Raw genomic sequence first — 122,435 nt, 5'->3', positions numbered from 1 at the left:
AGTCCCTATGTCAGTCTCCCCAGTCCCTCCTTTGTACCTCCCCTGTCTCCTTATATGTCCACGTCAATCCCCAGTTCACTGCCCCCTACCTCTGCCTGTCAAGTTAGACACACCCTGGTTGTGCTGGAAAGTTCCTTGTCTGTTACCCCTTGCACAGTTTCCCATTGGACTGTTAAGCCTGCTCCCTCCCCTGTGCTGTCTCTATTGGATTACCCCAGTTGTGTTCTCCTCCCCTAATGTCCCCTCATTGGATGTGAGTTGTTTCCACCCCTTGTACCCTCCCCTCTTTAAAATGTGATGTCCCCTTCATTTTTGTGCCTACTTGTCCCTGAACCCTTCTTGGGAATAAAGTACCTTGGAATTCACACAGATGGCCCCTTCCCGTTTCTTTGCCTCAGCCCTTTGTTTCTGTTTCGGAGCTGTGCTACCCACGCCACAGCCAGCCACAGGGAGCAGCAACTCCCTGTGAACACTGCCACCTGAGAGATCTCGGAAGAGATCTGGGGGCAGCCCCTCCTGTTGCGCCCTCCGGCCATAGGGAGTGTGCTAGCCGGGAGATCTCCATACTGTGGCCGCAACCGGGCAGTAATAGTTGGCGCCCAACATAGAGCTTTTCTGACGCTTCTCTGTGTTTGTTGCTGTGGGGGGACGCCGTCACCTTCACGGAGAGAAGCCCTCCGGCTGGACTGTTCCTGTGACATCGGCCTTTGGGTTTTACAGTCTTGGCAGCACCAACGCCTCCGTGTGAGCACACCACTGCAAGTCCTTCACGCACTCCAGCTACCAAATTCACCTGGCTACAGCTCAAGCTCTTGCTTTCCAGTAGCAAAACCTTCTTCAGCTGCTACTTGTGTGGGGACCCAGCTGTAGCTCATCTTTAAAGAATCATACAGTCATTTAGGTTGGAAAATACCCTAATATTGAGAACTTTAATTGAGTCTGACCATTATCCATATTCCAAAATACACTTCTGAGGCAGGGGAATTTAAGAAATACTGCTTTGATATAACACCACTGTCAGAGCTGTTGTGGCAGATCCATGGAATTGGTATTTTGAAGAATGCCAGAAGATGATGAACATTTGTGACACATGCACAGAGTCCCTTGATTTCCCACTTGCACCTTCCAAACCGGAATTACTGATTTTTCCTCCTTGAATCAAAAGGTTTTCCTGTTCTCTTGGAAAACTAATGTTGCCATAGTATCTCAGCACTTTAGAGCCAGACCTGAATTTATGTGACTTTTTCTGAAGATGAGGAAGGGGATTTGTCCCCTTTAACCAAGAATGACACCAACAAAGAACACGTCCAGTGCTCAGCAGCCCTGGGAGTGATGGGGCATATGCATGGGTGCAAACACTCCTCCAGTACATTTGAGAACCTGGTCAAAACAGTGCTTGGGCTGAGTGCTGGAAGGAGCTGGAAGCAGCAGAGTTACCCTTACATTTACATGATGTGTGGGAGGTAATACAAAGAAACATAGAATGAAGTGTTGACTCATAATGACACTAATGCAAAATGTGCTCCTAAATACAAACCCTGTTCATTTTTGCTGGCCTTTCCATGTCTTGACAAGAAATGAGAGAAACAGAGCATTTAGTTGACTCTTGTGCAAACAAAAAAGCTTTCATCCACCTCACATTTTTCCTGACAGGATGACAATGCATACCCTTTCTTAAAATTCAGTTTGGAAGTACCCAGCAGTGATGCCTCAACATTTTTGCTTTTCATATATTCTTCATATACTTGTAGTTTTGTAGACCATTAATACATAGTTATATAGCTTCTAGTACTTTTCCTGCCTTTTGTCTCACATTTTAGAAAACTAAGCTAACCCTGTCTAACACATTCCTGAAATTCTGTTTAGTCTTATTTTCAATAAGAGGAATTCTAACAAGGACACTGTTTGCACTAGAACTTAGAAGACATAACAAGAAAAAGGGCAAAGATGTCCCTGGAACAACTCCAAGGTGCAGATCCCAGGGGTGGGTTGTTGGGGGAACTGGTCTCTTACTGGATGTATCTGTTAGAGATACTATTTAATTAACTTTATAAAATTTGCCATATTTGTGCATCTGAAAGATTTCATTAAAGATCTGCTTTTAATATAAGCACTCTTAATATTATTTGGAAAGTTTCTGTCTTTGATTCTAGGCAACAGCAGTCACCAGTCCATCTCAGACATGTGCTGCTTCCAGCCCCCAAAAGCCACGTGCCTGGGGCTGCCTGCTCCTTCCCTCTAGCACTGCCTCTCCCCTCACCAGCCAGCTGGGCCCTGCAGATCTCAGGAAAGTAGAACTCTCTCCTGAGTTTCTGGACATCACTTCTGAACCTAGACATAAATATTGAAGCTGACATATGGTCTGCAGAGCACTGGCTCACTGGAGCATAAGATTTACTGCTGCCCAATAACAGAGTAACATTTCTACCTAAGTGAGCCCTTTAACAGAAATTTCATTAGGGAGGAAGGTCACCTTTCTAATATCCCCTATAAATCCAGTAGTACCACAGACAAATCTATTTCTACATCTGAGGAATGGCATTATAACTTCACTTGAATGTCACAGCAACACACACTGTGTGGTTGTGCAAACAATGCAGGTGAAAGCAGAAGAATTTCATTCCATCCAAGGCAGTGATTTTCCCTCTGTGGTAACAGTTAAATTTTTTTTCCCCCTCTGCCATTTTATCTCATGGTTTTGTACTGCTCAGCCTTAGTTGTAGAACTGTGGTGGTTTTATTTTGGAGATTCATGTGGGCAGAACAACCTCAGCAAAGTTAAAATAGATACATCAGTTTTTTAGGGTGTTGGAGTAGCGGCTGCTTCTGAATGTTTTCCTGCTTGTGGCTTGTGCTGTCTTCTCTCCTGCCCTTCCTGCAGGATGACAAGCCCCGTAGAAGAGGAAAATAGTTTGTTTCCCATCAAGAGCATACTGTGCACAAAACTCATGCTGACAAAATTGCCTGTTACTTTGTTTGGTGACAGCCTTAAATTTAGGGTGTTGCAGATTGTTTCCTTTGGTAGTTTATGCATGGATTAGAACTATCAGCTTTTATGTAACACTTAAAGTTTATAGAAGACAAAATAGCTGTTGGAAGTCTGTGTACACAGGCTTATCTGCAGGCTTGGTAACCTCTCGCTCGCTTGCTCAGGACCTACCATGGCAATCACAGAACAAGCTTAGAGTAAATGGATTAATTTCTTTCCTCTAAAGGTGCTCACTTCCCTTCTCAACATATTTAAAGCTTATTTCTAGTTAGGAGACATTACCATATCAGGGATGCTATTAATATCTGAGCTGTTCAAACCACCACTATTGTTAGCATTTCCCATTAGAGGAATGGAGGTAGCCAATCCCAACAATGCAGCCAAAGCCAAATGCAATCAATTACAGACATAGAAATGAAACTTTTATGTCCTGAGTCCTTATCCTTGCTCCTTGGGGGCTTTGTTTTGATGTAAGAGGTCAGTAAAACAAGAAAGCTTGGTCTGAATGCACTGTGGCCAGTGAACAGCCCACACAGCTCCCAGGTGAAAGGGACAGGGCTGCTGCTGCCTATTGCTGCAAGGAGCACCTTCCTTCTCCTCTCATCCCTGCTTAATGTGGGAGATGCTGTTTAGCACAGGCATCTTAGAAAGTGGTGCTGCGGGCCGATTTACTGGAGAGCAAAGCCTCTTCATGCTGTTCACCCTCATAGTTTTTATTTTAAACAGATCTTGTTATGTTAGCCTGACAGTCCTCAAACTCCAGCTTAATTGAACTGGCTGAACTTAATACTGGTTTTTTATTCACTGCATTTTCTTTCTGCTCTTCTTATATATGGAGATAAACTTGGATCCCATACTCATGTATGCAGTTCTTCCTCCCTCACACAGCTGTTGAGCATCCTTTCAGAAGGGCATTAGATGCCAACTTAATGTTAAAAAGAAGTTATTTAGCAATTGTCCATAATGAGGTCACAGTCTCAAAACCTCTATAAAGGCAGATAAATGTCATTTACTTGTCTACAAATATGGCAAACTGAAGCTCAATGGTGACAATATTTAAGGTGTTTCTGGTCCAGCCTGCTCTGATGGGGCTTTCTGTTGGACAATTGTTGAAGGAGGATGATATTACAATGTTTTTTACTTTTAATCACAAAAATATTCTATTCTATTCTATTCTATTCTATTCTATTCTATTCTATTCTATTCTATTCTATTCTATTCTATTCTATTCCATTGTATTCCTGAGATAGCTCAAACAGGCTTCAAACAGGATTATAGGCAGCGTGTAGGGAATCTTGTTTTAGCTCACCCTTGCTGTCAAACTGAGTCCAAAGCCTTCAGTGAGATGCTGTTCATCATCTGCAGGGGAACCCTGCCCTAAGCATTAGAGAGCTAGGAGAGGGAACACATAAACCCCTCTTCCCAAACACACAATCTACCCCTCAGTGTTCAAAGCTCCTGTATGTCTTTATTCTAATGTATATCAAGGCTTTTAACTAGTAACAATAGACAAGGATGTCACATAAATTAATTAGCCTTCTGGGAAACCAGCTTTTGATGCAGTAGAAGCAAATTTACAATGCCTTATTGCTAATATAAGAGAAGGGAAGATGTTTTCTATTAACTTGGTTGCAACTAACATGGTACTGTATTAATTTACTTCTTGGCTTAGGATGTTTGTAAACTTAATAGTAAGGATATTTTAATAGAAGAATATTAGTAGGCCAGGGCATATTAGCATTTAATTAACAATAATATTAATATTTCTATATCTGTTGTATGGGAATATAAAAGGATAAAGTGAACTCCCAGAATAAAGTATACTTTGCAGCATTGACTGCCAGATACTAACAGCTAGATTAGTTTGATGGATTAAGGTAATGAAAGAATATGTTATGATCTTGGGGATTGGTTGCCAAAAATAAGATCCTGGGTAATCAGTATTTTTGGCTATTATTCCCACACCAACCAGGTTCTGTGTCTGGAGCTACATGGTATAGATTTTCTTTCCTGGACCACTTAGCTGGTTTTCCCTAATACAGTTGGTTACTTTTTTTTTTTTTTTTTTTTTTTTTTTTTTTTTTTTTTTTTAATATGCAAGCACACAGTGTTTCTATAATGTCAACTATAATGTCAATGAGGCTGTTAGCATCAGAAACAGAGTAAAGTAATATACTCTGGTAATTTGTCATGTAGCTCTTAATTTTTTTTTTTTTTTCAGAGACCACATATGAATGGAAAGTGGAATGAAAATTCTGCAGCTAGAGAGGGAAGGCCAAGGTCACCAAATTCCGGATGGAGCCTACAGGCTCTGTCCCCTGTGAGGGTGGTGTGGGGCAGAGGGTCAAGTTAGGACCTCTCAGACCTCTTATCTACCTGCAAGGCAGTCTTCCAGCTCCTCCCATCCAGCCATTTTTCCCACTGTGGCTATAACTGTAGTTTCTATTAGAGGACAGTGGCTGCTGTTCACATTCACCAATGTGAAAATTCTGGTGGCAGGTATTTGTCTTGCCATCAGCCCGGATTTCTTTAATCAGCTTATTTGTTTTTAGTAAGAAAACTTGCTAGTCTCTTCATGCTACAGCTAATGTCATATTTAGGGGGGAAGTTACTTTGCACTGAGCTACTGCCCTACCACAGCTAAAATGTGAGCTCCCCTATCTGAGGTGCACCATCTGGAGTTGTCATCTGCTCCTCTGCTGAGCTAATTCACCTAAGTAACAGAAGAATAGCCTTGAACAGGTAGTAAACACAAAGCAGTGTGACAGCAGGACAGTGGAGGAGCCAAGATGCCCTGGTGAAACAGAGATTTTTAGAGTTAGGTTAACAAAATGAATTAAGCATTTATAATTTAGCTTGTAGAGTTATGTGTTGAATTTTAACCTTTTACTTAAGAAACCTCTGCCTGGTACAAAGGGCATAGGAAAATGCAAATTTCTAGAGCTTCTTGCATAAAGAACAATACCAGAAGAGGCAAAGAACCCAGATAAAGAAGCTCCTCAGTCTCCAAGCCTATCAAGACTGACAGACCTACTCAGATAAGCACCAAAGGACCAAAAGCACACGCGCAGAGAGGAAAAGTTCAAAAGTTCAGTCATGAGGAAGACCACAGTCTTCAGCCTCAGGACCACCGAGAGACCCCCGTGCGACCACCACAGCAAACCACTTGTGCCCAGAAGGGCGTAGACTTATTTAGCATGAGAGGCGAGGACAGGCGGGGCCAGGGGTTGAATATGCATGAAAAAGTTGTGCAATGTATTACATATGGAACATCTTTGAGAATAAAGGTGTGGGTCAGACTGAAGTTCGGGGCACAAGTTTTGGAGAGCTATCTCACTTGTGCCGGGCCCTGACATACATACCCACTTCATAACTACCCCAAGTTATGGAGTCTATTTATTCCGCGTATCGCTTCACTGGCAGCTGTTAGAGGAGGTAAAAGTGGGGACAGGACCTTTTGAGTGGCAGCTATCGCAGATCCACTCAGAGGCAATGATATAACCGTGACCTTCACATCACTTTCCCTGCAGTGCTTGGCTGAAGTGGGGAGATGTTATTCTCTTTTCCTGACAGGGAAGATAGAGCTTCCCATGGGCTGAAGGAACCATCCTTTCAGTTTACTTGGTGGTATAAACTTTTGAAGCCACATGAACCTGTGTGTGGCTTGCCCTAGGGCTACTTAGTAAACACCTAGCTGTCAGCATGTGTTTCTAGGTTCAAAGCCAGACAGAAATCACCCCATCTATGTATGTAGGCACTCAGAGAGCTGTCAGAACAGACTAATCTTTGTTACCTGCCTAGATAGTATGTTTTCAGGCTTTCTTGGAACACTGTCATGAATTAAAAAGAAAAAACCCACAGAGTTCAATTGTCATGTTTTCCTTCCCTCTTGTTTGTGGGGAAGAGGTGAATGTGCTTTGTGAGTGAAAGCCCAGAGACAGTCAATAGCAAGGAAACCTGTATACAAAATAGTGTGCATGCCTCAAGTGTGTGTGGGGCACAGCCCCAAGGCAGTTGTGCCGACTGGCAAGTCAAGTACTCAGAGAATGCTTTGGTAGCCTTTGGTGGCCAGATGACTGTGTCAGCCACTTCTTCTATTGACGCCCCAGCAAACGGTCTCCAAATGAACCACTAGCCACATCTTCATAAATGAGTGTAACAAATTATTTGAATTTGAACTGTGGGTGTTTTTCAGGTCAGAAGCATTCTGGTACTTTTGTTCTATTTCTTGCTTTGCATGTGAAACACAACTTTTTTTGTGCTTTGCTTGGTATAGTAGCAACTATCACAAGATGAAGCCTGTTTTCACCTCTGTCTGACAGACTGTTCATTCACAGTGGAGAATTCCCTAAGTTTGGAGACTCACCTGCTGCTGGGTGTACTGAGTCTGGCTGGGTGCTGTGCTTTGGACTGGGGACAAAAGAAGTTGATAACTGACCAGTAGTGGCTACTGCTAAACTGCCTGCACAGTGCCAAGGTCTTTTCTCTTTCTCATTCTGTCCCCACAGCTGTGAGTGGGCAAGAAGATGGGAGATGCACAGCTGGGACAGCTGACCCTACCTGCCCAAAGGATATTGTACAACATACAAATTGTGTCATGGTCAGCAGCAAAAGCTCAGGGAAGAGGAGGAAGGGAATAACTGTGGTGACATGTAACCATCATGCATGCTGAGGCCATGTTTTCCAGGAAGCGGCCAAATGCCTACTTGCTGATGAGAAATAGTGAATTAATCCTTATTTTGCTTTGTTTTCACACACAGCTTTTGCTTTCCCTATAAAACTGATTTTAGCTTGCTTCACAAGTTTGTGGGCTGCAGATGACTCAGCACACTAGGTCAAGAAAAATCTGAGCTAAATTGGCTGGAACTACATGAATCAGACTCTGTGGATAATAAATATTTTCTTCTTTTTAGGAAAATACTTTAGGTGTGCCTTTAGACAAACACTAAATTGAACATGTAATGCAGACTGTAAACATTATAGCGGGGAGTCACTCAGAGAGTGCTCTGGGTTAGAGATAAGAGAGACTGACCATTGAAAATATTTAACTCATCTGCACTGTACCATGTGGTTGTTGGTTTTGGCTTTTACCTCTTTTAAATAATGAGTATTTGAGACATCTTTATTTTGTCTTTATTCTTCAGTCAAACAATGTCATCACTGAATTGAAGAATGAGGTTACTGGTTGAAATGCAAGTGCAGTGTGAGACAAATATGGAAGATAACACTTTGCAAATAAATACAGAATAATTGTCTTTGCATAGTTCAGAAGTGAAAAGTAGGAGGCAGCAGTGCGCACGTGCTGTGATCTGACACACACCACCACAAAAACCCAAGTTCCTAGGCGAACTCTTGCAGCTGCAAAGAAAAGAAACCAAACCAAAAATACCCCAAACCTTAGAGAGCACTATTAAAAACCAGGCAGAAAGGGAACTAGTAAGCATTTTTTCTTTTTTCTTTTTTTTTTTCTTGACAGACCATGCTGCAGAAAGAGTGTTTTCTCCACAGACAGAGATGCTTTTAGATAATCTGCCTTGGCATCCCATAGCCTGTCATACCCGACTGTGATGCTCCTTTGTTGCTGCCCATCTGAAGGCCTATTACGTTCTGTCCCTGCCGAAGCTGCTCTTCTGAAAATCCTCGTCGATTCTGCTGTGCTTTCCTGTCCAGATACACAAAAAATAAGCAACATTCTATGTATGATCATGAAATCACACAGGGATCATGATAATGAAAATCAATCTGAAATTGGCTCATATCCCTTGTAATGCAATAAGTCATTTGCACCATCCCATGTGCTGGACAATACTGGCTGGGCTAATTGCTTTCCTGCAGATAGAAGTGATGCTCTAGTCAAACCTACAATACTTTAGACCTTCAATGTCCCTGTTATTGCAGAACCCCAGGGGACTTCCCCAGAAGCTGTGAGAGGTAAACTATTTGCAGTGTTGCATATAAAACACAAAAAAGGGTTAATTTGTGTTGACCCCTATAGCTCTTAACAGCTGCAATCCCTGGGATCTGATCCATGAGACACTTACCTGTGCTGTACTACAAGTTGATACCCATCTAGAGCAGTCTACCCATCTAGAGCAACAGTAAAAACCAGTATAATTTAACTCAGTGGAGTAAATAAAAGCTGAGTGTACCCAGAGCAGCAGTGGGTCAGAGAAGAGACTTGCTCATTTTTGCAGAGGGGACATTGGTTGTCTGCAGGACAGAATGTTTGCTTTGTTGCCAGATCTCTCACCTCTAAGCAATAGGCTTTGTCTTTTGCACCTGTGTCTTAACTGTATGACAGTCCTTTATCTTCTGTCAAAACATACTGATCACTTTTGTTCAGTGTCTCCGGTCTCAAAAGCCCTTTGGATCAATGAACCTTTGTTGGAGCATAAAAGGAGCCTTTTTCTCCCTGAAAATAGCACTGAAGGCCAAAATGGCAGCTAAGAAGAAGGAGAAAAGTTTGCGATCTGCTGCCTCACAGGAAACTGTTCATCTTGGATTCATCTTTCATTTCTTCTAGGTGGGGAAAACAAGCAATTTACGATGGAGAAGGATCAGTCTGTTGTCATCAAATGAGCCACATGAATTAGCAGAGTCCCAGACTGAGGGAGGCTTTCCATCTACCAGACCCTACTCCCATGTGGGTAGAATCTATTTCCCTGCTGTGTCTGTTTGTCCTGTGATCAGGTTACAGGTTACACAGCAATGTAACATCGAGTTACAGTTCCCCTTTTCTTCCTCTCCACTAGATGAGACTACTAGGTTAGGTACCTGCTGTGATTGAAAACCATCAACATGATTCTCTCTGTGAGGGTCAGATCCTGCACTGTGCTGACAACCCTGGCTCAAGTCCAAAAAAGCACTTAAATGCTCTGCTAAGCTCAGAGTGTTCAGGAAATTGCAGGAGACTAACTCATGTCCATGTGAAAGTCCAGCGAAGTGGAAGGGGGAGAAAGATCCACAGAACACCAGGACTGACCAGTCATTTTCCAGACTGAGTCCTCAAGTGGTGAAGTATAGACTAGTAAGAGGGCTTATAGAGGCCCACCACAGGCTCTCAGATCCCACAACTCTTGCCAGAAAACTCACTGTCTTGGGGGAGGCACACAGGACTGCAGTGCCTCAGAAAGCAGGCCCCTCTCACCACTGCTTAATTTCTTTTCCAGAACACTTACACAGGCAGCAAACTACTGCCAGGATCTCCATGAGAGGAAGTTTTTAGAACAAATCCTATTACCTAATTGAATCTCAGGTTCACTGTGTCTGCCTCTATTTTAATTTAAAAAACAGGAAAGCATTCTACTGTCCTTTTCTCTTTCCTCCTAGAATTTTTTGCTATGTTGATGAGTACTTCCACAGAAAGTAAAAAAGTAATTAAACAGGGAAAAAAATAGAACTGCAAAGAAGAAATAAAAGGAGAGACCAAAGGATAGCCTGGATAGGCTAATAGAAATTGATTACATATATGGCTTGGCTCATATAGTATTATCTTTACCATCACAAGCCCCACATTTAGTATATAATGGTCTTAGAGATAATATGTGCAAGATTTGTTTTTAGGTGAGCGGAAACAGCCTTAACTGAGGCTAAGAAAAGAGATGAAGGCAAGTCTACTCACCCGCCATGTCTCACACTATGTCAAGTTCTGTTTGGCCTGTCTGGCATCACTCTTACCCAAAACTGAGCCCACCAGATCTGTCTAATTTTTGTGCCAACTTTACACTAGTGCTTGTGCTTGCCAAGCCACAGGATAAGAAACAGCTCTGGATCCATGAATCTTGCTACACAAGGACAAGGACATCAGTCTGATGGCACTGGGAATGTAAGACACTGGCAATGGCTTAGCTCAAGTGTGGCATTATCCTAATCACTGTAGATCCCTGCATGGATACTCTTACGCTGTTTGATACTGGTCTCTCAGTTCAAATTAAGGCAATTAAGAATCAGCCTGAAAGCCCTGAATTATGAGTAACACTGGATGGCAGTGAGAGGGTTTGGTCTGCCTGAAGGGATAGGGAAGCTACTCAGAAAACAGCTGACTGGCAACATGCTGTAACACCAGCTTTCCTTAAGGCAGCGACTGCAACATGGTATTTCACAGGGACTGCAATGGATATGGGTTGGCTATCCAAGTAGTATGGGCTGGACAGACAGCTAGAAGAAAAGGGAGGTGATCACATCTTCATCCATGCCAACAAAAACTGTTTCCACCCACAATTAAGAGTCCAGATGAAAAATAATTTTTCCATGTGGGACTTTGTTTTAGTTACCTAAAACATGTAAGTCTGTCTGGGCCATAGTGATTTCATGTCTGGTTTATATTAAAGAATGTAACTGGATTTGAAATCAATTTTAAACCTAATTATATTCCATACATATAAATCTATTTGTGCAGCGTATTAAGTTAATGTAACCTGATTTCATAAAAACAATGCATAGGAGTTTGCATTTATTCATCTAAAATTCAAATCTCAGATTCAGTTTAACCAGCTCAGGGTTTAAGACAAACAAAGTGAAGTTTGCTTTATTTTTGCTGAGCCTCACCTAGACATCAGAAAATTCAAGCAAAGAAAAGACAAGGAGTCAGAACTCTTTTTGCTAACCTGCCTTTGACATTTCTCTGTAAGAAATACTCTTGGATGGCAGAAACTCATGTCAATAATATGCCTCCAGGGCAGGAGAGTAACTGCGGGAGGATTTTCTTTTCTTCCTGTCCCTGCTTTACAGCCTCCCTAGCCAAAACAAATGGAATTTCAGAACAAATCAACAGCTTTGCCAAGACAGAGAATTCTTCACAGATAAGCGGTGCTCCCCAAGAATAAAGAAGCCTAGGAAATTAAATAATTTTTGCTTTGGTGAGAAAAGTAAAGAGACTTCATGCCTTCTCTTTGCTCCATGAAGGGGTTGCTACTTGGGGGTTCACAGACTCCTTAACAGCCTTGTCTTCCTTAGTCTTTCTGTCTGCTATCTGATGTGAGAGAGCAAACCTGATGACAAATGTATACTTTTCCTGCTTCCCTTCTCTAGCCTCCAGAGAGGAAAACCTCCCAATTACAAGGAAACTTGGGAAATATTCTTCCCTTCCTTTCCCAATAAATTTCCTTAAAGCCTAAAGGCAGTTGATATTACCAGCTTCCCAGGAAAGACAGCTCTGAGCAGCTGAGCTCTGGCCTTTACCTGTGGAACCAGGATGGATCTCCTTTGTAGCAGCCATCATCCTTGGTGACTGCCAGACTGCCCAAAGCCATTAAGGTTCTCTGCACTGCTGCCATGTCCTTCCCTAGAAAGCCAGACAGTGAAATTAATGTAGGAAATCCTTGCACAACAAATAGCTTGGCACACTGAAAACCAGTTTTATCTCATGTATTAACTAACTCCACCAGGTCCCTGAAGATGTGCATTAATAGAATTATAAATGCTATTTTACCATTGCTGAAATGGAAGTACAGACATGCAAGAGCTTATTAAAAGTCAACAAAGGGATAGAGTTAAAACAAAACTTAATTTTTCAGACATTTCTAGGTTTCCAGGCCTTTGATTATTTTAATGCCTTCTTCCATACCATTTTAAGTCTATAGAATCCCTTTGACAAAATTTTCTCCTAAGAAGAGATTATTTTGGTATACACATAATGGTAATATACTCAGTAAAACATGGCTGAAAGAGAATTGTATGTTAAATAACAATGCTGTGTCTCAGTTTATCCAGAGTCAGTTTGATCCCTGTTCTAACAGAGCTCACAGCAGTTCTGGGAGCTCCTGTGCAGATAAATTCTATCAGTCCTGCCCAAATTAACCATCAAAGCACCTTCCTAAACCTTCCTACTTACCGTGATGTTATTCAGTTTCATACCTTTAATTTCTCTCATTTGGTCCACTATTTTTCCATGTTCTCCCTATGCTATGTTACTTCATTCCTCAGTTCAGAAAGTCAGGGCTTGTCTCAGCTTTAACCAACTAAAAGTTACATAACTCATTACCCAATCCAGACATGCTACCTTTTGGAATACTTTCTATCAAAAATAAGTTGCAGCAGGTATTTCCAATTGTGCGAGGTGGTAAGTTATTGTAAATCTGCCTTTTGCTTTTCCCTTATGGAATCCTTCCATAAGCATTTCTATTACTTCCCTCTCCTCTTTCACTGCAGTTCTTCCTCTTTCCTAAAGTTGACAGATCTGATTCTGGCTCTTCACATGTGAAAACAAGGAATTCAGAAAAAAGGAGACACCAGAGGCACGATGGTAACAGAATTCAGAAATACCTCCAGTGGACCAATATTAATGAGCATCACTGTAGATAAGCTGGAGTGCAGAGGGAAGGGAGCACTGCACACTCTGTGTTTATGTAGTGCATCACCCTGATTACAGGCAGATGCAGTCCAGGGCTCTGTAACACAGTGGCTGAAGTGAGGACAGCATACTAAACCTGAAAACATCTATCAGCTTCCAACTGTGGCTGTCATACAGACTACTAAATTTTATAAAAATCCTATCTGCAGGGGACCATTTGCTCATGAAATGAATTGTCAGCTCTCCAGAATGGATGTATTTTACTGTATTTAAGGTGAACTGCATGAGAGGGGTCCTTGCTGGGGAGGGCAGCTGCAGAGCCGACATCCCCCCGCGCACATCCGCAGGAGCAACATGAGGCAGGAGCCCTGAGAGCTCCCGGGGCAGCAGATGTACCATATGCTGGAACAGATGCCACATACAACGTCCTTGGGATGCTTCCAGTATAACAGGAGAGCAGTGACTGCCTGGGATGAAAAGAGATGTGGAGAAGGATTTAAAAGCTGAATAATGACAGCAAGAGAAGGAAAAAAGCAAAATGAACAGGCAGTGAAATATGATGATCAGCCCTGTAGAGCCATCTGGCAGCCCCCCCACACTCTGTGCTCAGCTCTGCTTTATTTGTCAGTGACAAGTGGGAGATGCTGCAGGGGAAAACTGAGTGAGTGGGAGCTGAATGACACGTGACAAACCAAAGCCACGGCTCTGCTCTTCAGAGTCTCCTTGCTGCATATGAGGAGTGCTGTGGGTGAGGGAAGACCTGAATCCAAGAGGTCTCGTGTCACTTGCCCTCCTCCAGCAAAGGATACAAAGGGCTTGATGAACAGCATTTAAAAAAAAAAAATTAAATTTCCAGTGCAATCACCTTACAGAACGGATCAGATGCCTTCCCTGAAGCTGGGTTTGACTCTGGTATTGCAGCAAATTGTAGTCAGTACCTTCCCTCAGCTCCAGTACTTGTTTATTGACAGCCATGTGGGCTGCCCTCCTGGCCCACAGCTTCAGCCTCTCTTCAGGGACCCACACTGATGACACTCTTGCATCTCGGTGTCCTCTGCAGGGTGCTTTGAATAGCGCAGCTTGATAGAGGAACTTGGCACTGTTTTTAAAACAAGGGGGAAGGGGTCTCTGCTCACTTCTTGTGCTAAGCCTTTCTCTTTAGGCGAAACCTATCTGGAAGGAGCTCCTCTCCAGGTCCAGAAAGGAGAAGGTTCAAACACAAAGATGGAGAACTGCTCTGCAGAATACTCCTGAAATTTTTTCTTGTAAATGTTGAACAAATACCCAGTGGTTCAGCTGCCTCTTGCCTGCCTGGAAATATATCAAGGAGGGCTCTGTAAAAGGCAGTGAACATGTCTTGGGTATGGATCAGGAAAAGCTGCTCAGTACAGTACATTTGTGTAAGAAGGGGCCAAAAGAGAGGTGATACTTTCCCTGGATCAAGAAGCCAAAGAGATGAAGAAAAGTGCAACAGATGGACTGAGTGAGTTTGAAACAGCCAACAGCAGATCATACCCTTAAACATTTTCATTAATCATTGCTAAGAATTTCAAAGCAAAAGCTCACGAAAAACACTTAGTGCCAGGGGACAGCTGTTTCTCAGTCACACACTTTTCTTTCCCTATAAACATACAATGACATCTCTCTTTCTAAAGAGATTATGGTGTGAAGTGTAGGAGTACTGCAATTATGAAACAGTGAAATAGAGACTGTCCTTTCTGCCCAGCTAGAGGCATTCCTGTTCAGACAATTCAGCCCTGAAGCAGCACAGATGCCAGAGGTCAGAGTTACAGTGAGACACAAAGAGCTCTCACTGCTGGAGAGACATACTGTTTCATCCCAGCACTGAAATGAGCAGCAGGAAGGATGAAAAGGGAGTCGGAAAGTGAGGAGTCACAGATTAACTTTGGGAAGTCTTAAAATAACAGTGAAGAAAAGCCTTGTATGTCTTCCTCCTAGGTTGCAAGTTGTGTTTTGACTTCCTGTCCTCTAGAAGTTACTATCTTTTCACCTGATGTCTGTTGAGAAAAGGTGGTGAGTGAAAGGAAATTAGGAGACAGCCACTAGCATTGAGAGCATTATGTCTTCAAAGCAAGTCCTTTTCCTGGTAAGGAGCAATGTACTGTATTTTCACATGCATGGTGGGAAGCCATTATGATTTGCAAAAGACTGTAAAGAAAAACATCTGAAATGAGCGATTATCATCCCTTACAAGTTAGATGGAGCTTCTCTCTCAACAGTCTGCTAGGCTGAGGGGTGGGAAGGTGCTACTTCAGGGAAGTGAAAATCCCTTCATTTAAGACATGTAAAGATAGATTGCATAAAACACTAAAGACTGAACTGGAAGAAACAATCCTGACCTTGTGCCAAAGGATTTGTCAAGCAAATCTGGCACTCTGAGACATTTACAGATCCCAGTAACTCCAGCTGTCAGTATGTCCTTTCCCTCTAAGCCACTCATGTAGAGCTCCCTAGTCTTTCATTTCTCCAGCTGTTATTTAGACTAGTGATCTCTTCTACATATATTCCCACTGTCTGTGAAAACACACCCCACTTTTTTCTCTTGATGTGTACTCCTACACAAACTATGCTGGCCAGCTTTCTCAGTGGATTGTTGTCCTCTTTCCACTGTTTGATTCTCATGGAAGATTTTTGGCCCTTTCATGTGTGCCTTTCACTGCTCTGCAGCTGTCTTTGCTCTGAGCCCTCAGCCAAAGCATTGCATCACCTTGTCCAGGGAGATGCAGGATATACAGCGTGTTTGGTTAGAGCACCAGGATGGGATGTACCACCACAGAAGTGGGCAAAACCAGCCCCATGAATACACAAATGACTCAGCTCTTCAGCAACTAGAACAAGCAGTTTCCATTTCGAGCCTGGGATGGAGACAGGCTTCACCTGCCTTACTGTAAAACCGCAGGAGCACCCTGAGTTTTTTGCTGTTGCCATGGTGACCTCTCCTAAAAGACCGCCTCCTTAGAGAGAGAAGGTCAGCTAACACAGCATTAAGCAGTGAGATTTGTTTCTCACTAGTCATAAATAAACCCCCATAAGCTTCACAGAGGCATATATGCTCCTGGGAATGAATTTCTTAGCTCCAATTTAAGCTTTGCTTATAATTTGAAGACTGCAATAAAATTTTGTCATCAGAAAATCAGGGTTTTCCATGTTCTTATTAGGAGTTATTTACTTTGAAATAATTAGCAGAGGGAACAGTTGTTTTATTAGGCCTGTGAATTTCTATCAGAATGATGGGGTTTTGGATAACACATGAGCTTGGAAAGGTTCTGTTATGCCCTCAGGGTAATATAAATCCCTCAGAGGAAATAATGCAGCGCTGGGAGAACATGGTAACGAGGTAAGGCAAACAGAAACAAAAGATAATTACATTAGAGAATATGCCTAGACAAAATGCACATCAAAGCAAAGTAAAATGAAGACTGTAAACTGACTTTCAGTTTATTATTTTTACCTTCCCATAAATCCACTGTCTGAAAAATATCTGTTGTTCTTACTCCGTAGATTTCAGCAGCTTTTAAAAACTGAGATATTTGTTCCATCTGCTTGAAAGCCATTTTTGATTCAGAGATCTTTGCAATAGGCTCATTTCCCTTTGGATACAAACTGTTTATTAACTTGCATAACAGCTAAGAGATAAAGACAGAAACAAAATTATTAAGCAGGCACCAAACTAGAAGGCAATTTCTGCACATGAAATTATACTGCATAATGCTTTTGACCTGTCCAGTTTCTGTCAGGGACATAATTTCTACAGTTAAAAACAAAAAAGTGAATTGATAATAATCAAAGTATATTAGGAAAGCATTCAAGCTTTCATTAACTGAGGCAAAAGCCTAACCATAGAAATCCTAATCTGCTAGAAACAACAAAGCAATCACTGGTAGAGGTTATATAACAACTAACAGAGAAGAAGCCTCATGGCCAAACCAAAAAATAAGCAATGTCAATTGAAATGTTGTTAAAGTCACTTTGGCAGAGATTCAATGATTAGCACAGTCTTACAGCCACTGCAAACAGCAGCATCTGGCTGTTGTTCAATAAACGAATGGAATACAATATTTTAGCTACAGAATTATTCCCAAGAAGACAGTTATGACACAATCCTATCCTTCAAATTTTCTATATCTCTTCGCCTTTCCTTGTCAACACTGAATATTTCTTTAAAATAAAAGCATGCATCTCATTTTAAAAAAAGATCTCATTTAACTGCATGAGAAAAAATGCTGAAGGAATGAGTCATACTTATATATAAAACATGCATGACTCATAAGAATCATAAATATTGTACTGATCTCAGTGCACTAGTAGGATAATTTATCTTCTGAGATTAAGACTCTTGGTCAAAAGGAAATAAATCAGATACTAAGACATATATTTCTGCACTGACCATGAGCTCTGATCAATTTAAATGGAGACAGAGCACAGGAGGACTGTGCATATAAAAACATGAAAGTGTGCAATTGGACAAAGCACTCACTGTTCCATCCATTAACCAGGTCTGAAAATGTTGTCTTCCAGGAGGAGGGTGCTCTATCTGTTCTCCACACTGTACAATAATCCAGTTCACCAGCCTAGACTCTAATTCTGCGTCATATTTCTGTTCAATCTTTTCCTGAACTTCTCGGCTTAAGCCATAGCTTGGTCCTCTGTTAGCCATCTCTGGAAACAAAGGAGAACTTACTTAGTGGGCAGAGTCCCAGTCCACACCTTTGAAGTATACACAGGAAAATTAAAGGATAAAAGAGTAAGAAGCCTGTGCTAAACATTAGACAGTTGAACAGAAGTTCATCAACAGTGCAAGTAATTGTATGGCACCAAGTTATAGCTCCACAGAACAGGGGAGGGATCAACAAGGGAATATCCTTTTCCAAAAGCACAAATCAGCTACATCTTTTTTAAAAGGAAGGAAAAAACAGCAGTCCCCCCTGCCCAACCACAAAAACAAAAGAAAAATATGATTTAAAACACAGTAAATTTTAAAGAGAGGCTTCTGCTATGTTTACAGAGAATACAATAGGGTTGTAAGATCAACGTTACAGCTGATTGCTGTACAGCTGATTTGCCTGCAAATCCAAAAGCACTTTAAAATTGCCTACCTAATACTTGCTAATAAGAAGAAGGTTGTGCATGGGAGCTCAAGCAATCCGATTAAAGATGCAGTCAGAGTCTTCCTCAGCAGAGATGCAAGGATGGATATTCAGAGATCAGCACACTGAAAAGCGAAGATGAATTTAAGAGACAAAGGCTGCCACAATGCCCTGCTGCTGCTGCAGCATTGTGGTTTGAAGAGCAGTGTATTGATTTGATTTTCCTCACATATGAGGAGGGTCAGAGCAGAGGCGTTGCTAAGAGCCATTAAAGAGACCTGCCTCCTCAGTCACAGCCCAGGGATCCTGTTCATCTCGCCCATCTGTGGTCTGTTTTCATGCATCTTTCCTCAGCCTTGTGCTGCTCATCCCACCAGCTCAGATTTACTCCACGCAACCCAAATTGCATCAAGCATCCCAGTGACAGATAGGCAGAAACACAAATAAAGGCACTCTGTTAAATGCAGGTGACAGAAATTACCACACATCTAGTTTATTTTTAGTCATAAGCTAGAAACAAACCTTTTTTCTCCCTGTTCTGCATCTCAGTAACAGGCTAAGAGTATGACAAATAATTTCTCCTTTACCCTGTTCAAATGCTGATAAAAAGTTTGAGCAAGGGGACAATAGGATGAAAAGTGAAGGAAGAGGAGGCAGGTAGTAGAATATTATTATCACCCTCTCATCAATATCTATTAGGCTGTCAAATAGTGGAATGGTGGCCTGAAAAAAACTCAAACCACTGAAAACAAGAGGAAATCACTAAAAGGAGCAAACCTACTATAAAGCACAAGGATTTTACTTTCTGCTGCTATGAGTCAGCTAACCTCCAGTGATAGGAAGGGAGCTGTACCATGTACAGTCATTTAAATTTTGATTATACCACTCATACAATGTGGAAGGGGAGAGAAGATTTAGGATGAGACTCTTCTTGTGGTCTGATTTAATCCTATATTAAATACAATCACTTTGCTTCTTTCCGAGTTACATGAGACTGTCAAATATCTTTCATTCATGCTGCATTATCCACCCTGGTATGAAATAGTTTCCTTTTGGCAAATGATTAATGTTCAGCTTGATATGCAAGGAGGTTGATAAACCCAAGGTGGACACATAATCAGTTTGGCGAAAAAAGTCCTTCTGCTGCATTTGAAAAGGAAAAAAAAGGAGGAAATCCCCCCACTTCCTTGTGTATCTGTTTCATAATGGGCTCTTCATCCATTACTTTCTCATTTTAAGATTCTGAATTCTCAGACTTACCCTGCTTCTGATGCTGCTGGGCTTGAACAGACTGAAGAGATGAAAAATTTAATAGATGACCTAATTCATTGTTGTCCTCCACAGGCATTTCATTTAGTGCTTCCTCTTCTCTGCACTGGTAGTTTTAAACCCCATGAAGTACTTGATTACATAACTCAGAGCATGCTACGTGACAGGGCCGCCACTTGAGCACTTTCCATCTCAGTGAGCATGAAGCTGAAGGCACAACAGATGCACAGGAACCAAGGCTGCAAGCCTGGAGAGAAGGAACGGGCTGCAGCTGCAACAGGAAGAGGCAGAATATGAATTTGACATCCTTTCTCTTCAGCAGCTGTTAAGGGCTGGGTTTCACTCTCTTTTGGCCAGTCCCACAAACAGTAATCTTTATTTTGCACTTTTCAGATCTTTTTGTGTTCTTCTGTTTAGAAGGGAGCTACCTAGGGTGCCTGGCTGTTTGTGGTCACACCAGGGGGCTGAGTGCTCACTGGCAACAAGATTTCGTGAAAGTCACCTTTGCATCAGCCTCTGTTTCCTAACTTGGGGGCAGGGATGAGTAATTTAACTCTCCTAAGCTGCAGAGCAGAGGTCTCCCCCTTCACAGATGCTGGCTATGCAACCTGTTCTCAAGGGACTGTTCCACACTGGGAAAGCTGAAAAGCTTGCCCATTTAATATCAATTTTTAATAAGGCTTTGAAAAACTGGGAAACTGCAGAAGATTGGAAAAATGCCAGTTCCCCATGAGTATTTTCCAAAGTACCACTAAACAAATCATAAACCTGCTTTCTGTGCTATCAATCCTGGAGAAAACAATGGAATAATTTTTTAAGTGATAATGTTGATGCAATTTACTAAATGCTCTGTAATGTATTAGAGTTGGCTACTCCATGACATGCTGATTCGGGAACTAAACAAATTCTGAAGCAACATGACACATTAGAGAGATTAAATCTGGCTAACTCACAGATCCTGTAATATGACTGTAACTGAAAAATCATTAATAATGGTGTATATTTTATTTAGTTTGTACAAAACTATGTTCCCAGGCCTGAAGTAGTTAATGTTATTAGAAGTCAATGAAAACCCCCACACTCCTAAGAAGATCCCAGCTCATGTGAGTAAGCAAAAAAGATAAACTTCTTTGAAAACAGTCTATGTGAAAGCAAACAAAAAGTGTTTTATTACAGCCAAAGTCCAGCCATCATTGAAAAGTACTTTTAAGAATGCAGCATTCTGTCCTATGACAAAACAGATGTAAAAAAAAAATGCAGAAGACGATGAAGATGTTGGGTAAGACACTATGATTGAAGGCTTGGCTGAATAAAACATGGGAGGTGCACCAACAGCAATGGGAATATCATATCCAATTCTGATAATTACTCTTCATAAAAATGAGTGGAAGATTAAAGTAAATTTAAATAGTGATTCCAGTAACTGGAGGATTGAAAATTAGAGCTGTTACAGTAATCACATCAGAAAGATTACCTGTTTATCTCACCAAAACCAGAATTTAAGAAATGGCAAGCATGTGCCTACAACTTAAGAAAAACTGAAGAAGCTCAAGTTCCTTATGTCAGACACAGGCAAATTAAAGCCTGATGGTTAGAAATGTGATGCAGTAGAAAGGGGCAGGTTTATGTAAGCACGAAGGTACTACCATTAGAACACTTCACCTACTGCTCCTAATGGATTTTGTCCTCTTTTTTTTCTTGGCAACACAAGACTGGAATTTATGACTAAAATCTAGGGCTGAAGCTTGAAAAATTGAAGAAGCATTTCATGTCTGTAAGCACTATGACTCCCTTTATGCTCCCAGATAATCACAATATTATCCTATAAATTTAAAAGAATCTTTGTAAGCCTATAAATAAATGCTGCCAAAACCAATAACTGATATTAACTAGCTCACTACCCATGTGTAGATCCAGGGTAACTCAATAGCTTTCAATGAATTCCAACTAGAATACATAAGAAAATGTAAAACCTATCCTACCACAGAGCAATCATTAACCTTTGTCAGATTCACTGTTTGGCAATTCATTCCTTAGAAAGAGCCTGGTATTTCAGCTATCCCAAGTACAATCTTACAAAGTATGGTGGGTTGAATCCCCATCACACAAAGCTGTCCAGCAATAACTGTGAAGCCCAGGCTCCATTTCCCTGGTATGCCACTGTACAATAACGGACCTCTTACTATTAAGTTAAAAAAAAAAAAACAAAAACAAAACAAACAAACAAAAAAACAAAACAAAAAGAGAGACTTTTCAAAAACTTTAAGTTCACAGCACCTCCCTTCAAAATGAAACCTCCAAAGAGCTCTCAAAGATCCTCCCTGCATAAATGTCCACGTGTGATGTCAGGTTTTCTAGAGTTGCGGAGAGGATGCTCAGGTCCAGTACAAACTCAGCTCAAGTACAGGGCCTTTTTCTGGGAGCTTCAAGGCAGGAAAGTGCTCTGCAGAGCCTTGATTTTATGCATGGCCTTACTTTGTCATAAGATAGCTGTAGATGTTCTACACAAGAGCACTAGTCAGACTAGAGGAAAAAGGTAATGTTATAGATAAAAATTGACTCAGCTGAATTAAAAAAGGAAAAAAAAATTATTATAAAGATCAAATTCTGTCTGAGCCAGCCACAAAAGAGGACAGTGCCAAGCCTGGGATCGGCACTGGGTGAGACACAGGTTCAACCACTCTGGCAGAGGGTCTCTCCTATGCTCCACCCCAACTGTCCTGTCCGAGCGATTTTTATACAGTTTTTCTTGCCTGGGGCAAAAGTCCCTTTCTTCTTTTCTGGGCTGTACCCATTCATGTGGAGTTCTTTCACTGTGGCAAGTGGAACAAAACCCGCTTGAGAGTGATAATCACCCATGATCTTGTTCCCGAGTTTGGTATTCAGATGTATCTTCCTGATGGTTCTGGTTATCTCGATCTTGGGTACTTACCACGTGTTCATCATCTGGGCCTTCCGACCACCTTGATGGATTATCCATCTCCGGGCTGGCCACATCTATTAGCTTGCAAATGAAGCCCTCCCTCTTTTGTCCAGGTGGCTTCGACCCAGTGTTGCAATCCTCATCGCTGGCTTGTGCATTTTATATTTTAGTTTTCCTTAGAAACTTTTATAAGAATATTTTAATTTGCACGAATTATCACATACATACATGACAGGTAATATTGGAATATTGCCTTCCTTTTAATTGTGCAAAAACAGGTGGCAGAGTTATCAGAACCAGGGGCCAATATGAATTTAGAAATTCTAACTTCCTCATTACTTTGAAGTCTAAGATCTAGAGGTCCTCAAAGACAAAATAGGCTAACTTAAGCAAGTATCTTCCACCTGCAAAAAGGTTTCTTTATCAGCTCTGTATCTTTGTCAGCTCATGTTATGCCCCAAGCAAGTGCATACTTGGAACACCTCAAATTTGGGTTTAAAAGAAAAGTAATTCAGGAAAGAAGGACATTCCTATGTGTGTGACAAAAAAGAATGCACCAAAACTCCAGCCTGCCTAACAAGGCAGCTCAGAAGGCTGCCATGAACCGGAGTGTTTCTGGAATTTTTAAGTCACTGACCACTTTCCAAGCAGCTTGCCAGCAGAAACAGTTACCAGTTAACAGTTACAGTTAGCACTGGAAACCAATTCCTGTGGATATAATTCTCAGCATTCCCAGTACTCAAGATGACCTTGGAGGTAAATTGTGCATTTGAATTCTCAGGACCTCTTAAGTTTTGAGCTGGATTAACAGACTCCTTTGAAAGAAACGCAGGTTTCATATCAATTGCTTATCTCTTGCCAACTAGAACAGTACCTCCTGAGAACGACTTTGGTTTGAAAATTATACATTGCAATGCACATTCACAGTAGAACAGAAAGTAAGTAACATCTTTATTTCACTGAAATAGAGGTCAAAACAGACAGCAGAATTTACAGACAAAAAGTTGTAACATCAAAAAGTTGTAACAACCCCCTAAAAGATCAAATCTATGGTAGTGCATAGCTACACAAAAGGGGCAAAAAGCTTTGTGAATCTGAAGTTGGAGTTTCGTTTCTGTATTTTTCTGTAAGTTCATCCTTCCCCCTGACGCTATTCCCATTGGATTTCACTTGTAATGTATTCAGACTGGACATTGTTTCTATTGGTTTAACCTTATCACCTATGTACTCCCTATAAAAACAGTAACCAAACCCCCTCCCCCATCACTTGTCCTTGCAGCATTCGAGCAAATACAATCTTCCTTGGACTGCAAGCAAGCGGCCTCTCTGATCTCTGTCTCGGTCATTGGTAGCGCTCTCAGAATAGCTCTGTCTGTATCAAAGCGAACCCCAAAGGTGGTTGTCGCTCCCTCTGGCCGCTCCCAGAAGCCGCTGGCAAGCGTCCCGGGAAAAAGGAGCCGGGTGGAAACAAAAGAGCTGGAAAAGCAACACAAATCCTCTAACTACATAAATGCTGCTTCTTATGGTTAGGGATTTAGCTTTGCTCTAAGGAACGTTTTCAAGAGGTACTGTCCCAAGGACTAGCACATTCCGGCACACTTTCTGCCAGCAAGCCATAATCAATTAAACCCCAAATCCGAGGATTCTTGTATGGTCAAGATCTGATCCTAGGCAGGCTTCAGGGAATGGTTTTCCCAGGCTACAGTCTGGGCAGCCCACTTGCATCACTCCAATCCCTAAGCATGCTACTGTTCAGCCGACCTTTGCCACTGACACGAGCACCTGCTTCCACCCCAGCAGGCAGCAGTGACCTTCTCGTGTTGCCAAGTGGGAGGCAAGTGGACAGCATGATGCAGATCAGAAGGCCCAAAAAGAACACAACCTTTCACGTACTAGCCTATAAAGATTTCAAATATGTATTTTAATTTCAGAACCAAATGACTGGAAGTTTTAGGAATTGTCTTTTGCTTTTCCTTCCAAATATAAATGCAGAGCTGCCTGAAGCTCCTTGCCAGACACAAGTCGAGACTGTAGCAGGTTGAAAATGTGTCTACCAGTGAGCTGCAATTACTGCATCATATGGAGGGTGCCCATTTCTCTTTAATGGAAAAGAAGCACTGGAACACGTAACATACATATGCAGGACTTGAGAGAGAAATAAAAGACCAAGCCTACAACCAGACTGCAGTAACTCCTTTTACATATTACGTGACCAAGGCTGTAACATTCTTCTGTTCTAGGCAAATCTATATTGAAGAGAGATGAGGTGCTACAGTCACAAAGCAAATGTGAGCTATAAAAACTGACCAACAAGCAGTAAATCTATGAGCAGTGCATTTGTGATCTTCATCTCTGCCTCGCTTTCCCAACAGTAAAATCTTCCCTTAGAAAATACCTGCCAGGAGCAAAGTGCCAATGACAGGGGCATTAAAACCTCATGCTCAGCAAGCTGGCTGCTATTTAATATAATGGCTGAGTTCTGTCTGCCTTTCCTGTCCCTGCTGGGCTTGAGAATAAACTTAGAAGGGTGAAAGTTCACACTGATGTTTGGTATTTCTGTCTGCATTCCTTACACAGCTGTTTTCATCAAGCCTTGGTGAAATTTTACATTCATACACATCTTAATGAATTTGGTCATCGATACAAAGCAGAGAGATTGCTCATCTCAAAGACAGGTCAAACACAGAACTCTCTTCTATTTCCCTGGAAGCCTTTAGTATAACGTAACTTTTCAGCATTTAAGAAAACTAAAAAAATGTGAAAGGGTAAGATAGGTCTCTTTGTAACAGCACAACTGAGTAGCTTAGAAAATAAGTTCAAGTCTCATTATTCCCCAGGACATGATTTTCCCTCCTACTTGTTTGGGTTTTTTTTTTCCTGCCAGAGGACAAAGAAATTACAAGCACAAACCTAATGTAGAAACTCTGACCACAGCACTGGTCCAGAAGATGTTACAACTCTGTATTGCATCATGACTGGAGCACTGAAGATAGTTGAGCAGCTGCAGACAAGTCACCCGTTGAATGTTCCTCTCTAAGCACATTTTGATTTGATATGAAAAGTATGGTACCATAAATCTTTTAGCCCCATTGAATAACAGCATGTCCAAGAGAGCATGTAACCAAAATTAACATAAAAATGAAACAGCAGGAGGTGGTCTATCCAGCCAGGCTTTTTTTGTGAACACTGCCTTTTTTGCATTTAGTGTTGATGCAAGAGAAAACAGCTTAGCTAAACTGAAACTACATGAAACACTTAACACCAATTAAGTTAAAAAAAAACCCAAAACAAAAAAACCCAAACCACATGGTGTGTAATACAAAGCCAAACAAGAGGAAAGACAAACCAAGTAGAATATTTAACTAGATAAAAATACATGTATCTAAAACCGGGGAAGTACAGCTCAATATAAGCAGAATAAGAGCACTTGTTTATTAGGAAAAATGTTGAGTAAGCTTTAGAAACTGATTATTTCATGCGAATCAAGCTTATTGTTGAGGAAATATATATTTTATGTTCACAAAATGCTTTGCATTTGTCAACACATCAGCAGTCTGTTAAAAAAAAAAAAAAACCAAAACACAACATAATTCAATACAAAGGATTTAAAAAATCTGATCATGCAGAGTTTTCCAAGTGTGTAATATCCTATTTTAATACAGTATCTCTACAGAGAAATGAAATACTAGTTTTTAAACATGACTAATACTGAAAATACTTACTATGTAGGCATCTACTGGCAAAGAAAAAAGCAATGCCCCAGGCATTATCACACAGGACAAAATGTACCAATTCGGAATGACACTGTAATATGTGAACACCACATCATTTGAGATTGTAAAAACTTCCTGGTAGGTCAACAGCTGCTCAGAGGTAGGATGTAAATCTCTCTAGTTATCACTATCCCTTCTTTCAGGCATGTGAATATGTGAAGTTGCCAAGAGTCAAAACTCTGGTAATTTCTAGCATTAACACAAGAGAAAATGCTTATGCTTGCAAAGATAAATATCAATGGAATTACTACACCAAAATCAGAGAAAAAGGTCTGTCTGCACAATGTATACTTCTTCATATTTAAGCAAACCAGATTTACAAAAATAAAGTGAGCACAGAGAGAAGGAAACTAGCATTCCCTGAATTTCAAAACACTACCTAGAATATCATCTTTATGAAGAAAGTATCATCTCTGCCTTTGCATTTAGGCCATATGTAACAAACTTTGGGTGTACCTGTACTGTAAATGCTACCACTGATTCCATTTAGCCAGCAGAGAAGGAATACAGGACTACAAAACAAGTGGCAAAAAAAACTCACTCCCCTAGGATTAAATTTTCAGTAATGCTGTGGTTTCAGCAACCGATGCTGCAGTTTTGTATTCCCAACAACTATGCCAACCCTGTTACACTGAATTCTCCCACCTCATGTTACTACAGCAGAATAATGGAGGGGGCAACAACACAACACCAACAGCAAACAGGGAAAAAAACCCTCCTGAAAACTCTTTACACAACTGCTCCACATTTACCTTCACCTATTTTGCTCTAAGGCACTGCAACAGACATCTTACCTGTAAAATATCAATTATTTAATAAAGGCTAACATGAAGCAGGAATACAATGCAACTCTTTCAAGAGGAATACACAGCTACAGTTTATGCATGCACACAAAGCCTTTTCCCTTTCTGAAGTATTAAATTGAATGTTTACAGGTATAACTCCCTATTTAAAAAAAAAACTCAAAACTTTTCAGTCACTGAAATAACTTTAACACATGTGAAGAAAAAGTATATATATTACAACTGGTAACTCTTGGCATTAATTAAAATTAATTACTTTGGAATTACTGCAGTCCACTTGTTTCAGCCTCTTCTTCCATTACGAGCCAAACCAATCTGAGACAAGACAAAACTGGATTTAAAAAACCTATCATGGCTTAGGGCACAAAGTTTCAAAATAATTTTGATTTGACTGCATCTTTAAAACCCACAAAATCTGTTTTTTAGGTATTATCACATTCAAGTCATACAAACACATATAAAGATGACAACTGCTTAACAGTACATAAACATGAACACAACCTCAACTCCAGGAATGCCATTTGCATTAACTTTCTCAAAGTTAGAAACATAATTCAGAGGTTTTAAAGCTGAAGTGAATTGCATAGTGATACAAACAGAAGAACAGTCTATGCCAGAAATACTTGGGAACAAGGTTTCATGAAATGTTCTAATTTCCTTAGGCAATTATCCCAATCCAGATCATCCTGAGCTGGATAGAGACTATTTATAAGAGCATGTTATGACAGAACAAGGGGAAGAATGAGTTCAAACTTACGAGAGTAGGTTTAGATCAGATAATTAAGGAAAAATTCTTTACTGTGAGGCACTGGAACAAGTTGCCCGTAGGAGTTGTGGATGCCCTATCTCTGGAAGTGTTCAAGGCCAGGTTGGATGGGGCTCTGAGTAATCTGGTCTAGTGCAACATATCCCTGCCCATGGTATGGTGGTTGGAACCAGATGATCTTTAAGGTCCCTTCCAATCCAAACCACTCTGTGACCAAGTTAGGGAATTGGTACACTTGAAGTAGAAAATTTGCTTCTAAACAAGAGCCATTTTTTTTACTTATATAAAAAATTCATTTTTTTACATCACAGCTTGTTTTTTGCAAGCCTAAATAGAACTGTACTTCATAGGAACACATCTGAAATTTTGGTTTTGTAGCTGTGTTTATTTTTAACTTTAGTTATTTGTTAGTGGTGTTTTTTTTTTTAATTAAAACCCACTACCTCAGCAAAGCCCTGTTCAGCACAATTCTACTGACATAGCTAAAACTGAAAATGACAAACTTTCTAGAAATACCTTACTCCCAGCAGCTCTAGTCTTTCAAGGTAACAACAGTGATGTCATTTACTACTTCAAGTAACAAACCCATAAACAATTATACGCTTTTGACTGATGTTATATATTAAGGCCAGCCTGAACTAATTCCAGCCTCTCTCTCAAGTGTACGAACGGTACTGTATTTCTGTACAAAACCCAGGTAACAGTCATATTTGCAATTAAATCAATTTACTACTAAATTCTATGGATTTACCTGTTAAGACTTATTCAACTATCAAGTTTTATTTACAACTTCTCAGGGCTGGACTCACGCAGCTGAAGAAGACACTGTTCTCAGCAATCCACAGCTCTCAAGTCATGGGAAAGAGGCAAAAGTGCTCTATAGCACCGTACTCCCCACTTTGAAGAAGCTACTATTAAAGTCACCTTATTGATCCAGTTTCAGCTTCCACCACGATTATTTATTGTTTCCTTAACAGTAGGCCCACAAATGAACGACAGATGGCAGCCTGGAGAAGATGACACACACCCTCCTAATAAGCACAGATAAACACCTGTGAGGCAGGGCTTTGAGGCCCTGCATTTTTAGAAGTCAAATTCTTCCCTATGTAGTACCCCAAGCACAACATCAGGGTGTGCCTTCCACTTTTTAACAGCATTTCAGAACAAAATGACCATTTATCTGAAATCTGTTTATTGTGTTTCATGGTACTCACTATTCTAATAATTAACTTCAGTAAACACGTAACTTGTATTTTGCCTTGCACAGATGGTTTCAGACATAAGATACAATGATATTACAGTGAAAGGACAGTAAGGTGTCAAAGATGTGAAAATAAAGTTTTACTGTACAGGCCAATAGCAACAAAAAGTAATCAACATGTCAGTACAAAATTGTAGGAAATCTGTGAAAAAAATAGGTAAAATGGTGAAGGAAAGGTTCTGAACTCAATAGCAGCACTCCTTCACACTTTGGACTGTGTGCAAATGCAGCAATAATACAATACCTGTATTTATGAAACAGAGGTAAGGAAACACCAGATAAAGCTCAGTTCCTACTGTGACAGTCACAGGCCTGCCACCATCTGGGTAACAACAAGGCTTCTGTTACACAAGGAAAAAAGTCAGGTGTAGAGTTCATGCACTAATTCTACTCTTCAGGTTATTCTACTGTTAACAGCTTGTCAATTAGATCATCAGCAGTATTCACAAGGAGCTTTGTATCCTCCTTGTCACTCATCCGATGCTGGCCAATTTTGCGGAGGGTAACATCCACGTCCTTGCTCAAAACACGGTCAGCAACTTGCATTGAGATCTCCCAAGGGACATCCCCATCCTTCATGCCGTGGATAAGGCGTAGGGGACATGTTACAAGAATAGGACTATTCAGCACGCAGTGATTTTCTGCTTCTCTGATGAAGTCATAGGTCAAGGAGAAATATCCTTCCTTATTATGCTTTGTTTGATACTTCCATTCACCCTTTTCTTCTATTTCTTTCTGCGCCTATATAAAAGAGAGCAAAGACTAGACAAAACACGTTAGGAGTACTTAAGAGTACCTCAACTTATTTCTTGTCTAAAAGCCGTAAAACTCCCCCAAGCATAAAATTCCACCTTGTTGGTTTTTATTATCAGAAGTGTATTCCCATTCTCCTTACAGCATCTGAGAAGACAAATCTCCTACCATGTCACAAAAGCTGCTCTCCAAACCTCTCCTGCAAATTAATCTAGTTAAAATTCACCAATGAAATTCAGTTTCTTAGCCAGAATCTATTAGAAAAGAAAAAGATGTATAGCCATCATGAACAGTAAATCTCCTTGGCTTCAATCAATTCACTGATCCTCAAACAACGGGAAATCCTAGGGAAAAGACTGTCCAGCACTCAGTCTTTTCAGTCTTTGCCACAGTAGGTGTCTCTAAATACTTTATTTCCAGATTCTTAAGTATTTTCATATTCTGAGTCCTAAATAGAAATACTGACACTACAAAGTACCTTAGAAAAAACCCAAACAAATTGGGAAGATATTTTCATCATTCTAAGGCACACATTATTTATTGCCATGTAACACCTCATTTACTTTCCTGAAGACTAGACATCATTACTATCAAGGAAGAATCTCAGAAGGGCAGTTCCCACTACCTAAATCTTACAGCCTTTACAAGCACACTAATCTGAAGAATTTCCTTTCTATGCACATAACCTGTGTCATTATGCATCTCATCCAGTGACACGTCAACTATTTCAGTGGCTACTTTTCCATCCTTCAAAGCACAAGGATCCAATTCCAATGCAAATATAAGATCTTCAACACTGAAATCTAATGGTCTGCAAACAGCAGGGATCTGACCTCATATCCTCTAAACCACAGTAATATAAGCTTACTCTGGCTAGTGCTCACTCTAGTCTCATACTGTAAGCTTACATTAATCAAATACAGGAAACTTACCCTAAAATTTGCAGGAAAAGTTTAAATAACATAATTTCTTAAATTCTTGATAAGATTTTTAGACTGCACAAAAGCCAACCATCAACATTTACCTCAATAGGAAGCCTCTTAAAAGTTGTTACAACGTGATCTGCTGCTACAGCTACTCCAACCAGAGCAGCTACTTTATCTGGACGTGCTACTGCAGCATGAAGCATCAGCCATCCACCCATGCTGGAGCCCACCAGAATCTGGAAAACAAAATAAAAAACTGACAAGAAAATACAGTGTTTTACAGGAAATGGCTAATAAGATTTTTTTCTTCTTGCACAAAATATCAGTGTGTCTTGGTTTGAAAAGACAGGAGTCTGTGAAGGAAGGTAAGGGTCTCCCATGAAATGGAAAAGGTAAACCTCCTCCCTCCAAATTACCACAATTTCAAAATAGAAAGGCTCTCAGACAAAGATATGGGAATGGGAATAACAGTTCTTTACTAGGAAAAAAAACGAAATTAAAAAAAATGTAATTAGTACAAACAAAACTACTGATAGAGTCAGAAACCTGACACCCTGAGGAGTCAGGGTGTTGGTGATAGTCCAGTTAAATGGTGGCTGCTCCTCCTGCTCCTGGAGTGGCAGATGAAATGCTGCTGAAGCGATGCTCCAGTAGAAGGGTGTAGTTTTCTCTGAAGGTCTGGTGATAAGAGTAAATGGGCCTGGTCTTCCTCTGGGAATCCAGTGAAGAGGCTGAGTTGATGTCTCAAGCAATCCTGATTTTATGCAGGTAGGGATGCTTGGCTCTTCCCTCTGGGTGGAGCATCTCACAATGGGATGATGTAACTTTCTCAGTCATGCAGTGAACCATTCAATGGCACATTAACAGAAGATATCTCCCAGGAGGGAGACATTGTTCTTGGAAAAGATAAGAAAACTGCCCAACAGATGGCAAATAGAATATATGCTTATTTTACATGCCAGGACATTATCCACCCCTTATTCTATTTCCATCTGCATCACAATGAAATCTTACACCCAGTTCTCACTTAAGACTAGGTTTCCCTGTGGTACACAACAGGTTTCCCCATCTTTCTGCATTACCCACCAAGTGTAACCAGGTCCTTGAGCAAAAACAATCCCACGGATGGGTTTGTCTTTGCCTGAGGTGGGATTAATCCAAACAGTTTTTCCTAAAATACCTTTCATATCTACCACAGGGACTTTATCTCCATGTACCGTGTGCAAGGGTTCTGACTGGGCAGAACCAGCTTGATTGATGGACCCTTAGGTGTTGACCATCCAGGTTGCTTTTGCCAGGTTCATTTCCCAGTTTCTAAATGTTCCCCCACCAAGCGCCTTCAGGGTATTCTTAAGGAGTCCGTTGCACCATTCAACTTTGCCGGCAGCTGGAGCATGATAGGAAATATGATATATCCATTCGATACCATGTTCTCTGGCCCAGGTGTTGATAAGACCGTTCTTGAAATGGGTGCCGTTGTCAGACTCAATTCTCTCAGGTGTGCCATGTCTCCACAGGACTTGCTTTTCCAGGACTAAGATGGTGTTCTGGGCAGTGGCACGAGGCACAGGGTAGGTCTCCAGCCATCCAGTGGTGGCATCCACCATGGTCAGCACGTAGCGCTTGCCTTGGTGTGTCTGAGGCAGTGTGATGTAGTCCATCTGCCAGGCCTCCCGATACTTGTACTTGAACCACCGTCCACCATACCACAGGGGCTTCACCCGCTTGGCCTGTTTGATGGCAGCACACGTCTCACAGTCACGGACAACCTGAGAAATGCTGTCCATGGTTAGATCCACCCCTCGGTCTCGTGCCCACTTGTAGGTGGCATCTCTGCCCTGATGACCTGAGGCATCATGAGCCCATCGAGCCAGGAACAACTCCCCCTTATGGTGCCAATCTATCTTTGACACCTCTATTCTTGCTGCCTGATCTACCTGCTCATTGTTTTGGTGCTCCTCATTAGCCCGACTTTTGGGGACATGGGCATCTACATGACGGACTTTCACTGTTAGTTTCTCCACCCGAGAGGCAATGTCTTTTCATATATCAGCAGCCCAGATTGGTTTTCCTCTACGTAGCCAGTTGGCCTTTCTCCACCTTCCCAGCCATCCCCACAGAGCATTGGCTACCATCCACGAATTGGTATAAAGGTAGAGCTTTGGCCACTTCTCCCTTTCAGCAATGTCCAGGGCCAGCTGAACAGCCTTGAGTTCAGCAAATTGGCTTGATCCACCGTCTCCTTCGGTGCAACTTGTCGTGTAGGGCTCCATATGGCTGCTTTCCACTTCCAGTTCATCCCTATGATGCGACAGGAACCATCAGTGAAAAGAGCGTAGTGTGTTTCCTCTGCTGGTAGTTGGTTACAGGGTGGAGCTTCTTCAGCCCTTGTCACTTGTACCTCCTCCTTGTTGTCAGTGAGACCAAAATTTTCACCTTCCAACCAGTTCATAATTATCTCTAAAATCCCAGGGCGATTCAGGTTTCCAATACGGGCGCGCTGGGTGATGAGGGCAATCCATTTGCTCCATGTGGTGTCAGTGGCACGGTGGGTAGTAGGAACCTTTCCTTTGAACATCCACCCGAACACCGGGAGTCGGGGTGCCAGGAGGAGTTGTGCTTCTGTGCCAATCACCTCCGAGGCGGCTTGAACTCCAAGAAAGTCTTGAAAGCCAAGATTTCCTTCTCTGTGGGGGTGTAGTTGGCTTCGGACCCTCTGTAACTTCGGCTCCAGAATCCCAGTGGTCGGCCTCGAGTCTCACCAGGCACCTTCTGCCAAAGGCTCCAGGACAAACCATTGTCCTGGCTGCAGAGTAGAGCACATTCTTGACTTCTGGTCCCATCCTGACTGGGCCAAGGGCTACAGCATGAGCGATCTCCTGCTTAATCTGGGTGAAGGCTTGTTGCTGCTCAGGGCCCCAGTGGAAATCGTTCTTCTTGCAGGTAACCAGGTACAGAGGGCTCACAATCTGGCTATACTCATGAATGTGCATTCTCCAAAAACCTATGGCACCTAGGAAAGCTTGTGTTTCCTTTTTGCTAGTTGGTGGAGACATCGCTGTGATCTTGTTGATGACTTCAGTGGGAATCTGGCGCCGTCCATCTTGCCATTTCACTCCCAGGAACTTGATCTCTCGGGCAGGTCCCTTGACTTTCCTCTTCTTGATGGCGAAGCCAGCTTCTAGCAGTATGTGGATGATCCTCTCACCTCTTTCAAACACTTCTGCCCACACAATGATATTATCGATGTATTGTAGGTGTTCTGGAGCCTCACCCTTTTCTAGTGCAGCCTGGATCAGTCCATGGCAAATGGTGGGGCTGTGTTTCCACCCCTGGGGCAGTCGGTTCCAGGTGTACTGCACGCCCCTCCAGGGTGAAAGCAAATTGAGGCCTGCATTCTGCTGCCAGAGGAATGGAGAAAAACGCATTAGCAATATCAATAGTAGCATACCACTTGCTGCTTTGGACTCCAGCTCGTACTGGAGTTCCAGCATATCTGGTACAGCAGCGCTCAGCAGTGGAGTCACCTCATTTAAGCCACAATAGTCCACAGTCAATCTCCATTCTCTGTCAGATTTGCGCACAGGCCAGATGGGGCTGTTGAAGGGTGAGTGGGTTTTGCTGACAACCCCTTGGCTCTCCAGCTCACGAATCATTCTGTGGATGGGGATCACAGCATCTCGATCCGTCCGATACTGCTGGCAGTGCACTGTCGAGGTTGCAATTGGCACATGTTGCTCTTCCACCCTTAGGAGTCCTACTGCATACGGGTTTTCTGACAGTCCAGGCAAGGTATTTAATTGCTTAATGTCCTCTGCCTCTACAGCAGCTATTCCAGAAGCCCACCTGAGTCTCTTTGGGTCTTTGTAATAGCCGTTCCGGAGGAAGTATGAAGGCAGTATGCCTAGAATACATGGAGCGTCTGGGCCAGTCACTATAGGATGTTTTTTCCACTCCTTCCCAGTTAGGCTCACCTCAGCTTCCACCAGGGTCAATTGCTGCAATCCCCCTGTCACACCAGCAATGGAAACAGGCTCCGCCCCCACATGTCCCGATGGTATCAGAGTACACTGCGCACCAGTATCAACTAAAGCATCATGTTTTTGTGGCTCTGATGTGCCAGGCCATCAGATCCACACCGTCCAGAAGATCCGGTTTTCCCATGCCTCTCCCTGGCTAGAGACAGGGCCCCTCTAACTCTGGTTATTATTCCTTTCCTGGGCATACATACTAGAGGTTCCTTCAAGGGGGTCCGACAGATCATACCTGACAGCTTGGTCATGGGAGGTTGAGGCTACCTTCACCTTGGTGGAACTCCCCGGCTAGAGTTTCCCTCCTTGAGTTGACGCACCCAGGACAGAAGTGGGTTTCCCATCCCACCTTCCCATGTCTTCCCCATGGTCACACAGGAAGAACCACAGATTAGCCCTTGGGGTGTACCCTCTCTCTCTAGCTGGGGAGTGTTGGGCTCTGACTTTGGGGCCTGTGACTCGCACAGGTGCTGCATTAACCTTCCTCATCTCCTCCCTCATCTCCTCTTTGAACTCCTTAATCACAGCTGAGATATGAGCCTGCATTGGGCAGGCAATCATACTCTCATAATTCTTAAGTTTGTTGGCAACAGAACCCACTGTCTCTTAGTTAGTGTCAGCATCAATTGTTGCGATTAAAGTGGTGTATTGAGATGGCCCAAGATTTGCTAGACTCCACAGCATTTGCCCTGTGCACCTGACCTTGTCAGGGTCATTATCATGCTGTCTATCCCTCCCAAAGAGTACCTCCAATACTGCCACTTCCCTCAGCTGTTGGATCCCTTCCTCAAGGGTCTTCCAGTGCATTCTATGATGGTGCTCCTGCATTCTCTCCCTGTGGACAAATCTCTCTCTCACACTCATTAAAAGCCGCTCCCAGAGAGAAAGGGACCCTGGCTCCCTTACAAAAATCTGATTCATACCTGAGTCCTGGGTCAAGGGTCCCAAGTTTCTTGCCTCACCACCATTCAGCTGCACGCCTGTACCCATAAGGTCCCAGACCCGGAGTAACCAGGTAGTATAAGCCTCACGTCCTCGTCGCACAATGTCTTTGTGCAAGTTAGGGAGACTTTCATATGTCAGGGACTTGGTGATGATCGCAACCTCTGGCTCCCCTGTAGGTTGTGAGATTCCTCCATTCCTATCCCTATCTGGGTGCTCTGCTTTCATCTTAGATCTCCTTGTTTCTACTGGGACAGCTGCTGCTGGCTGGGACTGCCTTTGTGGTTCAGCTGGAACCTGGACAGTTGTAACATCTGTGGGTTCCACAGCTGTACTATTAGACTGTACCTCTTCAAGGCAAAGGGAAGGTTTCTCACCAGCTGGGGAAATGCACTCTTTCAGCATCTCACTTATCTCCTTAACCAGAACCCTCACCCAATCTGGGTGGTTCATTTCTGAGGCGGGCTGCGGGGCAGGGTCAGGCTCTGGAGCAGCAGCATCTCTAGTCTCTGGGGCAGTGTCAGGCTCTGCAGCAGCATCCCTAGTCTCTGGTGTAGGTGTCAGGTTAGTTATCCAGGTTAATATTCCCTTATCTCTGGGTGCTAAATAGAACAGGCCTATCAGCAACACCACCCATTGTATGATGTCATTAGCATTTAGAGTGGATCTTAACCCTTCAAAAACTGGTGTAGCAGACCCAAAAAGATGGTTAAAAGGTTGGGAGAAAAATTCCCCCAGTGTCATTTCCTCACAGTAGGTACCATTATTAAAGTAACCCCAGAAACATACAGTTAGTGTGTGATAGCTCTGAATCCATGTACCTGCCTTCCAGAGGAAGTTAAAGATCCATGAATTCCTCACCTTATTAACCCATAAGCCAAACTGGATAACAGCCACAGCAGCCTTAGTTATAGGACCCATATCTAGATAAGGGCCTACAAATGGGAGAAATATAGCCACAACCACGTGCCACCCAAACCAGGGTAAACTATACCACATGGTGACACTTAAAGATGTTTCTATATCAGCACACACACAAAAAAAAATAGATTACTTAAGAACTGTTAATCCTTTTTTCCTCTCAATGCCCTCGAGCCCCACTTTGGGTGCCAAAATCTGTCTTGGTTTGAAAAGACAGGAGTCTGTGAAGGAAGGTAAGGGTCTCCCATGAAATGGAAAAGGTAAACCTCCTCCCTCCAAATTACCACAATTTCAAAATAGAAAGGCTCTCAGACAAAGATATGGGAATGGGAATAACAGTTCTTTACTAGGAAAAAAACGAAATTAAAAAAAAATGTAATTAGTACAAACAAAACTACTGATAGAGTCAGAAACCTGACACCCTGAGGAGTCAGGGTGTTGGTGATAGTCCAGTTAAATGGTGGCTGCTCCTCCTGCTCCTGGAGTGGCAGATGAAATGCTGCTGAAGCGATGCTCCAGTAGAAGGGTGTAGTTTTCTCTGAAGGTCTGGTGATAAGAGTAAATGGGCCTGGTCTTCCTCTGGGAATCCAGTGAAGAGGCTGAGTTGATGTCTCAAGAAATCCTGATTTTATGCAGGTAGGGATGCTTGGCTCTTCCCTCTGGGTGGAGCATCTCACAATGGGATGATGTAACTTTCTCAGTCATGCAGTGAACCATTCAATGGCACATTAACAGAAGATATCTCCCTGGAGGGAGACATTGTTCTTGGAAAAGATAAGAAAACTGCCCAACAGATGGCAAATAGAATATATGCTTATTTTACAAGCCAGGACACAGTGTTCACTTGGTTTAACTATTTAAACCTTGGGCATAATCCTGCTGTCCTTACCCAGGCAGAACTGCTGTCAGCTCCAGTGGAAATTTTGCCTGAGTAAGCACCACACGATCTGATATTTATTATGCTGTTTGGCATGGCTGGTTATTGCTGTCTGAAACTGAAACACTGTAAACAAAATGAGAGTTGAAACAATTCAGTATCATATACATACTTTTATGTTTCCTTCTCAAGCTAAATGCACATGGTAAAGACTCAGTGCAGTGAAAGAAGTAAACAAAAGCAATTCATAATTGCTTTTCATAATTCAAAATTGTTTTGAACACAATACTGGGTATTTCTAGGTTGTAGGGGATTCCAAGTTTCTCACAGAAATTTCTAAAGTAACTGAAGAAATCAAATGCTGTTTCTCCTGCCTGTTTTTTAAAGCTATTTGATCATATGGCGTATCTTGTAATCTTCCTGCAAATCCTTTAATTAATGCATCAGCATGGGATAGTGACACACTTTTTCATTAACAGAGCCATACTACACAGGAACAATTCCCTGTCCCCTGTCAGGTAGCCCCTCCACCATGAGGCTTTCTCAGACTCTCTAGGACAACAGCCCTGCTCTGAGCAGGAGATTCTAATAAACAACCTCCAGAAGGTCCTGCCAACCCATGCTTCCATGATTTTGTGACCTACCTGCCTGCAAAAGAGCGCCTATGAATACAACCTCTCAAATTATTCAGCTTGGAAGTGAGTAGGTGTCAGCTGTTCAGCAAAAGCTACAGCTGACCAGGACTATTATGGCATATCTTTGATCAAGGTTCTACCCTGAGGGGAAAACAGCATTCTGTATTTAAAAATAAAATATAATCTGTGGTCCATCTGTAAGTTCATCCAGTATAGACAGAACATCTTTTCTCCACTTCCCAATTGTACACTCTTCAAATTTACCATCTGAACTTCAACATCCTGTATAGTCAAATCGGAAAAAATAACCAGCAACATGAAAGTCACAGTACTGTCCACAGCAAAACAAACACTAACTAACTAGTACTGTATAATCAAATCAACAGGGAACAAGATACCACAGTATTTTCTTACTTGGTCCTGTTTATCACTAGGACCAGAAATCACATAAAAACAGTTTAAATACAACAAACACAACTAAGTTACGCAGCATTCTCTATCATTTGAGATAACATCATAATTTACAAGAATAGACAAAAATTTCCCTTACAGACAAAAAAAAAAAAAAAAACAACCTCAGACACTTAAATTTTGAAGGTATTTTTAAAAGGTACAAACTCTTTCAAACACTGAACCCAAACATGAAGACTTATGACACATTCTGACAGATAGCATTCAATCTCGTCTATCAAAGGACAGCATCACCAAGTAGGGGCATGATCTTCTAAACCCACAGAAGACACAGGGTAACTTAATCAGACTTGGCATGTCCTTATGTCCAGTGTTTATAGTGGTTACTTAAAAAACACAACTCTAGGTCCTTAATTCCTAATTTTTGTGCCTACAGACTGATTGGAACATGTAGCAGTGGTTATACTACAGAAAATTAAGAGAATTTTCTGAATTACTTTCACAATACATTCTCCTGATTTACCTCAGTCTCTCTACTGACAGAAATCCTACATTTGGAAACAGAAGACTTCTTATCTTGTATACAAGCTCCCTTAGCGCAGGGAGCATCCCAATCCAAATGCCAAAGTTTACATATTTGTGTTAAAACCCCTTCCCACAACTCATGAGACTAGTTTCATTTTCTCAAGAACAATACTCCTCTATGTACCTGATGAAGGCATGACCTAATGATTTGCAGAAATCTTCAAGGGCAGTTGCTTTCTGACCATTCATATTTGAATTGAAGCCTGGAAGGAAAATAACCCCTGGGTTCCTCCCTTTTAGTTTCTGATAAGCAATATTTGGTCGATCTGGTTGAGTGAGAAAGCTGACTGATGACTTCAGCCTGCAAACTAGTAAGAGGAACTATTTAATACAATCATCATGATAACCCTGGCAGAAATGCAAGCTTTTATAAACCCAGGGTTTGGCAAATATGGACATATTATGTGAAAATAAGGTATTTTGGCTCAAGAGAGAAAAAACCCATCTCCTATATTCTTTAATGATTGACAAGTACTGATGATCCTGAAAGACAAAGTTTATTGTGATTCATTCTCAAATCATTAAATGCCAACCACCGAGAGTTCATTCAGCAATTAGCAAAGTGGTTGACTGAAAACAAACTCTCAGGCTTCCTAGACTTCATCAGTCCTCATGTTTCATACCATCTTGAATACATTTACTCACTTCACCAAAAAATCTTCCAATTTAATATCTACTTTAGTTTAAACTTTTATTTTCAAAAAGCATATTTTTGAGACTAGTTTACTCTGTGCAATGTAAGTTTACAAGTACATGAGGTGACAAATTTTTCATTAGAATTAAAACTGAAGGATAAAACTGCACCTTATCAAAGCCCTGGATCCACACAATATATGGAGATATAGGGGCAAGTTCATCATCACGAACTGGGAAAGAATCTTGTGACTAACTTTTTCATCATGATGAGCATAAAACAACATTAGCATTGTTTAAACCAAATGAAATAAATAACATCAAACAAGGAAATTAACAGAGGAAATGCTAACTAATTAATAATTCTGCTGAATCTCAACAGCTGCTACAGGATTTAATCTACCTTTAGCTGCTACACGATTTATCTAACTAAACTTTAATTCAGTTTTACCTCTACTGCGGGTGAGGACAAGTAATTCACCCACCACGTAATTCGTAGAGAGCTGTTAAGGAGACTTAATCCACTCTATTATCCAACTCAGCAAGGTAATTTGTTAAACTGAAAGCTTGGTCAAGTCTTCTAAGACTTTGACACTCTTAATTCTTAGATTAGAAGATCACTGGCTCTTCAACAGGGGCCAAAGAAACTGTGCAACCCAAAATAAAGCCTCAGGGCTTCCTAGGGGTGGATAAATAGTGCAAAACCCAAGCCTGACAGTATCACACCACTTAACTGTCCTGCAGCCTTGAATTCTGTTTTGTAACTATCAGAGAGATTACATTGAAAGGGTTTTGGGGGGTTGATTTGTTGTTAAACTTGGATGTGCATGAGTAAGTGTGGATACATAACAGATACAGAGTGCAGCTAGCATTCAGAAATTTCTTACAGTCCAACAGAAATGGCATCATTTGAACTATAGATTAAAACCATTAAATTGCTCCTGAAAAATGAAGTAGTTCTTTTTCCTACTGAGGCATGAGTTGTTTATAAAGGTGAATGACTTCCACAGTAAAGGTATTAAGATGCATCCACACTGTGGCTTTTGATTTGTGTGTGTCTCTCACAAAGCCAGTCACTTCTTCAGAGCCAGTAGAGTGCAAGTGTCAGTAGGAGAAGAAGAACCAAGAAGTGCTAAATTTAATAGAAGAATAACTGGGAATATTTTTCTCCCCCTTAAGCCCTGATAGCCATCTCTGAAGCTACTTGTCTTCCATGCTGCAGCACTCTGGATGTGTCTTCAAATTATCTTGACACTGGGAAGGCTTCCAACTGCAGCTACAAGACACAACCCCTATCTAAGCTACTTCACAAACTATTCTTCCATTTAATGAGTTAATGGAAGCACCAGCAGCCATCCCAACCTGAATAATGCAAACCCCTAAAGCAACCACCGTAGCCAACTCAAAAGCAAAGCTCAATGTAGTCACCCTCTCAGATTTCTCTTTAGACAGACAAAACCATCAGCAGCTACCCAGTAATTTCCCCTCCTGATTTTAGGAAAGATCTTGGTAAGAGATTAGGAGTGTAGTTTGTATTCTGCATGTACATAATATAATACCTTTTTCATTTTTTATGAACCTGTTTGAAAAATTTATTACCAGCTTTGGCTATTGACAATATTTTTTTGTTTAGCTGCAAACCAGAAACTGCTTGAGTTTAAAGATTTCAATGTTTTCCCAGTATTTGACTTAGACATGACATGAATGGGAGTATTAACTCACTGTGGAAATGAAAACCAGTGTGGGTTTATGATTGATTTGTTTTCGCTGAGTTTGCCGCCATCATGATGAAGTGGGGTGGGTTCTGTAGTGGTGTATATCAAGACAACATAAGTAGAGCATGGTGGTAGGCATCCCCTTCTATGATCAGTCTGCACTGATCATAAAAGCCCTTCAAGCTTACCTGCCTGGGAGTCAATATCTCCTTACCCTGAAGGCTCTCAGGCAATTGCAAGCCATGGAGTCTGAGTCTTAAAAACCTCCTCTGCTGTGTCCCATGACCTACAGGTGCTGGCCTGATGCTTGGATGGGAAAACACCCATCAGAATGCAGGAAGCATCTCTGAAGGGTGCAAGGCAGGTATTAATGTTCATAAAAGCAAGTTACAGACAGAAGGTGATAGCTACAGGAAGAACACAGGGCTCTTGCCTGATCTATGGAATTCTCTTCATATCGGAGTCACTGTGCACTTTTATGAACACCAGAAACTGTGAGTGAGACCAGTGTTACATTACACATAAAAGCCAAAGAAGTTCCCTGAACAGCTCTGGGAATATTCCTGCACTGAGATCTCCCCACTCCCAGAAGCAACAGATTAATGCTGCTGTGACAGGTAATGGACTCAACTCTGTACACACTTGGTTTCATGTCATCACCCACATTCCAGCAGGAACTGCTGCTTGGCCTGGACTCCAGAGCACCTAAAGACACACTCAAATAAACAGATATTCTGATAATATTACTGTTATAAATACACAGAAAAGGAGAAGAACACAGCAACAAAATCCCACTGTATTCAAGCTTTTATGCAGGTACAAAATATGCACCCGTAGTGGCAATTAAGTTTTACTCACTAAGCAGCCTAAGATGAGATTCACCTGTCCAATTAAAGGCAATGAATAAACTCAACAGCTCAGACAAGCACGGGGTCTGACACATCAAGAAGGGACACTGCGTGTTTGGGCAGAGGCCGAGCTCACTCAGAGGTGGATGCCAGCAAAGCTTTTCAGGTGCCTAGCGGAGCTTTACAAGGCACGTTCCACACCCAATCAAGCGAACTGGCACACGATTCCCAGCTCCTCAAAACCCACCAGGGGCAAGAGCTTAGAGCCAACAAAACACACGTAGGAAAGCAGCTGTCCTGCCCTGTGCACAGACACCGAGCCCCTCCGCGGGCCAGGCGGGGAGGGGAAGCCTGTCAGGAACCGAGGAAGGGAAGGGCACCGAGTTTAAGATGCCCATTCCCACCAGAGAGCCGCGCCCCGGCCCTTCCCGATGGAGACGACGCTGAAGGCGAGGAAAGGGTGCCACCCACAGCTGCCCAAGAGCCGCACGGCGGCTGTCACAGCCGGCACCGACACTCATCCTTTCCCCTCTGACTGACAACCCTTCTGCTCCGAGCTCCCCGCGGCCGTTCCCTTACCCAGGAGCGCCCGGGCTGCCCTCAGCGGTGACAGCGATCCCCTCAGAGCCGAGGTACGGCCGGCCCGCACCAGCGCTCCCGCCATGGCCGCCGTCCGCGCACGCGCCGCGCGCCGCCCGCCTCCCGCGGGGCGGAAGCGACGGCCGGGGCGGGGCGGGGCTGACGCGGTCTGTGGCCGGGGCCGAACCTCGCTGGGAAACGGCAAAGTTTTGCCAATTAAAAAAGCCAAAGCATTGATCGTGCATTTCCCCCGAGCCAGCTGTGCCTTATAGCCAATGGTGTGCAATCGGAAGAGCACTGCCAGCAGTCGAGGGAGGTGGTCCAGCCGCTCTGCTCAGCACTGGTCCGGCACCTCTGGAGTGCTGTGTCCCGGTCTTGGCTTCTCAGTCCAGGAGGGACACGAAGCTCCTGGAGCGGTCCAGTGGCAGGCTACTGAAACAGAGATTTTTAGAGTTAGGTTAACAAAATGAATTAAGCATTTATAATTTAGCTTGTAGAGTTATGTGTTGAATTTTAACCTTTTACTTAAGAAACCTCTGCCTGGTACAAAGGGCATAGGAAAATGCAAATTTCTAGAGCTTCTTGCATAAAGAACAATACCAGAAGAGGCAAAGAACCCAGATAAAGAAGCTCCTCAGTCTCCAAGCCTATCAAGACTGACAGACCTACTCAGATAAGCACCAAAGGACCAAAAGTGCACGTGCAGAGAGAAAAAGTTCAAAAGTTCAGTCATGAGGAAGACCACAGTCTTCAGCCTCAGGACCATCGAGAGACCCCCGTGCGACCACCACAGCAAACCACTTGTGCCTAGAAGGGCGTGGACTTATTTAGCATGAGAGGCGAGGACAGGCGGGGCCAGGGGTTGAATATGCATGAAAAAGTTGTGCAATGTATTACATATGGAACATCTTTGAGAATAAAGGTGTGGGTCAGACTGAAGTTCGGGGCACAAGTTTTGGAGAGCTATCCCACTTGTGCCGGGCGCTGACATACTTACCCACTTCATAACTACCCCAAGTTATGGAGTCTATTTATTTATTCTGCGTATCGCTTCACTACGAGGGCGATTGAAGCTTCTCTCTTAGGAGGAGAGGCTGAGGGAAAGGCCTGGGCCTGTTCAGCCTTGAGAAGAGACAGCTGAGAAGGGGCCTCAGTAACGGGCTCACACCTCTTCATCTTCTCTCAGCGTTGGGTATAGGAGCACAGGAGCCAAAATAACATCTTTATGCAAATTCATCTGTTATATTACAGGCCATGGCAGCCACAAAGAAAATAATAATAGAATTTCCAAATCATTTAGATTGGAAAAGATCTTAAATATCATTGAGTCCAAACTTTGACCAACTACCACCATGTCAACTAGACCATAGCATCACCTGCGGTCACGTCCAGTTCATTTCTTGAATACCTCCAGGGATGTCCCTCCACCACCTCCCTGGGTAACCCATTCCAATGCTTGACAACCCTTCCTGATGTCCAACCTCCCCTGGCACACGAAAATGAACACTAGGAAAGGCCAGTGCCTGCCAAGGGAAGGGTGTTTTCCCATCCAAGCATCAGGCCAGCACCTGTAGGTCATGGGACACAGCAGAGGAGGTTTTTAAGACTCAGACTCCATGGCTTGCAATTGCCTGAGAGCCTTCAGGGTAAGGAGATATTGACTCCCAGGCAGGTAAGCTTGAAGGGCTTTTATGATCAGTGCAGACTGATCATAGAAGGGGATGCCTACCACCATGCTCTACTTATGTTGTCTTGATATACACCACTACAGAACCCACCCCACTTCATCATGATGGCGGCAAACTCAGCGAAAACAAATCAATCATAAACCCACACTGGTTTTCATTTCCACAGTGAGTTAATACTCCCATTCATGTCATGTCTAAGTCAAATACTGGGAAAACATTGAAATCTTTAAACTCAAGCAGTTTCTGGTTTGCAGCTAAACAAAAAAATATTGTCAATAGCCAAAGCTGGTAATAAATTTTTCAAACAGGTTCATAAAAAATGAAAAAGGTATTATATTATGTACATGCAGAATACAAACTACACTCCTAATTTCCCTGCCCTCCGAAAGATGTATTTTCCCACAAAAGAGCTATGGAAAATAATGGAATAGTTCAATTAAGTGTTACTGAGAAATACAGTGTTGTTTGCATGACTGTATACAACTATTTAAAAGACAAGCACAAATGTCTCAAGATAATGCAGCAAGAAAATATTTAAAACAAGTGTATTTTTAAAAATGTTTATTGAAATGCCTTCATTGCATCATGCAGGATACAAAAATCATTATTAGAAAACCGTTATAACTATACTTGGGAATAAAATCAAGATACATCAGGAAAAAATAATAACTGTATAAACAAAAGCAATTTATTTGATAGTGTTTTAAATTATAGATTGCAGGCTGTGATCTGCACAGATGATAGCAATTATCTTGCAACAACAGTCTCTTCTATGATTCAAGTAGAAACTGATGTTTGTCATTCTAGAACAACCACATCACCTGTACATACCACAAACCTGTTCATTACAGTTACATAGTTTAAAAAGTATAACAAAAATATTCTGCCAGCATACTTCTATTCTGTTTTCAGTTTATTTGTTCAATTAAAAGCCATTAACTTTTCATCAAAGAAAAAAAAAAGGCTAATGTGCTTTCTTCTAGTACACAAACCACAGAGCGTGTTTCAATTATAATCAAATGGAACCTCCTTAAAGTCATAATGTGACACTTTCTTGAAGTTAATTTCAATTAAATAATTTATATTTCTGCAATATTATTCAAGAACTTGGAGGTGATTTTAAAATGGGAGACTGCTGCACCCTCAGTATTTTTGCTGTTTTAGGAATCTCAGTCCCTACTACTTCAAACTTTCAGGGTTTTTTATTCATACACTGCTTAGTGTAAACTCTTAGAACTCACCTCTCTCTTTTTATTCTATTTGACAGCAGTATTCTGTGCAGATATAATTAAACAACAAAACAGCTGACTGAAAGCTTGGCTCCAAAGAATCCAGACAGGTAGAGATTTTGGTGCTGGCTTCAAGGCAGGCAATATTTGAGAGATTCAATAGAGTGTTCACTTGGCACAGAATAAGATTAGAACTACACTAGGACCTTACGATATAAAAGAAAATTGCTGTAGAGCCCAGAATCAGCTTATTCTGTTGAACAGAGAGGATTAAAAAAATCCCTCTTTATGAGGAAGTTAATACATGTATTTCCATTTCTCATCCTTGTGGAAAAATAGCATCTTTAAAAAGCTATCCATCTTGGTTTTTTTGTTTTTTTTTCTTGTTGTGCTCCATAGATGCGAACTTTAAACTTACACTTGTTGCCACAAAGTGTTTGTGAACATACAGAATATAACAATTTAATTACATTAAAAGTCATTAAGAGTTTTGGCACTGTCCCCTTGCAGAAAGTTAGGTACAAATAACAATATGAAAATGTAAGGGAATCACGTATCTCTTTGGCTCTGTTGTAACACTTAACTACTAAGGCAAGAACTGTGTGTACCTTAGGCTTCTTTTTTGTTTGTATTTCTATAAAATACTTTACTAAAGGTTTTAAAAAGTCACCTAATCATCCATAAATGTCAAATGTTGCATATTAAAATATATGCTTATTACACCTTTTTGTTTCACTAGAATTTTTGCAAACCAATGAGAACACACACACTTGTAAACTGTTCAGTATAAATGTATGAAGACATTCTCTGTATAAGAGTATTTGTAGAAACTTATCATTCAATCAAGATGCTGTAATTAAAATTGCCTGATTATCCATTTTGGAGCACTATGATTCTCTCAACAGCTTTAGCTTGTTCATTCCTATAAAGATCAACTACAACAGGTAACATCCCCCCTTTTTCAGTGCATTTATAACCTCCTCTCAATCTGAGGTTTTGGGTGCACATCATAAGGAGGACATTTCGGGGTATTCACTGGCTTTTCAGCTGTCACTAGATATGGCTAACTTCATTAGTTATGTTATTGCAGGATGCCCTATGCTCCCCTTTTATTATAACATGAAGTGGGTGTAGCCTTCTGCGCCTGTAACAATGACATCCATCCATATCCTCATGGCTTCTGGAGAAGGAGCAACCATGTAGTAGATGCGGTCATGGGTCTTAACACTGAAGGTCAGCAACGGGTTGGGACTCTAGAATAAAACACAAGGAAGATATCAGAAGAGTGAAATCAAAGCCATTTATTGGTATCAGAAGTGGATTTACTTACAGGGATATTTATGAATAGGGTTTAGAAGAAAGATAAAATGCTGTACCACTGCATCTCATATTGCAGAAGAGATGCATTTAAAGTGTTTGTAGCCACCATAAACACCTTTTCCAGCATTTTTGCAGTAGACTATTATACAGTACTACAGGGCTCCAGGCTGTTTCATGCCCAAATAACTAACTTCCCCACTCTGTCCAGTGGCTTCCACAAATTGCTCACAGATCATTTAAATTACAAATGAGAGGCAGGGTGTGCCATGAGCTGCTGGCACAGTTAACTCCCTCCTTGGGACAGAGGTGTGCAGCGTACCCTTGACTTCTCCAAGCCACTGATTTCAGCCACTGGGCTAAGGAACTCCTTGCAGCAAAACTACTTTGGAGGTAGACATTTATCTCTGCTTCTCTCATTATAAAAAAGCCACCAAAACAGTGCTAATCACTGATTAGTTTCCTCTTCCTTTTCCTCCACTCCAGGGTTTTTTTTTTTAGTATTTGTTTGGGTTTTGTTCCCTCCCAACAATATTAGTTTTCCCTTTAATTTTACAGCAGCTATCATACTTTGGGTATTCTGTGTGATACGTGGTTAAAACAGCAATAACAAAGTTTACCTTATATGCATTCTTTAGATGATCATAATAGACTTCTTCAATAGCTTGAAAATATATTACACCCTTTAATTTAGTTTCGTGTTTGTCTAAAAGGGAAAAGAGATAATGACTTCAGAACTGAAATGAACAGTAAGAAGCAAAAGCTTAATTTGCATTTCCATATATATTCAGCTGATAAGTAACTGACTTAACAGTTCTGCTTCTGAAATCCCATGGAAACCTTCAACTTTTCTTACTAGTTTGTTGGTTTTATTGAAAGATGCATTTTTGACTTTAATATGTCTTCTTCTTCACCTAGTTTTCAAGGATAAAAGCTTTTGTAATTTCCTTATCTATTTCCAAGTCACTCCCTTCACCAAGTTGTCTAAATGTTATGGAGGATATTAGCCCACAGAAGGACAGATGTCTCTCAGATATATCCACTCTTCCAATTCCATGAAAACCAGCCAGACTTCACACAGTTCACAGGCTAAGATCTCCAGTTTGCCTTCAAGAGAAAACTGTAATGATAATCAAATTTTCAATGCAATCTGACAGCAAAGCCTTTATTTAGAACATAGGTTGTGCATGTACTTTTTTAAAAAAATGCTTCTTCACATGTGAACTTAAGAGTCACCACTCTAAATTTTCACAGGGAAAATGAGCAGGGCAGGGCAGCATCCACCCTCCATTTTCCTGCAGTGGAGAGAGAAATTGTTAAGAAACATCCCAATTGCATGTGGACACTGAAAGGCAAACTTCCTTCACTCCCAGCACTTTTGTATTAGGGGAATATAATGCTTTCTGCCTCAAAGTCATAGTATCATCTCAACACTGAACAATCACGCAGAACATTTTTATCAGTCCCATGAGGGATTCTGCTGTCATTTAAACACTTGGGGAACTCAACTTACATCCTCTGTATAACTGCAAGCAATTCTTAAAGCTTCGTATGATGGCAAAATGAAATCCCAGAGAGCAAACAATGCAGCTTTGGGAATCTTCCTGCCAGCCCCTAGAGAAGCAGTGCTGAAGCACTGAGATACAGGATTATGAGATTACAGTACACATTATACTGAGATAAACACAGCACTATACAAAGTGTGCTGTCTGTGCACTACTAGTAAGCAGGGGACCCACTCTCTTTTCAATCCCCACCTGGGGCCTTGGTTACCAGACTATTTCAGGTACCCAATCTCTCATTGAAAGTGTCTTGGTATAGTTCCCTGAATGCTTCAATTCAGAAAGTGCAGATGCTTCAGTCACCACACTAAGCTGTCAGACTTCAAGCTAAGTTCTTGGTTCAGTGCACTGGCAGAACTAAAGCATTATCTCAGGACATTCACTTAGAGTTCAATTACTCTGAATTTGCAGCACCAATATTTATTTTGGAAATCTACTATATATTTAAAGATCTAAAGATTTAAAAATCCTCACTCATACATGCAGCAGCATTTTAGTGCAGCTGAGACTCCTCATAAAACTATGCTTGTTGGCTGGAGTCCTTGGGACATTAGCAAAAGTTTTCTTTGGTAATCGAGATTACATTATGGCAACTATACTGCACTCAAAAGTGAAACCATTAAATGTTTACATAACTACTAAAAAAAGACAAAAAAATCAGTACCAGATGGAAACACTACTGTGTGTTACAAGCCTTCCTAACCAATAAACCAGATGTTTAGAACAAAATAAAAGATGCCTGTCACATTCTTCATTGTATTACTGCAAACTAGTAAAAAATATTCAGTGGGTATGTAATGAATGAATGTAATGAATTCAGTTTTAAGTTCCTTATGAGTTGCTGAAAAGCAGTTATGTCAGTAAAGTAAATTAAACTTTGTGAGTTTTGTACTTGGTGTTTTCTTCTGCGTCTCAGCAATGACCATCCTGCATATGCCTCTTTCTGGCCTCTCTGAACAATAAATATTCAGAGCACAATGTTATTTTGTGGCTTCCTCAGAACTGAAACTTCAAAGTCAAACCACATGTATATTTGCACAGCATTTGGAGAAGTAAGTATGTTCTTAAATTCCCCATTTCTGGGTTTACCCTAAGATAACAAAGTAATGTGATGCTTATAATGGATCCAGATATTGTGTAACATAACTTCATGTACAGAAACACTTTTGGAGTATTGCGTATTCTTCATCTGAAATTCCTTACACTTTCAAAATAAGGCAAACTCAAAAAGTCTACCCCTGTATATTTAATTTCCTGAAAAGCTTTTCTTCACATTAAGCACAGGACTGTAGAAGCATTCACTTCAATTTTCATGCTAAGTATAATAAATTATATTCTTGTATGAAGAGTACAAGAAATCATTCAATCATTGGGGGAAGTATATAATATTTAAAAATAAAATACGTGGAACCATTATTCTGTGTACTTGTAACCTGATCATCTTCCATTTTTTCCCTTGTCCATCTGCATCTCCTCCTTTATTTTGTTTTGTATGTTTAATTCTGCCTTACTTGGCATGAGGATTGAACACTATAGTGAAGGGTTCACACGACCTCTAAGGGAATGGATGAAATGGATATCTAAGTTTTATCTGGACTCCCTACTTGTTCATAATTCAGCTGATTTTGATAAAAAAATAGAAGAACAGATGTACCCTAGTAGCAATCTTGCAACCTACCTGCATAATAAGTAAAAGTTCTCTTGTTTCTATCAAAAACAAACCACCGTTTTTTCCACGTTTTAATTTTTCCTCCCATTTTAATCAGAAAGCCTCGGCAGGTCTTCTCAGTGAGAGAAATGTGGTAACAGGTCTCTATGTTGTGCCCAGCTGTTTCAATGTGACTTTGTAGGTCGAAGTCTTCCTTTCTAACGGGCAAATAGCGAGTCAAGGGACGGGCCTACAGGAAAGAAAAGAAAATCATATTATTTTTAAGAGAAGCCTTATCATCTCCTACTCTTTCTGCTGCGAGGACATAACTGAAAATTGCTCATAGGGTCTAAGAATAAATGTAAGAAAAATTAAGAGCTTTTACTGCAGCTCTAATTTTCTTGAAAAGAAAAATCCTTTAAACTTCTAACTTTACTGTGTTGGATAACTTTGTAAAAGTCAGATAGAGCATAGAAGTTTCTTGAAATCAACAGCTGATAAGCTGGTGAAACAGAGGCCACAGCACAGAAAAGCTGTCTTAGAATTAAGACATTAATTAAATGTAAGAGTGTGTTGCTGCCTTAGATGAAGTTCAAGAACTTCATATGTAGTATAAGCAAATCCTTTATTTATCTAAATACTCACTGTGTACATGTCACTCTTTAATTTTAATTTTCTGCTACAGGTATTTTTATGCAGAGTATAATATATAAATAATAAGAACATACTACTGCAGGAAACATTAATAATGGGAATGAATGGTAATCTCCAGTTAGTTTCACACAGATTGCAGTGAACAAAACAGAATTATTTTCTGCTGAACAAATTAACTGTGATAACTAGTTCACATCTCTCTGCAAAAAGACAGCAAAGCAGTGCAGGAGACAGTGCCTCCTTCTTGATTGCAGTTCAAGACCCTGCACCAAGCCTGGATATTGTCAGCTGGGAGAACAAGCAGGAGGAGATAATGATTTGGAACCTCTGCCAACTGAAGGAATATTCTTGTTTTCTCTGCCTGGAGGGTCTATGCATAATCACCAGCCCCTCATTTTAAACACAGAAGACAGGTCTCCCAGAGAAGGCTCCTGCTGCAGCTGAGGCAAAGAGAGGCTACTTTGGAACAGAAGCAGATTGTAGATGCTTTCAAGGATCTGTGAAAGGACCATCTCCCTGTCTCTCTCCCCCTGGACTCCAGAGAAGTCAGTGACCTGGAGAAACTAATCTGCCCCTGCTCCATTCCTCAAGTTAGCCTGTTAAATCCCACAGTGAGTCTCAAATCAAAGGGACTTTCCCTCATTGCATTTTTAAGAGCCTCGTGGTGCAATAGGAGCTGTGTTGCTCACAAGAACTCTTAGCACCCTTTTAAAATTATGCAGTCTTGTATGATATGAGCTGGCACCAGCTCTGGCAAGTGCAAAGGTGAAGTTCCTTCCTCGCGTTTACATTTCTAAGTGTCAGAAGGTGCTGGGGAACAAAAAAATGATCTCACTGTACAAAGGAAAGAAAAAAGAAAAAAAAAATCAGTCATTTTTGACAGATAAGTTTTTGTCTTCCTGCCAATTCAGTCTTCTTCTCTCTGCCAAGTCTGACAATTAGCAGTAACTGACAGAATATTCTATTGCAACACATGCATGCTCTAATTTGGGATAAAGATATCAGCATTGCACTGTTTATACCATACTTGAGTTGTCAACAAATTTCTTAGCAAAAAAGGAGGCTAACAAGTAAAATTTAACATTCCTGACTATATTTTATGTAAAAACAAATGAATGAATATATTTAACTAGAAACAGCTGGTAAAACATCAGCAAAGGTAGCACAGATAAAACCAGAAAGATATTCCAATATGATATGGAATCTTCTGCACTCAAATACATCTATTAACATGGAGACATTGTCTTGCTCTGGTATACTAGCAATGACCTCCTAGTCTATTTGCTGTACCTTATAGATATTATTGGTTTTGGAGGAATAAACAAATAGGTAACACCCTAAGCCTAAAGAAAACTCAAGGTAACTCTAAGCCCAAAGAAGAAGCAAAAATATGTAGAAGGTAACACTTCTTAAATTAAGTAATATTTCTCATGTTGTACAGTCCAATTAACTTTAGAAAAAATAATATTTACTCTGTACTGTAGATGTGGAGCTGAAAAAACTTCCTTATTTGTCTTTTTATTTTCTGTCAAATGTTTGGAAGTAATAATTCACATTTCAAGGTATTTTATGTATTAAAAGAAAAAGCAAAACAAAGCAAAAACTCCACCAACTCCACACCAATGGTTTATAAAATTAACATACTCACAAATTTCTGTTGTTCTGTCCAAAAAATTCTGCTCTGACTATATTATGTAACAGACTTTATAGGATTAATATTGATACTTTATATATAAACTGCTAAATAGATTCCTATGTTGTTATCTAACTTTAAATGAATACTTGGCTCCAAGAGCCCAAAAAAACTTTTAGCAAAACAATTGCACCTCAGAAATACTAAATCCATCTGTTCAGCTGAAAGCAGTTTGTTTACCATTGGCAGAAATACACTTAGTCCTTTTCTGTATATGAAGGGAAAGTCTTGCACTTCAAAACCATTTCATATCCATATATCTCACCTGTGCTCTTTGTTTCTCACGTATTTTGACTTCTTTTTCAATTAATTTTTGCCTCTGGCTTGTTTCTTCCTCCAATCTTTTCTCCAGTTGCTCCCTGCGGCGTTTTTCTTCTTCCAGAGCTCGTTTCTTAGCTTCCATCTCCCGTTCCTAAATGCCACAGCACAAATAGAACTTCAATTATATGCAAAACTATAGTTGGCAATGTCATTTCTAAGCTAGGGCTAAATACCTTTTTGTCCCTTAAGTAAGCAGAAATATATATCCAGCACACTGGACTGAAATTTGGAGTAAGAATTGCAAATAGAAATGAAGGTTCTTCTTAAGCAGCTCCCCAGCAGGTCAAACCAATACTGAACAAGTTTCTGGGGATTTTGCCATCAGCTTGTCCTTTGAGATAGCAGATACTGCATATGGGCTCAAGGTTGTAGTGTGTGGTGAAGCCAAGGGGGAAAAGGTATTTTTAAAGTGTGTATTAGGTATAAGCTGGGTAGGTTTCTATGTTGCATTAGGAGAATATTATCCAAACGTACGTGCCTACTCTTAGTTACTCAAAATTACGCTTACCCTGGTCTCAAGCAGCCGAGTCTTTTCAGCATGTGCTTGTTTGAGAAGTCTCTCCATCTCCTCTATTCTTGCAATGTTTGAAGTGCTAGCACTGCAAAAAACCCCATTATTCCTTATTTTAAATAATAGTTGGTATTTAAAGAAATATTTTGCAGTCCAACATAATTTAAGAATTTGACAGTGTTCAGATCCAATTCAGTGCAGTAGCCACTAACAAAAAACCAGGTATGTTTTGTGAGTTGATGAATGACTACAGTGGTTCTGCTTCTTCTGTACTTTGAGCACCCACACATTTTATGCATTTCTACAAAAAAATATTTCTCTCACCTTAAACACGGTAAAATATAACTTATACATTTTAAATTGGTCAGAAAAAAAGCATCATAAATTGTTTTCCTTTAAAATCTGAAATGGCTCGAAAATATGCTCAAACACCATCTAAGACTGTCTGAATTAATTTTACTTAAGGGAAGTTTTGTCATGGAAAATTAACTACTCATCTTCCAGATTTTATCAAAAAAAGCAGCTCACACTCTTTTCTTCTTTCACCAAAGTTTACCTTGTGAGAAACAGAAAGATCTGTTCTAAAGGGTCCTTTTCTGGTTTTTGCATTGATTTGGGCTATTTGTTTCTTTGTGTTGCTTTCTTTTGTTTTCCTTCTAGCACTGGCTGCAAGAGTCAGAGGGAAGCAGAAGAGCAGTGAAATTCAACAGCTGTTGGGGCTTCCCAGTCCTGGCCTGGAGACTGGACTTACAGGATGACTGGACTTTAGATAGTCAGAGCAGGAAGTCAGAGAGAGAAGGGTTTCATATCACTGGCACATTAGCTCAATGCACAGTTAGTTCCCAACCTGTCTCCAGCTATCAGAAACTTGCTGACTATCCATTTAAAACAGAAATCCTCAAAACCCAAGTCCTAATGCTTTTCTTTTAAGAAAACCAAAACCAACACCAACCAATGCAAAAAAGCTCAAACAAACCAGCCAGCAGAATGACTGCCGCTGGTATTTTCTGAAACTCTTAACACTGCAGTGATAATGACTAAAAGGGGAAATCAGGGGGCTTCCCTGCCACAGTAAACAGATGCTACGTAAAACACTACATGCTAGCCAAAAAAGCTTTCCCTGTGTTCAGAAGGTATCCATAGTGCTGTGACAAAGCTGTATTTAATTTTTGTACAGCCTCTATTTATGCTTGTGAAACTGCTGGGGCAGGACTCTGAGCAGGAATGAAAGCATTACCATAATGTCATAAATAAATAGACTGTCAGGAGAAAATTGTTTGTCACACAATTTTGAGACTCATGTGGACCTTTAATACAGATCATGGAAATTCATCTGTGAAATGGTGTCTGAGCTAACAGCCTCTGAAGATGAGTAAAGCAAGCCTTTCAGTGTCATCTCTTCATTTTTTACTGACTCAGAAAAGGGAGAGAAAATGCCAAAAATACTTTTGGAGGAAGCCTGAGTGTTTCAGCTTAAGCATCTAGTTAGTTAACATGCTGGACTTGTAGAACAAGTGTATGTCATCAATGGCACATGTCCCTGAGAAATTTCCTATCGGAAGAAATTCCTTCCCTTCAGTGATCAGGTGAGGAAGCACTAATTGTTCTATAAACTTTAACATTATCACTTAACTTTTCCATATTTTTATTTTCCATCTTCCAATAAACTGGTGAGATGAAGTTAAACCCAATTATGAAGAGCTAGACAGATTTGATGCCTGTCTAATGATCTTACATTTCCTTAACCAATCAGCAGCATTCACACTATCACAGTGTCAACATGTACATACTCTCTTTTTTCATTATGACCCTATGTACATTGCAGGATCAGAAGGAAAGAAGATTTACCTGGAAATGTTATCTGGTGACCATGCTGATATGCTTGTCTCCATACTGTCAGAGCTGTCTAAGCTTAATGTGTCAAAGGCATGGTCCTTGTAACTATGATCTGGGTAATGGAAACTGTTCAAATACACATTGGATTCTGATGCTGTTCTGCTGTAGAATTCTGGAGACTTCTGCCTTTGGTTTTCACAGATGTGCTGATGGTTATACCCTATAAAGTACAGAGGAAACACTGATTTCACACAAAAATTATGTGATGGGACCATAACTTGCTAGTCATACAAGCATTTTGAACATCACCTCAGAATTTACTACACTGTGACCAGTATTAAAAAAAATTTAAAAATTAACCAATTATGGTTAATTTTATACATTAATCACACTGAAATAAAAGCTTTAAATACCTGTTTTATCTATGATGGATTCAAATATATGCACATTAGTACAGCTGACTTTTCAATACATGTTATTGTATTTGTATTTATGAAACTCTAATTTGAAAAAAAAAATTACATTTTAAAATGAAAATTAGGCCTAATCTGGAAAGTAATGTAGTTAAATTCAGGAATTTAGAAGAAATAACACTGACTGAATTAGAAAAAAAAAAGAAAAAAGTCCTGATATTCAATATTCTTAAGTACTTGTCTGGGTGACTTTATTGAGTATGGATTTTTTTTTTTTTTTTTGTCTGTTTGGGAAACTTTGCCTTCTGGTAACTGCAACTGGACTCTTAGTTTCAGCTGAAATAATACAGGCTGCTTGTTATAGAATCATAGTTACTAGTGTAGAGGTACTTTACTGGAGTTTTGAAATTGCAGTTCACCCTATGGGATTGAAGCAAATCCTTATAGCTCAATGATTCTGAAGAAAAACAAGGTTCATTCAAAGGTTATTTTTCCACAAAAACAATTTTTTTCTGAAAAGTCATCCTTCTTGAACACTTCTTGAACTTTGGCCATGTATCCTTTGAAAATGTCTCTTCACAATTATTTTTATCTCATGTCTCCATTGCTCTTTGAAAGTAATACAGACTTTGAGAGAGGTTGTTGAGCTTGCCTGATGAGGAAGAGTAGTCATTTTAACTGCTGGGGTATTTTATAGTGCCCATTTAAGGTTGTTCCATTTGTGATCTATGTGATCACCAATGTAACCGCACTGCTCCTTTCCTGCATTTTTTCCTTCAATGAATGCAAAAAGTGAAACTTTCTCATAGTTTTGATTGTTAGGTTTACCATATTGTCTGCACATTTCTAACCCAACTACTGAGATGCTGTCAGAGCTGGAGATTAGGAAGGATTGACATGAAAACCTCACATTCTTACAGGAAGGCAGCCACTGACATTCCACATATTTAAGATAAACAGACACAGGAAAAATACAGACAAATGTACAAATGCAGCAAGGTCCAGCTAAAAATTTTTTCTAGACACCATTAAGACATTGATGTTAAGAAAGCATGCTTAAAGCACGGTGTTTTTCTGCCTTATTCTTATTCCCTGTCTGTGCATACAAGGTTACTCTCTGGTATTTTTTGCCATGCCAGAGCTGGGAGAGTCCCAGTTCATAGAGCCAACAACTGCAGTTATCTGAAAAGTGTGTCTTCAGCTGAATAATTAAAGCATCATCAAAGAAACTGTGCCCTACAAGCATTTCCAAAATAGTTTTCTCCTCACTTCCCTCTGTACCATACAAAGTTTTCTTGGAGACAGTGAAAGCTGGTTTCTAAGGAACTAATAGGAATCACTTGCCATTAAAAAGAACACTAAATTTCAATCAAAAATTCAGTTGCATCAATTAGTAAAAGAGACAAAAGGGACACAAATACACCTCAGCAGTCATAAATAATAGCATCACACAACACAGGTGTTACTGATTCACATGCGTGGTTTGATTTTTCCCCCTCAGTTTGGCAAATGCTTCTGTTATTGCAGATAAGCAATTACCTTTCATACTCGAACCCTTGGAATGACTAATTGCTCCTGTGAAATGGTGATCAATGATTCATTAGGGAAAGAGAGAAAAAAATAAATTACTGAAAAAACTTTATTCAAATGCATGTTTTTCTGTTGAGCCCTCTAAAAATCCTTTCCTACTCAGAAATTTTAATTCCATATTTTATATTTCACTGAAAAATAAACCCATCTAAAAGACACAGAGCAGCATTGCAGTGCTACACTCTACCCCTTAAGATAAAGAACCCATTTTTGAAGAAAACATTTATCAGTCAAATTTATGCAATCATGCAAACATAACTAAACACTGGAAGAAATCAACATTTGTTAGGTTGCAAAATGAGATGCATTCACAGAAAAAAGCATAATTCAGTGTTCTCCTTTTATTTTCATGCTGTAAGCATGAAGATCCTCAAAGCTGAGGATCAGCTGCGTACCAACACCATGAGGCTTCACAAACAACCTGCCTCTATTACAGCCACACCTACACACTGAGCAGGCACAACCTGTTGTTTAAGGAATTTTTAGCTGCTCAGGTGCCTATTCACACAACATGCACTTAAAAATATTAGACTCCTTGTAAGATCCAGCACTTAACAGATTTCCCACAAGCCAAGAGTGTATCAGTTAAGTCTAACCTGATACAAGAACTAAAATATTTGTTGTTGCATTGGTTTTACTATAGAGCTCCACTACTCTGCAGCAAACCTATAAACTTATCAATGTTAACAGCCATACTGTTGAGAAAAAGATTGCAAAAACCCATAAAACCATTAAAGAAAAATATTCCAAAGGAGTTACTGCAGAATCACAAAATCCAGGTATACCACCACAAAATTTTAATGAGGGTAGAACTAAGGTGAAAGCTGTTATTAAAAGTGGCACTGTCAAGTATGTAGAAAACCCACTAGTATTTTATGAAAATGATCCCATTACATTTTTCTTTTATTCATATTCTTTCTTCTTTCTCTTTTTTCCCCTTTGTAAAGACTGATATTATCATGTCAAGATACATTTGTTGTGTGGAAACACGCCAAAGTAGGAAGCCCAAATCTGTCTGCCTTGTCATTATCACTCACAGAGCTGCAAAGATTTCTAAATTTTCTGCTCTACTTGTGTGGCTATGAGCAAAGAAGCAAAAAATTAGTCCTGTGCAAAGCCATAGCTCTGCAGATATTAGCATGAGTCAGAAGTTTTGTTGTGACACATTATTTGACAGCAGGAAAAAAAGAATTTTTGAAATGCTGTCATTATTGAACAATTATTTTAAAGTTTTTCAAGAGTCTATGAACTACTTGACAGTGCTGATGCAACTAGTACTTTTGCAAAAACATCACATGAGAAATACAGCCAGGGAAGGGGATATTTTCATACCTTTTCTAGTTTTTCCTGAGTTTGACAAGAAAAAGAGTAAAAAACAAAAAAAAGAGGCTGACTTCTTTGAAAAGTTTCTATACTCTTTGTACAAATATCCCTTGCTTGCAGTATATTGTTTTTTTTATACAGAGCTTAGAAAGGACACAAATAATCATCTTGTTGGTACCTAAGTTCTCTGTCCCAACAGCTTTGTTCCCTGTGCTGTGTCTGGTCTCACACCTTAACTCCCAGATAACCATTCCTTCTTCCCTTCTGGAGTCCATCCTACAGTCAGTGGGACTGCATTGGCTAACCCTCCCTTCTTGTGCTAGCTTCTGGCACCCAGCACTCCCTGGGAGCTCCAGGCATCCACCTGCACAGGGTGAGGTCTTGAGATGGTACCAAACAGTGGCTTCTTCACTCTGTTTTTGCATATGGTTTGGTTACAAAGGCACGTCCACAGGAGGTCAATTTATAAATACAGTCTGTCAAAAATACCTCATGAATGGCTGCTAAGAAATACCTTTTCCCACTAATGATTTATAACAAATAGGTGTCCTCCAAAACATTTAAGTTGCCCTTAACTCAGGCTATGATTACTGATTGTGATTGGTTCTTTCAGTAACGATTCTTGAACTCCTATGACTGACTGAACACTGCTTGGTAATCCTAGAATAAGGACTATTTAGTACTTAAAAATCCATGAAAACATTTGTTACTGCATCCAGCCTAAAATTTATTCATAGATATTGCTTGTTCCTGCATGAAGAAAATGAGAATGAACTCCATGTTAAAACCCAAGAGGCTGTTCTTAATTTCCTGATTTCACTTTTAACTTTCCTTTTTTTTCCAGCTCAGACTTCTATAGTTATCTTCTTGGACTGAAATAAGAAAAACTAGGGAAAGCATACTAGAGAAAACTAATTTCAGACCATGACTAGTTTAGTGATAACACTCAGATAATATCTTTAAACCACCTGAGCTGCTACTGCCTCCAGCCAGCCTTGAATCTACTTGTTTTCAGATCTACATGCACACACCAGAACATCTGCTCTAGAACTTTGCTCAATGCTGTTGAGCTCTAAGAAGCACAAGAAGCTACTAACACCACATCTGGAGCACATCATCCTCTTTGGATAGCAGTGTGCAGGTCACTGCTTGATAGCCAGGGCTCCAGACTGAGTGGATGAAGTGGCATTTATCATGTGAGACCCTGTATCCCCACTGAACCCAGTTCCAGTGCACTGGATGCCGCTCTATGCCCAAGGTATCAGGAAGCCAAGACGCCCATGTTGTTTGCAATAGATCACCTTGGAAAACTGACAGAGCGAAAACTGATGGAGTGAAAAATCTGTCAAGTGGGGAAAGAAATGCAAGGAAAGCAAGTGCTTACTCACTACACATGACAGGTAGAGAACACTTTTTATCTATTCATCATCTTTTTTTAGGTGAACAATTAACTTTTGGAGCAGGAAGATTAGAGAGCTCGTATTTATCAGTATTATCAGTCTCTATACATTTACGAAGTTCCACTGATTTGTCAGTAAATCGTCAGAAAAATATTTACTTGTTCTGAAAAGGCAAACCTGATCTACCTGATCTAAGGACCACTGACATAGCATCTGACTTGGTTTTCAAAGATGTATTTAAAGATGCCTGATGAAATTAATTGTAGTTACTCAGACTCTAGTTCTGTTGACTTTAGTGCAAGACAAGTAAGACTTCATAATTTTAATGGACAATGATATTCCATTTCAGTAGTCCCGTGTGGTGCATTGAAGCAGTACGTCATGTTCAGAACATTACCCAAATCTCATTGTTCCACAGAAATACACTTTCTTTACCTTTGACTTTGAAGAAAGTTTGTTTTCCTTCCATGTGCTGAGTATGGGTGTGAAGTGTGAGGGGAAACCAGAAATCCCACCAAGTTAAACTCAGTCCCTTCCCTGCTCAAACCACAAACTTCTATTAAGGCTTTACCTGTAAGGCTGAATGAAAGGTGCTTGAAGACTGTTTCTCTGGCCCTTCTGTATAGCTGGATAGAAATATTCTGAGATCTGACCCCATACACCTGACTTGGATATTCCTGTCCTTGCTGAGTTCTGCACTGCAGTGCAGAAAGAGCCCTGCAAACACTTTTGTGGTGTGTTACCCAGACAAAGGAGCTTCCCCCAACCTAGAAATGTGTCACTGCAGTGCAAAAGCAGTTGCACTCTTCAAGTTCCTCCAATAGCAATAAATTCAAGGAGCTTGAGGTTGAACCAAAAGGGAATGAACACTTTAGTAACTACTAAGAGAGGCCACAAATGATCCTTGTGTTACTATATCCTTCCTTTTAATGATCCTTTGAAAATCCTGTGACAGTTCAAATAAAGCACCTGTCAGCAGCACTGTTTCCCTTTGGCAAAGCTGATGTTTCAGAAAAGGACATCTAGAACTGTCCTCTTTCCCAGTACAAATTAATCCCTTAAGGCTCTCTTCATAATTTTCTATTTCCATTCAAGCTGCTAGATATTTCAAAAAGTATCAGCCAACTAGTATGACAAGTAGTATAGCACCTGATTTCTCAACAGCATATAAAAAGTGCTGTGCCACCTGCTCCAATGAATACATCTCTCTCCTTCTCCCCTGACTCTCTTTGTTGTCAGGCTGTAATTAGATTTTGATTCATGAGGTTTCTCTTTCTCAGTCTTAAGACAAGAAATCTGACCCTACTCTTAGATTGTCTTACTTGCACAGCGACAAAAAATTAAACATTAGAAGTGATTTATTTTTAAAACCCTTGCCTGTGTTAGGTTTGGTAACACTTTAAAATTGTGTTTTAGGTCACACAGTAACACTCTTTGCAACCATTTTACAGGAATATTTCCAATTTTAAATACTTGATCTCTTGTCAGAGTTTAGCCAAAACATCCCTCTTGATTTTTAGACTGAAATAACATAACAATGATGACTCTAAATATAATTGCCAGCTGTTCCATCTTTGCACACACATTACATCAAAGACACTTTCCAAGCTGAGCATGAAGCTCCTTTTGTGTTGTACCTGAAATATGTAAAGATAAGTTAGCCACAACACTGCAGGTTTGTGTAAAGCCTGCTGCATAGCTAAAGCTCAAAACCAACAGATCATAACAAGATCAGCTCTGGAAAGGGGCACGTCAGGATCCTTTTTCAGCTTGCTCTTTCCATCCCTGCATTGAGTCATCTTGGTGCATATGACTGACCTCAGTCTCTGCTCTGACCTTTAACAGCTGCAAGCTCTGCCAAGTCCTGTAACAATGGGATGGATCTAATTCAGCTCAGGCTCAGTTAGTGCAGTTCTACACAAGGACCTCTTGCACTGATACTGATAATGGTAATGCAGATGCTGGAAAGAAAATAAACTGACAGATGGCACTGAGGAGTGCCTTCTTTTGAAGATGGGATGAATAATGAATATGAATAATACATCTCATTAAAGCAAAAAAATATGTGTATAAACTCAAGCCAACATATAGCAGACACAGAATCCCATAGCCTACAAGATCATGTTTCAGAGGTGTAGCTTTTTTTTGGATCCAGAATTGCTGTGTCCCTATTAACAAACTCAGCCATCTATCAACAACAGAACAGCTCTCTCCCTTCCTGTTTTCTAGCCCAAATATTTAAGACCACTTATAATACCACAGTCACAGCTTCTCAAAGTTATCTCTCTCTGGGGGATTTATCCAGGCAAAAAAATGTGCCTGTGAAAAACCATTTTTAAGATCCCAAAAAAAAAAAAAAAAAAAAAAAAAAAAAAAAAAAAAAAGAAGGAAAAAAAAGAAAGAACATGCAATAGATTGCTTCAAAATCACTCACAGAAATTACCTAGTTAACATAATGTATATTTTCAATATACTTTTCTTTTTTACTGGATTATATTTGGTGACCATGTACTTAAAAACTACACATGTACCTACATCATAATATTAACCTCTTATTTTGCCAATATCAAAAATATCAGTTACATTTAGAGCTTGCTTTTGTCACCAAGAAATAAACTTTTATTTTGCAGACCTGTTGATTATAGCAATACCAGTTTCAGACTTTTTTTTGAAAAACTGAACACTGCTTTTAAAAAGAAATTAAACAATTGAAAGGTCTTACCTTTGTGCATCCTTCTTGACTCCAACTCTTTGGTCATGGTTGCCAGGCAGTGAGGAAGTACGCTGCCACAGCTGTTGCTCTGTCCTAATGGTAAATGTCCCTGCAGGAAATTTTGTAAATATGTGCTTAAAACTGTATTTCAAGACTTTTTTTTATCAGCAGGGGCAAAATAATGTGCTTTGTCATGGATATTAGTGTCATGCCATATCAATCAGCCAACTGTGTACAGTCTCTATTAAGCCAAAATATTTTCAAAGCAGTACATCCACCTTCCTGCTGTTTGCTGATTTACCACATCACAAATAAAGAGTATTTCCACTTTATATATAGCTTTATCTTTAACATTTAGAGGCCTTCAGTAAGAAAGAAGACAACAAGTTGTGTCTCTAGAATCAATTTAAACCAGCCCAAAAATACAATCCTTGAGACAGAAATCGTGTATTTATTATTAATGTTCTACAGCACGGCATTTCCAGAAGTCAGAAGAATGGCTGGAAGTACAGAAGGTTTCACATACATTCCCATTTGTTAATAAACCTCAAGTCATTTCAAAGTCAGCTTCATGTGTGAATCTGGGAGGTTAAATAATGCTTAGGGTGCTACCCAGCCTTCCCTGTAACCCAGTGCAGGATTTCCTGCAGAGGCTGGAAGGCTGTAAATAGCAGCAGGCACATACTTTGTTTGTGATGTTGCGTCCCAGCGTGGCACTGTTGAAGTGGGGAGACACAGATGGGGTCATTTTCTTGCGGGGCAGGGTATCGCTCAGGTACATGCCCTCCCTGTGCTGCTTCTTGCGCTCCTCCAAGTTTCTGAAATGCTTCATGGGGAATGTGTTACAGTTTTGACAAAATGAATTGATGCACTTGCTCAGTTATACTCTATATGGAAAATACTGTTAGTCTGGAAAAAGCAAAATCTAACATACAGATCACCTCCTGCTTCACAGTGCTTTTCATCACATTATAATCATACTGATTAAAAATATGCATTAAATTCATGCACACATTTTATGCACATGTCCCTGTACCTTTCCTTTGTGCTAAATTTTCAAATCTAGTGTACAGGTGGAACCCAATTATAAAGGAAAACTTTTCCTTATAAGTTATTCTAATTAATTGGTGTCTTAAAACCAATACATCTTTTGAAAGGCATTGTTCAAATTTTAAATGAGCAGTGCCTTTAAGTGCAACACTCTGCAAGCATAATCAACTTACAGTGTATCACACTAAAGTCCTCATACATAAATCAACTTTGTGGCCACCATAACAAAAGCAAACAAAAGAAAATAATCCCAAGTTATCAGCTTTGACTCTGTTACCTGTTGTTGCCTGCGGTGTTTCTTAGCTGGCAGAGGTGGAGGTGTATCAGATAAAGGAATAGGATCTACATGAGTAGCCATGACCTCAGGCCAATGGACTGATGGAAGTTGAGCAATAGAGCGAGGAGAAAGAGAGTGAGGAAACACAAATCCAGAACAGAGAGGTGATCTTAGCTTTATAGAAAAAAGAGAAATTACACATAGAGTTTTCTTTTTGGAATTTCTCAAAAGATATGGCACATAAAAGCTGCAGTTTTAGCACTGTGTTTGTTGGAGTATTTAGCAGGAAAGGAGGTGTACTTTATTGCAACTCTCAATGCATACTGAGCTACTAGAAGCAGCACACAAATGCCAAATTCTAACCCAGTTTCTGACTTACTGCAATGCAAAAGTACGTAGCTTTAGAATTATAAGGTTATTTCATTCCTTTAAAAGGGGATTTATTCAAAATTTCACAAAGAATGAGGAAGAGAAAGTAAGCTAGAAAACAGACTGGACAGACTCTATGCCACTATGGAATAGCTAAAATGGGTAGAAGCTATTTATCTCCCACAACTATTCAAGATATACTACTATCACCTTACAAGGGGGGGAAGAAAAAGAAGCTACAAAACAAAATGAACACCTGAACACCACTTATCAATTTATCATAAGCTTGTTCACTGACCGTTTCCCAAAGGTGCATTACATTATAGTTTTGGGCACTAAGTTTGTCACTTAGTGCTGCTTGGCTCATAAGAATTTGGGTTTTTTGGCCTTCAGAGTCCCATCTACCTCATCAAAGACACTTTACAGCTGGAGCAGTCCTGCAGCTTTACTATTAACCTGTTAACCTGTTATCTGACTTGGTAACTGGCAGAGGCAGTTTCCTTTAGGGTCAGTTTGTTACATGTTGAATTACCAAAAAAAAAAAAAAAAAAAAAAAAAAAAAAAGGCAGCCATGAAAGAACAATGCAAACAAAGGGAAATGTCTCTCAAACAAACCTCTTTATTTTGTGGCTGGCTCATCAGCACAGCCGTGGAAGGCTCAGTGGCAACTGCTTCAACATCTGAGGGGGTCTGAGTGGAAGGGGATATATTCGTGGAATTGCCATACAGCTCACTAATTTCACTTACACTGATATAGCCCTAAAAGGAGGAATTCAGAAGTTAAAAGGAGCAAAAGCCAAAAGACATGCAAGAGTATTAATGTATCCACTACAATGCAAGTTAGTTTAGGGTGATTCAGCTAAATATTTGTTATCATTGAAATACTTAATCATAAATAAAAAGATCAAGATTTTTGAATGTTAAATACTTGTATTCTGAAAATTGTTCTTAATTTAATTCCAAAAACATTTGTGCAATCAAAATGGACTGTGGTAGATAGGGACAGGCGAACGGAAGATCTCGGGATGTGACGGAAAGCTAGACCCTTCCCCCCTTCTTCCTGCTATAGTTAATCAATTACCCCCAAAGCATGCAGCCCCTCCTAAACTCAGTAGTTTTCCACTCCTTACTAACCCTAGCCAGACCCACCATCCCCTTCTGACGTAGTGAAGCCCCCTTGACTATTTAACCCCATGAGATAAGATAATAAACGCCATTTGACCATCCACCACATTGGTGTCTGTGCATGTCTGTGGCCCGAGTGATCCGGGTGAGGCCGGGTTGCCGTGCTGTGTCTTGAAACCAGGTTGCCCGCCTTCTCATCAGAAGGCGACATATGGTGCCGAAACTCGGGAGTGGAAAGGGAAAAGAGAAACCCTCGGGTAGCGGGAATCTCCTGGACGAGAGACAGCGGCCAGAACGGCCAAGCCGATTCTAGGCGGGGGAGACGTCCCCGGACCAGCGATCCACATGGAGGCCATCGTGAAGGTCGTGAGTTTGATTTATAAGCAGTGGGGAATTAAGGGTAAGCTCAAGGATTTTTACCTCGCTATTGCGAGACTCCTTGAACTCGGGACGATTAAACGTCCCGTGGATATATTACACCCGGAGGTGTGGGGGAGATGTACGGCTGCATTAGCCGAGGAAACAAAAACCTCAGGCAGCGGAAAAAGCCTTAAGGCTTGGGGAAAGGTCGAGCGGGCTCTGCGCGAGGCGTTAGAGGAACAAGAAACATGGAGCGCGGCAAGCGCATGTTTATTAGCTACACCCAAACTGGGGGTAGGAGCGGCAACGCAAACCGCCCCCGAAAGCGAGGTACCCGGGAGCGGGGACCCGGGGGGACTGGGCGCGTCCCCCCCCTCCCCGAGCCCAACCCCCCCCGCGGGGCTTCCCGAAAAACTCGCGGACCCCCCGTCCGTCCCTTCACCGCGGATTGGCGACTCGGCGCCGGGGGCGTGGCAGCGCGCGCAGTCCTTTTGGGAGAAATTGGCGAGGGAAGCCAGAGACGCGGGAAACACGGCTCGGGAGGAGACACCGGCAGCACCCCCGCCCTACCCAGCCGAACATGGCGCTGGCGACCCAGAGGATGGGCGGGGCGCGCATGCTCCCTGTGGGAAGACCCCAAATACCCGGATTCTCGCTAGCGCGCAGCCGCGAGGAAAGGAGGAGGAGGGGGGCGGCGGAGAGCGCGTGACCAATCAGGAGCCGTGCTCAAAGCCGCTACCATCTAAGGGAGAGACCTCCCCCTGTGGGTGGCAGGGCAAGCCCAGGGGGCGGGAACGGCACCACCCCCGAAGGGAGGGGGAGGGACAGGGCCGAAGCCACACGAAAAGGCACCGGGACCCGGAAATACGCTGGCACTCGACTTCCGGCTCTGAGTCGAGCTCCACCAGTTCCGACAGCTCGGGAGAGCTGACGGACGCTGACGGGGACTCAGAAACGGAAAAAGCGGAGCAGACGCGGTTTGAAACAAAACCGAATAAAGCCTTAAGCCACATCAAAAGGCAATCACAACGCGAACCAGCCCAGTTTACCGACTGGGCTAGAATAAAGATAGCTTGTGCAAAGTGGGCTCCCTCAGGGGCAGTAAAAGCTTTCCCGGTTAGGATCACTGGGCCAGAGGGGAATCAGCAAAGGATATATAATCTGGTAGACCCCAAAGGGCAGCCATGCACAGAGCTGGACATCAAGGACTGCTTCCTTTCAATACAGCCACAACCCAGGGGACTAACGAGAATTGCGAGTTTCTCCTTACAGGACATGCTCGTGGGTCGTCCCCGTAACGCGTACATCCCAGCTCCAGAGAAAAGCGACGAACCACCAAAATGCCAGACAGCACCGAAGAATCTTACACCGGTGAGACCCAGACAGCAACAGTGGCATTGTGTGATCTTAATATTAGGGCTCATCGCCGAGGGGCGAGCCAACCCAGACTATCACCCCCATCAGCCATTCAGGTGGGTCATGCAGCATCTTTCAAGTGACAAAGAAATCACCACGGCAGGCACCCCATCCTTCGTGTTCCATATCACCGACCTGTTTCCAGGACGACCAAAACTACGACCCCATCACCCGCACATCATGTACATGTACCTATCCTACTGGTGTCCAACCCTGGGAAGAAGTACTGTAACTACCCGGGGTGGGGATATTGCGGGCACTGGGGCTGTGAAACCATTGTCACAGATGCCAGACCATCGGGAGAAGGGTGGGAACCACAAGAGCCCGATAGATTCTTGCAGTTCACCTGGGCACCTACCGGCTGTAAAAAGCCTGCCTTCAAGGGAGGGGTCTATGACAACTATCATACACAACCCAAATATCGGAAGTGCACAGACTATAACATGACGGTCCTGCAGCCAGAACACCCCAGTTGGGCCACAGGCCATGGACGGTAGTCCTCAAGGCGCCAAAAGAGTGGGTGAATGTGCGAATTATCAGGCTCCAACCACCGGCACCCCGACCGGTAGGACCCAATAAGGTTATTAAGGACGTGCTAAAAGGGGGAAACGTTACCCATCCCAAACCACTACCCACAAAGGCCACCGATATCCCGACCGGCCATGCAGATGCCTTCCAAATAGGCCACTTAGCCGAGTTGGACTCAGACCCAATCTTCCGCATGCTAGAGGCCACCTTTCTATCCTTGAACGAATCCAACCCAAACCTAACCAATTCCTGCTGGCTTTGTTACGATGTTAAACCTCCTTTCTACGAAGGAGTCGCTCTAGACACCCCCTTCAGTTACTCCACAGCCGAAGCCCCTCACCAGTGCAGATGGGACACCCCCCGTAGGGGAATCACCCTGAGTCAAGTCACAGGCCGGGGCAAATGCTTTGGCAATGCAGCCTTGGCGAAGCAGAAAGGCAACCTCTGCACCGAAGTCGTCAAGCCCAACAGAAAGATCAACAAGTGGGTGGTCCCATCCGCATCTGGGATGTGGGTTTGTCAGAAATCTGGGGTAAGTCCTTGCGTGTTCCTTGCCAAATTCAATGACGCTACCGATTTCTGTGTCCAAGTTCTAATTGTTCCTAGGGTCCTGTACCACTCAGACGAGGAGGTGTACCACATCTTTGAGGAGCCCGGCCGACTCCACAAAAGAGAAATAATAACGGGAGTGACTATCGCAATGCTGCTCGGCCTGGGAGCAGCTGGCACAGCCACAGGTGTCTCGGCCCTCGCAACCCAACACCAAGGGCTTGCTCAGCTGCAAATGACCATCGATGAGGACTTGCAGAGAATCGAGAAATCCATCTCCTTTCTAGAGAAATCAGTTTCCTCGCTTTCGGAAGTGGTCTTACAGAACAGGCGGGGACTGGACCTCTTGTTCATGCAGCAAGGAGGTCTGTGTGCCGCCTTGAAGGAGGAATGCTGCTTCTACGCGGACCACACAGGAGTCGTTAAAGACTCCATGGCAGAACTCCGAGATAGACTGGCTCAAAGAAAGAAAGGGAAACCCAACAGAGCTGGTTCGAGTCCTGGTTCAATCAATCACCATGGCTCACCACTCTAATTTCCACCCTAATAGGTCCGCTAGCGATACTGCTTTTAACCTTCACATTCGGACCTTGCCTGCTAAACAGGCTGGTCTCATTCGTTCAAGCTCGCCTAGAACGGGCTAACATCCTGTTCATAGGCCGGCAACAAATGCTGTGAACCAAAAACCGAGGACACTGCCAGTCGCAGAGGTTCTCTAAACTTCCCTTGCGAAGATTACTCAGGTTTACAAAAAAAACCCTTTTCCCTTATCACATTACAACTTTATACCTCACCTTAGTGCCTATGTTTATAACTACCTCATTCATTAGTAAAAAAGGGGGGGGGGAGATGTGGTAGATAGGGACAGGCGAACGGAAGATCTCGGGATGTGACGGAAAGCTAGACCCTTCCCCCCTTCTTCCTGCTATAGTTAATCAATTACCCCCAAAGCATGCAGCCCCTCCTAAACTCAGTAGTTTTCCACTCCTTACTAACCCTAGCCGGACCCACCATCCCCTTCTGATGTAGTGAAGCCCCCTTGACTATTTAACCCCATGAGATAAGATAATAAACGCCATTTGACCATCCACCACATTGGTGTCTGTGCATGTCTGTGGCCCGAGTGATCCGGGTGAGGCCGGGTTGCCGTGCTGTGTCTTGAAACCAGGTCGCCCACCTTCTCATCAGAAGGCCCGAGTGATCCGGGTGAGGCCGGGTTGCCGTGCTGTGTCTTGAAACCAGGTCGCCCGCCTTCTCATCAGAAGGCGACAATGGACACATTAAGTGTCCAAACTATTTTACTAAAATTCAAATGCCCTTTAGAAATTATGTAGCTCTTTCTCAGGAAAGCAGATTGGGTGAAATGGAAGAATAAATCTTATTCTGAGATCTTAATTTTTTTTGTCTCTAATTAAATAGCCTGATTTGTTTCTTGCCTAAATATTAGACTAATTGAGTAAATAAAATGACTTACAGAACTGGGAAGAATTTCTATAAGGACAAGCCATTCTCATAAATTACACTAACACATCTTCCATTTGCATCATCTGGAAGATACAAACTTCTAACTTTTATATGTTACCAGAAGAACCAGGTAAGATGCTGTTAGTGTTAGCCTGCAGCCATTACAATTTCGTTTTTATTAAATTTTTTAATTAAGCAGTCATACAGAAAGTGATGGACTGAGGGATGGTAGGAACATCCCTCAGTGTGCTGCTGCCTGCTGAGAAGATTTATGCAAGCAGATTTAAGATTTAAGATATGACAGCAAAATGTAGTTATTGCATGTATTTCAGTGTTAACTGCACAAATGTTTTTTAAAAAATAAAATATGGATTCTAATCTATTGTGCATAGGATACCAGGCTGTATGAAGTCAAATGTCCTAATTTCTTATCCATAGAAAACAAGGCTATACAAAAGTAAATCACTGTTGAAGCAATGCCATAAAGATGAGCTAAAAATATTATTATTTTTAAATCAAGATGTAAAGCTGCTTTCACACTGACAGTGTGTGGCAAGGGCTGTGTTTCTACTACTGCACCAACATAGTGATATACCAGTGTGCAAACTTCAGCAATTCCGTAAGAGAAGCCACAGACTGCTATTTCTTATTTTTAGAAATGCCTAAATTTACCAATGATCATAGAAGACAACTTGAAGAGAAATACCAACATTATTATCTATTAGTATGATATCAGTTATTTCAAGCATATAAGACAATCCTGTAAAATTATGCGTCAGACAGTGAATAAAGTGCTCTGCAAATGGGAGGCAAATCTTAAATCTCATTTTATTTGATGACCCATTAATTGAGGAAACTTCCTAAAGTTTATCTCTCAAAGCATGTGACTAGTAAAATAGAATCCAGTGTGAGTTAACATAAAACTTGCTTAACCATCTTATAGTAGCAGTTTATCAGTAACTAAAATTCAGCAATTCCGCAATACAATATTGTGTTAATATTAAAGATATAAACACTTTCACCTTTATATGAAGAAGATTCAGTTCTGACTCACAATGCCAGTGAGGATTTAGAAGGGGGATAAAAAACTAAGTAAGGAACAAATGACAGTGCTGTGCACTAGCTCAGACCTCAGTTACATTTAATTAAATAAATGGTTTCAAGTCAGATTAGTCATCCAAGTAATTTTTTTAATACTGAACTTTTAAACAGCACTGATTTTCTTTGCTTATTTAAGTACTGGGATAAGCATCCTGGCTTCTTTACATGAGGTAGTGTTACTCTCCTGCTGTGCAGGCTGTGAGTCAGCTCACAGTGGATGGCAGAGGATTACAAATGTGGTGAGGGGGGCTGGCAAACGTTGGACCACAGACTCAACCGATGCATGAGCAACGCTATGGTGAAATGAACTGCTATGCCAGCAGTCTCTGTAAGCCTGCCCTTGGTGCCTGATTTTCAAAAGTGCCAGGACAGTCAGAGAAAAATTAAACTGGACCAAGACAAACACGACATCTGGCAAAGGTACTTCTTTTGTAGGACAGAGCCTATGGAAACACTGAGGATGAAACAGACCCTTGCTGTTCCTTTTCTTATTTGCCTTGGAGTGAGTCCTGACTGACTTCACTGCAGTGATCAGACTGATACCACTGAATAATCCATTTCATTAAAAAGAGTGTAGCCTCACTTAATGTAGTTGCATTTTGAAGTATGTGAGTAAACAAGCCATGAAGTGTATGCGAAAAAAACCAACCAGATAGCACCCACTCTCTAGTGAGAGAATGGGTAAATCCATCTCAAAAGGAAGAAAATGAAGCTTAGACTTGCCAGATGTCCTGGTGGGAGGTCAGATGTCCAGGTCAGAACACAACCTAGGACACTGAAAGTCTAAGCAAGCAAGGAAAGGTGCTCAATCCCACTGACATGTGAAACTGCACACTAGGAACTTGGAGATGAGATAAACAAGACCCCAGTTTCCAGGTGCTGAAAGGTTGTGGTTGCTTTAGACTTTGAGAGCCCAGCTTCCCAGAGTGACACCTACATCATTAGATGTGGCAGACCTTGGTCAGGGCTTCAATACAAGCAGATCCAGCAAGTTCAGTCAGAACTCTTAAGCAGAAGTTAAGGAAGCAGTCATAGATGCCTGTCAGTGTATTTTAAATGCTAAATTTTCTGCTTCCTCTGACTGTTCAAAAAAGGGAAATAAGTAGCTCAATACATATCTTAGAACTACAATAGCTTGAAGTCTTCAAATCAATGCTTTTTAAAAAGAACAAAATGTACATTTGTCATGCTTTAGTAAAGAGCCTTAGAATGAGGGAGGGGAGGCAATGATAAAATCTACAGTGCAAAAATAAGACCGAACTGTATTTGTACTTGAACAGTTATTCCCAGATCTCATTCTCCTTCACTTCAATGAGGTTTAATTGTCTATTTTGAGAAAATTAGATATAAACACACACTCCACACACATAAAACCAATAATTTCTCCACAGCAAGAGATTAAAACGATACCAGTTACATTTGGAAAAATGTCAAGAGAAGCTATTCTTGCTCACTAATGAATTTAGACTTCTATGAATAAGTTTAAAAAATTGTATAAAATTACTTTGTAAAGATTTGATGACTAGGACTTCACTAAATACTACATACTGAAGTGCTTTTGTATGAAGCATTATTAAAAGTTGGTTATAGTAATGTCAAAAGCAGAGAAACTCTTTACCTCTTTCAGACTATTGGGACTGACAGGAAATCCCTTTCCCCCAGAAAGTGTGGAATATTTCTTTTCCAGATTACAGAGATTTTCTTTTTCCTGTTAAAACCAGACATTTTATATTAAATACCAACAGCCATGTAGTGAAAATAAATGTTAGCCATTTTCTTAACTGTGTGAAGAAACACACTGGGATAGAAGACTGAAACTGCACAGCAGAGCTTCACCTTCATCCTTTTAGAACAAAACTGAACAAAAAATGGAGGTATAGAACAAAAAGCAAATGGAAAATTTTATTTAACAACCACAGCCAAAACAAGTAAGTGCTCCTTCAGTGTTTTGAAAATGACGATTCTGCTTAGTGAGCTAAACATGGTTTCTTTCATGATTAAGAGCAGAACATAAAAGGGATGTGAAGGGTTCATGCCAGCTTCTTATTAACCAGATATTAGCTGATGTGAAGTAGCTCATCTCATGGCCTTGCAGGGGCTACTACAAGCAAAAAATCTGAGCACTCTGTGCACAATCCCAGTAGCCACACAGGGAACACAGGCTTCCAGCTTCAGCATGTGAGTGGGTGTCTCTGCTTGAGTCCTTGGCAAAGACGGCACCTCTAAAACACTCTTGATTATCAGATGCCAGTAGTGTTTTCTCTTAAGAACATCTGCTGATTGACTGCAAAAGATTTTCTTTTTTTTTTTTTAAAGGTGAATGTCTGTCACATTATTACCAACTTCCGCACAACTGATGCTTTTTCTGCTCTACATTCTTTTATTCTATGAAATGCTCTTTTATTGCTAAAAATGATTGAAAGACAAAAATACTTACCCTTTGCAGCATCATTATTAAGTTGTTTTTCTCTTTTACAAAATGATCTTGTTCTCTTTGTGCTTGTTGGACAATATGATTGGCTTGTTTTTTGAGAGCAGAAATCTTTTCCTAATATAAGAAAATCACAATTTATGTGATTTATTTTCAAATCTCAAGACAACCTGCAAAGATCCTATTTGTGAAAGTTCACTTATTAATATGCATGACTAAAAAGCAGGAAAATAAGTTTTTACAAGACAGCTCACAGCTCTGAAGGAGATAATTAAATATGAATTAGACAGCAGAGAGAATACTTATTCAGGAGACAAAAGAATAATTGCATGTATTCTTTGATAATATAGTGACAAGTATCCATATGCTGAATAGAACTGGTTTAGAGATCCAACCTCTGATTTCTGAAAAAAGTGGTATTAATTGATTGAGATAGGATCTTTCAAACTAATTTTTAAAATTACTGTATTTTCTTAATTTGGTGTTCTACTATTATTTTAGCAAAACCATTTAACAGCAAAATCAAAAACCAAGCCTAAAATAACTGCAGCTTTGTCCAGAGAGTACAAATCTCCTTTCTTAAAGAGGAAAAAAAAATGTTGGTACTTTTTTGGAGCAAATTAAAGGGTTTGATTGTCACATGAAATATGCAAACAGGGCATGAAATGTTATTAATTTCTTTCTTCTTGGATAAGTGCATTATTTGATCTATGTGGGATGTCACTGGACCATTGTCTTTACTCTGCTTCAAAAACTCTTTCAAAGAGGAACATTTTGCATTATTTCTTGCAGATGGGCAGGTTGTAGAACCAGTTCCTTGCCCTTATGCTCAACAACAAAGAACAAATTAATCGAGTGTTAGTGCTTTTACCTTTCTACTGACAATGCTGCGCTGATATTCAGCTACTTCATGCAGGAGCTGTTGTGTCAGATTTTCCTTCTCTTCATCCAACCTGCTTTCATGTTCAAGCTGCTGAAATTCTAAATCTTCAAATTGTTTGCTTTCTATGTCCAGAATATCAGCATCCTTAAGGAAAAAAAGAAAAAGGTAATATAAAAAAACATAATCATGCTTTCGCTGACACCACAGTAGAGGTGGTGTCCAAACAAACAAACACAAAAATTATATTTATATATTTCCTACAACATGTCTCACCAGGATCTCAATACTTTTAATGACCTTCTTTCATAATAAGTGAGTAAACAGGGCTAATTATTATTTTGATGTTGCTTTCTCCATCTCTCCTACTGTGCCTCTTGCTAAGAAGCACCTGCACTGTGAGGGAGCTGTTTTGCAGCACTCAGAGCAAGTGCAGCCTCCCAAGCTGGCTGGGCTCTGCTGTAGCCTGGCTGGGACACCACCAAAGCCTGAATCTACCTGGTGAGGCTGTCACATGCCTCTGCACATGTCAGAGGACATCTGCTTTCCAACCAAAAAGGACAAAGTATTGCACCAGTACTCTGGAGAACTGCACATGGAATTAACTGCTGAAAATTGCTCTCTGTGCAGTTAAGGACTCTAGTCATCCACACTAGCCAGTAGGTACAGACAGTACTTCACAAAAAGTATCAATCCACTTTTTATGCATTCCCCTGAACTGATATCATGTTTTGTCAGAAAAAGAAAAATTTGAATGCTGCAGAACGGAATCAAGAAATAAGAACACACCTGCCTTCCACTTAGGGATGATGAGATAAAACTCATGGTGCATTTCAGCACAAGAAATGAATGCTAATCATCCTCCTGCAACATCTGTGCATTCATAACAAGAATTCCTGCTTACAAGTTTCAGAGTACTGAAGAAAAGGGTGTATTCAATAATTGCAGCATTAGTAAATGGTAAGGCTCTCTAAAACAAGCACATTGTACATGACTTGCTACACAAGAAAACCTACATCCTGGAAGGAAAGCAAACTTGTTCCTTTTCTTATTTCAACCTAAGGCAAAGGTTAGCGGCCAAGATAAGCTACTACTAAGATAGGTCTCTATTAAAGGAATTGAAAAGCAGGTTCCAGTGTACCAGAGAAAGACACAGGATGTAGAAACTGAAGAATCCAAGTTTCTACACGGAATACAAACATCTTCCCCTTACTCTCCAAAGATGTGCTCTTCACTTGTAGGAGATAGTGAAGAGATCAAAAGCAAAGGAGTGGGCTAAAATTTACAGGAAAGCAGTTACCTACAAAACAGATCTAGCCAGACATCTTCAGAATCCCCCCAAAAACCAAAAGGGCTTTGCCTGGGCCATCAAAGTCAGTAAATTCAGCCTATTGTACACAACAATAATTACTACTGAGGCAGTAGAACAGACTTCAGAGAAGGCAACTGATGATGAAAATGCCAACTGGGGGCATTTAAAATACACTTCCTGCCCAACAGGGAAAGTGTATATGCGTTCCAGGCACAAGGAAGCAAGAATGTCAGCTGCCCACCCCAACCCAAACTCCAGACCCACCCTGCAGCCAGCTGCTAATGTGAAATTGGCTGCCGATTCCCCTGAGCACAAATTACAGAAGCCCCAGAGAATCACAAGGGAATTTGTCTCCTTCATGCCTTCCTTGTTGTCAGTAAAGTAGCACAACAGAACATGTTGCAGACTCAGGTATTTCACAGGATGGTTTGGGTTGGAAGCGACCTTAAAAATCATCTCATTCCAAAATTCTGCTATGGGCAGGGAACCTTACACTAGACCAAGTTGCTCAAAGTCCCATCGAACCTGGCTTTTAACACTTTTAGGGATGAGGAATCTACAAGTTTCCTGGGCCACCTCTTCCAGTGTCTTACTGACCTCTGAGTAAAAATTTCTGCCTAACATCTAATATGAGCCTCCCCTCTTGCAGTTTAAAGCCATTGGGTTATCACTACCTGGTCTTTTAAAAGGTGCATCTCCAATTTCCTACAAAACCCCTCTAGATACTGCAAGGAGCTGTAAGGGCTCCCTGGAGCCTTCTGTTTTCCAGGCTGAACACAGCTCTCTCAGTCATTCCTCACAAGAACAGTGCTCCAGCCTTCTGGTCATCTTTGTGGCCTCCTCTGAACTCAATGACACAGGTCTGTGTCCTTCTTTTGTTGGGAGCCCCAGGTATTTTTGGGGAAGACATTTTCTCTATTTGGGGTACAATACTTACAATCATTTCATGACTGCTCTCACACTTGAGATCAGTTTGAGAGCTACTGGGCAATAATTCAGTGATAACTTCTACTGCATTGACCACAGCAGCCACAGCAAACTCCCACTACAACTGGCCTGGAATAATATGCAATAAAACTAACTGGACATTTAACCACACGCCCACATTTCAAGTTTTGTCCCACTTTCAAATCCAAAATCATTATTAAGATAACTTGCAAAGAACAAAAATCATTACAAAAATAGAAAATAAAAAAATTTAACCAAACAGATTTCTAGAAGCATCTTGGTGGTCAATAGTGAAAAGAGATTTACTACCATCCCACAGCAACAAGACTGCAGCAGCTCATGAATTAATACATTCAAGCATGTGACTGCAGAGGAAAAGCTTCCTTTCCTTTTAATATGTATGAAACATTACATAATATTCCCCTTTTTTTTTAAGATAACACACAAAAATCTTTAAGTGTCTCAAAACTAGCAAACTTTCTGTACCAACTGAGAATCAAACATTGTTGTTTCCAAAGCTGGGCTTTTTATTTTGCTCTTTGAAAAAAAAAAAAATAGAATTCTGCAAATAAAACAACATCTAAAGAGTATTTCCTATAAAGCAGAAAAGTTTTTTTTTCATTATTGCTATTACAGCCTTTATTCCTGATACAAACACCCAAGACAGTAAAAAAATATTTAACTTTTAGATGGCCTCTTGAGCTTCCCATACTGCTGCTTTTAAAATTATTTCCCCCATCCACTAAAGCTAACTGTATGTGCTGTATAACATACTTAAGGCTAAGATTTTTTCACAGAAACTAAGGGTGCTTTCACTGACAATATTCTAGTTTTTTTGCTTACAAATAATACAAACTAAAATCATGTTGCAATTAGACTTTATGAAAAGTTTGTTTATACCAGTGTGACACTGTTGAAAATATAGAACAAAATAAACCTATTTTAGTAAGTGGTGAAATCTTCAAAATTAATTTTTCAAACTAAACAGCTAAGTTATATATTGAAAAAAAGAAGCTATCAATAGCTTCACTGAGATGGGAATTTACTGACCAATTCCTGTCTTTGCTCACGCAGGCAAAGAATGATGTTCCACCATCCATCTAAACATCACAACAGCTTCCACATCACCCAGCAGGCCTAAAGGGCTAATTATAGGCAAGTGACCCAAAGCTTTAGAAACATTCAACACCAAATAATTTCTAATCCACTCATTTGCACTTTACTTGTTTGCAATCATGCACATAATCTATTACAAGCATTTCACAAAAAAAGCCCAAACCACAACCTTCAAGACTATTACAATTTGAAGTTGCAACTATGTTCAGACACTGGATACTTGAAAGAGAAAATGTTACACTTGGCTACAAAAAAAAAGAAAATTAAAAATCAACAAAATAAAAAAATTAGTGCAATCTTGAAACTTGCTACTGACCCTCTTCAGCTGTTGCTGTAACTGTTCCCTCATGGACTCAGGGCAATTATCAAGCTGCGTCTTCTGCTCGGAGTAAAGCTCCTGAAGCCTCTCTAGTTTTTCCCTCTCAGCATCAAGTTTTAATTTTTCCTGAAGCATGAACCAGAAAATAAAGACAATTACCTTCAAACCCAAGCAGTTGTTAGTGATTATGACAATGTGTAGCAAAACCTTACTAAACAGTTGAACGCAGGCCAGAGACAGAAACCTTGTTAGTTGAAATGCAGGGGTGGGATGCAAAAGGATCAAAACAAAACATTCATCATTTTAGTGCGGTGATTAATTTTCTCCCTCATCACTGTGCTTTGGGCCTGTGCCTGGATGATGCTGTTAAAGACCACCACCCAAACACTTGTCTCACCTAATGTAAAAAAAAATAAATAAGGGAACTGTAGCCATGTCAGTGAGGTAACTGATGAAGCTGAGGGAGAAAGCATAGCTTTTAGAAAGCAAAGTAGATGGAAAATGACTGCAGTTTGGCAATGAGGGAGAAATGGACCTTCCCAGGAGAATCAATTTCATGCCTGTGTGGCTCTGGACAGATAAGTACATTTAGCAAGCAGTAAAAAGCCAGAATGAGACAGAGTATTATAAAGAAATAACTCGGCGCCAGGAAATCCTCTTGCAGCAGAAACACCAAGTGATCCAGCAAATTTGCTTCAGGATATAGGAACTGCAAACTGTCTGTGGGGATCACAGGGGACAGCTTCCCTGGTCTCCTTCAACTAGTTCAGCTTTCCTTTTGTTCCACTCAATCAGCAGTACTCAGAACACTGCTTCTCACCCTCCAAAGCCTTTGACCTTTTAATCTTTGTAATCAAATACTACATAATTTACTGTGCAACACTGCTCAAAAGACTGGCTGCACATCACTTAAAGCTTGCCTGTAGACTGTGATTTATCTATGGACCAAAGTTTGGGAACCAATAAATCAGAGCACAGAACATTTTTTCAATGCCTTTCACTGGCCAAAATGGCAGATGCATTTTCTCCAATTCAGCAATTAATAACTGGAAAAAACAATTTATGCCTGATATGCCAGGTATAAATAATCAAGTAAGTCCCTGAAGACAGGCTCTCTGCTACCTTCTAGCATCACACCTGTACAGCTCTCTTTTCCTACTTGTTGTTCTGTGATAATGCATCTCCTTCCAGATCGTCTCTAGCTCTCCTTAATACTCAAAAATTAGCAGTATTCTGATGACTCCAAAACCAGTTGAATTCTGTCACAGCATCTACTCATTTCCACTTTTTCCAGTCCTAACTATTACTTAATTTTGAAATCAAATGTGTGTTATAGCAGGTGCTGTATGATTGGACATTGCATCACCCTTTGCCATAGAGAACGAATGTCTTTCAGTACACAGTACTTGCCATTTCAAACTGTGGGAAAACTTCCTCTTTGCTATGCTTGACATGTTTCTCAGACCCTATGCATGGCAGAGGCATAGCAATAAACATGTATTAGCTGCCTGCTTTCTTTATGGTTTTATCTCTGAGTGGGACCAGGGGCTGGGATTCAGTTCTCCCAGTATCTATATTTTTATTCAAGTCCAACATCAACCAGAGTCCCAACTCCATTATGTTCATTTACATGTGCAGCTTCTCAGTTCATACAATCAGATGAACGTTATGCTGAACACAAATACATTTTATTAAGCTTGTGAAAATGAGCAACTGAGCCAGCATATTCTATGACCTGAACTTCCTGTACTAGCCTCTGTCTTACAACAGCAGCAGCAGGCTTCAGAAATAACAGAGAATATCACACAAGGGAGCTGCACAATAAGAGAGAAGCATGCAAGTCCTGCGATGTCACCTCTGGACCGTTGTTCCCAAGAAGCCTCATTTGCTGAATCATCCTTACTTCCAATATACGGAAGGAAAGCTATGAATAAACTGGTAGTCCCCCTCCTCACAAATTCTGCTGTCCATTTAACATTCAGCCCACAGTCTGCCACCTTGTTTCACACTTGCCTGCTCTGCCCACCTAGCCATCCAATGCAGCAAGGACTTCTCTGACCTTAGCTGCAGCGCCTCTGAAGCTATAAATAGCTCTCTAAATGTCTATGCACTGCTATAAGCATGCTCATTCATCAACAAGCAAGTCAAACCTCGAGTGTGAGGAGACATCATCAGCAAGGATAAAGTCCTGAGAATCCTGCTGGAGATACTGTTACATGCCTCAAGAAATTAGAAATGTATTCCTTTGAGATTGAAAGCAACACTCATCTGGTCTATTTATAGCATAGGAAGTGCTAGCACCCCACCAAACTGGCTCCCTGCAAAATGTACAGTCTTAACAGGAAATATCACTTTCAGCAATGACAGCATTACATGTTTTGCAGCTGTGGAGTTAAGTTTGCTGACGTCTCAGGCTGTGCACTGGTGAAGTCCATTTAATTCACAAAAAAATTAATTTGAATGAGAATGAGAAGAGAGAAGTGAATGAGAAGTTTTTCATACAGTGTTTTCTGTAAGTGAATCAAGACAAGTTCTTCTAGAAGGGGAAAGATTTGTAACCTTGCAAGCCAAGTGCAAGATGCAGCTGAGGCAGGTCTGTGGCTGACTCCACATCTGTTTACTCCAGAGCAGCCGGCGGCTGGCTGAGAACAGAACCCATGCTCCTGCTGCTCATCCTCATTTAACCGCAGGAGCTGGGACTTGGTTAATACCTCTCTGCAGACAGCCCCAGCACGGATGCCAGAGGCACATCAGCTGCAGTCTGGCTGAATTCTTAACATCTTATTTCCAGAGAAAACAAGTGCAACATCTGATCTTAGGCTACTGCCCAACCTGGCCTATTGTCTGCCTCTACATGCATGTTATGAACGAACTTGGAGTCAGCGTGACTACAAAGCAGGACTGACTTGGGGTTTGATCATGCTTGGGGCAATGCTTGGATCAGTTTTGGAGGAGGACTTCTGGGAATTGTGAAGGAGAGCAGTAGAAAGAATTGACATGTGACACAGTCTCCAAAGGCAGAGATGGGATGTCAGCAGAGAACATATGGTATGAACACTGATCATAAGTGATCAACATGGGTCAGAAAAGGAAATCAATCTTTAGATCTGGTAGAATTGATTTTAGGGAAAAAAGACTATATATACACAACACATCTCATAGATGATCATGACAGAGAGGAGAGAAAAGGATGGTATTAAAGGCAATCGTAGCCCTGACAGGAATGGGAACAACAGGAAGAAGGAGAAACAAATTGCTTCAGTGCCATCTCCAGTGGTTGAAGATGCCCTATGCCTGATCAATACTGCTACTTTAAACCTTAGTGCTTTTCCACACCCTTTCTGTAAAGAACTGCTGCTTTTTAATTTGTCTTTCATCCCAGTTTGCTATTGCATGCAGGCTGGCTGGATAAAATTGTAGACTAACAAGTGGCTGCATGGACATGTGCCCTCTGAACCAACCTTCCTACATAAACTCATAGAAACTCTGAAGAAATTAAAGTAAATTGGATGAAATAGAGAAAACTTCTTAAAAACCCAGCTAAAAACTGGACAAAACCCTCCCAGACAAGTAAGAACCCCATCATTTTATCAGCTCACTATGAAATAAATTGTATGGCTAGGTGATTTGAGCTCACTCACCAATGTTCCAAATCTCCCTGCCCTCCAAAATAACACAAAAAAACCCCAAGACCCCCCCCAAACAAACAAAAAACCCCCCTCCAAAACCCAAGGTAATTGTTAGTTTCAGACAGAAATTGTAAATAAGCCTACAAGACAACTGAAAGAAAATACCCAAGTTGAATGATTCACTTCTAATACTTTCCATGAACTAGTCTGAAGTATTCCAGGATCTTCCTCAGTCCAACTCACCTATAAATAATCACGTTTTAAGGTAGCAACCTCTCATAACCCACACTAAACTTCTGACATGCACATTCAGTCAGTCCCTGTTAGTATGGAATCAGCTAGTCTCACAAGTCTCACAGGTTTCTGAGAAATGTAACTGCATAAAACTGACCAGAAAATCCCACTGAAATAAAACAGTCTCCTGTGCAAACTGTATATGCTCATTTTCTGTATTTTCTGACTACTCTTTCTTGCATTCCTCCATCTCTTTAAGCACAGATTCATTAAATTTGCCACAATTTTATTCTTTGTCACTAAATCCTAGTCAGTTTCATGACAAAAGCAATCAAGAGAAGAAAATAACAGGTATGCCAGGCATATGAAAAGGAGCATAGTAAGACAGAAGAAGGCTGTTCATAATAGTTCTTTTTTCTGTATGAGTGGTAACTAATTTATTATATAACAGTTTGTATTCAGTGATGGCATCTATACAAGAGATCTCAATAGTTTTGTTTCAGATGCATGTATTAATCTACTGTTAAAAAGAATTTTAAATCAGAGTAAGCAATCCCTCTGCTTCAAGTAAAAAAATCCCAATAGGTGCATACATTAAGACAACACAACAACTAAGGCAACACAAGTATTTTGGAATTTCTAAGCTCATTCTCTGACCATTGCAATGTGTTGTCCCAGTGAACAGATGGAGGAACAAAAGAAAGCCTGTGATTCTAGAGCACTGTTCCTTCAGGAGTGTAAATGAGGAAACAATCATGCAAACCACCAGAAGAAACCATTCAAGTTAGAAAATTCAAATTCTTATAGTCTTCAATATCTAGATGACAGTAAGAGGATTCCCATTAGGGGTATAACTCGTTCTGATATGAATGTTTCAAACGAAAGCTCATTAATTCAGGTTTTTCTCCTTGAGTCTTTGTAACCCTCTTTGTGGTCGTTAGTGTTCTCTCTATAGTATATACTTATGTGGATATATCCAGCAGATGCAAGTATTCCTCTAAACATTTAATCTTGTGCATTGTGTCTTAAGGAGGTAGATAATGTTATGGACATGGTAGCGCATCCTTTTAAAATACTTGCTTACATATTGCTGAACTGGAATATGACCAGTAAATATTTAAGAGGCTATGCTATAAGACATAAATTTGTCACATGCTTCAGAGTAAAATCCAGCAGTGGGAATTTTGCATCAGAAGAGGAAGGATTGAGGAGAGAGGCAACCAGTATATTTAACTTTGATTGCTGATGGCTCATCAGACAGCTGCTCTTTCCTTGCCTCTATTCTTGCAAGTCTTTGCAGTACAAATTCAGCAGAGGCTGAGCTTCAAATGTTTTGGCATGTCTGGGATACTCTGTTAATGACTGAAAAAATATTTCCACGAAAGCATGTGGACAAAATTAAATGTATTCCAAAAAAGGTGAATTATCCCCTGCGAGCTGCTCCTGATTTCTGCTCTTGAAGAGGGACAGGAAACCCAGGTTGATAAAGGAGTTCCAGAGTACATATTTCTCCATGACATAAGGCAAAGAGCCTCTAGAAGAAAAGGAATAATCTCCCTCTCTTTTTTAAGAGTCTCAACTTTTGCATAAATACTTGTTTTGAGATGGTCTCCCAAAACTCCCATTTAGCTGTGATTACCTCCCACAGCACATCTGCTAAATTCACTACTAATTTTCAGTTATTCTTGTTTATTCATGCTTACTGATCTATTTTTTCTTTCTCTGGCTATGCTGTTACTTTCAGCCTCATGCTTTACTTGGAGACAGAGGGTGTGGGGAATCATTAACCATCCTTCTCCACGTATGCTGGACTGCATGTTTTAAGATGGCACAGATTATTGAGGCACTATGTGAAAACAAAGTACATTGCAGAGCTGGATGACATCCAATCAGGCAAATACAATTTTCTCCAATTTCCTTATGGACAAACATCAGTCCTGATTTAAGTCTCATGAGCAAGGGTTCATCAGAAGGAAGTCATAAATATAAACAGCACCCTGGGCCTGAGGTGCTGTTCCACTGGAAACAACAGCACCATTATTGTATACTGACAGTACTGCCATGGTAACTACAGGGAGCTAGGCCCTGGTGGCAGGAAAAGGGAAAAGCTTCATCTGCTTGCTCATTTTGGCTACTGCCCAGCTCAGCTCGCTCTAGAGCAGGCTGTGCTCAAAGTAATTTTGTCAAGATCTGTAACTAAGCTCTTTCCCAGAGAGCTTCAAGCTGTATCTGTCAAAGTGTGTTAGCAAGGACTTATCAGGGCTCTCTCTGCATAAATGGAACTCGTGATTAATAGCTTAAATAACTGGTATTCACATATGTAGGTCATCATTTTTTTCTGTAGAGAAGAAGAAAGGAAGGAGAAAGGAAGGAGAAAGGAAGGAGAAAGGAAGGAGAAAGGAAGGAGAAAGGAAGGAGAAAGGAAGGAGAAAGGAAGGAGAAAGGAAGGAGAAAGGAAGGAGAAAGGAAGGAGAAAGGAAGGAGAAAGGAAGGAGAAAGGAAGGAGAAAGGAAGATGATTGTAAGCTGTTTTTAAGAAGGCCAGGCAAGGAAGCAAAGTTGTACTTTTCTCCATATCCTAGGCATGGTTTCCAGCATAGCTGAAAGCACAGGGCATGTGAAACAGCTCTGGAAGTAGCTACTCCAGCCAGGACAACTGAGTCCTGACAGCACTTGTCAGTGCCAGACAGGCCAGGTACCACATCAGAACTATGCCAAGTCCTGCAGGGGTGCTGAAAGGTTCTGTCATCTTGTTGGAATTGCAATCACCCATAGCTCTGATTTTCAAAACCCAAGTAAACCAACAAAAGTTGTTTCACTCCTTACAATGTGTGTGGTGGCAGAATCACAAAGGCAAGGGAAATGCTTTCAACTCACCCAAGGGTGTGCACTTACACCATCTTCCCCACTGGTTCACTTGTCCTCTCCCCCCATTAGTCCCTCTTCATGACCTGAGCGGGTTGAGCACAGGACTCGGATGAGACCAGCATGCAGCTTAACATTTAATGTACAAACCCACTCACAAAATACATCCCTGGTTTACAAACAAGGGGCTGGGACAGAGAGATATTGCACCACAGCAAAGAGCACATTGACAGCCCAAACTTGAACTCACTCCTGCCTTCTGACTTCCAGTATGTTTACCAGTCAACTCTTTTGCCTTGCAAGGATTAAAAATTGTGGCTTTAATACTCTGCAAAGTTGGCAAAAGTTTGTGTCATCACCTAAATGAAATGTGCACAGGGCATTTAAAAAAATAATAATTAAAAAAAAACCCCAAATAGTTAGGTAGAAGGTAGTACAAGAGCTTCTATAAACAGCTCATTTCAAGTACATAACATGGCCTAAAAATGAGATTGTAGTTTATCATCTCTCTTTTTAAGAATTTCACAGGTTTTTCAAACAGGTGCATGGGTAAGGCTGAGACTCAAGCAGGCAGGAGTTTCCTGTCAAACAGGTGCCAAGATCAGTGGCAAATTCCATGAGATGCTCAAGTTGCTCCAGAGACAAGTGCCATCATATACAGCACTAATGCCCCCACCATCATTTCACAAGTGAAATGAGCTCTCCCTCTCACCTCCAGAAAACCAACACCATGTGGTGTATTCAGATGTCACTCCCTTACCCTGGGAAATGTAACCACTGTTCGAGATATGGGACCCCAACAGCTTCTTGCCTTGAAGCCCCACCAAAACCAAGACTCCAGATATCAGCAGGGGTGAAATATTCCGTCAACTAATAGAAACTGTGACCAACCTGTGGACACTGGGACACTTGTTTTAGCAAGACATAACAGAAAAAGTACCATCAGCAAAGTGGAAACTCCTGGTCAAAACCCAAGCCTTAATTCTGTCCTAAATTTCAAATTATTTCAGCAAAAGGGACAACCTATCAAGCTCCACCTGAGCCCCCTTTTTGTGGGTGGGGGCTGATCCTCTAAAACTACAGAGGCCAGATGTTGACTATCTTGCATCAAATCTGCATGGCTGAACTTCAACACAGATACAATAATGAAGCTTTAAAAAATGCTACCATTTCAAGCCAGCCAGAACTTATTTGTTGACAGGATTAGTGCCATCTGTTTTGCTGGCTGACACTACCTTCCCCAGAACACTTCAACTGTCCCTTTATATTTTACTCCCTTTGTAGAAGCCCATCTCCCATTTCTATTTTCAACTTTCACTTTTATACAATGCTTTCAGACATATTCCCCCCCCCAAAAAAAAAAAAAAAGAATGATGAGTGTATTCCTGCAAAGATAATTTCAGTATTAACTGAGCCATGGCTTGACATTTAGAGCACACACTCACAGCTGGGTTTGGTTTTTTGTTTAAAACAAAGAGGAACACAAAAGAAAATACAACTAAAATTTTGTAGCTGATCTGACTAGTGCCATGCCTCATACTGAAAAAAAATGTTTTGAGTGAACTTGCCTTTTAAACAAAAAGTGCTTTTTATAGGCAGCTTTCCATGTTTCATTTCAACTGAAAATTTAAACTAGACCTGTCATTTGCTACCTACACACTAACAAGCTGCAAGGAAATTTAAATTTCCTCCAGATTTTACAATAACTTCCATTAGTTTAACTGAACTTTCAAGCTACTGGAAAGCCAATAAAAAAGACAAAAGATTTCTTGAATTTCTGAATGTCTTATTTATTACCACTTACCAACCAAAACTTCCAGCAGCATCCTTTCGAAGGGCATCTGGTAGCACACCCTGTCTACTGATACCCACTTTAAACTCATCTTTCTGCTAAAAAGCAAGTATGAAACATGTCCCGTAGGCACCTTAAAATGTAACCACAGGCAACACTGAAAGCTGAAGCATCAGTGAGGGGTACACAAGCACAAGGAAAAGTACAGTTCAGGGAGGTTCAAACTCAAGCTGGATGTGCACTGTCTAGACACAGGCTTGATAAGCAGAGCCACAAAACAGCAGCCAGGCTCCTGGCAGGGCAGGCAGAAATCGATGACAGAAAGCTCAGAATAAAACAATGCAAGCTGTAAAATGTGAATTGAAGGGGAACTGTGGAAGTGCTAAAAACATGCAGCTTTTCTAAGCAAAAAATGCAGAAGATATTTCTGGAAAGTTTAAGAAAAAAAGAGAGACTAGCTAGAGCAATTGCACAAGTGACAGGCCTAAATTATGAGGTAGAGGATGAAATTTTATAAGGAAATAATGCTGGATGAAATCCTAGGAAAAACTTCCTGACCTTGAGGTATTATTGGCCATGGCATATCCCCTGTGGAGAAGGGAACTGCATGCCTGAAGAGGCCAGCAAAGAGCCCTCTGGAGGGAACCAGCACTCCCTGACTTGAGTGATGCAACTTCATTTGCAGGCCCTTTCCATTTCTGCACTTAAAATCTTCTTACACTGCTATCTTAGTTTGGAAATATATGCCTATCTATTTCTTGTGTAGTTGAGAGCAATTAAGTATGTGAGTGTATATCAAAACTAATTAATTTCTGAGACTTAATTACAGAGTTCTACAGTACTTAAATTGTCAGTCAGCAAACAAAACAATATAATGACTTTAAAATTACATATTTGATGGATGTCTTATATATTCTATATGATAATAGATAAAAACTGCAGCCTTTTTAATTTTGTTCCTTTGCTGAGAAGATAATTTTTTCCCCCAAATTATATAAAGGAGGGTACTGGAACAGTTCAATTAATACTGTTCTTTTAAACAACAGATAACACAAGTCCTATATGGGGTGTTTTTATTAATAAAAGTATCTTCACAGTAGGTCAGGTCTTTCTATTTTAGCTTACTGTATTTTGCTTGTCAATCATACCTTGGAAAACAATACTGTGAAAGGGAAATGATGGTGAAACAATTATTTTTCTTCCATATTTATCAAGCAAATTTACTTACAGGCAGTATTTCATCAAATAAGTTCCAGTAATATTAACCATATAAATATATTTTGAAAATCAAGGGGAACAGAGCACACAGCAGGCTACAATAACTGAATTACCTTTGTCTTTTCACCAATAACATTCCTCTCCAGTTCAGCTATTTTTCTGTTTAGATGATCCAATATTTCCTTCTCTTTCAGCAGCTCTGTTGTTTCAGATTTCTGTTCCCCATCCAAAAGGGCACATTCCATATCCAACTAGGAACACAAAACATCTTTCAGAAGCAGACCAGATTCAGAATAAATCTTAATACATGTTATTTTCAGGGGGGAGGTGAATCAGTTGGTTCACAAGAGAGAAATATTTTTTTAAAAGGGGAGGGGAAAAAAACAATCCCATAAGTTTTTTCTGCCACAAAAGTTAAAAAGAGGTCACAAATTTGAGAAAAAGTAAAATTGCAACACAAAATACTGCAAAATAAAGTCCAAACCAACTTTAGCTTGAAGATTCTTTTTTCCAAAACTTTTTGTTTCCTAACTCTTCTCTGTGCTTCCTCCTGTTACGATACTGTCTCTGTGCCCAGGCTCTGTAGGAAACCCTTCTGGAACAGCTCTTTCTTTCCTGTTGCTGATAATTGGAGCAGGCACAACCCAAATGCTTGGCCAGCTTAGTTTGCAACTGTGAGATTCCAGAAGTCAACAAGGTGCCAACCTACCCTTTCCACTGTAAAGCCAAGGAGGATTGAAAGGAAGTTGTCTCACTTCCTTTCTCTTTAAACAGCCACAGGAGATACCACCATAAAGCTCCCAAGTGACACAAGGTATTTGGATTAACTGAGTGACCATTATAGCAAGCAAGATTGTTCCAATTCCACTTCAGAGTGTAATGGTTACAGCTGGGGAAGGCTAATCCAAGCATCATAAGTATCCACCAGCTGGAGAAAAATACCCTTTATAGCAGGAGACTGCCAGGTTTGTGATTCTGGTGAAAAAGCACAGAATATGAAGGCTACACACATCCATGAGTTCCCTCATGTTGTACTTGCTGAACCCATCAGACTTCTGCTAGACAGGCAAGACATTGAAAACCAAAAACATGTTTTCATACCTCTCTTGAGGATTCGTCCATCTGATCATTTAAATCTTTGATCTTCTGCTCAAGTTCTTCCAAGTTATTCATTATTACTATGCGTTCCTCCTCCAGTCGACCAAGCTCCTGCCTTTTCTGCTCTTCACTGGTGCATTCTGGTATCTGCAGCTGCACATCACAAGAGGTTCATTAGAAAAAGAAGCAAACTGTCTTTTCTGCCCCCTTTCATATGTTTTTTATTTTAGACAAGTATGGCACTGTTAGTTTTGAACCCATTACATATTTCCTATCTACTATATTGCTATTTCTATATTTAGGAAGCGTACAAGAGAAACAAACATGATACTTTACTTCCAGGTATTGGAAATAAATACTATACTGAACAGTAAAAACTATTCATTCTAAAGGAATTACTAAAACTTAACCTTTGAGAATACTTTATATGCTGTGCTATTAGGTTGTGAAAATCCAATTTTTCACTTATAAAAATAACACAGACAGATGAAGATGCTTTTTATGTAAATTTCAGCTGTTCATTTAATACAGGCCAGGAAGGAGGATAGGACATTTTTGTAACCAGCCATTAAGGTGCGCGGCTTCTGTAAAATAAGAACAAAAGTTGGTTCCATCTCTCCAGGTAGCACTGAGGAAGTGGCACCCTTAATGCGCCTCTTTTCATTGCCATTTCCTTACTTGATACCTGTGTCAACACTTAAACAGGATTATGAAGAAAATAGCTGTGATCTTACACCATCCAACACTACATCAAAAAGTACTGAGTTTGAAATGCATTCTTCATGTTCACGTGACCCCAGGGGTTTCCAATCCACTTCCTCTGGGAAGGCTGCTGGGTCATTATCCCCAACCAGCATTAGAGGTGGGCTGTGTGCCGGGCTTTGCAGTCATCTCTGGGCCACATTGCCTTGCTCAAGAGAGGCTGAGTTCAGCTACTGAATGGCTACTCTGAGAGCAGGCATTTTATCCTGAACAAATCTGAGCTCAGTATTTAAAAACGAGCTGCACTTCATTAACGCAGTTGCTTGCTGGTGCTTTTCTCAGGGCTTAACAGAACTCCCTTTACAATGAATGAATGAATGGTATTCCTTGACTTAGCAATAGTAGTCCTAGAAGCAAAGCTTCTTTTTGTCCTGTCTTCTGTTTGGATAATGCTGACATAACATCTTTGATTTCAACTTCCTAATAAGGATTTTAAATAGGATCTCTGACTTGCATGAAGAAAGCAACAAATGGGAAAGAAATGCTAGACCACAACAACTTGCAAGTGAAATGTGTTACCATCTTTTCGATGTGGAAAGACCAAGTCAAGCCATAATGGCATGTTTCTGTTCAGTACAATTTCACAGCAGAAGACTCAGAAGACAGAATTCCAGAGAGATCACCCTTTGAAAATGAAAATGTGTTACTATCACACCTCTCTCTTCTTCTACACACACACTACTGACTCTCAAGTTGTGAGTGTAGCAAAGGTTAATTACAATTCACCTGAGGCATATAACCACGCTGAAGATCATACAGTGTGTAAAAAACAGTAAATAGAAGAGACAAAGTATTTTGAAGGTATGAATTTGTTAAACAGAAACTTGCTTTTATGGCTTTGCTTCGTCTCATTTCACTCCTGACTCCAGCTCTTCAGTCCAGTTATTTAACACACTGCCTGCCACTGGGATTTGCTACACTGCTGCTCTGGCACAGCTGGGAGGAGGCTGCTGCTGCACTAGCATGGAAATGGTTAGGAATGCTGTTAGCTCCTTTATTAAAGGACAACTTCCTTTTGGTAATGAAACAGCAGTGAGAAGCACACAGGAAAGGAGATGCAGCTTATTAAAGGCAGCAGTTGGCTTGGAGGGGCAGAAGGCTTGCTGCCACTGCATCATCCCCAAGAGACAACAGCTGATCTGGCAAGCGGCTCAGGTCCAACCCCAGGAAAGAGACAGGACAGTAAATTTGGCTCAGGCAACTCCTCTTCACCTTCCATGCGAGTGTGAGAAAACATAGTCCTCTTACAAGAGTCTCAGGTTGGGAGAAAACAGCAGAGCATCTCTTCCCTCCTACATCTCAGCAGGATGATAAGCAGGGTTCTGGAAACCTTATTTAAGTAGCTATAATTGTTCAAGCAAATCTTTCTCCTTTGGAAGATCTTTAAATTCTTCCTGAAGAGTACATCCCACTAAAAAAACAAACCAACTTCCAGTACCATTAGCTTCCACAAGATATAGAACAATCCTTTGCTGGCTCCTACCTTTTTCTGGCTATATTTTCTACATTTGATGGCTTATAAAGCTGTATGAGTTCTGAGATTAATTCTCATACCTAAGCCAGCGTAATTGTGGCCCTTGCCAGGACAGCCAACTCCTAGAGGAGGATTTCAAGCCTGGATTACACTGTCCCTTCCTACAGAGCATTACCTTTGGTGTGATGCTTAGGTAGGATGACTCGGGGGCGTCCTTCAGGAAGCTGGGAGCAGCAAAAGGTGGAGGCTTGGTGCTCTCGCTGAAGTGCTCCTCAGCCCTCAGCCCCCGCGAGGGCAGGTAAGCAGCAGTGCCACGGCTGTGGCTGCTCAGCTCCGAGAAATCTGAGTCGCTGGCAGAGGATTTCAAGTGGCTTCTGAACCTCATTTCCAGATTCATCTGGGAGTCTTCGAACACGGAATCCTCATCAGAGAGTTGAAGTTTTTCGAGTTCTTTGTTAATTTTTTGAACATCAGCAACTGTAGTAGCTGCAGCAGGGTTGCTGTCAGATTTGGAGTATTCGGCACACAGATTGAGGATTGTCTCAAGCCGCTGTCGTTCCTAGTTCAGAAAAAGATAATAGCACTGAATGTCACATGTGAGCTAAAGTAAAGTTAAAATAAGTTTGCTGGGATTTTTTGTTTTGTTTGGATTCGGGTTTTGTTTGTTTGTTGCTTTGGGGTTTTTTTTTGTTTTGTTTTAGAGTGAAGGATTAAAGTCCATGTGAAGTCCATCTACCACTTAGAGATAATAAACTGTAATAAATAAATTACAGTGCAAGATGAAGAATCAAAATTAATGTGAATTTATCTTTCTACATTGCAATGATAAATAAGTGTTAAGACATCTTATATAACTAACTATTCATTTCTGTGAAATGTACTTTTAAATTTTTTTTGAGGTTTCTGTGTCTACACTCCATTTGTATGTACACGTGTCCAGTGATCTCACTACATAAATCACTAATTGTTTCACTTCACACTTACGCTATACTCCTACCAAGCTGCAAAATATTGCACAGATTTTCCATGAACTCACACATTCCTGACTTTTTTAGATTTTTCCATTTTGTTAACTGTAATTCCTCCTTTTGAGAGAATTAGTCCACATTTTGAAAAACACAATTTTAAGAGGATCAACAGAAAAAAAGAGGCATCACATCTAAAATACAACATCTGCCAAATGCACAGAGTGGAGGAAATCTTTATTTACCAGTTTACTCAAATTCCCTATGGATTCATACCAACATTTCAAACTTGAGACTCAGAGTAACCATGCCATTTTGACTTGATATGCCTCAAGTTGTGAAAAACATTTAATTTCTGAAGGATTTTTAGATCTCTATGATACCTTTTATCAACTGTTAGGAAGTTATATTCATTTTATTTTACTGTATGCATAGCTTCTGGTAACTTCTATTTCAGATGGATTTTTAAAATATCCTTTCATTTTTAAGAGGTAAAGCATTTATGTAGTTTCATGTTACTATTGTTAAAGAAACAAAAAAATTGCTCACCATAAGTCTATTGAAAATTTTGCTGGAAAAAAGACCACTGTGAGGGTTCCATGCTTGACATTAGTATCTGCACTAATGATCTAGTTTCTGATTCCTAAGAAATCCTTCTACAGTAGTATTTAAAAAGAAAGCCAAAAAAACCAACGTCCTCAGCCTCCCTCTCCAGGAACCACCACAGACAGATTTGCTTTCCCAGCTCTCCCTGGCATTACATTTGCAAGGAGGATTTGTACGGCAGCTACCCCAACACTTCCTGTGCCCAACAGCAAGTGATAACAAGGATCAAGCAAAACAGGCCAGGCAATGCACTGCCTCAGCTTTCCCTGCAGCAAGCCATTGCACTGTATGAAGATTCAACACTGGTTGCACACACCCAGAGTTTTATAGGGCTACCGAGAGATTACCTGGCTGTATGCACCATACGTGCACATCACCCGCAATTCAGACCTCTGAGCTGGAGAACCTGTCTGAAGCCAGGCCTTTCCAAGCACTACCCAAACAAGAGAACGCTTTTGCCTTTGTTGGGTGGCTTATTCCCAGGTTCCCAGTGCAGCTTTCCTCAGAATTCTTCTGTAATGAGATGAGCTGCTGAAATAACGGAGCCTGGGGCAGCAACTGCAAACTTCTATTTTCCACAAAATAGGTCCAGCAGATTCTCAAACATCCTTCAACCCCAAACGGTCGACATAATTACCACTATCCAAAGCCTTCTTCCCTCCAGGCAACTCCTGCCAGACCCTATAAGCCTCTTCCCTTACTCTTCCAACGCTGCTATCCTCCCTGTTACTAAGAGTTTTGGCCAGGCAACCCAATTCCTAAAGCCCAGCACTCGCTGGCTGGAACAGCCAGTAACTATGCAGCTCTCCCTGTTGTGACAGCATCGGGCCTGTTGTAATGATTATAGATGGGAAACACGGACACCAGGACACGCTGGAGGTCCCAACCCTCCTGCAACAACAGGCTGTATCGGGTTACCCCAAGCCAAGCTTGCATCCCTTGGGCAATAATAGGAAACAGCAAATTTCAAAGCAGGGCCACTGCTCATTCTGGCCTAAGTGCTCAGGTGAGGGGCTCTGGCAGCAAACTGCCCTTTACCAAGCAGTCAGGAAAAATAGGGATTCTTTTTTTCCCCTGTCAAGTCTCAGTTGCTCAGAAGAAGCTTAAAAATTGCAGGAAAACGAGTCTTAAAAAAATACTGATGAGCTTTCAGATACATTACAGAAATACTGGTATTTCTCACTTCTATTTTGACATGTGCTGAGAGGCTTATGGACAGGAAGCTCTGTGGTTATTTTATACACTCTATTCTCATCATTTCATCTCAGCCAGCTCATTCCAGCTCCAGCACACCTGCATGTAACTGTTTCCAGAACAAATTTCTCAATGAAGAAGCAAGCTAGGAAAGCACCCTTGCAATGAAGAACACAGAATGAGTAGCACATGGAAAATCCAGTCAACAATTTTGCAAGATACTACCCAAGTTATTTGTGATACTGAACACAGCAGAGGGAAAAAAATAGGTATGTCAAAAGCAGGAAATGGATTTAAAATTGGCTCTGGTGGGAGGGGGGGATGTTGAATCAAGCCTGGTAAGCTGGTCAGTGCATTTCCCCATAAAATGTCATTTCCAACTAATTTAAACATCTCCATGTATTTTCTGTAATTCTCTTCCCCACTACAAAAAGGGGTAACAAGTCTTGTGCCTGAGCAGCTTCACTACTCCTGGCTTTGAGAAAGCTACATATCACCTATGCTTGGCTGCAAATTTAAATGCTGAAGGACAAGGGTGATGAGATAAGGAGATAAGAACCCTCTTCTGCTATTGATTAACAGTGGTATTAATAGACTGATACACTGTGAAAAAATTTCCAAAATATCAGAGATAAATATCCCACTTTTTAAACAGCAACCATGTGGTGATTCCTAGATTTGTTCATCTGCTACATATCACATTTATGAATTTTACAAATGTGTAGAAGTGCTGCTATATCTGGATATCAAGGTAAGCCTTGGTTAATCAACTGCGGCAAACAGGAAGCTTTTCAGGTAAGTGCCACTAGGAACTGGATAACCTCAAATTTCATTAAAAATACATATGCAGTCTATCCCTTGTGACAAAGACTAACATGAATTATGGCTAGTCCATGCAGCCAGGTTTCCTTTGCCTGAAGAAGCTGTTGCACTTTTCAGCTGCAAAAGAACAATGTTTCCTACTGTTGCTCAGACAGGCAAACCACCACCTTCTCAGCAAAAGCTAGGAACAGTAGCTAGTCAAAAAGGATGGTGGGGAAAGAGGCAGGGAGACTGGAGAAGAGAGCTGCAAAAGAACCCCAAACTTTCTTTCTTACGTGTACATTCACTACCTCATAAAGGAGAGGCTGGAGAAAGCATTCTCTTTCTGTCCTACATTTCTAAGGAGCTTATTTCAGTGATAAACTTGAACGGGGATTGAGAACAGTTCACCAAGTGCTCTTTCCCTTCCCTCCAGTTTGCACCAGTTTCTCACTCCAGACTAGTTTGTTTTCTCATTGCCAGTCCTTGTTTTACTATAGCTAGTGCTTCAGCTACAAAGTTACCACCAGCAGCACAGCTTTCAGAAGCAGCACCTGTATTTCGTGCCCCCCTCTCAGAGGCAGCTCTGACAGCAGAGACACCTGCACAGAGAAGGAGTGTGGAGAGCCCAGGTCAGAGCAGAGGGGCAGGTGTGCCTCGTCCTTTCCTTCCCAGAGCAGGCACAGGTGAAATGGACTGGTAAAAGTAGGAGAAAGCAGTGGCACAGAGCAGAGACAGCCAGCAGGGAGGAGCAGAGCAGATGACTTTCTGAGACTGAGCTCCTGTACCCACCCGAGGCATGTGTTCTGCTCCTGAGGGAATGCCACTGGCTGCCAAAATAACAGCATTGTTCAGCCCTTTTGTCCCTACAGTACCTATGCAGGTGCTCCTTTTCCAACCACACTGAGGACAGGAGCCTGAAGACCAGAGTTACAGAACAGTACTTAAGTTCTGTAAATGAGAGCAGGTATCCTGTAATTGATTTCTTCCTGGAGCATAGTGTTAATTTGCATAATATATATAGCTGCAAAAATTAAGCATATGTAATCCAGATTTTGGCTTATTAAAGACCCCACAGAAATGTTTCACAACACAATTGAAACTGAATGTTCCTGGAAAGTTATGGAGTCATCAATATTAGTTATATTCTGCAGGGGGTTTATCCTATTATACAGCACTTGTTCAATCACAAAAATAAATGATATTAAGTAGCTATTCTGTAACACTATAGAGACTGTCAAATACTGTGGGAAAAATTACCTTGAAGCTGGCCTTTGTCAGCTTGGCTGGGGCTCCTTTAAGAGCTAATGACTTACAGTTTTACATACAGCTTGGGTACTTTATACTTAAAGAATCTATAGAAAGACACAGTGCCAATATAGATTTATAAAACATGTATATGAGGCTTTCCACAAATCATACGAAGATTTACGTAAGTTCTATTAACCATGTTTTTAAAGTGGTACCATCTTAAAAACTCCAAAATAGGTTCATTTCATTTTCCCTTTGCATAAGCACATCTTACTAAATTGCAAGGCATCAATGCAAACCAGGCACAGGGATATTCTGTACTATTCCCTACTTCTGAATAAACTAATGAAATTCAGTGTTCCTCTGACTGTGACAAAGTGGACTATGGAACAAGCCCCTTGAATTTTATTACTGCTCATTCAGGCACTGATAACATGAAACCTCTCCCAGTACATATCCTGGGTCTACTAAAACTTCATTAACAATGTTTATGTATGTTCATAGATCCCTACAGATAGCTGGGCAATGGAAGGCATCATGAACCTACTGCACATCTAATTTTTAGGTACCTACCACCATCTAGAGGAAATACACTGTACTGCCTAAAAACCAGCACTGAAAACTTTAGTGCTATTTAAACAAGTAGCTATCAAAGAAAACAGATGGCCCTTGAGATCTACTCAAATATGTTGCCTGTGCAGTTCCACTCCCAACCACCTTATCAGTTAAAGAGCCCCTTTTAGTTCCAGCAGCTACAATTTGGCATTCATCTCAGATGAGGGGGGAAAAAAGAGTGAAATTTACTCTTTAAATAATAATTAAAAAAAAAAAAAGCACTAACTGAATCACATGGAACATTGTTAGATCACAGCAGTAGCTTTCTCCCTTGTTTATAAGGCTCCTGGGCTAGTGTCAGCAATAGCTACTCCAACTTCTGCTTGTGTACAGCTCGTATAAACATCCCCATGCCAGGATGTGATGTCCGGTCAGCTGGGCTGGAGAGGAAACAAAAGCAGGTCGTGACCCTGCTGCCTGCACCAGGAGCAGCCCTGGCCGCCCCACCTGCTCCCACAGCCCATCTGCCCCCAGCACCAGCGCCAGGGGAATGGCAGGAATCAGAATGCCAGCTCCCCTGCTCTTCAAGCCACAAAGGAACAGGCTGGCAAAGCAGAAGTGGCACCAGTCTTCAGCTAATTTATGTGAACCCAGCCACAGACAGCAGATTTAAAGAAAAAGATATGGAAAAACACCAAATCCTACACAAGCACTTATGTGCCTTTTGTATTTGTTGCAAAGGAACAAATTAAAACTTGGACTTTTAAATAATTAAAGAAAAAAAAACAACCTGCATATTTTTATTATTTGTACTTCTTTTTTTTTTTTTTTTTTTTTTTTTTTTTTTTTTTAATAATCTCTGGTTATTTCTTTGGGCAATGACGGCAGATCATTTGTTTTCATATGCTGGCTGCAGCAGCAGCTCTAAGTGCAAACTTCCAGAGGAGCCTCTGACACTTAAAAGCAAATGAAACACATGTAAAACTCATAGAATAATTTATATGTAAAAGAAAAAGTAAACAAGTGAAAGTAAACAGAAGAGTTCAAGGGCAGATACTAGGTCAGATTGCAACGAGTGCATGGATTTTACTACCAAAAAAAAATCCGGAAGTGAATATCAGCTATCAAATAGGACACTTTCAAGCCACTCTGTGCCAGCAGAATAGTGCTGGTGAAAAGAAAGACATTCTCCACTTCTTATCTGGGCCACAGAGCAGTCTAGTCCTCTAAAAAAGGGTGTTATTTTTCTGATGGACTTAATTTACTATTCCTACACTGTTCTTCTCCCTGCCCTGCTTCAAAAACCTGGTAGGGAAAATCCTGTCACTTGTGCACAGAGAGACTACATTTCTCCTGCCATTTACCTACCAGCTACTCAGCCTGGGCTTTTACACAGTACAGAAAGCTCAAAGCACAGAGTTGTGATATCCATGAGTGCTTTTGTAGTTGGGGTTTTTATCCACACCTTCCCCAACCCCATAAAAAAGAGAGACCTGAGCAGATGTGGATCCTTTGCCCATGTCAGTACACAAGGGCAAACAAAATTGTTCTTTGGAAGCTCTGGCTGGATATATCAAGACCCTGTTTGGACAGATCCTTGACTATCCTTTGGACAGGGATCCATACAAAAGGACAAAGTAAAATAACACCAGAACAGGACAGGCCCTAATATACAAAGAACTGATGTGCGGATTTTTAAATATATATCTTTCTGCTTCTCAGAGATCTAGAAACCTGCTTATGGTGTTTTTCAGACTCTCAAACCTTTGGAAGGAGGTGCTGTCCTGATATTTTGATATTTCAAACTTCCATCAGATAGCTCTGGCAAATGGAGAATGGAGTAGATATGGAGCAGTATCTTGAGTATAAGATGAACTCAAGTAGGAGGAAAATCCTTCATGTTCAAATATGCAATACACAAAACATCATCTTGTTTTCAAAAAAGGTACCGTTTGGAAAAACAGTAAGCAAATTCTCTTTTTGAAGAATTGGAACTTGAAGGAAGTATTGTTGAGCAAGAGGAAATACTGAGGGGTGGGAATGTAGCCATTTCATCCAAATATAAAACCAGAACGATTATCAGCATCACTGAATACTGAAACAAGCCAGTATCTTTCATCCCTCACTACAAATAATAATTAAAACAAAAAAAAAAAAAGGGCTGTTCTCTTTGAAATACAAGTACGTTGCTTTTATGACTGATTATCTCAGGTTTTACAGCATGACTGCCTGCAAAATCTTCTGATAAGCAGCAAAGAAGCAATCACCGCTGCACACACAAGACACCAGGACTAGGGAGAAGATTACTGAAATGCAGAGGAATGGCAGAGGAATGGCAGGAGCAGAGGAATGGCAGGACAAAGGCATCAGGAAGAGGGAGAAACATGTTTCCCAAAACCTTTGTCCTAAGCCACCCAGCCATTTCACTCACAGCTGGTCCTTCTTGCCCTGGGGAGCCCAGTCCCTGCCCCCAAGAAGATGCAGCTTCAAGGGGAGCCAGCAGAGGTTTTGGGGAGCAAAGCAGGGCAAGGGTGAACTAGCCCTGACACTCATAGAGTAGGGAGGGAGCAGTGCCTGCCCCCCCCCCCCCATTCGAGCCTCAACACTACAGCCTTTGAGCAGGAAAAGACTTTTTCACATCTTGCAAAGAATAGTGTGTATCTCATAAACTACAGTGATCAGTGGAATGAGGGGGGGGGGGGGAAGGCAGACTCTGTCTGCATAACAGGCTCCTCACTAGCTTGCATCAAGGACATAAGGATGGGGAAGGGGGAGACATCTCTCTGGGTTACAGCTCTTTAGCCTGAACCTGCTCGCTCGTGTGGTTCAAGATGGGAACTGTGGTCCTGCACAGGCATCGGGTCATTGCTAGTGGTCATTGAGAGGTATCCCCTTCTCCCACATTCCCACTACCCCTGCATCCATCTTCCCCATGGCTTTTCACCTCCAGCCTGCCCAAAAAGTGAATTTTCCTGCAGGCTTGCCGTCTGTATGCAAACCAGACAGGTTCAAGAGTTTCCTATTGCCATTTTGCTCAGATTCATAAGATGTGAATTAAGGCATACAAATGTAAAATTAATGTCTCAAATTTAAGACTCGGGACTACCAATTGGCCCATCTAATGACTCTGTTTCTATGTGGATGATAAAATATGTTAATAGGATCAGAGAGTCCCAAAGCCACTTTGAAAACCCTTTGGAAGAGCTGTTATGTGTTCTTCCAGAGATAGTTTCAATACAAAACTGTTTCAAACACCTCTGTGGGTTCTGAAGACCATTTTACTTTTCCTACCCCCAAGTTGTTTCAGTATACATACATTACATTTTACTACCTAGATAATCCCAAGCTGAGGCAGTATGCACCGCTTTACACCAACTGAGACTAAGAGAGAAACTGTCCCCCTCTGCTACTCTCCATTTTGGGAGGGTGAGAAGCAAGGAGGCCTCTATTTTAATGAACATGCTCAGAAGGAAAAAATGAAAACTAAGCAGAAAAAACTCTGCTGATGGCTGTTTAGCCCACACCAATGTATACCTGACTCTACAGCACACAAAGCTGAGCGGAATCTCTTTTTCTTTGCCCACTTACCACAAAACAGTGCCATCATCTAAAACAAAAAGTCCTGCAGGATCCCTGCAGTGTCATTTGTGGGTTTTATGTATGCAGACATTTTAATACAGCCTGCAGGATAACAGAACACAATTTACATGGGTTCCAACATTTTTCCAGGGTGGCTGAATGGTACTGTCTCTGCAAGCAGCATGCTTTGCAAGTGTCAGCTTCATGGACTATGATAATAAAAAAAGGTATCTGGAGCAGGCTGCATTTGAATTTCAAAACAGAGCAGCTTATTCTTTGCTGTACCTTCCTGATGGCTAGACCTGGGATGGGTGTCTTGCAAATGCTAAATATCAGACATAACTAAGGAGAAGACAAAAAAATTACCAGCCGTTCCATCTCCTGCTCCCGAAGTCGCTCTTCCCTCTGCCTCCTGTGATAGTCCATGAGGTCTTCCCTTCCTGAAATTGAGCTAATGCTGTTCTTCCGCTCTCGCATAGACGTTTGCAGAGAATTTGGTGTCTGTCTGTAACTTTCCAGATCTGGGTCATCAAGTTCCATGGAACTGGTGGAAAGGTTTCTTTGGACAGAGAATGACCTGTCAAAATCCACTGGGGAGAAAGAACTACTGGGACTTGTTCCTGAGAGTCCAAGTCTATCAAAATCATCAGGGAGATATGGGGAAGAAGGTGCTAAAAGCATTTTTTTAGCAATACGAGGGCTTGCAGGAACATTGAGAGTTGAATTGACATAGGGATTACTCCTGGAGACAGAGTTTCCATGTGGTGAAACACCTGAGCTGCAAGAAGAAAAATTCAGGTAATTATCAGCATCGAAAGCATTCTGAGGTAGATCTTTTTCTCCAAGTTTTTTTCTTTTATTATTACCCAGAGAGCTTCTGGGGGGCAAACTTAATGGCACCAGCTGGTTTTCTGTTGATTTATAAAGTCTGGGTAGGGAACGACTGTACATTCCCATATGACTTAGAGATCCACCAGAGTATTTCCTAGGCCGTGAGCCCAGAGTTTCCATCATCCCATCCTTGTACTTCACTGGCTTTATGTGAAGGGCCAGACTGTTTTCAGCATTCATTCTCCTGCCTTGCTTTGGGCTGGAAGGCATGCTGGCTGCCCCAGAACTGCTACAAGGTGAAAGCACCAGCTCATTCCCTGAGCTTCCATTCCACATAGTCAGAAGAGAGCCTGAGATCTTCTTTGACTCCAGCATTCCTGGGAAGTAGATGTTGTCATAAGATTTATTTCTCTGACTGTACTTTGAGTAGTGAAACTTATCCATGTATCCAAGGGATTTTTCATTTTCTCTGCTGGCATGGATATCAAAATCTGTCCTTCCTGAACTATACCCACTGAGGGATGGAGACATGCCTGATATGGAACCCAAATGCTTTACAGAGATGTTTTTATCTGGAAGATATGGGCTTTCACAGGGGAACTGCTTTCCTCCTTGAATTTTGTTAATAGAGTGTGTATTTTTAACACTGGTGGAAGGATTAGGTTTAATTGGCATAGGTTGTGAAAGGGTTAAATAAGAGCCAGCATAGTCCCCATTTGTTTTAAATTTAAGTGTTGATGAATATTTCTTCGTGTTGAGGTTTTCCATAATATCCTGGAGACCATTTTCAAGGGAATTCGCCACAGAACCCTTTCCCAAACTAGCATTTTGTAATTCCAGCTGGCTTTGTGAGTGGCTATAGTTTGCCATAATCTTACTGGAATCTGTAAAGAAGACCAAACAAGAAAAAAAAAGTTAGCAAGTAAATAGCCTCTTGCACATGCATGCCTGCAAAATAATGTGAACACTTTTTGCAATAATTACTGTGCTTGTAGTAAATGCATCTCAGATCACTAAGCAGAGGAGGAGATGAAACAATCATCTGTTTCTGCAAAAGATGGGAGACTGAAAAAGAAGGGGTAGAGGCACAAAACCATACCAAAATCAGCAACACAACTGGAGAGAGGCTAGACTCTTTCTTTGCTGTCCTATCCATTGCAGGATAGGACGATGGATAATGGCTCAGCCTTTATAATCCTGAGCCTCTTGAGATATCCATGAAGTAAGGAAGAATTATTGTCCTGATGTTTTACAGCTGAGGAACTGAAGCACAGCGAGAATATGCAATGCAGACAGCAGAGTAAAAATCCAACTCAGGTCTCCCAGGGCCAAAGAGATAAGATACTGCTGTGGATCACCTCTTCCTTTAATCTGTGCAGCTAGTGCATCTGAGCCCCAGTACACTAGTGAGTTCAATTTAAAGCTCAGTAGGAGTTTGTCACCTTTCTGCTTACTTAGTGGATGGTCCTGCAAAGCTTAATAGGAAAGTACAAAACCAAGGCATGTTTTTCAAGGTGTTTCAGCTCATTGCTCTAAAAATACAAGACTGTAACTACATCTGCAAAGAGCACTTTGGTTAAAAGATAACCTTAAGGAAGCAGAATGCTAGGTTGCATGACTTAATTCAAAACAACAAAACCACACGACTATTAAAAATGCTGCTGGGGCGGAAGGCTACAGATCCTAATGACTTTGCAAAAATCCAATTTATACTCAGGAAGAGAGCACAGACCAAAAAAGCCTTTGCTGTGGTGGATGTTCAACAATGTATCAAGCTCTAGCATACAGTTCTGAGCTCTTTGCCAAAAGCAAAGAAAGGAATTCAGCTCCTGACAGTGCCTGTTACTGCAGGAGATAACAGGACCCCCAGCAGGTTTACATTTAGTCTTCAGCTGATGTAAAAATGACACCATTAACATTTACAGCAGCTCCTGGTTTGTGCTAGTCTACACTTTGAATTAATAAAGCATTCCTGAGTGTCAGTTACTGCAGTGCCAGCAAGTGTTGTTTCTGAAAATAAGGGATTTACTCTGGGCTCAGTTACATTTCACCTGTGACTTCAGCTTCCTCATGAGAAACTGAATTTCAGCTTGTCACTCGGTGGGAAATTCTAATGTGTAAAGTGCCCTTAACATCCTCAGAGGCAATACTTTAGTCCAAGTAGCCCTTCAGGCAATTATATGAGCTAAGAGACAGAATTTGGGACTCCTGTCTGCCACTAGAGCTCACATGACCTGGTTCCATTGAGAATCACTAGGTTCAGATCTTGTGGAAGGTGGCAATGCATTCTTCACAGGGGTCCTGGTTTCTGGAACCTTCCTTGCTGATAAGGCGCAACGCCACAGAATTCACCACAGTCCAGGGCATCAGCCGTGCTCTGCTTCCCAGGCTTCCCCTGCGCCACCCAGGTGTGCAACTACAGCTTCTCCTCGGTTATTAAGGAAGAAAGCCATAAGTTTGAGAACAAGGGTAACCATCACTACTAATGGAATTGAATAGGCAGAAGATAAAAGGAGCCAGCATTAGGGGATACAAACAAAAAAATCAAAGTAAAATACAACACCTTCTTGACCACAGTGGACCTGGTTAAGCAGTTGTTAATTACAAGCTGTGATAGTGGCCAAAAGCATTAACTTGCACCTTCAAAACTAACCTCAAGTCTACCACTACACAGAATTCAATATTTTTATGCTGGCTGCAATTATGGGATTTATATTATATTTATAATTTTAACACACTTATTATGATGATACAACTATCTAAGCTGCCTTTGAACCAGTGAGCTCACAGAGTTCTCCATCACACCATCACCACTTTGTGCGGTGAAACTGCAGTTTCTTATATTGTGATATTTTACTTGACATTTTTTAGCTATTTTCATAAATTTTGATAACAGCAATGATGAAGTTCAAATGAACAAAAGGATAAATGTGACGCAAATTCAAAAGAACTCTTGTCAGGACAAGAAAACATCATCTGGATAAATGAAGCATTCATCATATTAGTGGTGTTTTAAGGAAAAAGAATAACATGTAGAAGTTATTTAGGAGCCCAGATGTAAAGCACAATGTATATGCCTTTTATACTTAACCTTTCATTGTGGAACTGACCCTAATTTCCATCTAAGTCTCACTTTCTTCTCCCCTCTTCCAAATCTCTCTTAAAACTGAAATCTAACTTCATATGAAAATTGTACTGTCCAAACCTTAACTAACACAGCTAAGTTCAAATATTTTTGCATAAATTTCACTGGCTCCTCTATAAATAGCTTGGCAGACATATTAATGGGACATTAATAATTGTTCATTACTCCCTTGCAACAGCAGTAGGACACATTTAATCCTTCAAAGACTGGATGCTTTTGCCAAAAAACAAGTTAGCTCATGGAAACTTTCATGCCTGTTCACCACAGCAGTGAAGGGTTCATTGTATTTGAAATCCAAGTACAGTAAGAAAAGGTCACGATACCTTCATGTAGCCACTCCAGTTCAGCTTTTCTCTACTATCCCTTATGCCAGTTCTTCTGTTTTTGCTTCCAGTGCCACAGTGCCTACAGTTATACAGTTAAATCCCAACTGGATGACAGTACACATTTAAATAAATCATAGCTGCTTCCCACCAGCCAGATCTTGTTTGTTTTGTTTATTTTTAGGGTAATGTTTGAGTAGAAACTTGATGAATATGCCAGGATGCATGCAGCTATGGAGACTGAGGATGGGAGCTTGCTCGTGATGTGCCCTGAACCCATCCTGCATCCAGGTCAGACCCAGCTTTCATGCTCAGCACAAGGGTCCCCTGTTTAGCAAAGTATTTGCTGCCTGGAGCTACAGAAGGAAATTCTTCCATTTTTTTTAAATTTTTATTTTATTTTCCCTCCCTCATTCCTTTTCTTCCTTTCCCGAGTTGTTTAGCTGAAGGTCACTGATATCTATTCCAGACAGGCATTAAAGTGATGGGGGAGGGTTAGCTGTCTGCAGCATATCCAGCTGTGGCCTTGTTCTGCCTAGTAAATGGAGTTAGACATGGAATAAGAACAGAGCACTGATCTTATCCATGTGTCAGGAGAATTAAAGGGCCAAAGTCAATTAGAAATTCTGAAAGATCTCAATGCATTACAAATAAACTTCATTTTAATTGATTACCTGATCCAATATTCTGGAAGGAGGAGAGGTTACTTCTGTTTGGCATCATATTTCTCTTCTATGGGAGGGTTAAAATGACACTAATTTGAGTGAACCAGATAAATTTTGACCTGCAAATAAAGTACAAAAGGAAGAAAAATGACATTGTGTTAAGAAGTGTATCCTGGGAACATTTTTTGAGTGCATAATATAGAACACAATTGGCTTTTCTTATAGTAAAATTTCCAGAGACAACTCAAAGAGAAATATGTTAAAAGATATTTGGAAAGGACACTCCATGTTTAATACATGGAAAAAAAAGTGCCAAACCTGTCTGCAGCTGGTTTATCCTTTTAAAAGTACATATAATTATTTTGAGATCAAGCCATTATCTATGATCCTGACTCTGTACAGGCAGTTACTAGTCACAGTTCCTGAGTTTTGTCTGTAATCCTGTGGCTTCCTTAAGAAATCACTAACAAGGTTTCACTTCACTGCTGAAGACTTTTGTTTGGAAAGCCCACAGCCCAAGTTCAGCCGATGCAACACTAGCATCCTGCAATCATGAATAAAGCTATGCAAAACCAGGTATGTGATCCAAAACAAAGAAAATGTTTTGGCATGCAATGATTTCTGAGTTTCCAAAGAAGCCAGACTAGGAATGCAAAGGGAAACTTGAAAGTTTGTTTAACATCAAATTTTTAAATTGATATGGCTACAAGAGAGATTTGGTTTAAAAGAAATGCCAAAATTGAATCCCAGTCACTTAAAACTAAAATTAAATCTAAACCAAACAGAAGACCTCTAGTGAGTTGCTCTATTAACAGATTTATTTATTTTTTATACACATCTATTTTTAAAAGAAAAAAAAAATTAAATTGCATCAAGTGACAAAATTAATGGTGACCATCTGTAGGTCCTCTGGGCTTAGCTCTGGACAAGCAAATAGAAATGTGTCAGAAAAACAAGTAAAGAATGGAGACAGATGTCTGAGCTGTCTAGAGACAAGACACCTATTTAATTAACTACAGTCATCACAACCCCAAGGTTGCAGGTCTGTGGTGCACAGACTTTCTGTGCACACTTTTTCATGTTATTCTCCTGAGAGGACAGGCCTGGGAGAAGGGAGCTGGCTGCTGATCCTTGCAGAGGGAGGCTCCTTCTCTGACCTCTGGCTTTTGCCTCTCCTGCTCCCCACAAGCTGCTCTCCCAAGGGAGGCCAGACCTTTCCCTCTGTTCCCCAGGAATCCCCCTGTGCTGGCCTCACTTTGTAATGCTTTTTCTTTCTCTGTAGAGGTCATTTCTCAATCCTAAGGGAAGTTTTAACCCCACAGTGCATTCTGCCCCTCACAGCAAGATGCAGGTTCCTTTAAGATCACATAATCTGCTGTTCCTGAAAACAGCACTACTCTCCAAGGAGCCAGAGAACAGGAGCCCCCCCAGAGCAGTGCAGCTCCTGAAAGGACTCACCCACATGTCCAGGCTCTCCAGCACAACAGGACTGAAATTCTGCAGAGCAGCTGATGGGGAAAACCTGGGCAGCAACCCAATTTTCATCCTCAAAAGGTTATTTTATTGACATGAACATTTACCATCCTTTTTACCTCATTTATCTTCCAACCCATGGACAGACTCCTTCCCTAGTTCCTCCCAGCTTGTCTCAGATCCTCCAAACTCAAAGCCTGCACAGCCTCCCAGGCACCCAGCTTTGCTGCCCCTGGACCCCCAGCACAGCTGCAGCCACAGGCAGCTGACCCCAGCAGGACGTGACAGGGGCTCTCCCACTTGTCTGCAGACCAAACACTGAAGAATCAGGACACAAATCCAGTTAATACTGCCACTATGTTGATACCTTGGCATATTGCTCATGTTATCTCTATTGAAAATACTGCACTTTGTGCCCAGAGGTCCCCAAAAAAGAACCAAAAATTTAATTTTTCAGGCCATGTTCAACTTAACACAGAAAACTCGTGACACTCAACATTTCACAGTTGTCTGCAACAAAGATGTCACTGTATCATTGAACAGAAAAACAAAACTTGGAATGAGAAGACAGAACAAAGGGTTGGTTAAAAAAACAAGAAGATTTATTGCATTTTCTGTGTCTCTAATATTACTAATTTATGATAAAGATCACCAAATACCTCATCCTTCCTATCTTGTGAGGTGACAGCTACCACTTTATCAACGTGACAAACATTAAGGAGAGCACAGCTGAAAGGGAAGGGTTTCTATGCAATTAAAATTTCAATCTTTTATTCAGTTTGGTGAATACTTGGGTTTTCTAATAACCTTTTTTAAGGTTAAATATTTATATGGTTTCATTTCAGGTTTGAGAACTCATTACACATCTCCTTTCCTAGAGGATGAGAGATCAGAGAAGTCATCACTTAGTAATAATTGTATTTGAAGGGGAAAAGAACTTTTTAAAAAACTTTCCACTCTGAGCAAAACCAAGAAACAATCAATGAATTAACGAGCTAATGTAACAAACAGCTCAAAATCCACAGTATATCTGCTCTCATGAAATCATATTCTTTCAGATGAGGTTATGCAGGGCCTCCAACAAGGCTGACTCTCGTTACAGAGCACATGCCACACTCTGCTTCGTCTGGAATGAAGCAAAATTATTTCATCTGGGATTTATAAAGTCATCTGAAGTGAATGTATACAGCATTACCAATCGTGTTTCATCTCTACAGTGCCCAGGCCAAATTAAGTTTTGTTTCACTAACAACCAGAAGAAACAATGATTCACAACTCAAGCAGAAAGTCAAACAAAGGATTCCAATTTTAAGATATTATAACACTGGGTGGCTTTACAGTAAGAGCTCTTTTCCCTTGTGCAGTGGTTTAACCCCAGCTGGCAACTCCAGCCCCCCCAGTTGCTTGCTAACCACTACCAAGGATGAGAGAGAAAATCATAAAAGAGGGAAGACATGTATTAAATTAATGGCAGTTGGATAGATAAAACAAAAATCATGTACAAAGCAAAGAAAAATAAGGAATTAAACCCCTAGGAAAGCAATGTTCCGTCACTCTGAATGTTTGAGACCCTTTTTCCTTCTTCTCCCAGCTTTATATGCTGATGATGACCCATAGGATGTGGGATATCCCTTGGGCCAGCTGTCCTAGCTGTGTCCCCTTCAAATTTCCCATGCCCCCTCAGCCTCCTCACTGGTGTGGCGTAAGAAGGTGAACAGTCCTTGACTCAACAGAAACAGTACATATCAATAACTGAAAACATCAGTGTGTTATCAACATTATTCTCATACTAAATGCAAAACACAATGCTGTAGCAGCTAGCAGGAAGAAATTAACTGTACCCCAGCCAAAACCAGGACACTTTAGTGTAGGAGCCAAAAGCTGCAGCTCAACCAAGTCACAAGTACACTACTTGTGTACACAACACTTCCCAGCATTTCATCTATAGATTTAGGGAGAACTTTTCCCAGCACATAAGCTTCTCACCTATTCTTTACTTCTGCCTGGGCTGATACCCACCTCCCTTTAGCAGAGTCTGCTCTGGCACCCACTTTGCTCTTATGTTACCAATCAAGAAGGTTGCAGTGCCTCAGGCATTGCCAAGGCCCTTCTCTGACTGATAATAAACAGTTTTAAACAAAACTCTCAAACTTGGCCCTGTATCTTTTAAGGCTTTTCTGCTTTCATTGTTTTTTCATTTTCAGTTTCTCGCTGAACATTAACATTGGCTTCCTACAGCTCCTGGCACCTCTATTGTCTCTGACATTTCTGTTCAGAAACTCCTACAGCAGTGTATTGCCATCTTGGAAAACAGATGAAACCCTAGCTGATGGAGGGTGAGGACAAAAGCCCATCACTAGCACCGCCTGCACATCATTAGAGTTCAATTTGTTCTGCAACAAGATCTTCAAATGATTAGGGTCTGTTTCAACTATTCCAATAAAAGACACACTGTTTTGGAAACGAGAAAGCCTCTTGAATTTTCACACTCTGAAAAATTTGGTGAATGAGTGCTGATGGCTTCAGTGTCTGGAGATCTCATTTTCCCACAGTAAAGCACACCTACGTGCATAAACAGACTGTTCCATCACCAAGCTCATTTACTTTTCCCTGCATAATCTCAGGACAATGTACTTACTCCTGATTAAATCAAACCTGGTTTAATTCCTGATTTACTCTGCTTATTTACAAACAAAATCTTGATAGGCTCAATCTGATGGCAAAGTAAAACTCACTGGAATCTACTGTTTACCTCCGAAACACGTGGAAATCCGCCTTTCCCCAAGCCTGCTGTCATACTAAAACAATATATTCACAGAAAGGCACCTGCATAATTTGGTGGAGATTCTGTACCCATGAATGAACACATCCTTATGAGACAGCAAAGTCATCTCTGCCAAAAACTGGACAACTCAGCAAGGCTGTGATCTAAAAGTTGCCTTAAACATCCTTCTTCATTTCCTCCTCCTCCTCCCCCACAACATAATACACTAGACCCCAAACTACACCTAATTTCTTGCCAACATAGTCCTGAAATCTCTTCAGTTCCTGTCTTTTCAAGATATAAAACCTGCAACACATAGGTCCTTGCATGCAAGCGAGCATAAGGTCTGGTTACAGGCAGAGTATTTTAGCTCCTAAAATTTACAGCTTGGCACCTTCAGCAACACTAAATAGATTAAAAATCAAGTACCTGTGAATCATATTTGACTAAGTCACTCCCTTGAAATCCTGCAGGCTTCCAATGTGGAAAAGGGAGTGGCAGAGGAAGTCGCTCTTACGGCTTACCTCTTCCTCTGAGAAATTATCACGTTGGATACTGGAGAAGAGGGAAAAATAAAACAGTGCAACAGAAAACACCCTGAGTAACATTATCCCACTCATAAACCACATATATTTTACTGTAATAACCCACCTCTACTACTCCAAAAAATTGCACTTAAATATGACATTTTTAATTACTCTGTCTTACTGTTAAAACATGATTCTCTCCTATTTGATAAGGATTGATGTTGCAGGCATTGCCACATCAATTGCTCTTTCCAATAGATGGACATAATCATTTTAATCAGGTCATGACAGCTGACGATTTTAAACGCGCATCAAGAATGAAAACATTCATTACCATGTAAACACTACGGTTGGGTGACTACAAACAGGTTTGAGCCACTGACGTATGAGACACAAAAATGCTGGGGAAAATGCTGAAGCTTTCTAACTTTTGTGCCACAACAGCTACTCTTACCTGAAACTGAAACTGTTAAAGCACTGATTTCAATGAATCTAAACTAATTCCTATGCATTTGCTAAGACAAGATACTAGACCACCTACTCAAACAGCATTACTTTAGTAGATAGACACCACTGCCTCTCCTTACCTTAGAGTCACACTAGCCACTGTTTCATCTGCAGTAGCTCACTGAGATAAGCTGAAGAAAGGAGGGTTAATTCTTTTCTGCTCAAACAAAAGCCCCAGACAGGTAGAAACATACAAGAAGAGATTTCTGTTAAAACAATGAACTCCTTTCATCATGCAGAAAGACGGGGTTGACAGAGGACAAGCCAAACTCCAGCCATACTCATCTTTTCTATTTTGGTACCTTTCTGGTAGCTAAGTTCCAGAGTTAGTTATCTGACCCAATGACTGTATCATCTCATGACAGTAGTAACAAGCTTCCTGGTATAATTCTGATGCTATTTCATTAACTCCTTTCCTATTGAAAAGTTGAGTATGCTCAAAAGATTTGCAAACTGAAACTTTAAAGTTTCACACAGAGATGGCAAACAGAAAGCTCTGCTGGTGGGCTGTGACTGCTTACTGTGCAGACTAAGAAAACCAAAACCAAACAACATAGCTGGTGTACAAATAAATATACTTAAATACTCCAGACCAATATAATTCTCACTCCTGAAGCCAAATAAATACAGACTTTGTTAATCTAAAATAGCAGGAAGGGTATTGAGTGTAAAACAATTATGTATCCAAATTAATATCATACCGAAGCAGAAATTCTGTCCATACAAGAGCAGAAAGACCTTAAAGAGAAGTTTTGCTGTTCTCACCCTACTTGACATGACAAACTTGCCCCTAGGACACCCCTGAGAAATCCAATGAGAACAGGTAGGTAAGGCCCAGAAAATCTAAGCAAATAGAAAAACTGATCAAAACAAATTCATCCACTCTTATTCTTTTTTTTTTTTTCTTGGATGTCCTTACCATTTTTCTCACATCTATTGCATTTTCCCACTCTCAGACAACCTTTGCCCATGATCTGTTTTCCCCTTTGCTGATTTCTTTCACTGCCACTTTGTGCCTGTCACTTCCTTCCGTTAATCAGTTCTCTCCAGTGCCCACTTATTCTGATAGTTTCTGTCTCTCCTGTTTCACTTGTCCATTTCTCCTCAATTTGTCTCCTTCCGGGGATGCTTGCCCCATATTTCCAAACATCCCCTCTAGGTCTTTAATGCTTCTTCATTTCCCAGCACTCTCAGGGCAGCAAGCATGCCCCCAGACTAAATGCTTCTCATCATACATGCTTGACAAACCCCACCAAGGCAGTGACAGCTCGAATGGGACCCGTTGTGGCTGCTGTGCTGCCAAACCATGTGTCTGCCTGCGCCAACACGGGGCAGCATTTATCAGCAGGTCCCAGGACTGAATTCCCTGGGGCAAGGAACAGAGGTGCTACACCTGCCGTTACATTGTTTACTATAATAAAGGAAGTTAAATGAAGTGGTTCGCTTAAAAACTGACTCCACCTGCACGAGACCTGAGCAAGAAAAAAACCCAAACTTGGTCATATTTACACAGATCACTGTACACTGTAGTCTCTGGAGGACCTTCTTTCTACGGGGGAAAAATCCCTTTGGATTACTGTGGCATCTTGGATGGGCTCCACCAGTCTAAAACAAATCCTAAATGAACAATGTTTGAGCACCTGCTCAAAACACCCAGAACATCGTTTTGTAGCTGCTTGTTTAATTCAGTGGGAAACACTGTTTGCCTTGCTGGCAGTTACTACACACCAGAATTAACCGTTCATTTTAACAAATTAAAATGGAAATAATACACTACATGTGCAGTGAACACAGCATTAATCTCTTCATTAACAATCACCAGCATTTGCCCACACCTACTTTGATTATTTCAGCTTGTCTCTGGATATTCAAGTGGAAAAGACAAAAAAGATGTTCCCATTTAAACATCTTCAGTACTTCTCATCCAACTCCAGCCTCAAGATGGATCTGCAACCTTTAGCTCACCCAATCTCCACTTCTTATCTAAACCCACAATACTTTAAATTTTTCATGATGGGCTTTGTTCCTTCTCAACAATAGTCAACTGATGCCTTTGACTACTTCCAAGGATATGGTTGATAATTGTATCTGATAAGCATAGACAGTAACTGATATGGAAAAAAAAAGACCACCCTTCCTGCCCTGGCTGATGGCAAAGATTTCCATTTCCTTAGTAAAAAGAGACAGCCAAATGAGTTGATTTAGCATTTATCAAAATGGAAGCAGGATAAATTACTGGTGTAGAAAAGGAACTGTGTAAAATGAACTATATAGAAAAGGTAAGATGTTACTACTTGACACCCCTAAAGGTATCTCTTTTTCTGTAACCCTCTTAGTTCAGACTACCCCTCCCTGTGACAGCAAAGGTAGGCACTCTCCCATCTTCTGATCACTTAATCTCCTTTCTTTCCTACACTGCTTCCTTCTGCTGTGGGAAAGCAAGCCCATCCTCACCCTTTGCAATTCCATTCTATCATGCCTTACTTCCTCCCATCTCTGATCCTTTCCCATGTTAATAACTAATTTTTGAGGACATTATCCAGAAGAATATAGCGAATGCTAAAAATAGAAAGTTCACTAAACATGAAAATCTGCAAAAAAGGCTGCTCTTGTGTCCCTCTTCCTCCAAAAGAGAGTGAAGGTGTGGCACAACAATGAAATATTCACCATGTTCTGACTGGCAACATGTTCTCCCAGATGCCCTGAAGATGCAGACACAGAGAATTCGGGCACGTGCAGAGTCAAGACACAGAGACAAGATGACAGATTGACAAGATAAGCATTTGGAAGAAAAGGGAACTGGTGACAAAAGCCATGTGTATGGGATCAAGCAAGCACTCGGTGGCAGGAGCAGAAAGCCCATCTCTTGAGTCTTTATGTAAGCGCAGAAAGTCTATTTACACTTCTGCACATGGGTAAACTCCTCAGGCAGCTTTGGGGCAGGAGAAGGAGCGGGGACCGTAGTTTCCAGCCCGTCGTTCCCTTTGCTCTTGGGCAGCAGATATCTTCCCGAGAAAAGCTCTGATCTCCAAGCTGAACTCACCACCGAGCGCGGGGCTCCGGGCGCCGCCGAAACCCACCCGGCTGCTGACAGGGCTACAAGAGGGGGGACTTAGGAGATCTGATTCTGTCAGGGGACATGGAGCCCTAACCCCCGATTTCCGTCCGCAAGCCGATCCGCCGTAACGCTGGGTTCCTGTCGCTGAACTCCGGCGATGCCGAGACGGCATCCATCGCCGGTTCAGCGCCGGGAACCCATCTCCGCCGGGCACGGCAGCCCTCGCACAGCCGCAGGAGCCTTTATAAGCCACCAGTCGAACAAAGGATCGCGGACAAAGAGCCTTGTCCCACGTCTTCCCCTCCACCAGGTAGATTATTTACGATGGAAAACCAAACCAAACCAAAGCAAAGCCAAGCCCCACCGCTCCTCCCTTGTTTACTCGGACCTCGGACGGATGTCCCCGGCGACCCCGGGGCAGAGGCTTTCTTCGCCAGCGGGGACGCGGCAGAACCGGGGGGAACACCCGGACAAAGAGGGAGAAGCGTCTGGCGACGAAAGGGATAGGGAGGGAGCCCCGTCTCTATCAACAGCGGGGTCCTTGCCGAGCCGGGCAGCAAGGGGAGACCCCACCGCCCCCACCCGTCAGACGTGCCAAGGGACCGGAGGCAGGGGAGCGGATAGGGGTGGTGGTGGCACAAACTCCCTTAAAAGTAGCCCAAAACACTGGCCGGTTGCAAGTAGCTGAGCCGGCGTCAGCCTGGGCTCTGCGTGCCCGAGAGGAACCCTCTTCCCAACCCCGCGGGGCCCCCCACCTCTTTCCATCCTAGCGGCCCGGGAGGGCTTCACCCACCCCGCGGGACGGCGCTTCCCCCGCACTCACCGCCGCCGCTCCCCGAGCATCCCGGTTCCCGCCGCCCGCCCGGCTGCAGGAGCGCCGCCGCCCCCGGGAGCCGCCCCACGCGCAGCTCCCGCCCCCCGGCGGGGCCGGGGCACCCCCGCGGGCTGAATGGTTCGCTCCCCTCAGGCCGGGGTCGCGGGAGCGGGGCGGGCAAAGGGCAGCCGGGATGGGGGGGGAAGGGACGGAGCAAGGGGTGGAAGGGCGAGAACGGGAAACGGGCACAGGGATATTCCCGGAGGGGCCGCCGTGGAGCTCTTCACGATCCATAAATATGACTCGCCAGGCAATTTCCTGCCCGCGAGATTAGCTGAGCAAACAGGGCGGCGCTGGCAGGGCGCGGGACCCGTTTTCCGTGCCTGGGGCGCACTTTACCTGCGCCCGCCCTCCACCTCATCTTCCTCCTCCTCATCCGCGGGGAAACCGTGTTTCAGAGGGGGCTGCCCTCCGCCCTCCCGATCCCGGAGCGGAGCCGGCTTGCCTCCGTTCCCTGGTTGGGGCGCCCTTGCCACTCACCCAGCCCGGGGTCACACCCTGCTGTTGCCTCTGGCTGAGGTGTCCTGAAATTCAAGATTTTCTCTTACCTGAGTAAAACACACCCATTAAAATATATGTGTAATACACAGACACCCTCGTGTGTATACACACACGGGGTTCCCAAAAGACCCCCGTCTAGCCCCCATGCATCGCCGAAGGATGTAGTTGCCACCATCAGCTCTTTGCTCTTCCCAAAGCAGGAACGGGCTGGTGAGACCGGCCGGCCCTTGCTGGAGGGGTTTTCACACCAGAGCAATCCTACAAACCAGCACCAGCTCGACAAAGGTGTTTGCCAGAGCAGACACCAGAGCAGTCTGGCCCGTCCCGTGTTTGGCAAGCAGCTGGAGGCGCCAGCCTGGACCTTCGGGGGTCCTGGCTCAGGAGACTCCTCAGTGACAGAGGCAGCGAGGCCACCGGCAGGGTTGGAGCTGTTACAGCGGGTAAAGAAAAGGGGACAAAGCCTCCAAGGAGGGGTCGTCCCTCACCCGGGATCACTGTGTGCTGGCAGCCCAGGGCATATAACCAAGATTCGCTTTCCGAGCGCTTGTGCAGTGTCAGGCTTGGTAAGGAAACCCTGGCGGTGAGAGATGCGAGCCAGCCTGGAGAACTCAGGGCAGTGAGACAGAGTATCCTGCATAGCGATCTTGTTTCATACTGTGTGGCCTCGTCACTCTACCTTTCCCCATTTGTTTCCCAAGAAGGAATTCGGGAACAGCAGTGCTTACCTGCTGTGCAGGGGTCCTGCAGGATAGGTCAAAGCTCACCCAGCACTTGGCCAGGTAAGCCACTGCCGTGGCTGCTGCCTGTTCCCGTGTGCCACGAGCAAATGGAGTTTGCTGTGATACACTTCCTGCCTTATGTATTCCAGGGGATATTTTACTTGGCTAGAACCGTAACTTTACTACAATAGACACTTTGTAATAACTCATTAGTACCTGAAATCTGTCTAGTGACACCCACAATACTAGAGAATATTTTTAAAAGGTGCCCTTGACTGTTTAGTGTTTACTCTGGTTTACTATAAAAAGACAAGTGTTGAGACTAATTACTCTAAAAGGCCAGAACCTAGATGGTCTCTTCTGTGATGCCTTCACAAACATTCCAGTGTTTCATTTTCCACTAGCATTGAACCTGTTCTTCTGTTTTGTTCACTGAGCAAGCAAGGTACTTAAAAAATAAAGGCATATGTGTGTAAGAAATGCAGAGTTAAGGACATGCTCACAGTTGGTAGAACTGAAAATTATTTCTAATTCTGCCACAGCCAGAACCAAAAGCAGCCAGCCTTCCCTTCATCTCACATGATCTTCCTTTTCCTTTTAAGTGGGAAAAATTGTAAGTAATAGTCTGCAAAAATCTCCCTAGGGAATGTGAAGCCTAGGAGTATGGAAAGCTGCAACTTTGCTTTTGCAGTCAAACAGTTGCTCTGAAGGACTTGTGATATGTTGGCTGAAATGTTCCTTCACTTAGTTCCTACCCAGTAGGTGAGGAGGCAGCAAAGCTAGGTAAGGCAGACCATATGTTTCCCCTGCTACCTGTATGCGGTGAAAACTTTGTCTAAATCAGTGTCATCTGTTCCTTTTCAGCAAAATAAATAAAAATACAGAATAGGACTTATTTCTAAAATATTAGTAAGTACTCAAAATAATAATAAGTACTCAGCCATAGCTGAGGTTCTAAAATAACTTGGTAAGTTGTAATGTTTAACAGGCAAGAGTCTGGCAATATAAAACAACAAAAACCTCGTCTTACATTTTATGAGTAGGAAATATTTAAAAATTAGGAAACAAGAGAATCTCCATAAACTAAAGAGCCGAAAACTCTTGTTAGAGCAAAAGAAGCAATGCTTCTATTAAAAAAAAGTCAGGAAAAAGTATATGGAAACTTGCATGAGAGCTACAAGTCATAAATGGGTTCAACAGCCCATCTAGCTAGCATTAACAGTTTTCATGGCAATTGTACTTCAACATCAACATATCACAGAGGCTTTTTAAATTCTCCACCCTTCAGTATGCAAGCATGCCCGATAAAAATTTGGTTTCCGTGGTAATTCATATAAGTAGAAATCAAATGTTGGAATGTTTAGAAAAACCATGCTTTAATCAGGAGCATTGCAAATGGTAATAAAATGCCATTTTGTTACCATACTTCAATACCATGCTTCTGTAAGATAGGTGAGATCACTCCAGCTGCTTCAGAACTGAAGTAATCTCTGAGCAGGCACCCGCAGTCACAACCTCTGCATTACATGGTCCCTTACCTTCACAGATTTTATCCACATCAGGTGTGGACAAGACTGCATTTCTGTCAAATGAGCCAGAGCCCACAGCTGGGAGCTGGTTCAGCCTTTTGTTACCTGCAGGAGGAGAGGTGATTCCCAGCCTGACAAAGTCGGTTGAGATAAAGCTTCCCATTGATGACTGGGTGCTGTTACACCCAGACTTTTCTTTGGTGGCAAAACTGGTCTGGTGTCTTCCATTTTGTGCCTTAACTACTCATTTGGATTCATAGTCTATGATTTGTTACATTCTTTGGTGGGGTGACGCAATTATTTATTAAAACCAGATCAAGAAAATTATCCAGGTGAAACCTCTTCCTTCCCAACACCTCTACGTGTTCTGAAAAAGGTCCAAAAATACTTGCTTTAGAGTAATTGATGAGAAGAGAAACAGCTAGATCTGAGCAGTTGTGCTTGAGACTGAGCCTCTGTTTGTTGAACCAGAATCACCAACATACCAATGGATTATTAAGTTGCACCCTTTTTGAACAAACCTGTCACAACAATTGAAGTCATAACGATTCAGTGCTTTCCAGGATGTAACCAGAGCATTTTGAACCACTTGTTCATAGTTTGAAAACCAGAACTTTGGGTGAAACTTCAAAGTAAGCAGTGATTCCTCTGCTGTAACTTCCTCAAAGGCATTTTGAGGCAGTATAGCAGGCTGGATTCTAGGTTATGAAAGAATCTTGATCTTTAAGGCTCATTGGGAATCTGCAAAATCAAAAGGCAACGTGGAGGATGACTGCATTCATCAGTACCATTCTGGTGAAAAAAAATCACACCCTGTAGTTACACTCGTCATACTAGTTAAAAATCTAAAAATCTCTTAATGCAGCACTCAATAGAAATGTATATCAGTAATAAAAGAAGTTGGGGTTCAACCAGTGGAGTGCTCTTGTGACTCATCCTGAAACTTTCTTGAACTGTCACGCAAGAGCTATCAAGAAGAAACTGCCTGGGGAAAATAAGTTACATGAGTAATCAAATCTCATGCTTCAGGGCACAAGTCAATTGCTGGAAGGGTCGAGAAAAGAATTTCCTTACTCTCTTCCTTTGCACAATTGTACACAATTAACTGGGTTGTAATTGCTTGCAAAAGAAGTGATTATATTTTGCATGTTTTCGGAATCATCAGGCACTAGCTGCTTTTGCAGCTGAATTCAGAGCTTAAGAGACAGGTCTGGTACGTGGATTTTGTTGCACTTCTGTGAGGTTTTGCCTAGATTCACAGTACATTTGGGAGGTTTGCTCTTCCTTTATGCTGACTGCCCAGCCCACAGTATAACTCTGTTGCAGAACTACCATTAAAGGAAGACTAATTTAGACAGTTAATTTTCTGTCAATAATCAGTAGTTACCTTAAAAAAATCCCTCTGTCTATAATTGCACAACTCATAATGACTCATTTAAGTAGCAGCAGTGTTGTATCCATAATGGCCTAAAGATATAACCAAGACAAGATTTGTCAGAGGTAACCATTTTTATTAAGCAACTGGACCATTTAATGCAATAGAAGAGCACACTATTTCTTCATTAAATAGGGTATTTTAGTAACCAAAATAATTTTTGCTACCACAGTATGGACATTGCTTCAAATCACAAGAGCACTCCCCTATTAGCTTGTGTATTGTTCTCTGTCTTCACAGCTGATTAATTGCTTCCCTTTCTTAGAATCAGCGTGTGCACTGGTCAGTGGGGGTGGCTTAGGGCTTCATCAGCCAGCTCTGCTACTGCTGCTAAGCTCTCTACAGTGCTAGTAAAGTGTTTTTTCCTGTACACAAGTACATTTTTGATATGTGATCTGTGAGTGTCGTGGTTTGACATAGAAGTAAATTTTTTCCAAGAAGTTAAGTCAAACCAATCAGTAGTCAGGTTTAAATATTGGCACCTAGAGTGACCACTGAAAATATAGACACGCCTCTGAGAACACAGGGAGTTAAAAGCAAAAACTCCCAGAAGAACTCTCTCTTTTAGTTCCAGTTATCAGAGAGTGCAGACTCCCCCCTGCCCAGCCTTAGGCTGGGTGGGAGAGGGGAAGCCACGCGGCCTTATCCAAGTAAGCCGAGGGGCCTAAAGGTCTAGAACCCAGCCAGCTCCTGTAGACAGAAAAGTAGAAAGAAGTAAAGATACCTTTACCCCCCCCCCCCCCAAGAGAAAAAGAGACAGAAAGCCTGGCGGCACCTAGAAATTTACCAGCAGAAGAGAAAAAGAAGAAAGGAGAATACCCAGCGTGAGAAGCAAAACGCCAGACCGAAATATCAGCCGTCCAGGGAGTCTGAACGTTTAACCCTTTCCAAGAAATAAAGGCTTTTTAAAAGTATTACTCCTCCTTAATTTGTAGTAGAAGAGAGATAGTCCGGGACCTAAGATGTTAGAAAAAGAAATATTTAAGTAAGAAGAGATAATGAAGTAGCTTTTAGCTAGACTTTTCTTATTAACCATAGACTAAACCAAAATCTCCTACAATAGAGACTGCATTTTAAAGAGATGCAGTAGTAACCCAGGGAGACCTGTTTCAACTTTAAACAGCACAAAAATAACAAAAAACTAAGAGAGCTAAAGAAAGAATAGTGATACCCTCTGTCTTCAAAAAGAAAATGAGTCCTGTTTTTAGACCCCTCAGCCCCAGAAAAAAATGGGGGGGACGGTAGTCCCAAGATGAGAAACTAAACTGTTATACCTTTAAGTCCGTAGCAAAGCATCCTTAAAAGAGCCCTATAAACAGTCTGTCCATACATAGTAATGAGAGCACTGTAACATAAAATAGAGAGTGTCACACTAGCAATTTTTTTCTTCCAAGCAGTGGCCATGTGTGACAGGGAAACACAGAGTAGCAGCTGTGTTTCCTAAGAGGCCTGTAGTACAAGAGAGACTTCTCTCTCCCTTAATAGTTTGAGTATGAATTACCTAAAAGGTAGTAATTTAATCAGGAATCCTGGGTGATGTTTCATAGCTGAGTGTCTTTAAAATTAAGAAGAAGAAAAGTGCTCTAAAAAGTCTTCATCCTAGATTTAGTTTATGTGTTTTCTGTATTAGTAGTAGTTTAATAAAGTTTTTTTTCTTTTGCTATTAAGCTTAAACCTGCTCTACTCTGTTCCTAGTAACATCTCACAGCATTTATTTAAAGAAAGTACATTTTCATAGGGACGCTGGCATTGCGCCAGTGTCCAACCATAACAGTGAGAAAACACATCGAAAACTACAAGCACTAGCAAAACCTTGGTCAGTGCTCCTCGTAGGAAAGCAGTTGGCACAAGACATGGCGCAAATTCTGTAGCTACACTGGTTTACAATTATAGTCACAGATTAAGACAGCTAATAGTTTTGTACGCAGTGGTGGGATATATGGGTATCTTCATTCCATATTTGCCCCTTCTAGTCTTATCTTTTACCCAACAAGAAATAAGCTGATTCATAAATCCTTACATGCACCGAAGTTAGGGACCTTATGATTTCCTTCTGATTCCAAACCAGGGAAGTTTTCTATTCTCCTTTGGTCTCTATCAAATCTGGATGCATATATAACAGTACTGTGGGTCATGTCAGTAAGACAGTACTTCCTTTCGCAGGAAGTGAGAGGAAATCTAAAGCAATCTAAGCTATTGCCCAAGGTTACACAAGAAATCTCAGTGAGGGCATGGTGTGGAACAGAAGAACCAAAGTTATTACTTTAATTTCACAGTTAATCTGTGTAAAGATGGATCTCTCTGTGCTGAAATAAATCCTCATTTGTTTTCTTCCTCCTGCAAAAAAGTATGCTTTCCCTTCAAGTGAAATTTAATTAATTAATAGGGAGTCAAAAGAGGTAAAACAATGTATTTGTACCAAAAAAGAAAGATGGTTGCCAAAACTTCTTTCATTCTTTTCGGAGTCATTTGGGCTTTCATAGAGGAAAAAGCTTTGCCTAGTGAGGTTTAGATAAAATATATTTTCACAACTTATTCATGAAGCTGTTTTTGCTGACAGGTTTTTATATGTGTGTTCAGAAGGGTTGTAGAGGTTTTCTTTTCAGCAGATGGCCTCCAAATGTGGAATTATGTCCCATTAGCAGCACAAATAATGATACAATATTGCTACTACTTTCTCACAGTAATAGGGGCAGAACAAGATGCAGAGATATATTTTAGCCTCAGATTTCTGTTTTTTTTTCTCCTAACAGAGGTAGGATTAAAAGCTTCTGAAAAATGTAAATTATAACAATTCTCTCCTTACACAGCCCTTACTTAAGTTTCCCTTAAATGTGACAGACATCCTGAAGATGCGCTAATACCCAAGGTAAAATCAGCCTAAACAGAAATAGAAGTCAAACAACAACCCACCACCAAATGGCTTTCCCACTGCACTTGCACCCCCTTCAACCCTAAAAGTATATCAGGATAGTGGAGAATGTCACAGAATGCAATACATTCATCTCCTAACAGAATACACAAGGGGAAGGGGAAGATGGTCCAGGATTTCCCCACAGGTTTTTCACGGATGGATGCTGTACAAGCCTGGCTCCTGAGGCCAGGATATATATGCCCTGTGCCAGGTAAATCTGTATTCTGTTCTTCCATTTCCTCCTTATGTCAGCCTCAGTTTGGGTTACTCTGGGGAATAGTGGGGGACTGTGCCCAACCATCCTACAGCTAATACTGTTCCCTGTGCCTGCTGTTGGATGTGCCACCTGCCTCACAGGGTCTGTCACAGGCCAGTAACAGGACTGGGTTCCAGCAGGCTGGGCAGGGGATGAAACCGTGGGAGGGCTCTGGATCACCTTGCTCTTTGTGCAGGCTGCAAACTGCTGGAAGAGGTTTTGGTACCTGAGCTTAATGTAAAGAAAGTAAAGCACTTGGGTACTTCAGATTCAGAACTCTGCATCTCTCCATCTGCCCAGCTGGTGGTCAGTGGGAACTCTGCTCTTTAACCAGAAGCCAAAGCTTTACAGGCAGCACACCAGCTAATGGTACAAGGTAAACTGAAAAGCAAATAAACACAGATATTTTTGGAATATGAGTAATTTGAGAATGCTGTTTCACAGGAGCTGAGCCATGTAAAGTCTGCTGTCTTATGCACATGTCTTTGTCTACGCTGGTCCCTACAGAGCACCTGTCCCTGTCCTGCCGTGCTGCTCTTGGAGCTTGGGCACGCCTTTTCCACAGAGCCCCATCGATGCTCTTTGCTCTGGTTGTACTGCTGTGGCCACAACACCACACGTTTCCCATGAAATTCCCACTGACTGATGTAGGATTAGGCCCACAGGAAGCAATAAAATATGCTTGCTGATCCCACAGAATCACAGGAAATT

At 41.3% G+C, this 122,435-nt stretch overlaps 3 protein-coding genes across 8 annotated transcripts; all 3 read right to left on the bottom strand.

Annotated features, from left to right (window-relative positions):
• Nucleotides 1-8,104: 8,104 nt before the first annotated feature.
• Nucleotides 8,105-19,798, bottom strand: TAGLN3 (transgelin 3). 2 transcript variants are annotated; one of them, XM_053934375.1, is made up of 6 exons: nucleotides 19,648-19,798; nucleotides 18,397-18,512; nucleotides 17,778-17,959; nucleotides 16,752-16,926; nucleotides 12,169-12,271; nucleotides 8,105-8,650 (listed from the first exon to the last, which is right to left on the bottom strand). In XM_053934375.1, the coding sequence occupies exons 3-6, from the start codon at nucleotides 17,955-17,957 to the stop codon at nucleotides 8,509-8,511; spliced, it is 600 nt and encodes a 199-aa protein (XP_053790350.1). In that variant the 5' UTR covers nucleotides 17,958-17,959; nucleotides 18,397-18,512; nucleotides 19,648-19,798; the 3' UTR covers nucleotides 8,105-8,508. The 2 variants fall into 2 exon arrangements, with proteins under 2 accessions (XP_053790350.1, XP_053790349.1); XM_053934374.1 differs by lacking the exon at nucleotides 19,648-19,798 and having other exon boundaries at nucleotides 18,397-18,609.
• Nucleotides 19,799-23,499: 3,701 nt separating this feature from the next.
• On the bottom strand, nucleotides 23,500-43,129 carry ABHD10 (abhydrolase domain containing 10, depalmitoylase). 2 transcript variants are annotated; one of them, XM_053934377.1, is made up of 4 exons: nucleotides 43,039-43,119; nucleotides 37,645-37,758; nucleotides 30,960-31,097; nucleotides 23,500-29,923 (listed from the first exon to the last, which is right to left on the bottom strand). In XM_053934377.1, the coding sequence occupies exons 2-4, from the start codon at nucleotides 37,726-37,728 to the stop codon at nucleotides 29,582-29,584; spliced, it is 564 nt and encodes a 187-aa protein (XP_053790352.1). In that variant the 5' UTR covers nucleotides 37,729-37,758; nucleotides 43,039-43,119; the 3' UTR covers nucleotides 23,500-29,581. The 2 variants fall into 2 exon arrangements, with proteins under 2 accessions (XP_053790352.1, XP_053790351.1); XM_053934376.1 differs by lacking the exon at nucleotides 37,645-37,758 and having other exon boundaries at nucleotides 30,960-31,117; nucleotides 43,039-43,129.
• Nucleotides 43,130-45,272: 2,143 nt separating this feature from the next.
• PHLDB2 (pleckstrin homology like domain family B member 2) lies at nucleotides 45,273-109,917 on the bottom strand. 4 transcript variants are annotated; one of them, XM_053935803.1, is made up of 20 exons: nucleotides 109,834-109,917; nucleotides 105,177-105,286; nucleotides 100,570-101,918; nucleotides 91,428-91,811; nucleotides 89,020-89,169; nucleotides 88,032-88,169; nucleotides 78,179-78,307; nucleotides 74,478-74,633; nucleotides 73,613-73,723; nucleotides 72,794-72,883; nucleotides 65,248-65,391; nucleotides 64,264-64,437; nucleotides 63,622-63,762; nucleotides 62,946-63,045; nucleotides 55,510-55,717; nucleotides 53,659-53,749; nucleotides 53,095-53,241; nucleotides 50,513-50,732; nucleotides 47,893-47,978; nucleotides 45,273-47,208 (listed from the first exon to the last, which is right to left on the bottom strand). In XM_053935803.1, exons 2-20 carry the CDS (start codon nucleotides 105,223-105,225, stop codon nucleotides 47,068-47,070), a joined length of 4,008 nt encoding a protein of 1,335 aa, XP_053791778.1. In that variant the 5' UTR covers nucleotides 105,226-105,286; nucleotides 109,834-109,917; the 3' UTR covers nucleotides 45,273-47,067. The 4 variants fall into 4 exon arrangements, with proteins under 4 accessions (XP_053791778.1, XP_053791775.1, XP_053791777.1 ...); XM_053935800.1 differs by lacking the exons at nucleotides 64,264-64,437; nucleotides 65,248-65,391; XM_053935802.1 differs by lacking the exons at nucleotides 63,622-63,762; nucleotides 64,264-64,437; nucleotides 65,248-65,391.
• Nucleotides 109,918-122,435: the final 12,518 nt, after the last annotated feature.

This window comes from Vidua chalybeata, chromosome 2 (genome assembly GCF_026979565.1).
Source record: "Vidua chalybeata isolate OUT-0048 chromosome 2, bVidCha1 merged haplotype, whole genome shotgun sequence".
NCBI classification, from domain to species: Eukaryota; Metazoa; Chordata; class Aves; order Passeriformes; family Viduidae; genus Vidua; species Vidua chalybeata.
The sequence above is the reverse complement of the archived record's forward strand: the minus strand, read 5'-3'. Positions and strand labels throughout refer to the sequence as shown.

What these genes read in the sequence shown, in the direction of transcription:
- TAGLN3 (XM_053934375.1), bottom strand. Translation starts at nt 17,957, where the DNA reads ATGGCTAACAGAGGACCAAGCTATGGCTTAAGCCGAGAAGTTCAGGAA. An exon ending in CCTGGTTAATGGATGGAACA is followed by an intron (nt 16,927 to 17,777) that starts GTGAGTGCTTTG and finishes TTTATCTCTTAG; the next exon opens with CTGTTATGCAAGTTAATAAA. An exon ending in GACAGTGGATTTATGGGAAG is followed by an intron (nt 12,272 to 16,751) that starts GTAAAAATAATA and finishes CTGGCTTTCTAG; the next exon opens with GGAAGGACATGGCAGCAGTG.
- ABHD10 (XM_053934376.1), bottom strand. Translation starts at nt 43,123, where the DNA reads ATGGCGGGAGCGCTGGTGCGGGCCGGCCGTACCTCGGCTCTGAGGGGA. An exon ending in GGCAGCCCGGGCGCTCCTGG is followed by an intron (nt 31,118 to 43,038) that starts GTAAGGGAACGG and finishes TTTTCTTGTCAG; the next exon opens with TTTTTTATTTTGTTTTCCAG. An exon ending in TTAAGAGGCTTCCTATTGAG is followed by an intron (nt 29,924 to 30,959) that starts GTAAATGTTGAT and finishes TCTTTTATATAG; the next exon opens with GCGCAGAAAGAAATAGAAGA.
- PHLDB2 (XM_053935803.1), bottom strand. Translation starts at nt 105,225, where the DNA reads ATGATGCCAAACAGAAGTAACCTCTCCTCCTTCCAGAATATTGGATCA. An exon ending in TTATTGGTGAAAAGACAAAG is followed by an intron (nt 78,308 to 88,031) that starts GTAATTCAGTTA and finishes TTCATGCTTCAG; the next exon opens with GAAAAATTAAAACTTGATGC. An exon ending in GCAGCATTGTCAGTAGAAAG is followed by an intron (nt 73,724 to 74,477) that starts GTAAAAGCACTA and finishes TTCTTATATTAG; the next exon opens with GAAAAGATTTCTGCTCTCAA.